Source organism: Ptychodera flava, chromosome 11, assembly GCF_041260155.1.
Source record: "Ptychodera flava strain L36383 chromosome 11, AS_Pfla_20210202, whole genome shotgun sequence".
Lineage (NCBI taxonomy): Eukaryota > Metazoa > Hemichordata > Enteropneusta > Ptychoderidae > Ptychodera > Ptychodera flava.
This window is the reverse complement of record NC_091938.1, coordinates 19,047,307-19,191,485: the sequence shown is the minus strand read 5'-3', so window position 1 is coordinate 19,191,485 and position 144,179 is coordinate 19,047,307. Positions and strand designations below refer to the sequence as shown.

At 37.6% G+C, this 144,179-nt stretch overlaps 4 protein-coding genes and 2 long non-coding RNA genes across 6 annotated transcripts; 2 read left to right on the top strand and 4 right to left on the bottom strand.

The window, feature by feature from the left end:
• Positions 1–7,381: 7,381 nt before the first annotated feature.
• On the top strand, positions 7,382–14,995 carry LOC139144393 (uncharacterized). The gene is made up of 9 exons (XM_070715095.1): positions 7,382–8,372; positions 8,916–9,308; positions 9,648–9,715; positions 10,381–10,665; positions 11,210–11,392; positions 11,924–12,225; positions 12,450–12,912; positions 13,271–13,307; positions 14,700–14,995. Exons 1-9 carry the CDS (start codon positions 7,382–7,384, stop codon positions 14,993–14,995), a joined length of 3,018 nt encoding a protein of 1,005 aa, XP_070571196.1.
• Positions 14,996–18,530: 3,535 nt separating this feature from the next.
• On the top strand, positions 18,531–22,159 carry LOC139143718 (uncharacterized). The gene is made up of 3 exons (XR_011554667.1): positions 18,531–18,738; positions 20,435–21,195; positions 21,276–22,159. It is a non-coding gene; the product is annotated as an uncharacterized lncRNA (long non-coding RNA).
• Positions 22,160–22,605: 446 nt separating this feature from the next.
• LOC139143717 (uncharacterized) lies at positions 22,606–56,080 on the bottom strand. The gene is made up of 27 exons (XM_070714252.1): positions 55,936–56,080; positions 46,652–46,852; positions 45,703–45,927; positions 45,020–45,220; positions 44,074–44,280; positions 37,310–37,870; positions 37,031–37,198; positions 36,721–36,822; positions 36,114–36,208; positions 35,751–35,936; positions 34,992–35,060; positions 34,647–34,767; positions 34,358–34,531; positions 33,631–33,706; positions 33,151–33,295; positions 32,918–32,967; positions 31,694–31,820; positions 30,991–31,088; positions 30,670–30,775; positions 30,219–30,347; positions 29,478–29,567; positions 29,221–29,287; positions 26,993–27,078; positions 26,263–26,392; positions 25,760–25,801; positions 24,608–24,784; positions 22,606–24,025 (listed from the first exon to the last, which is right to left on the bottom strand). The coding sequence occupies exons 1-21, from the start codon at positions 56,021–56,023 to the stop codon at positions 29,493–29,495; spliced, it is 3,204 nt and encodes a 1,067-aa protein (XP_070570353.1). The 5' UTR covers positions 56,024–56,080; the 3' UTR covers positions 22,606–24,025; positions 24,608–24,784; positions 25,760–25,801; positions 26,263–26,392; positions 26,993–27,078; positions 29,221–29,287; positions 29,478–29,492.
• A 7,630-nt stretch (positions 56,081–63,710) lies between these two features.
• On the bottom strand, positions 63,711–65,635 carry LOC139143716 (uncharacterized). The gene is made up of 3 exons (XR_011554666.1): positions 65,525–65,635; positions 65,087–65,214; positions 63,711–63,800 (listed from the first exon to the last, which is right to left on the bottom strand). It is a non-coding gene; the product is annotated as an uncharacterized lncRNA (long non-coding RNA).
• Positions 65,636–72,747: 7,112 nt separating this feature from the next.
• LOC139144392 (uncharacterized) lies at positions 72,748–85,911 on the bottom strand. The gene is made up of 9 exons (XM_070715094.1): positions 85,824–85,911; positions 78,722–78,916; positions 77,743–77,961; positions 76,153–76,335; positions 75,830–75,840; positions 74,856–75,041; positions 74,078–74,146; positions 73,137–73,257; positions 72,748–73,007 (listed from the first exon to the last, which is right to left on the bottom strand). The coding sequence occupies exons 1-9, from the start codon at positions 85,909–85,911 to the stop codon at positions 72,748–72,750; spliced, it is 1,332 nt and encodes a 443-aa protein (XP_070571195.1).
• A 4,075-nt stretch (positions 85,912–89,986) lies between these two features.
• On the bottom strand, positions 89,987–135,051 carry LOC139143715 (adhesion G protein-coupled receptor E5-like). Its single transcript, XM_070714250.1, has 25 exons — positions 134,893–135,051; positions 114,342–114,542; positions 113,255–113,470; positions 107,428–107,796; positions 107,136–107,318; positions 106,206–106,307; positions 104,079–104,173; positions 103,332–103,517; positions 102,848–102,916; positions 101,895–102,015; positions 101,587–101,766; positions 100,872–100,947; positions 99,396–99,540; positions 99,163–99,212; positions 97,016–97,142; positions 96,312–96,409; positions 96,004–96,109; positions 95,563–95,690; positions 94,866–94,955; positions 94,594–94,660; positions 94,049–94,134; positions 93,344–93,473; positions 92,727–92,768; positions 91,941–92,117; positions 89,987–91,341 (listed from the first exon to the last, which is right to left on the bottom strand). Exons 1-25 carry the CDS (start codon positions 134,978–134,980, stop codon positions 91,246–91,248), a joined length of 3,228 nt encoding a protein of 1,075 aa, XP_070570351.1. The 5' UTR covers positions 134,981–135,051; the 3' UTR covers positions 89,987–91,245.
• Between the last annotated feature and the right edge of the window lie 9,128 nt (positions 135,052–144,179).

The following is a 144,179-nucleotide window of genomic DNA, read 5'->3' as shown; positions in this document are numbered from 1 at the left end:
GGTCTATTTAAAATCACCGATGTTTATCGGCGACTTCGGGACAAACGTCCGATATATATGTCGGAGATTTGCATTGCCACCTCACAGATCTTGCCGAGCCCGACTTCATCATTGCGGCTCCAACTTCGATACTATACTTGTCAAATCGGGGGTAAATAATCGATGTATATCTGGGAGATCAAAACCTTACAGATTTGGCCCCGCGGTCTAGCCAAGCCCGACTTCGACAGTCCGACTTTAATTATACGATACCAGACTTGTCTAAAAGGTGGGTAAATATCCAATATATATGGAGGTTTCACCACCTTACAAATCTGACCTTAGTTTTAGTCAAGGGTCTATGATCTGACCAAACAATTCTAATTTCGATATTGTGATGCTCAGTAGCTGCAAATATCCGATATCATATAATGTTGAAGTGTCATCGAAATCCAGTTTACCTCGACACATGCAACTCGATCGATACGCTAAACTATTATTCTTTTATGATCACGACGAGATCTCCACCCTAACACATGTAACGTCTTTCGCTTTGATGCAGTATCGTATCTTTGAATAATTTTGTCAGGTATTTAGCTTAGCAAAACATTCTGGTAAACTTCTGTACAATAGGAAAAGCTACTGGCCCGTCTTTAGGAACAGCAGGACATATTTCAAGAGTTACTGGTACGTCCGGCATGGAAACTGCTGGTCTCCGACCATCGGGTTAGCGTGAATTCCGCACGCTGTTGTCATGTGATAACCAGACGTTGTGTGCGTGTGGAGCAGTTGTTTGTAACGTCGAATGACACTTTTACACGTGGTCATAATTACCAATAGTATTTTTTTTTTTATAGATTTTCTAATGATTTCCGCGAATTTCGACAAGCAACCTCGTAGAGTATCACTGTAAATTGGCAATTATCTTGAGGCCAAAAAAAAGAAAGAAAATAAATTGTGCTGTTCTGTTCAGATAACATGGTTTTCAAAAATAAGGTAGGTACGTCGGCAGGATTTTTTTTCCTTTTTACAAAATATTTTTATTTTAAATATGCATTTTTCAGGGGTTCAGGGCGTTCAAACACTGGCCATAACATTTCCAGATCAAAATGTACCATATAGGTATATAAAGGAAAAAACATAAGACACCCTCTTTCAAGCAAAAATCAAATGCCAAGTATCGAACGTGTGATTTTACGGATTTTTCTTTGTTTTCTTTTTAGTTCCTTGTTTACGTAGCTCCAAAAAAAATTAGGGTCGGCAGATAAAAAATAGAGTAGGTCGGGTTATCGGAACAGCACAATATTTTTTGTTTGACCTAAGAATACTTCGTATTTGCAACAGTACAAGAAGTTCTTGCTATGAGTTCCTGATACGAACGAAATGTAGTATTCCACATTATATCTGACGCCGTCACAAAGATTTCTGTAAACCATGTAAATAATTTTATCTAATAAGAGAATCGGCAAGTTTAATTCGAGGGTACAACGAACTAAAGTTGTCCTGGCGTAGAGAAAATAATGTTTCTTAGAGCTTGCACGAATTTCGCTTGTTTCACATTGTACTACACGTGATCAAAACGAAAACAAAATACTATAGCAGTAGCCTGTACAATATATGCTTCCACTCCCACTTGCACTAGGTGCAAACCCCCTGTTAGGTATGGCAACAAGTCAGGAATGTTAAAGAAATTTCATTCAAAGTAAGATAAGAAGTGAAAACATTAATAAGGAAAACTGTAAATCTTACTTACCAGTATGAATACGCTGCCATAGCGAAGCTTGTGGGGCGGACAAGTGAAAGTTAACCGATATTTTGAAATTACGTTCGTAAAACCGTCATCCAATCACAAGCTTCCCCTTGTGGGTCATGACCATTGACCCCAGTCAATGTGGGTCATGTATGATAATAGCGTTTCCTAGCTGACACTGCTCCGAAAACACAGCTTTTTCATGGACTTAACAGAGATATTTTGGATATTAGTGTGATTATTCATGAAGTTGATGAACCGGAGCATCGATCGACCCCAATAAGCAAGTTGTATTTGAGATAAAAGAGGGCGAAACCGTCTGTTGAAATTTACTCGGTCTCCGTGCATGGCTGCCGCTGTTGCTCACCTTTTGATTTTTATTGTATCAGTGGCGGCTAGCGGTTCGCCTGCATTGACTCTAGAGCCTGTGGTGACCACTATGTTCAACATCATGTATTTCACGTTGAGCGGCTTGCACCAGCTGGACAATACGCTCACTACACATTCCAATGCCACTTAACTGTGACAAAAGTCTAACAAGATTCTCACACCTTCGTGACACATCTCCCCGTCTGTCGGGCTGGTCAAGGTCAAGTAGCAGCCTAGACAAACTACCACTGACGTGGTCACTAACGAACCCGGTGTCGTCCAAAATTAACTGCGAGTTCACCATATGTTTGGGACTCCCTAACAAAGTGATAAGTAGTTTCATGTAAAATGACACCGACGATTTTTTAAAGTCGTATTTGACTATATGTATGCTAATTTTGGCTTGTGTTCGCTGGCTAGTGGTCTACGGGGACCTATGACTTTGATAGTTGAAAATGGGGAATACGAATCAAAAATAATGAGTTCCATAGTTGAAAATGTGGAGTTCGAAAGTTGAATGTGTGGAGTTCGAAAGTTGAAAATGTGGAGTTGTATAGTTGAAAATGGGGAGTTTGAATGTTGAATGTCGAGTTGTATAGTTGAAAATGGGGAGTTTGAATGTTGAATGTCGCTTTGTATAGTTGAAAATGGGAGTTTGAATGTTGAATGTCGCTTTGTATAGTTGAAAATGGGGAGTTTGAATGTTGAATGTCGAGTTGTATAGTTGAAAATTGGGAGTTAGAATATTGGCCTTGATTACGCGCCATAAACGATGTTTACCAATCTATGCTATTTCAAGAGGAGTGTTATTTGACATCTTAAATTTAATCCAGGCATCATTTTATCATCCATCCTCAAGTTACACATCCCAATCTGTAAATCTGAAACACACTTTATTCCGGGGGACACCTTTGTCATGTTGTGCTCAGTTGAGCTCGAAAGTAAACAGTGTCAGCGACAAATGAATAAAGAGAATTGACAGAGGTATTTTGATTCGCAAAGGCGAAAGATATCGCTAACTGATGTGAAGATATTTCAGGCACTTTTGGTACTGTTGAGTCGACAGGAAGTCATTGCGACCTACAACGTGTGGCTGTCTCGTACCTATATTTCAGGAAGGAAACTTCTCTCAAAGTGTAATTTTAGCTCACGTTTTCACACATGTGAGGTAATGTCGCAGTGATGTCTGTCTGTCTGTTGGAAAAGTCGTTTAGCATTTTCATTTCATCAGCTAAGCACTAATTTTCATATTGAACGAACTTTCCCAATTAGGAATATATATCTTGACTGGCATGATCAGAGTTGACGAAAATTGCTGTGTACATTTGAGATACACTGATATAACAATCATGAAAGTTGTTTTAGCAGTTTGGGATAAACTTATTACTATTTTGCATATTTAGCGAACTTTCCTAATTAGGGATGTATATCTGGATTGACTCGACCACAAGCTATTACCAAAAGTCAGTTTTGATTTTGTAAAACATCTTATTACTAATTTGCATATTTAACGAACATGTATATTTAGGGATATATCTTGATCGACTTCATCAAAGTCGATGAAACCTATGTACATTGAAGAAATATGATAAAATATTAATTAAAGTTGCTTACTATTTTAGATGATTCAGCAAGTTACTAAATTGCATATTTAACTAACTTTTCCAATTAGGAATATAAGACTGGAAGGACTCTAAAAAGTTTATGAAACTTGCTATGTATATTGATGAATCATTATGTTGTATAAGTGAAAGATATTTTCAAGTCTGCTTATTTATAATTTGTATATCTAATGAGTTGTAACAGTTTGGCATCTATAGCTTGAAGAACTTGACCTAGATATGGAGTATTTTTATTTCAGCTAATTACATATACTTAAAGACCTTTGGAATTAATCTGTGGTGAATATTGTTCATGATGTTGATCATAACATTTTCAATGACGTTGCAAACATGTGGCAAAAGTTTAAATTCACAGACAGCTGCAAACATGTTCAGTTTATATCTGGTTAAACCATTTGCTGGTCCAAGTATTGTAAATTTTCTTAGCGTCTCAGCATCATTTTTGCTTTCAAACTCGGCAAAGAAATCTTACCCACTAATTTCTCCAACGTCGTTATGATTTCGGTAGGCGCTCACCAGTTTTTAAAACTATGGCAATGCTACAAGGACATTTAAACGGATGACTATGAGTAAAAAAAGGTCGCTTCAAAGTCTTGTTTCTTGATGTTTCGGAGAATAAACACTGACCGGTACTGCGCCAGCAGAACAGAGTTTGTTCAAGAAAGGCTTTTACACTGAATATTTCCGTTGATGAAATCTACGCCAAATCTGTTGTTGCTAGGAAACCAAGCCAACCGACAGGTCACGACGTAGGGCTTGGACAATAGAACAAGGTAAACACGTGTCTACCTGGTTGACAGTTACTTTTCAGTACGCTCACTCTGGTCAACATTACGCATCGCGTTCGTGATCTCAGGAAACAATGACACTGCTATAAATAGAATTCTATTCCTTTATCTTCTTTGACCAAGATGGTAATGAGGGAAATTAGTAACCAGGAAATGGAAAATATGACCTTATGGAAGACAATATTCTCCTCCTCAGGGAAAAACATTTGCAAATTTCAGGTTTTCGCATTGTTTCCACCACACTCGATAGGAGAGTGAAATAAAGCTACTCCTATGATATTAAAGTCACTCTGTGGTTGAGCGATTTTTGTCACAAAAAAGAAAAGAAAAATAATTCAGGGCGTAATTCGTGACTTTAGATGTCATTGTAAAGTGGAAGAGTCTACTTGCAACTGTAGTGCCCAGCAACGGCGGTGAGAGTTGTTTTTTGTTCGAAATTGCAAAACAAACAAACCACTTAGAAGAACGTTAGCAGCCCCTATTTCTTTACGGAAGGTTGGATAAACTTTTCACCTATGTGTTTTCTATGTCGGCGGAACTAGGACAGAACTCTGACAATTATCCAAGACGGTATTGTATTTGTTCGAACTAAGGTCGGGTATTCGAAAAGTGTTTTTTACTTTTTCACTTGATATTAGTATGGTAGAATGCGCAACGGGGCCTTTTTTCCGGACACCATTTTTTTCATAGTTTGCTGGTCTCCTCCTTGATTGAATTCACTTTGAAGATTCTGAAGCAGATGAAGTTTCTGTGAAAATAAAAAAAATAATTTTCCCCATTGAGATAACACAGGATTTAGCCGTCAGTGTCTTGCTGAGGACTTGGACTCTGGGATTCGATGTTTGCTTGAAGTTTCACTCTTTGAGCGCCAAAGTCAATTTTTGTTGCCTTTATAAAATATAACCAGACAATTTTTGTCAGGTCCAAACATTTTGTTCTGATTTTCCCCCAAATTTCCCAAAGCGTCTTCCCGAGAACGTAAAATGACCGATAAAAACTTAATTGGGTATAAACACGAAACATTTCATTAGGCTTAACTGTTCGGAGCTCAGTGAAGATTTGTAGTTTTAGTTCGATGAGGAAATAAACGACTGGATGGGAAGAAGTAGGTTGACAATGACACTAAAATCTAGAAAGAAAGTAAATTTGAGGGAAACAAAGATGTTTTTTGGGTCACGACCATCCCTTATGAACCAGGACACAGCCCTAGAATACACACACTCACCCACGACAACCATCACATGACTTCATTTGGACCGCCTTCCTCTAGGTCGAGTGTCAGAAGTGCGTCTCAATGTTTTCAGAACCCTGGGGATCTTGCAAAATATTTCAGCCAACAGTCGTCACAGTCACCCGTCGCTTAGAAGCTCAAATTACCGACATACTCTGATCCCGGCAATTCTCTTTGGGTAAGTGTGCCTTACTTTTTGAAGGGAACTTCAGACAGTGTCCATTCATGCAATTTAAATTTCACGTCGTTGTCTTAGCGATATAGCAACATTGCCTTCCAGTCAATAGTAATATTTCAGTCCTGACTGTTTTTATGGCTCATCGTGTCTTTCAAATGCTGTCGTCGATTTACGGCGTCGCTCAACCTCTTTATCGTGACGATCGCTCTTATATGTGAGATAGGACGATTTAAGCTCCCATAGCTTGTTGTCTTTAAGTTTTATACAAGTCGAAGTTACTGATCAGAAAGTTTAGAACGTGGAAACAAACAAAATCGCATCAAATCAGTCATCCGCGCCATTTTACCGAAATAGTATAAACGTAGAGCTCTATCAAGGGTATCAGACCTAAACATGCATAAGTGAACTTTCAAAGTTAATCATATTGACCCAAAACCTAAAAAAAACGAGGTCTGCAACCAAAATTTCAGAAAAATGATCTGTGGTAGCAATGGTCTGTTACGTGGATACTAAATAGTGTGAAAACCATCGAGGCTCGAGTGCTATTTAGGGTGATGATTTAAGCTGATATAGAATTTAAAAGTAGACCAGTCGACATGCAATGGTACCCATAACGGCGGTGGCAGTTCTTTTTGTTCAACACTTCTTCGGTCAAAATCTATTCACATGTTGCCGTGCAAGCTTGTGATGTATTTGGCTACAAAACAACTTCTTCAATAAACAATACAATGTCCATTATATCACAGTTTTTACCAACAAATAGAAAAAGTACGTGCCTTTGTTTGTCCTCTGTCACGCTTGTTGCCCCAAACAATGTAAACTCAACACACCCGCAACTAAATCAATTTCGTGGTGAAGGGGTAAACTCTGCTGCCCCTTTCCGTTTGGGGGGCAGTATTCTTGTGTAATACCGTGACACCCTTAAACTGAAGGAACCGATGACGTCTTCATGAATCCAGTATACTGTTGAACCATTTGCCTGCTTCTTAAAATGCCTTCATCTTCACCGTGCACACGTGGTGTGGCTTTGCTTGTACTGCTCTATTGTGCAGTGATCTTTAGGGAGAAAAGGTAGACAAAAATTCAACAGGAATCTATTGTTACTACCAAAAATAACACAATCATACGATAAAATCAAGCGTCATTTATGTTTCCAACCTTTTTCGCTTATGTAGAATTACATTACAATGAATCAGAACATTCATAACTGTTTCTTTGTGACAATGGTAAATGTTTCAGATACTGGCTTTGTGTCGCTTTCAACGAATAGAAGGTTGCCGGGATTTTTTGGGTAGATCATCGACTTACCTATTTCTGTGTAGCGTAATCACATTTTGTTCGATTTCCGCTGTATATTCTATGGAGTTATGTGAAAAATGCGCCGGCGCAGGTACGGGGCGCATTGTACCCGGATACAGAAGGTCTCACATACCTGTTCTATGGCTTCTCCGCAGGTGTCGCATCATGACTCAATCTCTCACAGAAGAATACTCTCTTGATTCTGAGAAACTTGATCTCAGCGGTCAGGGTCTCGCCGAGTTACCGGCAGAACTAGGCCAGTTCAAGCAACTAAAGAGTCTCGATCTGCGTAACAACCAACTCTCAAGTCTTCCAAGGTCATTATCCCAAGATCACCCTGATCTTGAAACATTGGACATATCCGGCAATGAGTTCACGGACATACCTCCTGAACTTGATCTGAAGTCGTTGAGGCGCTTCGCCATTTCTGGCAACAGCATCTCCAGCATTCGGGAGGACGACATCGAAGACCTGAACAACCTGGAGGAACTCGACGCATCAAACAACAATCTTTCCGATGTTCCTGCGTCGCTTGGCAACCTGCATCGCTTGAAGAAGTTGAACATCGGAAGCAACAACCTGACGACGGTGCCATCAGAAATTGGACAGCTGGACAAACTAGAGACGCTAGATTTGTCGAACAACGAGATGGAAGTGTTGCCGCCCGAAGTTTGTCAATTACGTTCGTTAGAATCCCTCTACATCAACGAGAACAAGCTAAAGAGAGTGCCTCCAGAGATAGACCAATTGAACGCACTGCAAATGTTGGACTTATCCAATAATGACCTAGATGAAATTCCAGCAGAAGCATGCAACTTACGTGCTTTGCTATATCTTTATCTCAACGAAAACAACCTTACGAGTCTCCCCCACGAGATCGGCAGGCTGTCCAATCTGAAATTCTTGTCCATGTACGATAACGCCCTGGAAGCAATCCCGCCCTCACTAGGCGACTTGGGACAGCTTATCAACCTCAACGTTGACGGCAACGAGCTGAGAAGCATGTCCTCGGAAACGGCGAATTTGAGTTCCCTTAAGGTTATCTATCTGTCTAATTGCAAATTCCAACATATGCCGGAGCCCGTACCCTCCCTGAGGAACCTAACTGAACTACACATGCAAGGCAATGAGATGACTTCTGTGCCTCCGAGCATAGGTAAGACACAAGTACTCGGGTATACTTGATTGTATCAGTGTTACTGTTATTCTCACCGCAAGCAGTACAGTTCACTCCCCGGGCGACTGGGCTATCATCATACATCATTCTGCCTCTTCACCATAGAAAGGATAAAATTAAAGATTTATTTACACGGTTTAGATGGACGGTAAACTATCATCAGGCAGGCCCTCAATCGCTATAGAAACGATACAATTAACGATAATTTATATTGTTTCGATAGGGGGTTGTTCTTTTTACTAGCATGGGCCAGCCGTGAACTCTACAGAGAATTTTTTCTGAAAAACTAAGAAGGTGAAAGTTTTTTCACCAAGAGCTTTAAAATAAACCCCGCAAGTGGTAGATAAGAATAGAATTGATATAGCCCGAACATCTGTCCCCCAGGCGGGATTTAATATAATGAAATGAATGAACAGAGCATAAACAATATTAGTTCACCAGGTATGTATCTTTCCACATCATTGGCGTATATTCGAGAATTTTATCTAGTTTGACCTATGATCATGACTTATTTTATTCCAGGCGATTTGAAGCAATTGGTGAAGTGTGATTTCAATAACAATGCGCTTGAAACCCTACCCGAAGAGATCGGACAGCTTCAAAAGTTACGCGAGCTATCACTCGGCTACAACAGCTTTGAAGTCTTTCCAAAATCGCTCACCCGCCTTCACGGTCTTCAAGAACTGTCGCTTGAACACAACAAATTAGAGGCGATCCCCGAAGAAATCTCTGATTTATCACATCTGAAGGTGGTACGACTGAACGACAACAAGCTTACTAATGACGCGATGAAGCCTCTTGCCAAGTTCAAAGATCTGAATGTCCTTGATGTTAGTAGGAATGAAGTCACTGTTGTGCCCCCGAGTATCAAGTCTGTTACCATTGGTGTTCAGGAGGACCAATTGTCATCCTCAGGTAACAATCCGACAAAATATAGACATAATAATTGCCTCGTCTATTTTTGTACCGGTTTTGCTGGCATTCCCTTTCCCAGTGTCTGTCTGTGTAGCGCCCCCACCATATTTATCTCAGTCTACTTCTTGTTTTGGCTTTCTCGCGTTCTTCTCTGGCGTGTATGTGTGTATGCGTACATTTATTTGTCAATCTGTCACACTTGCTGCAGTAGTATATCTGTCTATATGCCTGTTTGTAGTCGTTTCTTCAAATAAGTATACTGTCTGAAAAACTACATATATTTTACATTTACATTTCGCATCAGCCAGCTAAACTAACTTTACTGTACTCTTAAAACAGATAGCGATGAAGATGAACCGGAGGACGTAGAAGAAGCTAGGGTCATAAACGTGATTTCGGACAAAAAGGTAACACAAGTATTCCACAGATCTGCATTCATGTGTATGGTATGCTCTGTTTATATGCATCGACTTACTAGATTGAAGAGTTAACCTTTGTTCCTCTCCACCCGCCCTATCCGGAATCCCTCTCGCCCTCTCCCCTTATGTATGTATGTATGTATGTATGTATGTATGTATGTATGTATGTATGTATGTATCTATGTAGTATCTATGTATGTATGTATGTATGTATGTATGTATGTATGTATGTATGTATGTATGTATGTATGTATGTATGTATGTATGTATGTATGTATGTATGTATGTATGTATATGTGTGTGTGTGTGTGTGTGTATGTATGTATGGTAGTGTGTATGTATGTATGTATGTATGTATGTATGTATGTATGTATGTATGTATGTATGTATGTATGTGGGTGAGTGGGTGGGTGGGTGGGTGGTGGGGAGGGAGGGAGGGAGGGAGGGAGGGAGGGTTTATCGCTTGTCTATCTATCTGTCTGTCTATCTATCTATCTGTCTGTCTGTCTGTCGGTCAATCTGTTTACAACTTTAATGTACTTACTTCCATTATTACTATTGCACTGCAATACTACTTCAGTTGAAATCCCTTTGTAATGCAGAAAACATTTTTAATTGACATCGATAATATTCCTTTTCGTCTCGTTTTGCAGAAATATAGAAAGATATTGCCGTCAAATTTCTTTCTAGACGTTCCTCCCTATGCGACACGAACACATATCCGACTGAAAGCAGACATCGTGAGAGACACGACCTTGCATCCCATTGTGAAAGGCTTTGAGGAATTGGTGTCTGACGTCATCGATCTCTCTCCTCATACTGCAAGATTTGACAAACCTTTGACCCTCGGATTTATCATTCGATCAGCTCAGAACGATGTGCAGTTTGCCGTTTTGAAGAACGAGGGCGGTGAATGGAAGGACGTTAAGACACAGGAGGTAGTTTTTGCTTTTACACTATTTCCCTACAAAACCTTGTACAGTCACTGTGATAATTATAGGAGTATTAGCTTCAGTTTAGCACAAAGTTCAACGTTGTTGTGGGCTACAGTTTATTTCTTCCATAAATTAACGCAATTTTTAGTCGTGATGGCAATTTACAATGTACATCTCTTCTTAATTTTTTTTTAATGCTATCTGGGCATTTTGTTTAATATTCAATTTGACCTTTATGAATTATTAAGTGTATGTCACTAAATTCAAACAAAAAAGTGTTTCATAACTGCAAAATGTTTCGCAGCTTTTTAAGTCCATGGAGATTTTCGTCGGTGTTCGGCTTGAGCTCCGTTACAAGATGTGAAACAGTTTTTAATTCCAGTTATTGAACTCGCTGATATTCACCATTGTCGGTAAGTCCACACAGTGCCTTTATATCGCCAGTCATATCGCATCAGTCTTTAGTGCAAAGTACTCCTGAAAAAGTATGATTCTAGATGATGCTCATTTTTAGCCAAAACTTACAATTATCTGTTTCCTCCTTTAGGATAAAAAGTGCTTGACGGTGAAAATACAAACTTTATCAGTGTTTGCTGTAGTGTCTCGACCCAGGGCTCACACTGTGAATGTCGACAAACAGGGCATGAAGTTCAGGGAAGGCCGCAACTTGCTGCCTTGCTTTGAAATACCTCCAGGATCTCTGACACACGACGTCAAGTTGTCCATGCGGGTAAGAACTTAGCCACAAAGTATTCTGCGGATGAGTTGTAATAATAAGTTGACACCGTCATTCAAACATAGGGTGTTATCAAAAGTGCCCGCAACTTGTGTCTGCAGGTATAATTAAGATGCAAAACATTTGCGAAACTATGAGACTATGAGAGTGACGATTCTGCAAGGCTTGTTTCGGGACAACATTACAGCTGAACATTATGAACACAACAACACTGTTTACAAAATGACATGACATCAAAGTTCGAGTGGTCCGCACTACGGTGACCGATAAGGATGTATGAAATTTTAACGTCATATGACAGAGTTCGTTGGATATCTATAGTGTTGTTATTGCTCTTCCTTTTCTCCGATTATGCAATGGACATATAAATAGTCACTTAAATTATCGTTTTCGGCTGATTTGTATGGTTTTTCACGATTATCTACGACGGAAGCTCACGATTTGATAGATAATCCATAAATGTTTCTTCCAACTTGATGAAAACACGAAAGCAATAATTAATCCCTGTTATGGCTCTTTTGACAGATATTTGAAAAGCATTTTGAGCCTACCGATTCCTCGTTGGGGATACAGGCCTTCGAATTCATTCTGCTCAACAAACCGGACCGTGACGTGAGTTTGGAGAAACCGGCGGTGATGAGATTACCCCATCCACCGGGGTACAAGATGGCCTTGACAAAGGCTGGGGGAAAAGCCGTCGATCTTAAACCAAATCTAGTCGTCTATACGAGCAACGATTTCGCAAACACCTGGATTGACGTCACTGACGAAGTTCCTCATGAATACGATGACACAGAAATCCGATGTACAGCGAATAAGTTGCGAAGGTGAGCTGGGTATACATTAATATGTTTGTTGTTCTTAAAAAAGCCAACTAAATGTGTAATAAATCCCTTTCTTTCATATCCAGCCACAATGTTTTACATTGGCTGGTTACAAAACTCTTGAGGACCCAACAATCAGTCTGATATGAGATGCAAAACAACAAAACGTATGGCCGAAAGAACTTACTCGAGTTATGATCATCACCTTGTCATGAATTTCTTGACAGCTATGGCGTGACAGTGTCATACACGACAGGTCTATGGACAGACCAGTCAAAGAATTCAATATCGAAGAAATACCGGCCCCTGAGACGAGGAGAACGGCTAGCCAAAGTAATCTTGGTGCAGCATGTCGAGGACCCGAAGGCCCTGGTGATAGACATCGTCGACAGGAGGAGCACGGCTAACTTTCTTCAGTTCTGGAAGGACAACGGGTACGAACCACGATACGATGCTGCCGCCACATACAGCAAGGACGTTGTGATCAGAAATGGCGACAAAGTCTCCCTACGTTCCGGGAAGGGGTGTAAACTGGTCGCTTCGAAGTCAGTAACTTTCTACTCCAACAAAAGCAATTATTTGGTGACTTACGCCGAGACCAATGAGAATCCAGCAGACGGTAAGAAGGATGGCGTCGTAAAGATTCGGCTCGGCAATGAACGCATTAAACTTCCGTTTAAGATTTCTGAGGTAATTTTTTTCCTTTGTTGAAAACACTGTTTTCATGTCAGCCCTCTTCAGAAGTATAATTTCGAACCAGGACACTATATAACGGATGAGAAGGAAACTTTCTCGCTCTTTTTATGTGGCAATGGTATTGTATGTACAAATTTCATTTCGGTATTCTTGTTACCACTTCTGACATGAAGATTGTAATGCCAAACTTACAACGGAGAAAACCCTCTTGTTATAGTCTTCTTTTCATAGCATGATGAAATCGACAATTATATAAATCCAAATTAACGCGTCGAATGCGCCATCATTGAGACAGGTATCCACGATTCGGTTTTGAACAGAATTTTGTGGTAATTCTTTTTTTCTCTTTCAGAAATTACCCGAGGAGTCACAGAATGAGGGTGACACTGGTATGTTTCCCTTTCAAGTGTAACATATTCTAGCTCAGAATACTCTACATTAAAACTTTGTTAGAGGTGAAGCCCTCTGTAACACATGAATACATGTCTTTCAAGTATGATTTTATATGCAGTTCTTTTAGAAGCGAAGTTAAACTAGAGTGTTGTACGCAGGATGATGTAACCACAGGGAAATGCAGGAAGTTCAGCTATCGATCCATTTGTGTGATATCTCCAATAAAGATTTTATTTTCTATCAAGGGTCTCCTCTTCTCAACCTGTGATGAGTACTTGATCACACACTGCTGTTTGTCCATAAACGCCGCCTCATGGCGCTATACTGCATTGACGTCATCAGGGGAAGAAATCAGTCAGTCAGCATCTCGCGAGTTATAATAATGACCTATGTCGTTCTTTCAGGTCATCAGGTTATCGCGATATGTTGACCGACTGATTCAATACCCTATTACTCAACACGATAGCTCATTTAATTTAGGCAGCATTTATGGGCTAACAGCAGCAGTGTGGTCATGTGATCAGGGGTCCGATCAAAGTATTGAGTACAGAGAGAGGAGACCATTGACAAACAAATACAGTACTTTTTTGAAATATCAAATATGTCATCAAAAAGGTAATATCTTGATATTCTTACAGGTCCCTGTTGTTGATGGGAAATTTTCTCTGGGTACTAGAAACCTGACAAATCAAATATTTAAATGATTCGACGCGGACATACGTAACCGATTTTGATCATCGCAGGCAATTCACTTCTTCTGTTATTTTCGTTTTATTGCTGCAAAATCTGCAACACAAAACGCTTAAACATTCAATTGACTTGTATGCTGCCTTTGCAGTGTTTGTGATGTGCGTTGAATAAGTTGTTTGAGGCAAGGAACTGAAAATTTTGGTTTAGTTACTATAAGACAACTCCCATCCGATACTGTTGCTGCAATATACTGTTTGTGCAATAGTTTGAGATGGTATCGGTTAATGGTTTCATTCGGAAAAGGTAAATTTGTTCTGTTTTTCAGTGTGCCCTCGACCACGACAATGCTCAGTACCTAAATTGCATCTACTCGTGGCAGCCACATCGTGCGCAGCTTTTGAAACTATGCGCTAAATTTATGAACATCATGATGGGAAATTGTAGTCTGTGAAAATTGTGGCGGCTAGATTTTGGGTGCAACTTCAGTACTACCTCCATTGCCCATATGGTCGAGTGAAGGTCAAGAGTAAGGTGAATGGACGGAATTTCAGAGCTATATTCCGATATTAGTATCAGCGTTCGCAGCGTTTACGATATGTAGGTACTATCAGAAGTCTACGGGTTGTTTGGTTACGTAGGTAAGTTCATCAGAGCCGTCGTCGTTCTTGAACTTGTTTCACTTATTACACGTTTTTCAGGGTCGGAGCCCGTTATGCATCAAGCCTACAAGGCGCTGTCACAGAAGATACAATCAAGTCGGTGGAAACCTCTGGCAAGGAGTCTCGGCGTCGAAGAGTTTGAAATTCATCGACTGACCTACGCACACAGTGATGTACAGGACCGGGTATATCACATGCTCCTTCTCTGGCAACGAAAGTTCGGCGATGACACAAAGGCGGCCAAGGATGTGCTTGCATCGGCTCTCAAAGAAGAAAATATGGACGCACTGGTCGATCTAGTCGGTAAAAAGTCACGCACCTGTACCCTTGTCTAATACTTGCAAAGGGAAGCTCAATAAAACGCACATTTTTTATAAAAAAACTGATTCCAACAAAGAGGCAAATTAAACACATCTACATAACTGTGAATGTGTCAAAATTACAATGCAACTTGTCTGAAAAAAAATATTAGTCATTTAACTAAAACGATTCTTGACTAACTAAATGCATTGAAACGCACATTGATACATAGATCAGGGTGAAGGGCGCCCGCTACGGTTACACACATAATGTGTGATTGAACCACGCGGGATTTTCTTCTCTTTGTTAAGTAATCAGAACTCAAAATAGGAAAGACGATTTTACATGTTTCAAAACAATTCGGCTAAAGGAATATGTAAACAGAGAAACTGATCAACAATGTATAACGGAACATGCTGATAAATACTTTCTAAACAAACTATCAAAGGGTGTCAAGAGGGAAAGGTATTGAAGTTGGAATTTGTGCTGTATGCAAGTTCAACATATGGATTTACATTTACCCTTAGCGGCGCGGAAGCGTGAGCAGAAGAAAATTTGAAAAGTTTTGAATAGGGGAACTTTGTTTTCACAATTCAAAGATCAACCAGTTTATTGCTTTACCGAAATAGGAAGTTTGCGTTACGGGAATTCTACGTTGAACTAAAATTCAAAAATAACTCGTTATTTTGTTTTGTTTATGTTTTACTTGTAGCTTATATCTGATGGGAAACGATAGAACGACAAAAGTTTAATTATTTAGTAATATTACCGATTAGTTGACGACTTTTTAAAAGTTTTGATGAACTATTTGTCATTCAGCAATCTTTCAAGTTGAAATAATGAGAGTGATGATGGTAGATTTGGAAACCGCATGCGCAGAATTAACTGGAAAATAGCTGTTACTTTTTTTACTATAATATTACCATCAGTTTGGTTCTACAAAACAGACATATTTTTCTTCTCTTCTCTAAAGTGTGCCAAAATACGAAGTATTATACTAGAAGTCTTGCCAACACAGTGCGTTGTATGCTGGAATGCCATGTGTAAGCCTGGACAATACAACACATTTTTTACATATCTAACGTTATTACTGACAAATGAATTATAATCCGAAGTAAAGTAAAGTTATGGTTGTTAACGATAAGTTGAACATTACTTATATTCACAGGCTCTATTGAAAACTGATCACCAGTCATTCCAACTACGGAAGTGGAACGAAAACCCTCAAAACCAATAAATAATGGAAAATACGCAAAATGTTTAAGCCAGCGGAGCGTTAATCTTAACATGCGATTTTTATTACTTCTGTGTTTCACTTACAACCTTTGGAAACTACAGCGACGATAAACAAATGTCATTAAGTTCGACTTAAAACTGTTTACTAGGGAAACAGAAGTACATCGTCGTTTTCTTCACATATTCAGCGGTTAAAGGTATGCTTTATGCACCTCCCTTTCTATGTGTTTTCAAAGTTCCGATTGCAGTAAATCGACAAGATAACAGCAAAACGACAAATTTATGTATACGTAAGGGTGCGATAAATTACTTTGGGCAAACAAAACTCCAAAAAAAATGCAAGCCACATTTTGGAATAGACGAGAAGTTGTACAGACTTAGCGATGGATTAAATCTAGTTATTATTCAAAACGAAACATACCTATATATTTTTATAAATCGTCATTAATGTACATAGCATTTGTACTCTATCAATGTACAATCGTGTTATATTTTGAAAGATGTGTGAAATATAGTGAATTAACATACCTACATATATGTTTAGTCGATAGTTCAAATCTTACAATTGTTGTACCAAGCCCTCTCTCAGTCTTTAATTATATTAACGAGATGACGTATAGTTAAACAACGCATCTAAACCTTGCCAAATAGTATACAATGGGAATTGAACTCTACTGCACTTATAGGGCCGTGGCCGGGCCAAGTTGTCAAGAGGGACAGAATCTAGCTTAGCTGGGATTTGGGTAATTTCCATGTTGACAGTGTGAAGAATTCGGCCGGGGGGGGGGGCTTTCCCCCCTGCCCCCGTAGGTTACGGCCCTGACTTATGCTAATAAACGTGACATTTCAGGCCGCAGACGGAGTAATGTGATCGTGATGACCCTGCCTTGACCTGATATTTTACTCACTTCCGCGTTTTGCAACCAATTCAAATGGACTCAGATTCACGCATGTTTGAAGTGTGGTTAACGGTGTGTGTTTGTCATGGCGGCATGGTTACGTTTCTGTCGTGACGTCAATACATCATGCAACGTCACCGAACTATAGCTGTCGCACTTGGAAATTACAAATAAACGAGCACTAACAAGGCTTTCCCATCTGGCATTCCTTGCTCGAATGGTTTTGAACTGACACGACAGAATCGGTAAACACGATCGGTGTGGTTACAATCACTTTAATACAGTTCAGACATGATCCCGCAAATCCACATTTACAAAATTTGCATTTGGTAAGAAGGTATGCTGGTATTGAAGGGACAGAATGTACTTTAGAGCGAGAGCGGGGTCCGTCAACAAGTGTGATGTTGGTATATGTGTCGAGTACGAATGCTTAAGGTAGAATGTGCCTCGGGGAAAACTACTCGAACTCTCATATTTTTACAATTCGTTACCGATCAACCATCTGTGGATCTCATTTTTAAGCTGTTGGAATAAGAATATTTTCATCGTAGTAGTTTTTCAAAATTAGAAAATTTTATTCGTGATTTGGGAAGAAAATGTTTGAACGTTCATCGAGGAAAATTTGAGCGAAATTTTAAGTCTTTCACTTTCGGGACGCATATTACCTTAAAGCTCCATAAGCTGTATCTTTTGGCTATTTTTTTCAGAACTTTTGTTTTGTGGTTTTCCTGCACTTTTTGCATTGAATCCCTAAAATGTAATTTAATGCCAAGTATTTAGCATATCAACACAACCTATATGAGTACAATCTACATTGTTATTGTTGAAAATTGTATTCAAGTCCGGACTGGAATTCATTTGTAGACAATAAACAATGATCACTACACACATACAAGCTGTGTTGACAAAAGGAATACTCGAAATTTCAGCATGACAAACGGATTAGGGTTAGACACGGTAGTTGATATGAAGCAGAATACTGAAAAACTTGCCAGAAGTTAAAGCTTATGTCCCTTTAACAATTCTACAAGTACGCCCTGTTTCTTATCGGTAAAAACCTAACCATCACTTAAAATATGCTATCAGTGTCCGACTGAAGCATACACAGATTATACTACTCGACTAACGCGGAACCATTGGGAACTGTTTAAGAGTCCACTTTGAAAGCTTTGACCCCCACGCTGACCAATTTGTTATGCTTCCTACTTTAACAAATCGAAGCTCAGGTCACTGTATACATGTCACAAAACATGTATTGTACGGTACACGGAACTCATTTCTGTACAAACACCACTGTCTAGTCTGTGCTTTCTTTGCTCGAGTGGGCGGCATATCCTGCACACAGTGAAGTCAAGCCACGTCTAACTTTTACAGTTGTGCACCCACGTGACATTACGAACAATCTGACTACATAATGATATCCGCCATGCATATTAAACAAGGAAACAAAACCAAAAAAATATTCGGGCACTCTCGATAATCCCTATCTTGGCCGAACTTAATACAGCTGACGAAGACCTTGCTTGTGGGCTGTGAGTGGTGTTCGAAAATTTGGCTGTAGCAACGGTATTTGTAACCGTACTCTCTGTAGCTCTGATAGTCTTGGAACGCCAGCAGATCTGCAGATATCCTGGACTTGGGTGGTAAGTGTAACGAGAGCTGTGTCGGCTTGAAGTTGTCATATTGCTTGACATAGAAAATATGAAAACTGCGTTTCTTTTGCGTGCCTTATAAACTGTAGGCCGGAGAACTCTTTCTTTCTACATGTACACGCACTACGATTTCAAAGGTGACCGACAATTGACGCCGATTTTGTAGGAACTACGGAAGAGTTAAAATTTGTGTTCCCTGCCTAAATCGGGCAATAGGCGGGGCCCCACTTTGTCCTGACTCGGAAAGAGTTCAGTAGTCGTGCGGATCACGTTTGACAGTATGAACACAAAAAACAGCAACACCAGTAATTGTCTCTGTAAAGACGTCCGCTTGTGCAAAGATTGTACGCGCTGTATGAACAAACGCTGACACCCATTAACGACCGCAGACAACGAATTGTTGTGGCTTATACCGTATAATTTTACCGAACAATTAGGTAGTACACAATGCCACGTGATACTACAGCCAGTCCTTGTGCCAGCGTTTGTCTTTCCTCCCACACTTATGCCGTGTCACCGTAATTCAATTATCTGAGGAACAGACGTACCTATACACGTATCCCGCAGGTCACTTTGTCGGTATGGATACCAGTCGCGCTGGATTGTTTTGACATGAGCGAGTTTCGAATTATCACTAATCTTATACATCAGCCGTTAAGATTCTCTAAACCTAACTCTACGAGAATATTCTTACCGAAGTCCCTTTATCTTTACTACCCACACAAAAATTTGTTCCTGTTTAAAAATTGGTCACACAATTACACAAGACATTGCCCACGTTCTCTTAACACATTTGAAAACAGCAACAATTTCCCCGTCTTGATTCAAAGAACGGGTATTAAAGCATGCAGGGTGTGTGCCAGACGTCTTCGGTTAGGCCATTTAAAGAAAATTCTTTGTTTATCGTCCTTTGATTTTTTAAAAACCTACCACCCAGCCAGGAAAAAAACAAACACAGACAAAAAACACAAGTTATAAACATAGGCACAATTTATATTCCGTTTCTTTAGGAAATATAATGTATTTATTTGTAACAGTGTTAACATTGTGTTTGTTTTCTTAATTTTCTCTGAAAACCTATCAGCACGTGGACGGCAAACAAAGAATTTTATTTAAAGCGCCTTATACAATAAACACACCGACATCACGGTACCCCTCTCACAATATGACAATTTGAGTTCAACGTAGGTGCTCTTATTATTGGTAAATTTTCAAATTAAGGACATTTAATTATATGCGCAAATGTGCAATATGCAAACCGATGATTGCAAAAAGAGCTGGATGACTTCTTATTTTTCTTTACTTTTCACAATTCGGAGTATAAATTTCTTAAGGTAAGCCTGCAAAGCATTTACCTAATCTTGTCATTCAAAGTCATGGGAAAATAAAAGTTAAATTAATGACGTGTATGTAAAACGCGCGGTAATATTTCAAAAATGAAGTTTACACAATTGAGAAACTTTGCATATTAAAAAGCTAATCTTTAGCTTGAGAAATTTCAAAATATCTGCCTGGTGTATTGTCAATAGAACTCGAGACAAACACGTCAAGTTACAAAAAGGTGAACTGAACCTTTCGTCTGCTGAGGGCGCTTTCCATGTTCCCAAAGAGATCGGGGCGCTTGAGGAGATTTGTATCTTTATCGCCCTCTACCAACATAATTCATTGCGTTTTGCTTTGTTCGTAGGACTGAATCCGAACCGAGAGGACCATGGGAAACAGCCATACAACAAACATCGCTAACGGGACGGGAGAACCTATACAAATAATTATCAGTTGCAGCGACGATAGTCACGAACCCCAGAGTCACGTGATTGCGAGTGGTAACTACGTCACAGTCCAAACGCCTCCGGGTAAGAACACAATTTGTGTGAAAACGAAGGACTGTTCGGGTGAATGGCATTCCGAGCCCATTGCCAGCCACACGGAAGAATCAGATAACAGTTACATAATTGAAAAAGTGGACGGCGAAATCAGCTTCTGCAAAACTTTGCACGGTAAAATCTGGATGAAAGAGAGACCTTCAGTGTTGATGGAAGACTGAGTTTTGGGTCCCATAATGTAGAACCCATATTTTAATGACCGGATTATAACCGCCCCGGTCTACGTCTTCAGTGCAGATACAATTCCTCATTTGTGCGAGATAGCAATTGGTAGATCATATGGTGCAAAGTAGGAAACTAATAGATAGGCAGGGGGACGGCTAGTCAAACACTGTAAAAAGACAAAACGATTGTTAGAAGCAAACGTGCTACCTTACGAGGTGTCAGATCATATGACCGGTTTATACACCATTTTCGTGAACATCTGTTCAATCTTATCAAACCGGTCGTGACATTCTGTACGAACTGCAAAGGCGATAGAATTAGATAGTTAAATAATACTTCTTTAGTGTGCGGCACTGGGTTTATTCAGTGAACAGAATTTTATCCTTAGCCTACAGCACAGGTGCCTGGAGTTCCAGTGTAGTATACATCTTCTCTTTATGTATACACTGGCAACTCCAGGCACCTGTGGCCGCCTACCAGGCAATTTTTTCAACATTCCTCTCAAGTCTTTATTTATTCAACACGTTCTTAAAAACGTGGTCGTGCTTCGCTGCATCAAACTGGTTTTGTGTAATATGTAATTTAATGTACCGTGTTTACAAGAATGCCTTTTGACAACGTCTTTATTTTATGTATCAGTAGCGTGTCCGCCTTAGAGGCTGATGCTCAGACATAGTTATTACTGGAAATTGATTGTACATTTTTGCTTAATTTTGCTTAATGTAAAATACATTTAATCTCCCTACAACTGTTAAAACTATACTTACTGCTAACTGATATAAAATCATCATTCGCAGTACCCACGCTAAGCTAATTGTAAAGAAAACGTGTGGATTCTGTGTAACCCTACCCGTCCTGGTTCAAAGTGTCCGAGCTCCCAGCCTTGCAATAAAAAAGGCACATTACTTCACAATCTTTCCTTTGGCATGCAAGAAAATTAATACACTTGCGGGAAAGTTTACTATGGCTAGTTGGACTACAACACTGTCTGTGGACTTTTTCAAAATATAAGATTGCAGCAACGGATTCCATTACAATATGTGCATGCATTCAAAACGTTAGAGTCATGGGGCCATCTCTTTTTCTGAATGCCATGATCATAACCATTCCAAACGCCTTGTAACACCAATAATTAGTGTTTCAAGATAACCTTATTGCTCTTGTCATTTTCTATTTGCTCCTTGGATCTGGTAAATCATTTATTTTAATACGTTGAATGATACTGATCATTGGACCTGTTTTGATGTCTCTTAACCGAGTTAAAACAGCACTTCCATAGAGATAGGAGATGCATGTCGACTTATAGACAATGTATGCAATTGGATGATTAAATGAGCTCTTCTCGTTGATTGGTTGAAATCATATTCATCCTTTGCTGTTCTTCTGTATAGAGTGAGCGTGTGGCGATGGTTTGCGTAACCATGAATTCCGGTTACTAATGAAACCGGTACTGATTAGAATTACAGGTTCTTTCAGCATGGGCAAATATCAGGGCCCATGATTGCATTTTCATGAGAGAACATTGCACTTCCCATACAGGCTTTGAATTCTCCACGTTTAAGAATGAAACCACTCATATGTGTGAGAAATGAAGGCAGTTCCAGGTACCTTATACTATAGAAACTTACAAATTGATATCAACCAATTAATAGTATCATACAACCGGGGAAGTGAACATAACCAGTTTGTGTTATGGGTGAAACCAACACAAACATGTAATAAACGAAAACAATCACTGACCGTCCTAAACCGAAGGCATTTAAGCGTAAGCATATGTGGACATCAATAACATGCCATTACATTTACTTGGATTGTGCAAAACTTTATTCAACAGAAAAAATAAGTGTCTTAAATGATGACAAATACAATACACTGTGTCATGAAAATACTGCAGAATACAGTACACTTCAACAAAGCATTCAAAAACAGGTGTCAATGTTTTGTATCTTTGAGCAAAATTAATCTAATGGTGCCGAAAAGACAAAAATAAAGACATATTGGCCAAGCATAATATTAATCATGGAAAATAAACCAACCAACGCAAAGATGTAAACGTGAGAATTATGCGTTTTCGGCATTTTATAAATTTATGAATCGCTTAATAATGAGTGTAAAATATTATCTATAGATCAATTCTAACACTTCTGAATACACTAAACTAAAAACTTAAAACAAGTGCATTGACAAGTTAAGGTATATTTGTGGACGCTTACTTTTGTTTTAAGTTTAAATTCATAAATCGAAGTATGCGGACGCTTCGACCTTCAGAAGTTTAGTATGTTGAGCCTTGTGTAGAAATTTCAACTCTGCAATGCGAAAGGATCACTGTTGGGAAACGTCTTATGGTTACGTTAAGGTACAATGCTCCTATGGGACAGGTATCTGGACTGTCAATTGTTTTCCATACTTTTGTGGTATGGTTCATTTTAAAGCTGTTCGAGTGAGAAAGTTTTTATTTTCCCGATAGAGTTACCACAGAGATCGCTACCATTTTGAGTCTAAATTATCGGTAAATGATCGGCAATTTGTTTCTCTGGTACCAAACTTTGTGCGGTGACCCCCGATTTTTATTCTTGATTTGGTAAGATAATATTTTAAAGTTTCACTTAGGAAACCTTGAGCAAAATTTAAACTGTTTACTTTTTCATTATAAATTGGCTTATTTAACCAGACAAAGATACAAATACAGGAGAGAGCAACAAAGGGATTGTAACGGTGAAAATACAACTTTATCTGGTGTGGACGATGAAAATAGGCCACTCTGACTAGTCGAGTCCATGGCCCACTATCAGCTAATAACAATAAACAAAGGGCTTGAGTAAGGACAAAAAATACATGTCAGAGATAAAGAGATAATTAAAAATACAATAAAATAAATAAAAAACAATCAAGAAAAAAGATACAAATTACTCTGTGTTCATTAAATGGCATCGTAATTCCATTTTAAACCTAAATTTGTCTAGATGTTAGTTGCTTGTATGAAGACGATAGAGAATTCCAATGTTTGATTGCTGCATACTTAATGTTCTTTTTGTTAGCAACGTAACTGGGAGTTTTGAGATATATTATTTAGAAAGTATATGTTCCATGAAACATGTATCAAACATTTTACCGGGATGGCTAGCAACGCGTTATTAGATCTCTTCCAATACTATGGTTTCGGATGGCACGTTGACCTCGTCATTTTTATCGTTATTCCTGTATTGTAAACGACTTCTTCTGGACCGGACCTGATGATTGTACGAGGACAAAAATAGGCAAGGTAGGAGGAGTTTTCTGGTATTTTATGACACTATCGAGAGTAAATCTTCCAAAATCATATGTATTCTATTGAAAAGTAGAACTATAGCAAACGGTTTAACATATTTGACAAATCACAGAGAGTGCAATCGTGGCAGTGCAGATGAAGTAGCCATTTTGGACTACTAGATTTCATCCGATCACAAATGATTTTAAACTTTTGAAATAGAAAATATCGGGTTACCAGAAATAGTTTTACGACCTGCATCACCCCAAAACCAAACGAAACAAAATGTCAAACCAAAACTTTTGTCAGTGTATGTCATGGGTAATTTGGTATTATTCATCGAGGAACATTCTCTCCAATAAACACTTTCACAACGTTCAGTGTCATAAAAGTCCCATTAATGAGCAATAGGAGTTTCGATTTAGCGTCAGGAACTGAAAGGGAGTAAAACTGTTCCAAATATACGAAAATTGATGTTAAATGCTGTTTAGAAGTATGCTCTTTCTTGCAATCTTAATTTTCTCATTGTGATACTAAATTTGCAGTTTCAAAAGGTGCATATTACCTCAGTATTTTCACTCAGCCGCCTTTCAGGATTCTTTAGCTCCCGATTTTTCTTCTTCTTTTCCATCACTTCTTTCTGAATTTGCAGTCTCTGACAGTCTTCTTCCTCAAAGTCTTGCACCGCCTGTTTGTGTTCTTCGTCCTTCTCGAAATATCGAGCTCTTAGGACAATCAGCAGCTAGACATGGTGAATAGAGGCATACAGGGAATAGTTATTTAGCGCCTTTTTTCTGGATTTTGATGAAAACTGGGCCAGTCTACTAATTTACCTGTTATAGAAGACGGACATAATAGTAACGTAAATTTGCTATACTTAGTTCAAGACCCTAGCACTGAGGATGAAATGGTACGCGCGAATAGTAACACGTTTGCGAAGACTATATGCACGATATCCCGCAAATCACACCCAGAAATGAACAAGGGATACTCATTTCGATTTCAGAGCACGTTGAAACTAAAGTGTACAGAAAAAATTGGGTGACCCTTAGGTACAAAATCAACGATAAAAATATTAATTTGCACGGCTATGATGTGATGCACTGGAGGCCATATTGTTTAGAGTGTGTTGTCTTACATACTCTGAGGTCAAAATCAGAGGTCAAAGCCACATCCTAAGGGCAAAAATTAGGACATGAAATTTCAAATTCACAATATTCAGTGAAATGATCTCATTTCTGTATAGCAAAACCTAGACTTGGTTCAAGTCGGTGAATTTCTAAAAAAATCTTTTGTAATAGTTTCTCTTGTGTCTCCCCTATTTCATACAAACCTATTTGGAATTTGGCAGCCAAGATCAGGTTTCCTTGAGATTAATTGAACGCGTTACTTTTGAGTCTGCCCAGTAGTGAGTTACTTTCTGCCGGATTCCGGGAGAAACTCCCCTGTACAGCGTTCGTCCCTCCCATTGCGTTCACACCACTCACGCGTTTCATATGAAAACAAAACACAAATTATCGCGTTCACCCCACTCAAATATTCACAAATCACAGACTTGAACCAAGTCTAAGCAAAACCATGTGACATATTATTATTAATATTTGCCTTGTAGATACGACTCTTTGAGATCTCAGAGGGGAAGCTTCAAACATATAGGTGGTACTTTCGAAACTTTTGCGTCCATAATCATCTATCATACACATTATTGTTTACAAACCTCCCTATTAGTAGCGAAGAACCCAAGATAGATGACAGAACCCTGCAAAATGGAAATCGAAGGGACACAATGAACGCATTGTCGTAAAAATCTATCTGACGATACTTTTTCATCCGCCTCGAAACAGATATTAGTTTCAAACAAAGGGTTTAAAACATTCTGTGTGTTTGCTTCTTGTATTTTGTATTTTTGAATTCATAGGGCAGCGTTTTCAATGAAGATAAAATGTTAGAAATGTAACAGCATTTTTCATTTTCATCATGTCCTACATTTTTCGACCGGTTTCTCCCATATACATACGATTGCGGGATTTTATGTTTTCACTGCCGGTCTGTTTGATTAACATTTGAAAATCTGCGACAAAATGACGATTGATGCAATTCTAACGTACAGCGTTAGTATTATTGCATCATTGAAACAACGAAAACGGTATTTGTACGTAGATATGGACATTAAATAGGATGCGACTATTGAGTAGAAGTATTTTAAAACGGAAATCTTACCTCCATGAAAACACAACATGCAAATACATACATAGAATTTACAGGGTTTTCGATCACATGAACAGCATAATTGACAATCCGGGTCACAATGAATATTGAATGGAGTACGATGGCTGATTCCATCTTCGCACTGTAATATAAAGGAAATAGTTTTCATGTCCAATGAAAGGATTAAGACTGTCAGTTATGTCTTTGACGTTAAAACATCAGACAATCTGAATAGTAACGGCAATTTTAGAATGAAGCAAAAAAAAAACGGAAGAAAAGCGCTAAGACTTTGTAATCATTTAAAGTTAAGGAAACAGCATGGCAAAAACAATCAAAGACCTAACTTAAGATTTACACATCGATATCCAAGTTGTTAAGTTGTTTCTCATCTTTTCCCAAGATACCCAAAGTTCTATCTCATAAGGAGGAACGAAGTGCGAGATTGAGTTGCGATGTCATCAATCAAATTCCGAGAACTATTTAGAGAAGCAAGGTTTATAGATGTCTAAAATTAAAAAATCTATATTCTCATTTAAATGTTGCGCGAAATATTATATTTTTCAACTTTTAAAAAAGAAATAAAACTAATTTTGCGATATTTCAAATTTCCCTTGCAGTTTTATAAAATATATACTGGAAAAGCATTGCATGATTTTGAGATAAGGGAAATCTGTCGCAAGCCTCAGTTTGCGCATAATAATTACCAAATCTCGTGCACAGACGAGGTAATGATATCGCTTACCTCAGTATCTCCTCCTCGGGTCCCCGGATAAGTTTGACCAGCTCAGCCAGCATGCGATAATCGTGGCAGTACACCAGTACGGTTACCTTGGATTGAAAAAAAATGCATAAGACTGGAACATCAGAATGTCAATTTCCCCTCCATCAGATTAAAACAGTCAATGGTAATCCATATTATTTTCGAGACCTACATATGAATACTTGAGTAGGAACATAAGGCGGAGAATGATGTGCAACTAACTGCAAATCACAAACATTAAATATTAATATTTTAAAATACTGATTGGTAAGTGCAATTCTTAAGTTTGGGTTATAGTAAAAATTTATATTCTTTAACCTGAGTGGACAGTATTGCTGGTGGATATTTACTTGTCCCCGAGTCTGTCTGATAGCTCAGTAAAAAAGCTTCGTGCTTTTCCGATTACTATATGTGTGTGTACTGTGTCTGTGTGTGTACTGTGTCTGTGTGTCGTCTGCTCCACGCACACCGTGTTGTTCGGTCGCGCACAGAATTGCAACATCTAAGTCGGTTACTGTGACCAACTCTTTTGGGTTGGAAGCAGTGGCCGACTGGTTTGTGCGAGGCCAATCAGCTAGGCGATGTTGCCGTGAGTGTGTGGGGGTTCGAATCCCGTTTGAGTTATAGAAAATATTTATATTCTTTAACCTGAGTGGACAATATTGCTGGTGGATATTTACTTGTCCCGAGTCTGTCTGATAGCTCAGTAAAAAAACTTCGTGCTTTTCCGATTACTATATGTGTGTGTACTGTGTCTGTGTGTGTACTGTGTCTGTGTGTCGTCTGCTCCACGCACACCGTGTTGTTCGGTCGCGCACAGAATTGCAACATCTAAGTCGGTTACTGTGACCAACTCTTTTGGGTTGGAAGCAGTGGCCGACTGGTTTTGTGTGAGGCCTATCAGCTAGGCGATGTTGCCGTGAGTGTGTGGGGGTTCGAATCCCGTTTGGGTTATGGTAAAAAATTTATATTCTTTAACCTGAGTGGACAGTATTGCTGGTGGATATTTACTTGTCCCCGAGTCTGTCTGATAGCTCAGTAAAAAGCTTCGTGCTTTTCCGATTACTATATGTGTGTACTGTGTCTGTGTGTGTACTGTGTCTGTGTGTCGTCTGCTCCACGCACACCGTGTTGTTCGGTCGCGCACAGAATTGCAACATCTAAGTCGGTTACTGTGACCAACTCTTTTGGGTTGGAAGCAGTGGCCGACTGGTTTTGTGTGAGGCCTATCAGCTAGGCGATGTTGCCGTGAGTGTGTGGGGTTCGAATCCCGTTTGGGTTATAGTAAAAAATTTATATTCTTTAACCTGAGTGGACAGTATTGCTGGTGGATATTTACTTGTCCCCGAGTCTGTCTGATAGCTCAGTAAAAAAGCTTCGTGCTTTTCCGATTACTATATGTGTGTGTACTGTGTCTGTGTGTGTACTGTGTCTGTGTGTCGTCTGCTCCACGCACACCGTGTTGTTCGGTCGCGCACAGAATTGCACATCTAAGTTGGTTACTATGACCAACTCTTTTGGGTTGGAAGCAGTGGCCGACTGGTTTTGTGAGAGGCCTATCAGCTAGGCGATGTTGCCGTGAGTGTGTGGGGGTTCGAATCCCGTTTGGGTTATAGTAAAAAATTTATATTCTTTAACCTGAGTGGACAGTATTGCTGGTGGATATTTACTTGTCCCCGAGTCTGTCTGATAGCTCAGTAAAAAAAAAGAGCTTCGTGCTTTTCCGATTACTATATGTGTGTGTACTGTGTCTGTGTGTGTACTGTGTCTGTGTGTCGTCTGCTCCACGCACACCTTGTTGTTCGGTCGCGCACAGAATTGCAACATCTAAGTCGGTTACTGTGACCAACTCTTTTGGGTTGGAAGCAGTGGCCGACTGGTTTTGTGAGAGGCCTATCAGCTAGGCGATGTTGCCGTGAGTGTGTGGGGTTTCGAATCCCGTTGGGTTATAGTAAAAAATTTATATTAAGGTGCTACTTCTTTGGGTTCTTATATCCCCATATCTTGAGGTCCCCATTGATATCAACTTTCAAATTATAAATGCTCAATAAAGGAATATCAGATCAGTGGCGTCGTTTCACTACGAAAAACACATTAATTTTGTAAACATTAAATAATCACAGAATAAATTGCAACCTAAATTGTAGACTACTTTTACTGAGTAGGATTTGATTCTTGTTGCCTACAGCGACAACAACATACATACATACCGATGAGATAAGGAGTGCTATCACATCTATCGAAGACAAAATAGCTGAAGCGTCTACATCCGGGCGGCTGTAGGTAAAACGCAACATTGGGTACATCATGTTTAAATGATGATATAAAAGAATCACAATCGTATGATTAAGATATTAGATGTAGACAAAACAAGGCCAACTGGACTCACATGTATGCTTTGTCCATAGCGGAACATTTTGTTCTTCATGATAAATATACGATGTATGCAAATTCAGTTTGCCATTACCTGTTTGGCTCCTTGTCAGTAGGTAACATCCAAATCAGACAGGCAAGGACTATACAAGGTATCACCCAGCCACAAAAGACGTACAAAATTCTGTAAGACAAGGGCATGCTGCTACAGTTCTTGTACACCAAGGAGTTTATACCATCATTTTTTTAGGGTCATACAAATCGATGGCGTGTATCCATCGTTTTTGAAAGAACCTTCCTAACTTAAATTTGCAATATCATTACTTCTAGACTTTGTTTAAGTCTGTAGGCATATAAATATAAAAACAGAGTACAATGAATATTCGAATATTGGAATTGAAAGATCAGCAGACTGTCGAGTTAGTAGTAGGTTGTTGCGTAGATCGTGGGTTAACGCGATGGTCAATGACTGCTGCTGCTGAAAGCCAAGCAAGCGGGGGCTAGACTACTTAATACAAGTAGCAAAGTTTCACCTTTATCCAAACATATCTTAGCCCGCTGAGATAGTTTGGTTGGAAAACGAGTGCATGCTAAAATAACCAATTTTCATGCTTCAGAACCCCCCAGAAAACAACAAAAACAAACAAAAACAAAACAAAAAACCCAATAATTTTCGTTTCAAAGAACTCTACCTTATTCGTCAAATATTAATACTTACAATTATTGAAATATTCACTGGTCACATTCAATGTAACGACAACCACTATTTAAGAGGGACTTTGTTGAACGTGTATCAGATAAAAGTTGGAAGCCTTTGAAGGAAATTTCTACTCACCTTGCAGGGTGTACTTCGATACAAGTAGTACTTCAGACGAATAAAAAATTGAACACTCAGGTTCATCATCCAGGAAGAGTTGCTGAGCAGCGCAGTATGGGAGAATGCCATTACCAGCCGATTGGATTTCTACAAAGACGGGAAATGTAAGTACTTTTAAATACCTGTGGTTCATGCAAACACGAAAATACAAAAGAGATGGTAGATATGTTTTTCTTATAATAATATATATAATGAAATATATGATGACATACCATCCCTCATTAGAACTTGGAAACACACACTTTCGTTTACATACCTGAGGCAAACAATGAAGTGCCTTTGATTGGTTATCAAAGCCCATAGGTCGCAACGATGAAAGACACAATCCCGTAATAAACAGTGTACCCTTCATGTAAATGCATTATTTCGTGTATATAATCATCAATATAGAGTTACACATTTAATATACCTCATACTCTTGGTTCTCAAGTAGAGCTTCCATAGCAACAAGGATAGGGAAGAAAGAAAACGAAAGAATAGCCTGCGCAAGTACCACGTAGAAGTCCGATGTCAATCTAGAATTGGGGTGAAGAAAAGTAAAAATTACATTTCCGTTAGTAACAAACACACAAAGTAATAACGTTTCATAGGACTGGAAAGCTCTCTAGGACTGGAAAGGTCTCTATTTTGCCTCAGTCAATAACAAGAAAGACATGAAACTCGCAAATGTAAGTGTCGAAATCTTCTTATCTATTGCTTATACATAAAAATGATAATGATACGTACTCACCTAGCCATGAAAACAGCAAACAAACTTATAACGATGAAAAATAAAGACAGCGAACAACACAGAGTCAGTATAGGAACAGCTGCGGCTTCGAGAAATGGCTACAAATGATTGGTTGATAATAAACCATAAAAGGGTTAGTCAATTGTCGATTCTTTGCCCAGGAGGGCACCATGTTATAAATCTAGAAATGTGCGCCGCTAAAACTATCTCCTACTGCTAATGTTCTAAAGGCAAACGTGGCCGATAATATATCTTTCACCATGCATATATGTGTATGCAAATTTGCAGTGACTGGAGACTCTCAGTTATACCATCTACAAGAGCGTAGAAGAGATATTTTTGTATGGTCTTTAGCTTTATTTTCATCTCAGCGAAACCTTCATTGTGATTTATGGAAATAGTTCATTAATAATTTACTCCAACTTCTTTCTTGGTTTGTGCTTACATAATCAATTTGTTGGCAAAAGCAGACATTATCTACAATACAGAGAACGGAGTATTCAGCACTTGCGAAAACTTATCTTCTTTGTCGATGGAATATCAACAAGGCAACAAAACAATAGTTGCTAAAAGATGTAAACTTAAGTTACAAAATTCGATTAGAGTGGACAACTGGACGGCGAGAAATAACTGTTTACTATTGTCATTTCTGTGTCTCTCGACTGACCATGAACTTGATGAGCAGAACTTAAAGTATGCATACCTTCGGACTCTTCCCCATGGTCGTTATTACAGCTAAGCTACCAAGATGGCCACATGCACATTCAACGTAGTCCAACGTGTCCAGCTTGCCACTGTTGGTTACTTTACATCCGATGGTACTCCACATGCTAAAGAAAACAGATATGAAAGAAATGTAATCAGTGTCTAGCATGTCGCCTGCTGTCCAGATCTATTCTAATGGAGATGCTGATTTTCATCCTCGATTTGCTAGAAGTATGGCTGAAAGTTTCATTCAGGAAAGATTGAGCAAAACTTTAAGTCTTTCACTTGCTAAGCGCACGCTATACCTTAACATGTCGCCTGTCATTGTCATTTGCTGAATTCGAGAGATACCCATTTACACTTTTTACAGCTTTTACAATCCATGAAAGTTTGCGCTTTGTCATTTGGGTTAAATTTAGAATGTATCCCATGCAATCAATGATAACCAGGGTTTGGGAATCTCGATCTTTGTTTCTACCGTTCATGGTCTTAATTCTTAAGATAAAGTGTCGGTTATTTTTAAAATGTTGCAAGAATGTTGTCTGTCTTTTTTCTCCTGTCAAAATGTTCTGCAAAATGGTTGGCTTAACGAATGTGCACATCTTGGAAGGCGGTAGGGAGACGGTTGTAAAGATAAAGTGTAACTTGCTAAGTTAAAGTGGATTGTGTATTTTTTCTACATAAACAACGTGTTTAGGTAAACCTTGTGTGGAACAGCTTACGTCCACATGCATATCTGTTATACTACTCGTTAGATGTTACATGGAATATAGGTAAAACACATGGTCTCACTTGCGCTACATTCGGGAAATATTATAATAATAAAATTGTAGTCCACAAAAAAATGTAAAAAAGAATCTGACTACAAGCTGCAGAAACATGCAGAGACACATAACCGCAAAACTTGTCCGATTTTTAGTCGACAGTAACCACAGTTATCGCTATCAGTGTTAGTCCAGATTAGTTATCAAAAACTGTTTGTGTAGAAACAGCAGAACGCACAAACATAAATGGAATTCGGATATCAACGCTTCCCGGTGACTCATGCATTAATGCCTTTTTTATCACCATTTTGCAACAAAATTTAAAAACACGAAAAGGTGTCAGGCATGACCATTTACATAGTTATTCATAATAATGAGACGTGAATGGCATTCATCACTTTATCAGGCTAATGAGAGGAATCGTGAAAATAAAATCAATAGATAAATGAACACATTACCCGTGTTCAGGTTCCAGTTTCACGAAGGAACAGACAGGGGAGTACCCTTCCTATAAAAAACATGGAAAGAGAGAAACACAGGATAAGCGAAGTCTTATCTCATTCGGTCAATTAAAAAGACTTTACAGATTAATTTCCCAATAACAAATATTAAAATGCATAGGTATAGCTTTACACTTTTTCTTGTGACTATATAACGTTTGTTGGTTTGGATGAGGAAGGAAAAAACTCACCTCCTTTAAACAGAATCTCATCTGAATATCTAAGTTCGTAATGTCCTCTGGTTTAGGAAAAACAGACACCGAGATGACCGGTGTGTTCACTTTCTTGATTCTGTTGACTGTCGTAATGGATGTCACCCATTCCTGCCCTTGTGACCTAGGGGTCAAGGAGATAAAGCCGTGTCACTCTCATGTTGACGTCACTAAATGATTGCATAAAAGTGGTGATATTAACTTGACGTAGATCTCCTTTCACTTGGTTTTCAGGACATAAAGCACACATGTGAACCCATATCACTTAAAGGTACAGTGCGCCGGGACAGATATCAGGACTCTCAAAGTTTTACTCTTTTCTAACCAAACATTTATGGGGGCTCATTTTAAAGCTCTTGGTGTAAAAAAATCTGGGTGGAGGGGTATCTGCAAAGACACTTGCTACTGGGATAACAGGTCCACTCATATTAAGAAACCTAACTCCCACTTAAAGCTTACCTTGTGGACTGAGCATCTGCTGGTATAATGTCTCCAGGGTTGTTGTAGATGTACGATACTACTGCCAGTGGCTTATCTGTATGTTTACAATAAGGTGAACTGCAGTCATCATGCACTGTACTATGAAATCAGCTAATTTCTCAAATACATCAACTTCGTACACATTTCTAAGTCATAAAGATATCATTCTCTTCTTATCTATCACTTGTTGGTGCTCATTTTAATTTTGGAGTGAAAAAGAGTTTTACAGTCTTAGTATTTCGCAAATTTTATTTTACGCAATAGAGCGAACTGGAATGACGGCCATACAGATATCGGTAAATATTAGGTAATTTGTTTCTCTAGTACCGAAATTTGAACGGTGATCCTGATTTGTATTCTTGATTTGATAAGAGAGAGGTTGAAAGTTTTTTGAGGACAGTCTTTCACTTTCGAGGCACACACTACCTAAAAGACATTGGATTAAGAACAAGAGTCTTCACAAATGTCGGATACATTCAAAACATGTCTGCGAAATATGATGATCAACATAAAAATTAATAATCTTTGTGATATTACTAGTTCGCTCTTGGGAAGAATACAGAATTAAACGATATTATGAGTAAAAATACATTAAATATTTTGTTTCTGTTCTACGCCCTCATCACTTCGCCGTCTGTGCCTTAAGTATCATATTTCTCCTGTGATGCCTTTAACAGAACTCTGTCCAAAATGTGTCATAACTTACCTTCTAGACTTGCTTCACGTAGCTTGTCAAGCGTATTCTTACTGAAGTACACGTAGTTATTTCGAGTAGCGGTACTATTCCTTTGGACGAGCCGTCGTTGCCTCGTTGCCTCGTTGCGTTTAGACGGCCCAACGACCATGATTTCGTCTTCTTTGAAAAAGATTCCTTTGATATCTGTCACAGTAACGATAATGAAAATGCACTAGTCATTTTAGCTGGGGCATAAGATTCTAAAAGAACTTGGTAAGATTGAGCGTCAAATAGGTAACATATTAACGTATTCATTTACCTAATACACTGCATGAAGAAGCAACTTCCTGCCCAGACCTTATCATAAAATCGTAGATCGCCGTACCAATCGAATCCACGGCATTAAATAACGTAACTACTCCCTTGTCAAGTGCGAGTCTCTTCAAAAAAGACAAAAAATAAAAAAAAATATTTTACTTTGAATACATTCGCATATCGCAGGACCAACTTTTTCCAATCTATCATCCAAAAATGTCAGACATTAAGACATAAAAGGGATGAAGAAAGGACGCTTGAAGATAGAAGCTGATAAATGTTAATATTCTATTTTGTTTCTGAAACACTGCCAAGTCTCTTCACATTGATGTTGGAAAGACATGCTTACCTCATGAATTTCTTTCCATACTGGTTCACGATCTTTAGTCAGAAGTCGGCACACTTCACCACTGAAAAGCTGTAAAGAAAATTTGGTTGAGATAGAATATGCCTATCTTACAGATATTTGGACTCTTTGATTTTGTTATTATTGGTATGGGTTCTTAGGAAGCTCACGGGCAAACGAAGTTTCCAACTTCTTCTTGTGAAAATCGAGTTTTCTAAAAGATTGCAAATATCAAATGTTGGTAAAATTGATAATGTGCTTCTCTTTTACCAACATTTTACACCTGATTTTCATTTTGAACTTTGACAAAGATTAGACAGGTGAAATAATTGGATCTAATTTGGATTATAGGGTATTTTAATTGTTCAAATTTATCAAAAGTGTTAGATGCCCTGTAGCTGAAATTTGCAATATTACAAATTACCGATAAATACAATTGAATTGCAAACACAAAAATATAGATTAAGTCAAGTACTATATCCTATTCTCCAAAATTAGTTCCTATCGTGTTAGGTTTAATTATTTGTTGAGGAAACTATTATCAGAGTTTTTTTGTCTTTTGTTTCGAGGTGAGTATTGCCATAAGTATGCAAAATAACTATTACCATAATTGCTCTCGTCGATTCAACGTTTTCCCTTCATATGCTTTTATATACTCTTTCTCGAACGTCCCTTGCCAAGGTTACATGCGATTGGGGTTGCCACCGAATATATTTGGAAAACTACGATAACAGAGAAATGTTGCTAGTCTTTTAAAGTTACCTTAATATACATTTCCGTATCATTTAGGTTCGATTCCTTGAAGGAGGCAACAATCTGTGCCAACTTTGCCAAGATTTCAGAGATGAGCACCACATCACCTGCGGAGATGATCCTATGTGAATTCCAGTATTGTGCAACTGTCTCAATAATTGCCACTGCGTCACTGATATCCCTTATCTTGGTGACCTAGAGAATAATGGTCAAATTTATAATGTGATATTGTTTGTATATTTAGATCTGCTTGATTAGTAGTTCACTCTATTTTGTGTTAGTTTTACTATTTTACAGAAATCAAAATAATTGAAAGATAAATGAATTAATACTTTCGCATCTTTGAGTGAATTAAAATGTTGCTCGCCAAACCTTTTTCGCTAAATCAAGAAGCTCCCTTGTCTTACATTCAGTTGTGTCCGGATCGTTCCACTCGCCCTTAACATTACAGAATCGCCTCATTACTCCTAAAGAAACAAAGAGATGAGGACACAGATAAGCAAAACCAGTAACGTTCGTTAAATCTGGAAATAATGAAATCTTGGTGAAACAAATGTTTGGTAAACTAATCATCAATATTCTAGCTGGCTTTGTTTTATGATTATGTACGTCGCAATGTGGTATAGGGTATACCTAGTGTATTCAATAAACTAAATAGCTTAGTGCATGATAGTTAAGAGTACCCTACAAAAAACAAACCAGTAGTTTGTCATCAGAAACATGGTTGCAATGAAGTCATCAACGTCCCTTTCGAATGTACACTACAGAAGTACGATGTATCTAGTGTCTTTCGCAGATGCTGCATCATATCGTTAACCTCCGGTGACATGATTACTCGACCCATGGTTGAAAAATATGACTGGCCTCTATCCAGAATTCAAACCAAGATGGTCCAAAATGAATGGAAAATAAAAGTCTGAATCTTTGAGTTCGGTATGCGTCAGGTCAGGTCACAGGCATACCGGCACAAATAACATACCTGCTCTATCACTGGAACAGGGAATCCATGAAGAAAAGTGGTTTGATGGTGTTCTTTCCCAAAGCCCATCCTCACTTTCCAAACAGTAATTACTCCCGACATCTATAGTGACAAGAAAAACCGGCCATTTACCACATACCACGGGATTGCAATTCCAGTGTGTTTAGTTTGCAAATAAGTCATTATGAGTTACGAACATTAAGTCAACGGCTCCCAGTATACTTTACAGAGAAGTCAGAATACACACATACACTAGGAGACAGACACATTGGGTAAGTCGAATGTACAAACTTACCATTGTCATTTTCACCTATTTTATTTTCAGTTCCGTCTCTTTCCGACAAAGTCCGCTCTGGTACACAAAGTCCTCCTTCTTCCCTGTATCCATCACCACACAGGCACAAGTAGCTGCCAATGGTGTTGTGGCATTTAAAGTTAAAGTTGCAACTGTGTTGGTCGTTTTCACACTCGTCGATGTCTGCAAGTAAAGAAACGTCACAAATGCTGAGTAGTTGCAAAATAAGGACAGATATAATTGTAAAAATTAACATTTAAAGCAGATGAAAGTAGAGAATTGTGTCTGTCTTACCAGCACACCTTCGATGAGGGATCATACGGTTTCCATGGTCACATATGCTGATGGATGAATCGACAATTTGCGTCCCCTTCGGACAGACAAATAACACCCTGCTGCCATAGTTCAAACGTAACAACGTGCCTCGTCTTGATCGCGTGGCGTTGAGAATGCATGAGTCGTCGGCCCTAGGAAGGCTATTGACGCTGGTGGTATGACTATTGTCTGTTGTTGATTGAGCCAGCGAAGTTGACGAACTATCAGTGGTGGCATGACTATTGTCTGTTGTTGACTGAGCCACCGAAGTTGACGAACTATCAGTGGTGGTATGACTATTGTCTGTTGTTGATTGAGCTAGTGAAGTCGACAAGCTAACAGTGGTGGTGTGACTATTGTCTGTTGTTGATTTAGCTAGCAAAGTTGTTGATTGAGCCAGCGAAGTTGAAAAACTAACAGTGGTGGTATGGCTATTGTCTGTTGTAAATTGAGCCTGCGAAGTTGTATAACTAGCGGTGGGTGATGTGATCGAAGATTCGTCCTCCTTTGGGTGAAATGGGGTTGAAGTTCCCGACGGACCTTGGATGAAAGAGAACGCGTATAAGTCGAACATAGAATGGCCATGTGGCGGATATTTTTGTACAACACAACGAAGTAATGTATTTTATCGGTTAAGAACTTAAAAAGAAAATTATGATCATGAAATAGGAAATGGGTTTGTATGAAATTGTATATTAAAAATTCGCAGTATTTCAATGAAAACAATCTCGAATCGTATTAGCAAGAGAATCAATTAATCTGATACCTGAGACCGGATGCAACAACTAATGACGTTTGATATTTGGTTGGGCAATTTGAAAATAGTGTTATATCCCATGGGGCCATGGACAATTGTTTTGCGGCAGAATATTTTTACTAACGTTCCAACATAATGCCATTTTGCTCAATAAAATCGATTAAGTCTTACATTCGCGAGGACTATGACCGAAAATTTTAAAGATGTTTATCATTTATGTTTTCGTTTTTTATTTCAAAAGCCCCTTAGCTTTCCAGAAGATGAGTGTTACAACCGATAACGTTGTAACTAACCAATATCGTATCAAACCCGATAACGTAGTAAAAATTTACCGATAACGTAGTAAATCAACCGATAACGTAGTAACAAACCGATAACGTAGTAAATTTTTCTAACCGATAACGTAGTAAAAATTTACCGATAACGTAGTAATTTTTCCTAACAGATAACGTATCAACAAATTTACCGATAACGTATCAATGAACCAATAACGGATTAAATCAACTGATAACGTAGAAAAGTTAACCAATACCGCATCAAAACAACCAATAACGTATCAATTAACTGATAATATCTGATTAAGCGATTCATGGGGAGCGATAGATCGATCGATTTATAGATAGATAGATATTAGATAGATAGATAGATAGATAGATAGATAGATAGATAGATAGATAGATAGATAGATAGATAGATAGATAGATAGATAGATAGATAGATAGGTCGATCAATGTATCGATGGATAAATCGATCCCTCAATAGATAGATCAATGTTTGATAGATGGTCGGTCAATCGATCGATCAATCGATCGATAGATAAATTGATGGGCAGACCGATCGATAGAACAAAGGATCTCTCAATTTGATAGAACGATCTATCAATTAATCAATAGATCGATCGATCAATTAGATAATTTGGTCAATAGATAGATGGATAGATAGATCTATAGATCGATTTGTTATCACATTGTCTTGTACTCAATTTTCTTTTCTTCTATTTATTTTTTCCGTTTAGCGTAAATTGTTACAAATAAAAGTTTGTTTCTCATCCTAGACATATTGCAAAAATGATGCGGTGACGTGTAGTTTTCTCTCAATTTTTTTATTCTTCAACAAACAAGAATGCGCAAAATCATGAAAACAACATAAGAATGCACGCAGAGATAAATGCACGGCAGTGTTGCTTTAGTCTTTTTGTATAGCAACAGTTCTGTGGTTTGACTTTTAGTGCAGCAATGCACAGTTTTGACAGAGTAATATAACAGTGACATATGTGTACAGTTCTGAATGGAATGTTGTTGTCAGTTATTTTGTTTACAGATCTGTTTTATACAGCACTGTGTTATGCAATATCGTCGCGTATTTTTGTGTTTTGTTTGTTTGTTTGTTTGTTTTTCTTTTTCATTGTATTTCCTCATGAGCAGAAAAAAAGGTTGACGCGGATGTTCCCAATCCACGCGCGCGAGGATGAGAAACAAACTTTTATTTTTCTTGGCCTAAGCGTTTTTTTTTTCTATCAGCACTATACTATGTACGACTACTCAATAATTTTGCGATGTCTTCGTAATCCTACTTCAAATAAGATGTGACTTGCCGTGAATCACGACAGACGGGATAAAAAGCAAAATAAAGGAATATGTTGTCTACAAAATCGGTAGACTTGGCTTGCTTACAGGAGTAACTTGCAAAATTAATGAATTTTGATTATAAGGAATTCAATTGAGCAATGAGTCCAGATTTACCTGTAATTCAGTCCGAGAATGAGAGTTACATGAGTGTGTACAGGTGCTTTACTGTCTGTTCTGTGCTGTTTTGTGTCTATGTTTACAACCAGTGTATAAAGAATTTTGACCTAGTGTAACCGTATTACGGATGGGTATGATTGCGATTATTTTGTAAAGGCTTATTGTCATTTTGATATAATGACGTTGTAAGTAACGAAATGTTTTAATCGGTCATGTTAAAAACTTTTTTCCAAGTCCCCCCAACTTAGAAAATGTGTCGATAAAGACACTCACATGTGTGTTGTATCTTGATTCATCGTGCAGGAATACTTATTGATTAGTCCGCATTTCCAAAATTGATGAAATTCAACTCGTGATGTTTGAGTATACTCCAAGTGTATGTAACTCTGAAGATGTAATTGGTTGATTTTGAAAAAAAAACGAAAGATACAACACTTATTTGTATTCGGTTAATTTCCATTTATTATTATTTTATTTGTAGATTGATAATTTATTTGTTGACTTGATGGATTATCAGTTGCTTGGAATCTTTACTCTTTGACTTGGCTAGTAGGTTATTCGTTGATATAATACATAGTTGGTTGATTTAATACGTCATCGCTTGATTTGATACGTTATTGTTCACTTGGCTACATTATGAGTTGATTTCATACACTATCTCTCAATTTATCTATCCGTCGATCGATTGATCTATCCATCGATTTTATATCGATCTATATATCTCTATATACATATATACATTAATACATATATAGATTTATCAATCGTTCTATTAGCAGAGTAATCAATCAATTCATTAAATCATTCAATCAATAGAAATATCGATCGATTGAGAGATCAGTAGATTGATCAATCAATCGGTTGATCTATGGATTGATCAATGGATTGATCGTTCGATCGAGGATAGATCAATCCCTATTAATCTATTCCCATGAATCACTTGATCCAATACATTATCAGTTGATTTGATACGTTATCGGTAAATTTGTTGATACGTTATCGGTTAGGAAAAATTACTACGTTATCGGAAATTTTTACTACGTTATCGGTTAGAAAAATTTACTACGTTATCGGTTTGTTACTACGTTATCGGTTGATTTGATACGTTATCGGTGCATTTTACTACGTCATCGGGTTTGATACGTTATCGGTCAGTTATTACGTTATCGGCTGTAACAGAGTAAACGAACAGCCGTTCATTACCCTGCCTTTAATTTGTTCCATCAGTACTTATACTATCTCTTTGAATTTTACAAAACTAGAGTTAAACTGTGTGGCTACTATAGCAGGACTAGAAACATTTCGCAAAACAATTCAAGTAGTTTAACAATATTTAGATCAACTTAATCGTTCGTACTACAATGAAAACAATTGAAACACGATTGATTTGCAGCAGAAATTTGTAACAATTTACGCCAAATGGAAGAAATAAATAGAAGAAAAGAAAATTGAATAACATACAATGTGATAACAAATCCATCTATAGATCTATCTATCCATCTATCTATTGACCAATTTATCGAATCGATCAATCCGTCTATGGATTAATTGATCTATCTTTTTATGGAATTGATAGACCCTTCATTCTATCGATCGATCTGTCCATCAATTATTCTATCGATCGATTGATCAACAATCTATACAATATCGATAGACCAATCGATTGATCGATTTGTCTATCAATACATTGATCTATCTATCTATCTATCTATCTATCTATCTATCTATCTATCTATCTATCTATCTATCTATCTATCCATGTATCTATCTACTATCTATCTATCTATCTATCTATCTATCTATCTATCTATCTATCTATCGATCGATCGATCGATCGATCGATCGATCGATCGATCGATCTAAAGCTCCCCATGAATCGCTTAATCAGATATTATCAGTTTATTGATACGTTACTGGTTGATTCGTTGTGGCATTGGTTGAATTTTCTACGTTATTACTTGATTAAATCCGTTATTGGTTCATTGATACGTTATCGGAAAATTTGTTGATACGTTATCGGTTAGGAAAAATTACTACGGTATCGGTTCATTACAGGTGAGAAATATTTGAAACGACTTTAAGTCAAACGGGCAAAGAAAGTGATCTTTGTCTGTCATATGAAGTAACAAAGACTAATTTCGTAACAAGTCGGTGCGGAAGCCAGCCAATTCATTAAATATCTTGCCAAGAGACGTTTGTTAAATGACTGCATACTTTATACTTCGTAGAACTAAAGGCCACACTCCCAACATGTTTAGAATCTTGTCGCGATGATGTCAACAACAATTATTATTTGATCCTTAAATCACGTGATTCGCCATGTAAACTTAAGGAAAGAAAAATAATAAACATGGCCTGCAGAACGATTCTACCATATAATTCTACCATATGACGTCACTTATTCTGCCACCGATTGGCTAATCAACGACCAAAACGAAGGTCACAGCAAGACGTCACTGGTGATGTATAGTTGAACCAATCAGCGGTAGAATAAATGACGTCATATGGTAGAATCGTTCTGCAGGCCGTGTTTAGCTGCGCCTGGCCTCAAAACACGGCCTATTTCTTCAAGACGGTGCGAGTAACACGTTCATCGGCGTGATTTTTGAGGAGATGGTTAAATTTGTGATCCAACTAGGTATATGGGAGTGTAGTTCTGAATGTTTTGTGTGAGCGCACGGCCAGTTGACAAATCGGGTGGTGCATTTTGGGGTGATTCTGTTGCACACCTCTCAAATATTTAGGTTGCAGTGGCAGGCATATCGACTACGGGATCGATAGATTGAGCTGAAAATCGATCTACTTAGCAGACTATCCAGCTAAGGAGAGCCTGTGTCTGAAGCTACAAATCTGACTACAGTTTGTTCAAATCGTTGGGAAGTTTGTATTTTTTGCTTTTTTTTGATAAAAATTTTCTGAAACTGCATTCACGATTGCTTTGAAATTTGATATGCATTTCACTCAATGTGACTTTAATTGGCATTGTTTTAATTTTTGTAATTTTTTGAAAAAAATCTGTAAAAATCTTCGTCAAAACTACAGGTCAGATAGCTATGATACTTGGTATATAAGTCTCTAGGGATGACATTTCAGTCTAAAATGTGCAGAAATATGCAAATTTTTATTTTAAGGAAATTTTTGTCAATTTTTGATCTAAAAATTTATTTCACCACAAGCACTTGTCTTACAGTTTTGATATTTGGTTTACATATTTATAGGGATGAGCAAAATGTGAGATATTCAAGTTATGATGAAATCTACAGGTTTGTAATTTTGGGCCAATTTTTTCACTTTTTGTCAAAAAAGTGTTTCTCAAAAAGTGCTCTTCTCATAGTTTTGATGTTTGGTAACAGGTTTCTAAAGATGAGGTCAATGCGATACATTGAATTTTGACGAAATCTGCAATTTAAGTCTTTTTAATAAACATAATTAAAAACAGATACCTCTTCTCAGATCTTGCTTTATTAGATATTTGTGTGTGTTAGATTGGGTTATAGTATTCAAAGCAGTTAGTACGGCATTGATGTTAATTGTGTTGATTAATGAGTGAATCTTCAAGTACAACAAATTATGCATTTGATCATCACTGACTTTTATAACATTGCTACAGTTGAAAATAAAATTTTAATGATTTAGATTCATTTTCAACTATAACAATTTTTCCACATATACATTGGCTATGCTTAAGACCAGAATGCTGGGTATTAAAGTAATACTGATAGTATACAAAGAAAACAAAATATGTTGGTAAGAAAGTACGAACCACGGAAAGCTGATGAATTTGAAAACAAGCCACCTGATATCCTGAACCAGAAGAATCAAAGGTGTTACTTATGCAGTGCATAAAGATGCATAAATACAGCATCAGATGTTTTCCTCAAATGCATAAATGTGAATCTTTATGCATCTGTAATATGATGCATAAAGGTGACTAAATTAAGTCGGCCATTAAACCCTTTTATGCAACAGCATTAAGGTCATAAAGTTTTAGCTTTATGCTGCATAAAGATGATTAAAGATCAATTTTATGCAACTTTATGTCACATTTAAGCTGCGCATAAATCTCGATTTTCATCTTGTGTTCAAGCACGACTTTCGGAACTCGGAATTCATTGTAGCTTATGATCTATCACTTTGCGGATGCCCTCCAAAGTTATCGTTCTTTTTATTTTACCAATTTCCTAACAGGATGGGTTAGATAAAAAGAGCGCATGCGGATATCACTTGATGAAGCTACTTACTCGAAGATTCACCAAAAACTTGAAATTCACACAGTTCGAAACCTCTTTCGGATGATAACTTTACCACCGTAATAGGTTGTCCTTCGTGGTCGCCACACTGGAAGGTGAGATTCCATGTATTGCTTGGGGCTGATGTCGTGCTCAGCTCGGAACAGACCTCAGTCTGTTCTTCCTTGTTGAGCGTAACATTCATGCCATCATAATTAACTATAGAATAATTCAAGTGTTAGTTAAGGCACTATGTTCTAGTTAACGCGAATAAAGTGTGAAATTCGGAAAGTTAAAATCATCTCGCTTCTCATATAGCCTGGTAGAAAGGTGACCATTAGAGTCTTTAGAATCTCGTCGTAAAGGAACTTTGCGTGCATTGATATATACAACAGACTGAGCTTTGAAGCATGCTGTACCCGAATAACAAGTTTGGTTCTTCCGAATTCTAAAATCCCAGGAAAATTAAAGTCTTCCTTTTTTAATTTCACTTCGTCTGAAAATCGAGTTTCAAACGGTAATAATACAAAATAAATTAGCCATCTAAAGTGACAAGAATTCAAGTGTTCTTCCTTAGATTTGCTACACATTATGGCCAGTAGGTTTTAGGGCTAATGATTTACAAAGTTACAGGTCCTACAGGGTTAAACAGAGATTTTGTGTTAGCTTCTCATACTGCATACACTGCAAATCAATTTTAGTCGATATTTTACAACACTCGCTGAGTGCACTAATCTGACACCTGTTTCAGTTGCGTCAGCGTTGAGAGCATGTGAGGCCTGCTATTGAGAAATGTGTTGTTTGCTGCCCGCCATTTCGGATAAGCTGAAGTAACTGATAGAATCTTCAATTTAGTAAGTAAAATTTCAAGTAAATTTCAGCAGAAAGCATTCAATCCGTGAAAACGGCGAAATGCGGTGATTCCCAGAAGTATGTAGATTTGGAACAGAATACTCACCCAAGTAACCAATCTTAGGATAGATCAATGAAATGCTTCTCACTTTGTAGTCATCGAGTAAATCGATGGTGATGTTTGGATTTATTTCTACTTGAGTCTTGATACACGTTTGTACATCGCCGTCTACTAAGGCTCCATGGAGCGGGGGTTGTTGTTTGACAGGCGTACCCGTGACGTTTTTCCTAATTGCAATATTACCACCTGAGGAGAAATATAAGGCAAAAGTGTGTTATGATCCAAACACACGAAGATTACAATTAACATTAACATTCCAACTACGTATGGTAAATACTTATTCCTTCGTGGAGTATCCGTAAAAAGACACGAACGTATGTATTTCAACAACGAGTTTAAAGTTTTTTAAAACGAAATGTTATTTATATAAAAATATGCGACAAAGATTTTCATAACAGTTATATTTGTGTCCTTTTCATGGCTGTGCATGGTAGTTCAAATGAACAATCCTCCATATTGCTGTTACTTCCTACCGTTCCAAAAAGATTTCACCAGACTGATAGAAAATTTTGCACATACTTAACAATTCTCATCGTTTCCGGCATTCACCGTAATCAATCATTTGGCGGATGCCCTCCAAAGTTATCGTTCTTTTTATATTTCCAATCTTCTAACAGGATGGGTTAGATAAAAAGAGCGCATGGATATCACGTGATGAAGTTACCTACTCGAACCTACGCCAAAGACTTGAAATTCACACAATTCGAAACCTCTTCTGTAATTCTCATCTCCGGATGATAGCTTTACCACCGTAATACGTTGTCCTTCGTGGTCGCCACACTGGAAGGTATGATTCCATGTATTGTTCTGGGCTGATTTCTTGGGCAACTTCTCCTCACAATGCTCAGTCTGTTCTTCCTTGTTGAGTGTAACATTTATGTTACCGTAAGCAACTATAGAATAAGTTAAGGCTGGTTAAGGCACTATGTTCAAGTAACCGCGAATAAAATGTGAAATTCGTAAAGTTAAAATCATCTCGCTTCTCATATAGCCTGGTAGAAAGGTGACCATTAGAGTCTTTAGAATCTCGTCGTAAAGGAACTTTGCGTGCATTGATATATACAACAGACTGAGCTTTGAAGTATGCTGTACCCGAATAACAAAGTTTGGTTCTTCCGAATTCTAAAATCCCAGGACAATTAAAGTCTTCCTTTTTTAATTTCACTTCGACTGCAAATCGAGTTTCAAACGGTAATATTGCAAAGTAAATTAGCCATCTTAGAGCTGACAAGAAATTGCTACACCTTATGGCCGGTAGACTTTTTAGGGCACATGATTTAAAGAGTTACAGGCCCTACTGAGCCAGCAGAGATTTTGTGATAGCTTCTCATACTGCATACACTGCAAATCAATTTTAGTCCATATTTTACAACACTCGCTGAATGTGCTAATCTGACACCTGTTTCATTTGCGTCAGTTTGTAGAACCTGTAAGGCCTGCTATTAAGAAATGCATTTTATTCTGCCTGCCAATTTCGGATACTCTGAACATAACTTATAGAATCATCCCTATATCAAGTAAAATTTCAAGTAAATTTCAGCAGAAAGCATTCAATCCGTGTAAACGGCGAAATGCGATGATTCCCAGAAGTATGTAGATTTGGAACAGAATACTCACCCAAGTAACCAATCTTAGGATAGATCAATGAAATGCTTCTCACTTTGTAGTCATCGAGTAAATCGATGGTGATGTTTGGATTTATTTCTACTTGAGTCTTGATACACGTTTGTACATCCCCGTCTACTAAGGCTCCGTGGAGCGGGGGTTGTTGTTTGACAGGCGTACCCGTGACGTTTTTCCTAATTGCAATATTACCACCTGAGGAGAAATATAAGGCAAAAGTGTGTTATGATTCCAAACACACGAAGATCACAATTAAAATGCGCAAACTTTCCAACTACAAATGGTAAATACTTATTCCTTCGTCGAGAATCCGTAAAAAGACACGTAAAAAGATATGTTTGTAAAAATATGCGACAAAGATTTTCATAACAGTCATTTTTTATATTTGTGTTATTTTCGTGGCTGTGGATGGTAGTTCAAATGAATAATCCTCTACGTTGCTGTTACTTCCTACCGTTCCAAAAAAATTTCACCAGACTAATAGAATATTTTGCATATACTTAACAATCCTCATCCTTTCCGCCATTCAACGTTCCCTGCGATATATTAACTTTAGTCTTGGCATCCAAAGCATCGACGAAATTACATTTCACATCTTGTTGAGGTCTTGACTTATATGCGTTACCTATTTTACGTCAACCTCACGGAAATAGTAGCAAATGCAGGCAAGATGTTTAACAGTCTTTTAATTATAAGTCAGAAAGTCCACGTTAAAGTTGATTCGTGGTCCCTTTGAAATGGCACTATTTTTATCAGCAGTATGTCGGAATTTACAACAGTGGGTACATCGATTCTCTCTCTGTCATAACTTACCCAATGCCATTTCTAAGGCCAAGAACACATCCTGTCGTTTTTGTTTTAATGTGCCATACTTTTGATCTTTTATCTCTTAAATTATCAACCAGCTAAAATTTCGTGAAAATTTGGAATAGCCATCTGCGTCCCGTGTATTGAGAGGAAAATGCTGCGGACAAAATCACTTCTAATTACTTTCTTCTGTATCGACAGGGAGTTGTTTATAGAGCCTTCAGTAATAAGGGGCGGGGGCAGGGCGTGTGAGGAGAGGGGTGTTCTGTCATGTAAAATGTGATCCTACCCTATTTTCCTACATAAAATGTGGCTCTCTCATTTTCCAATTTGTAAAACATAACCCCTGGCCCCCATTCGAAAGTTGGACGCTTGAAATATGGATATAAATTCACCAGAACTGCTACGACCCCGAAGACTTCCATCAAGTTTACTCTATACTCACAGCCTCTTTTATGCCTCTATCATCTGCTCATTCTTTCTAATTAGTTTGACGTTAATTTTGAATTTTCAACACACTAGGTTTAGTGTTACTGAAAGATACTACTTATTTAAAATAACTCCAGATCGAGCATATGTTATACCTGTTAAAATTTGTGTAAATTGTGTGCCCTTTGCACTTCAGTGTGTTGCGAACCGACATTTCCGTGTGAAATTCCAATCTGGTGCACATATAATTTAAGTACTTTCATATCAATAATAGTTATATATAAAATTCACAGGTGAAGTTAATTGAATATTTGCAAATGTCATTAGTTTTCCATAGAGACATCCATTTATAGTAAACATATTTTTCGGTGAAAATGTATTATCTTATTTTGTTGTACATATATACACATTCAGTCTGTCTAATGTAGTCCGTAACATTAATTTATACTGTCAAAAATATATAACTCCACGGATTTAGCTGGTTTTGTATAAGGAAAACTTGAAATTATGTATGATTTTTTGATGAAAATCTTTTGCACATATGCACTTTCTATCACCTCTCCCTAGTAAACCTCAATACATTGAAAGCTGAAATACTTATGCACGTTTGTCCACGTTTGCTTAGGTGTTATACATGTTCATGGAATGTTTATTACCTCTAATTTAGGGTATATTTATATATAATCTCCCAGTATTTCGAACGAGTGTGACGTCATCGAAGACGAGGGTTTCCCCAAACATAGCTGCAGTATCCCTCCGAGCCGGTAGGCGAGGAGGGATACAGCTATGTTGGGGGAAACACAAGTCTTTGATGACGTCCACATGAGTGAGAATACTGGAGGATTATATTTATCATATGCATAGACCCACTTTTTTAATCGATACAATTCACTTTCCCGTGCGATGTAATTTGGACCTTTATTATGTCAGCGTGGCGGATGAAGTGGTACGGCTCCAGCTGATTCCGTTCACATTCGGACGCGCTTTCCTCTCGATGCCTCAGAAAAGTCTTTTGCCGTCGGATTTTCCGCGCAAAGCTTGAATGGATATAGCCATTATCATCGACGACAAGGGAAAGGACGATGATATAGTATCTTCAGATGCATTATTTTATTTGAAGGTAAAGTGACAATGTAAAAAATGCATCGAAATTTACCCTTGTCTTGCTGTGCATAGCGGTGCTTATACGTTGTTTATACTGTACGAACGAACACATTTTTACTGCTATCTCAAAAATCGTGTCAGTTCCTGACTTCGGTCATAATACATGAATATAGCCACCATTGTACTGTATCACATCGTTCTTGTCGGTCATTTATGTAACCATACTGCACCTAGGAAAATTATCATGCTCCAAACTGGCGAGGACTGGAGGAGTACGATGCCGTATGAAGATCGTACGTTCGCATTTATTTTCAGCGCCTTGGACGCTGTTTGAAATTGAGAGAAAAGTGTATCATCGTTCGTCATAATTATGAATGAAACTACGATCACAAACAATCACAGTAAACAAAGTGCAACAAGAAAACTTAACATTTGCCAAGTAACGTTCGTTCGATCTCGATATTACTCGTGTCTTATGGAAACACTTCATTGTGGCCGCGGCTCCTATCGAGCTGTCGACGATGTGGCACAAGCTTCTGAAAACCATGTTTACCGTACGTTACTACGGTAAGCTTAAACATTCTCGCTTCAGTACAGCCTACCGCAGAAGTTCAACAGCAATACAACACTCTGCCGATGCTATGAAATTAACGCGTCACCTGACAAGATGAGTGTTGATATTTATACATCATATTCTTAATATATATGTTGGATTCTTGTTCGGTGATAATTTTTCGATTTTGAGCGATGACTCGGCTGTTTACGGCAAGTGACGACATAACACAGTACAATGGTAGTAGCAAACGTAGGGAGCAGACGATAGTGAACACTCTCGTTTTCCCCAGTTGAATAAAAACCAGACAAACTTTAACGATCATCGCTACCAAAAGCTTTGACGTTTTCGCTATTTATTACCTTTAACTTATTCTTCAGTAAACTCCTTTGTGCCCAATCAATTTTCATCTGCAGGAGAATGCTTACAAACAGTGTCAGTAGAAAAAAAGTGCCGACCCCGTATACCCTTACTTCTGACGTCAGAAGTAGGGGTATACGGAAATACGGTAAACCGTATACCTATAGTGTGACATATAAATATATATATATATATATATATATATATATATATATATATATAATATATATATATATATATATATATATATATATATATATATATATATATATATATATATAGTGTATGTCTCAAAGTATACCGATTTCGGGAAACCACAGTGCTCCAAACTAAATGCAGAGCGCTTCAAATAGCAACACAAATCAGCCAAAGTACAAAGTAACACAGCAACAGTTTGTCCTCATTAATTTGCGTGCATCCTGCAATATTAGGGCAAGTAGTCAGCATAACTAAAGGGATCCTTATATTAGCTGTTCACTCGTGTGTGCGGCTCCGCGAAAAACACGAGTATACGATGACGTCTAACAGAGAAAAAATACCATGGGATTATATATTTATCACATGAATAGTCTTTGATGTGGATGGATCAAAATTATTGTAACAAATTGCATGATTTTTATCGCGATTTTGTGTTTTATTTACGTGGAGTACTTTCATTTAATGAGTAAAGCGGTCCATCACCCAGGAGATGTCCAAATGTTAACAGGTATACTTTCATTCATTAATCCCATTAAGCTAAACAAATTGATACATGGAATGGTATCTCCACCAATCAGACATACGGATTCGGTCACGTGCGCGTGTCAATCATTGTCTCGCGCTGGACCGATGCTAAAGCAATCTGCCATCGGCAGACATAGCTTTCACCGCGCTAGCGACGGATAACGATAATATTTTGAGTTATTTAGAATATTTACAATTATATTTATAAAGTGAATGCAACGGCACGATCGAAACAGTAGTTATCATTCTTAGAGATTCTGTGGCTTTTAAAATATCACAAGTTTACGGCCTTGGCGAGCCCGAAAGTTTCAGATCGATGACACACACGGTGTACGCTTGTAGTGGGCACTGCCGTCACCGGTCTCCGCCGGTGGCCATCTCAGTCGTCAATGTTTTCGTCATACGGACTTTGATATTTGCTGTGACACATATATCGCCCGTAGGTACTTCCCAATTTTGTTACTTGACGGGAACTCTGTTCTGTTGTGAGTGTTGTCCGAGTCAACTTTCGAAATGCATCGGATTCTACAGCGCTGCACTGCGGAGTTAAGGCTACAGGTCGACAGCTTATGTCTTCACTACAACTTACGACAACCGGGATCGCCAGGTACGACGTAGCTTGGCGATCGCCAGGTACGACGACGTCCACATTGAGCTTCCACACACATCAGACAGAAACATATAAATAAATCACCACACTTTGCAATGCCAAGTCCGTGTGTTTCTCCTTTGTAACTGATGAATTGCGATGTAGCTTGTGGTTTTATAAATAGTAAAGCAAGTATACTATGTATAGTAGTAGGGTGTAGCAATGGCTGAAGGCGAGTTAATGATAACTTTTTTCAGGTGATTTCAGTTTTGAATTGGAACGTAGTGCGGAGAAAAGGTAACAATGGTTATTCGGATTAGCGGAAATTACAAACCCTTATAACAAGTAATAAGGCACAACCGGTTTTGGCCTTCACAGACAAGCAATCTCAAAAATAATTACAAAGCTCGCAATTCAAAAAAATGAAGTTCAGCTTTGACTTCACTTTCTAAGATAATAAAAAAGTTAATTGAAGTCGTTCAACAATCTTTCGTCTTCTGATATGTTTCTTCCAGTTTCAACTTGTACAAAAAGGATCTTTAGTGTCGCGCACATAATTATCTTTTTTGACCTTATTATATTTAAAGTCAGACAATCCTTTAACTTGTGCTCAAATATACAGATAATACCTTAGTTAAAGATTGCAATTAAAGTCAATTCAAGTAAACTCAAAAACGAGTCTATCACAGTTACGCTCAGACACAGAAACTCAATTTGCAATTTGTTTTGTCTATCAATGCAGTGACATATGAAATATAATATTCGAGCAACTGCTGAAACGCAATTAAGATAATGAGGCGCCCAATATCAATTGCAAATTACGATATGATACATTGCTGTTTGCTTTACAAACATAGCATTTTATAAAGTCATGTCTGTGCCCCTAAAACCGCAATGACAAATGCATTCATGACAACTAAACATAAGAGTTATGACCGTTGCGGAAACGGAATATTTTTTCATTACTGGTACATTATATAAGGTCTTCATTCAGTGGTTCTAGATCATCGGCCAAGATACTTGATATAGCACGCAGAAATGTACACAAATTGACAGGAAAATCATTTATCTTCTTTCTCCCTTTCATAACATGAAGGTGAAAGCTGCTAGGCTTGGCATTATGTTTGCATCATCAGATGTCATAAGTCAAAATAAATTATCTTTCTGTTGGTGGACTGAAATAATAACGAGGAATATACTTCATCCTCAAGTTATTGAAAAAGTACAAAGTAAAACAACATTATATTTATTTTCGACTTCATTTCCATCACATAACAAACATACTATTTAATCATGTATCAATTTTCTGTCAGTCTCAAAACGTAAATAGTGAGAAGAACATCTCAATGGATCTAACATAGACATGTGTACATCAATTTTCACGACAAAAAGATACTTTTCTGGTGTAAGTGAACACTTAAGTTCTCAATAACAAGAAAGTTTATCAAGGCTACAAATTTCACTGTACCAATTGTCATGCAAATAACTCTTTAAATTCTCTACAAAAGTACATATGAAGCTGTTCTCATCGGGAACTTCTTGTTGCTCCAATACTTCTTGCAAATTACAGAGGTACAGTTAATTTTTGATGCGGTGTATCCACGTGGGTTTCGACCTGATAACAGATTTATCAATGTGAGAAAGCATTTCATAACATTTCCTTAGATAATGATTTTCTGGCATTTTAAAAAGTTTACACCAATATTTAACACATTTTTGGCTGTATACAAGTAAACTGGAAATCTGCCACACTCGCCCAACTCTGCAACATTTGGGGTATTACTTGAAACACCCAGAAAACTCCTACATGCGAAATACTGTATTTTTTCAAGATAATCATATTTTGCATATCCTCATACTTCTGAGCCATAGGTCAGTGTAGGCAACACCATTGAATCAAAAATATTGAAAGAAAAGGTCATATGTTAACGACCTGTCCTGTTCCTCGCTCTAATAATACAAATGAGTACTTTTCTTGCTTGTCGTGCAAGAGTGTTTGTAGAAACTGTAGACTGCAATTTACAGGAAAACAGAGCACCCAAATACTTATAATACGATACAACGTCAACATTTTCTCCGTTAAAAACTATTTCTCTGTCTTTGCAAGGTATCCGCCAGCTTTAAATACAACTACTTTGGTCTTTTCTAAGTTTACTGTCATTTTTATTAGCTCACGTGTTCACACACATAAACATATGATGATACTGTGAGTGCCCAGTCAATTATTTGCTCATTTGTATATTTAATGATTTTTGTTATTTTTTAGTGACATAACTCTGAAATTCCTGCACCAAACTTGATGATACGTGCAACAAATATTGATCTGATATATATCTAAACATTCTTACAGGCATTTGGCAGTGCAAGTTAATAAATAGCTCATTTGCGTATTTTATAAAGTTTTGAAACTAGTCATATAACTCCAAAATAACTGCACCAAATGTGATGAAATCTGATGCAGATACTGATCTAACAGATATCTAATTGTGGTGTAAAGCTTTTACTTGTGTGGAGTGAATAAAGGGTTCATTTGCATATTTATGAACTTTGTAATTAGTGATATTACTCCAAAATTACAGCATTAAATTTGATGAAACTTGCTACAGATGTTGATCTGGCAGATATCTAATTGTACTGAGAAAGATTGAGCAGTGTCAAGTTAATAAATAGCTCATTTCATATTATATGAAGTTTTATAATTAGCCATATAACGCCGAAATAACTGCATCAAATGTGATGAAAACTGCTGCATATACTGATCCGACAGATATCTGTCTGTGTTGTAAGGCTTTTAGTAGTGTGAAGTTAAGGGTTCATTTGCATATTTAATATACTTTGTATTACTCTGAAACTACGGCACCAAATTTGGTGAAACCTGCTACAGATATTGATCTGATAAATATTTAATTGTGCTATGAAACATTGAACAGTGTCAAGTTAATTAAGGGCTCATTTGCATATTTAATGACTTTGTAATTAGTGATATTACTCTAAAATTACAATAATAAATTTAATGAAATGTGCTTCAAATGTTGATCTGATGGATATCTAATTGTCCCATGAAGCGTTGAGTAGTGTCAAGTTAATTAGCAGCTCATTTGCATATTAAATAAAGTTTTGTAATTGTGATTAAACTCTGAGAGTACTGTGCGAAGTTGATAAAACCTGCTACATATAGAGATATAACAGATATCTGTTTGTTTTGTGAAGCGTACTACTTATTGATGAACCCGTTGTAAAACACGTAGCACATTCAGTTCACATCTGGTCCATTTTATATGATAGGAATGCAAACAATTCAAAAGGCGCTGCAGACCAATTACAGTGTCATAAAAAGTACAATGTCATCTGCGAATAATAAGCATAATATTTCAGTTAAAGCAGGAGAAAGCTTTCTCCTTTTTGCATTACTTGTACTCAATAAAACAAACATTTCAAAGGGAAAGAAGGAATATCGTAAACTAAGAAATATGTGGTCGACGAGACAATCTGACTCATTTCTTTGTCATTGAAAATATTTCAAATATGATTAATAAAGTGAAGTTCAATAAGAATATAAAGCCATGGAAACAAAACAATATTGACTTCTTGACAGGAGGAAGACCTGTGTGGAATACATACTAATTATGTATTTACAATGAAGGTGACATTCTCTAGTTTGTCGAGCGTTCAGCTAGCTAGCTAGTGGAGCATTTAGACCACATTTATCAGCCATATTAAATGGTAAAGCACAAATTATTGACTTTGAAAGAAATACGTAGTGCACTGGTGTTGCGCTGTGTGCAAAATAAATTAATCCTAAAAGGTCTAAGTGTTTACTTGTATTAAGTAAATGCCTAGCAACACACTTATGTAAAAGTGCCATTTTACCTGTTTTGGAGAAGCCTTGTCAACAAAATTATTTACTGTGACAAAAAAGCTTTATCAAGGTAATTGCCTCGAAAATGAAAGACTTAAAATTTCGCTAATACTTCCCTGAATGAAATGTTCAGATATAATTCTCTTACCAAATCAAGAATAAAAATCACTGGTCACCGTGCAAAGTGAAAGTGTGAAGAAATAGGGTAAACTGACGTAAAAAAGTTTAAGTCAGAGTGGAAGGTGGCAATTGTCTATGTGTCAAGAGTAATTGCACTTCAGTGTACTGGCTACAAAACAGATTTTTGAAAAAAGCCTTAGTTTTTCACAGTGCTGAATTAAAGTTTATCAACCGATTAGTCTCACAATGCCGTCCAATTAATCAGCGATAACGCAACTCTAAAGAGCTACATTTAAAAAAAATGAGAAACTGTTTTGGAGACAACCTATTCGACAAACATCTGTAAAAATCTAATGGACTTCGGTTCACGCGTTCTCGAGTTTAAACTCTTTTGAACGTGCTGCAAAGTGACAAAATACCGAGCTGAGAAAAGGGCGACTTAGTAAATTGGTTCGGTTTTTCCTCTATGAATGGCCATAAATAATTTTCTCGACAGATAAAACACCAAAACAAGATAGTGCTATCTACTTTTCATTCCAAACAGTATTTTCACTCATTGAAATCGGTGTCAGCGGTTAAAATAAGGCTAACCAGATATGAACTGAATATGCCCACTTGTTTTACAACAGGTTCATTAACGTCGACCTAAGTAATACGAATTATGTAAATCTGGCGAACAGATACAACAGTTCATGATTTTTCACTCAAATCTTCAACATAAGAACATGACCTACCTTGATAGTTGGCGTGTACTGGGCATAGAGACATAAACATCAACATGTACGTCTGATACCGTACCATGGAGTTGCGACGAGTTTCCATTGCTTTTTTGGACAGGATTATGCCTGACGCCTGGCTGTTTTGACCGACAAAACGCGAATGACTGACTCAAGTATTAAATTAATTACGCTCGTAATGATCGTGACGTGTACGAATGGTTGACTCAAGTGTCAGCGTGGGCCAAAAGTTACACGGTAGAAATATCACTTGGCATAATTTATGATGGATATGACATGTACAATTAATCAACGTAAAATTACATATTTCTGCTATTGCAGACCAATAGTCAAATTTGTCAAGAGTAATCAGTCTAAATGGAAAAGTATGTATTCAAAAACTAATTAGCTTTCATTTCATAGTCTTATTGACTCAGGCGGAGAATAAAATAATGGCGATTCATTGCACCTCCTGTACAACTTTTGAATTCTACACGTTTAAGAATGAAACCACTCATACGTGTGAGAAATTAACATTTTTCGATGCGAAGGCAGTTCAAGGTAAACCTTATATTAGGAACTTTCAAATTCATATCAACCAATTAATAGTATCATACAACCAGGGATGTGAACATAGAATTGCCAGTTTGTGTTATTGATGAAACCAACACAAACATGAAATAAAAGAAAACTCAATGACTGTCTTAAAACAAAGGCATTTAGGTGTAAATATATATGGTGGCTTCACTGGGGTTCGAACTCACAACGTACGTTACCTAGTCACCTAGCAGAGAAGCCACAGACAGAACCGCTCGACAAAATCCCTAATCTCAAAAAGATTGGTTCAATAACTCAGCTACAATTATATAATACTTGGATTGATTTTAGTCCTATAGTAGACATCAATTACATGCAAGTACATTTACTCTGATGGTGCAAAACTTTATTCATCACAAACAATATGTTTTAAAGGATGACCGAAACAAGATACAATGTGGTGCAAACACTGCAGAATACAGTACAATCCAGCCACATTCAAAAACAGGTGCCATGTTGGTATCTTTGAACAGGAATAATCTAATGGTGTCGAAAAGACAAAAAATAAGGACATATTGGCCAATCAAACGTGATATTAATTACGGAAAGTAAACCACCTAAGGAAAAAATGTGAAGTGAGAGCTGTGTGTTTTCGGCGTTACATAAATTTGTAAATTGCTAAATTGAGAGTAAAATATTTTCAATTCTATAGATCAATTCTAACACTTCTGAATACAATACATGAAAAAGTCAAAAGAAGTTCATTGACAAGTTAAGATATTATATTTCTGGACATTACTTTTGTTTTCAAGTTTAAAGGGTGAGTCCTGCCACATTTTGAGACTTTTTCGTTTGACTTTGGGCATATACTATATATAGTTCTGGTTGTCAATGAAATTGGTATTAATAAAACAAACATTTACACACAAACTGAAGCTTATTTGAGCGGTTTTTAGACGGTTGTATTATGTTATTTCGACGAAAACACGGGAAAAGTTGCACTTTTCGATTTCCATCATGGCGACATTTCCGGAAATTGCCGAGCTCGCCCCGTTTTGGCGTAAGTAGCTGTGACGTCACTAATAGAATGGGTGATGGTGACTTCGTGCATTGACTATAATTTCATGAGTGAAAGCAGTGCAACTGAGAATATCATCGTCACAGAAGATATGACAAAGCTGTTCAGAATTTACAGGCCTGCAAATTTTAACAGTCGGACCTTAACTTAAACGAGAACAAGAGCGGAACTCTTGTTGACCGTCGCGTCAGTGACAAGCCCACCGTGACCACAGTCAAACACACCAGTGCACTACCGTACACACATACGCAAGCTAACAAATATAAATATAAGTCTGGAGTTGCCATCCCACCTTATTATTACTTCTCAACACAAATTGCCTCGTTCAAAATCTGTATATAAAATTTGAATTACACCATGACGCTTGTAGATAAATGTAGTAGAGATCAAGTTGAAAATTGTCCACCGTTCATAACACACATCTTTCCTATCATTCAACAGCTGGAAGTGGAACAGGCTGAGGGTCATGTTAGCATAAACACCAAAGGTAGTATTCTCGCCGCAAAATCTTCAGTTTGGCGTTATAAAACCTCACATGAACATTGGCACTTTTAAAAATATGTGACGGTAAAGACATGTCTAGCCAAATTCTCGGGATGAGATACATTAAAATTGACATGATGTAAATATCGGGCACACTGGCACCCGAGGCCGGGCGGCTCAGCCGGCCATTTCTCTGACGGAGCATCCGTTTTTAGGGTCTATGGACGGAGTGATCAGCTACGCTTCCGCAGTTTTTTTTCTTGATTAAGTGTCAGCGATATAAAGCACAGTGTTCATTGTTTCATGACTGCGAAATTCTCAAAGAAGCTAAAATATTTTAGGGGAGACTTAGTCGAGCAGAAGGGAACAGATGATACAACGCGACTGCTTCGTCAACAGTATAAACTTCTTTGCTACACGTTGTGTCACTGTTACTGGCAGCGCCGTGCTGTATTATACACAACCTATCGTTCAGTCTCGCAAAGAGTCAGTCAATCACTACGCAAACGTTTTAGGAATATAAAATTAGATATCTCCTAACGTTACTAATTATAGAGTCACACATGCATGGGATCTAGTACTTGTATTCATTTATTTATTTACAGTCACTTTCGTAAAGCATCTGAATCGGCGATCAGTCTTGGGGATGTAAACACGGCCATACTTCTCCGCGGCCCCCGCATCCTTGACATGTTTTGGGCAACCTGTCGCAGTCTTGCTGCTGTTCTCGCACTTGTCCACAGTTGATGATGATACACGCGAAGCTTTCTGGTGACAATGGTCGTACTGGTACGGCATTGCGATTACATAATCGATGTAGTAACTCCAGGAATTAAAGTCTATCTTACCGTACATCTGGCTTCCGAACCGTGTTTATTCTAAGTCACGGCACTCGAAAATGTGCACCGCAGAAAACGCTTGTCTGAATGCCTCTTTTCCGACCCTTTCTTGTAATTTTGTCAAATGCGGCTAATACATCATCCTAAAATGCAATAAACTGACAATGGCTGCAGTTACTTCAGCCACCAAAGGCGTAACTTCTCACCATGTTGAAGCCACAGCGGTAAGCATTCGCTATGGCCGAGGTGAACACTCGTACATTCTATTAGTTACGTCATTTCCGGTGGCAATGCCCGCGAATTCCGAAACGACCCGAATGGCAGCTAACTCAAAGTCGCACAACATATTGCATTTTAATAATATTTAACCGCGTCGTTTCATTGGGGTGATGCATTTATTTGATAAAGTAGGGGTGGCAAAATCATATAGCATGGCTCATTTTAAGCAAAATTAACTTTGAATTTATGCGGGACATACACTTTAAATTCATTCGTTGTATGTGCGGACTCTTCGACCTTCAGAAGTTTAGTATGTTTAACTTACAGAAGAATTTTAACTCATAGGGATTACTGTTGGGAAACGTCTAATGGTTACGTTTAGGTACAATTCGCCTAGGGGTAAGGTATCTGGACCGTCAATTGTTTTCAATATTTTTGTGGTTTACTGTTTGTGATGGTTCATTTTAAAGCTCTTCGGGTGAGAATGTCTCTATTTTTCCCATAGAGTTACCAATGAGATGGTGGCCATTTTGAAATTAAAATCTCGGTAAGTTGTTCGTAATATGTTTCTCTAGTACGAATCTTTGCAAGGTGACCCTCATTTTTAATTTACGATTGGTTTAAGATAATATTTGGAAGTTTTTCTTACGAAACTTTGAGCAAAAGTTAAAGAGTTCACTTTTATGATAAATAACATTGTTTATATAACTAGATAAAATACAAATATAAGAGAAAAGTAACAAGGGGTATATAACAGTAAAAATATAACTTTATCTGCTTTGGACCATAGAAATAGTCAACCAGGACTAGTCAAGTTCATGGCCCATTATCAAGATAAAGACATAATGAAACAAGCAATACAATAAAATAAATATAAAAAAACAACGAAAAAAAGATGCAGATTACTTTGTGTTAATTAAATGGCTTCGTAATTATACTTTTAAACCTTTGTCTGGATGTTTTTGAATACGATTGATAATTCTAATTCTTGATTGCTGCGTGCTTAATGTTATGTTGAGTAAGCCTACTTTCGAGATGGGCACATTACCTTAAAGCACAATTATTATTCCATATAGTGTCAAATGCCTACAGAGACGTCCGACTTTGGTAAGGCCCAAATATCGTAAGTACTGGAAATGACATTCAACAGCTTCATACCATACTTTCAATTTTAGTGAAATATATCATTTATTATACATGTACTGAACATTTTACCGGGACGGCTAGCGACGCATTATGAGATCTCTTCTAGTACTATGGTTTCGGATCGCATGTTTACCTCGTCATTTTCATCGTTATTCCTGTATTGTAAACGACTTCTTCTGGACCGTATCTGATGATTGTACGAGGACAAAAATAGGCAAGGTAGGAGGAGTTTTCTGGTATTTTATGACACTAACGAGAGGAAATCTTCCAAAATCATATGTATTTTATGAAATAGTAGATAGAACTATAACAAACGGTTTAACATACTTGACAAATCACAGACAGTGCAATCGTGGCAGTGCAAATGAAGTAGCTATTTTGGACTACAAGATTTCATCGGATCTCAATTGATTTTAAACTTAACTTTTGAAATAGAAAATGTCGGATTATTGGAATAGTTTTACGGCCTGCACCACCCCAGAACCAAGTCAAGCAAAATGTCAAACCCAATCGTTTGTCAATATTTGTCATTGGCAATTTTGTATTATTCATCGAGGAACATTCTTTACAGTAAATACTTTCACAACCTCCACTGCCATAAAAATTCCGATCATGAGCAACAGGAGGTTTGTTTTGGCGTCAGAAAACTGAGAGAAAAATATTATTCCAAATTTACAAAAATTGATGTTAAACACGTAATGCTATTTACTGAGAAGTATGCTATTTTTCCAAGCTTAATTTTCTTAATCTGAAACTAAATTTGGAGCTTCAAAAGGCGCATATTACCTCAGCATTTTCTCTCAACGCCTCTCAGGACTCTGCGATTGACGATTATTTTTCTTCTTTCCATCACTTCTTTTTGAATTTGCAGTCTCTGACAGTCTTCATCCTCAAAGTCTTGCACCGCCTGTTTGTGTTCTTCGTCCTTCTCGAAATATCGAGCTCTTAGGACAATCAGCAGCTAGACGTGATGAACAGAAAAACAAAGGGAATAGTTACTTAGCGCCTTTTCCTGGATTTTGACGAAAGCTTTGCCAGTCTGCAAATTTACCGATTATAGGACACGGATTTTATACTACGTTTGGAAAGCGCGAACAGTAGCACGTTTTTGAAGACTACATGCACACTACCCCGCAAAGAGTGTGACCCTCAGGGAATGAGCATTGGACACTGGCTCTGTAAATTTCAGAGCACGTTGAAAATAAGTGTACCGATCGTAGAAAAATTTGTTTTTTGGGTACTGAACCAACGCCAAAAATATTAATTTGCACGGCTATGACGTGATACACTGGAAGCCATATTGTTTGGAGTTTGTTGCCTTGCATACGCTGAGGTCAAAATTATTGGTCATAGCCTCATTCTACGGGGAAAATTAGAACATGAAATTCCAAATTTACAATATTTAGTGACAAGATCTCTTTTCTGTTTAGCAGAAGCATGTGACACACTTTTATTGATATTTGCATTGTAGCCACGACTCTGAAAGATTTCAGAGGGGGAACCTCAAACACTATTTTGTGTCTAAAGTTATCTGTAATACCCATTACTGTTTACCAACCTCCTTATTAGTAGCAAAGAACCCAAGATAGATGACAGAACCCTGCAAAATGGAAATCAAAGAGAAATAATGAACGCATTGTCCGTAAAAATCTGTACGACGATGGTTTCAATCGGGTTCGAACTACGAACTCCGCCTTGATGTCCAATAAACAGGTATGATATTCAAACAACGGGCTCGAAAAATTATGCGTGTTTGCTTCATGTATATATTTGTAGTTTGAATTCATAGGGCAACATTGGCAATGAAGATAAAATGTTAGAAATGTAACAGCATTTTTCATTTTGATCATATCTTACATTTTTTCACCGGTTTCCCATATACATACGATTAAGGGAGTTAATGTTTTGACTGTTGGTCTGGTTGATTAACATTTGAAAATTTGCGACAAAATGACGATTGATGCAATTCTGACGTAAAGAGTTTGTATTATTGGCGTCATTGAAACAACGAAATTGGTTTCTGTATGGACATTCAATAGGATGCGACTATTGAGTGGAAATACATTTAAATGGAAATCTTACCTCCGTAAAAACGCAACATGCAAATAGATACATAGAATTTACAGGGTTTTCGATCACACGAACAGCAAAATTGATGATCCGGGTCACAATGAATATTGAATGGAGTACGATGGCTGATTCCATTTTCGCACTGTAATATAATGGAAATAGTTTTCATGTCCGGTGACAGGATATATGATTAAAGACAATGTTATTATTTAAAGTTAAGAAAACAGAATAAAAAAAAAACAATCAAAGCCCCACCTTAAGCTTTACACATCGATATCGAAGTTGTTAAGTTTTTTTCATCTTTTCCCAAGATACCCCAAGTATTAAGAGGAATGAAGTGATAGATTGGGATGGCATCATTAAAGTCCGGGAACTATTTAGGAAAACAAGATATCGATATCAAAAATTCAAAATCAACCTATTCTCAGTTAAATTTGTGAAAATATTATATTTCCAATTTTTAACAGAGAAAGAAATTTCAATTTCACTTTGTGTTTTATAATCTGTAGACAGGAACAAAATTGTATGATTTTGAGATAACGGAAATCTGCCCTAAGCCTCAGTTTGTGCATAATAATTTCCAAATCTCACGTACAGACGAGACAATGATATCGCTTACCTCAGTATCTCCTCCTCGGGTCCCCGGATAAGTTTGACCAGCTCAGCCAGCATACGATAATCGCGGCAGTACACCAGTACGTTACCTTGAATTGAAAAAAATGCATAAGACTAGAACACCAGAATGTCAATTTCCCCTCCATCAGATTAAAACAGTCAATGGTAATCCATATTATTTTCGAGACCTACATATGAATACTTGAGTAGAAACACAAGGCATTTATCTATAAGGCGCAGAATAATGTGTAACTAATTGAAAATCACAAATATTAAATATCAATAAGTGCAATTCTTAAATTCCTACTTCTTGGGATTCTCATATCCCAATATATTGAGGTCCCCATTAATACGAACTTTCAAATTATAAATGCTCAAGAAAGGAACATAATATCAGTGGCGTCGTTTCACTACGAGAAATACATTTGTAATCATTAAATAATCACAGAATAAATTGGAACCTAAATTGTAGACTACTTTTACTGAGTAGGTTTTGATTCTTGTTGCTTACATCGACAACAACATACATACATACCGATGAGATAAGGAGTGCCATCACATCTATCGAAGACACAATGGCTGAAGCGTCTACATCCGGACGGCTGTAGGTAAAACGCAAAATTGGGCACATCATGTTCAAATGATGAAATAAAGGAATCAAAATCGTATGATTAAGATATTAGACGTAGACAAAACAAGACTAACTATGGGCAGATTTATGGACTCACTTGTATGCTTTGTCAATAGCGGAACATTTTGTTCTTCATGATAAATATACGATTTATGCAAATTTAGTTTGCCATTACCTGTTGGGCTCCTTGTCGGTAGGTAACATCCAAATCAGACACGCAAGGACTACACAAGGTATCACCCAGCCACAAAAGACGTACAAAACTCTGTAAGACAAGGGCATGCTGCAACAGTTCTTGTACACCAAGGAGTTATGCCATCGTTTTTAGGGTCATACAAATCGATGGCGTATATCCATGGTTTTGAAAGAACCTTCCTAACTTAAATTTGCAATACCATTACTACTAGACTTGGGCATATAAATATCAAAACATAGTACATTGAAGAAGTAAAGTTCAGCAGATTGTCGAGTTAGTAGTAAGCTGTTGCGTAGATCGTGGGGTTAACGCAATGGTCAGTGACTGCTGCCGTGAAAAGACAAGCAAGCGGGAGCCAGACTATCTTAGCCCACTGGGATAGCTGGCAAACGAGTGCACCCTAATATAGCCAATGTTTATGCTTCAGAACCCTCAAAACAAACAAACAAACAAACAATCTCAGTAATTTTCGTTCCAAAGAACTTCATCGTCAAATAATATTATATAGGGCTCAGCCCTTGGTGTCGCGCCAGGGGTAAGATTGGCAACGTTATTTGTATTGATTCATGATAAAATAGAATTAATTGTTAGTTCATACCGGTATACGTTTGTATGACAACTATGACCAGTTTCCCTCTGTTGAAAGCAGTTCACGTACGTACACGAAGTCAAACCCTGCAGCAGTGCAGGTATAGATTTTTTGTAATGTGTAAAAATGTGGGACAAAATTGCCAATTTTTACCATGATAACAGCCTATTGTGTTAAACAAGGGACGCATTATGCCATCATTATCATTGCAATGGTAACCGCACTGCCCACCTTCCACTTGCAAGCTGAAAACTATAGCGTTCCCCAAATACCGGCAACTTTCGAATCTAGATATTGACACGGGGGCGCTTTTCTAAAATTCAATCCCAGCATTCTTTGCGTATGCCCCCCCCCGTTCATATGCATGACAGTTTTCTCCCTTTTTCCAGTTTTTATGCGTGATATTAACGATATTTTGTATCAGCGACAAGGTGGATAATAACACTTACTGGCTAATAAAAGAGATATATTTTATAAATGGCATGTTATAAAATAATAATTTGCACGTTTCGTATTTGTTTATTTACGAGTACTCAAAAAAACATGGCGGCGCCCATGAAAGTAGGGTACACTTCCGGTTACTCGCATAGTATATTATGAATATGCGCATGCGTAGTCAGTAAGCCGCTGGCGCGACTATTAACACTTTCATTATTGAAATATTCACTGTTCACATTCAATGTAACAAGAACCACTATTTAAAAGGGACTTTGTTGAACGTGTATCAGATAAAAGTTGGAAGCCATGAGAGGATATTTCTAATCACCTTGCAGGGGTACTTCGATACAAGTAGTACTTCAGACGAATGAAAAATTGAACACTCAGGTTCATCATCCAGAAAGAGTTGCTGAGCAGCGCCACATGGGAGAATGCCATAACCAGCCGATTGGATTTCTACAAAGACGGGAAATGTAAATACTTTTAAATACCTGTGGTTCATGCAAACACGAAAATATAAGAGAGATGGTAGATATGTTTTTCTTATAATAATGCATTCATATTGAAATACCTTCCCTCATTAGAACTTGGAAACACACACTTTCATTTACATACCTGAGGCAAACAAGGAAGTGCCTTTGATTGGTTATCAAAGCCCATAGGTCGCAACGATCAAAGACACAATCCCGTAACACAGTGTACCGTTCATGTAAATGCATTATTTCGTGTATATAATCATCGATATAGAGTTACATATTTAATATACCTCATACTCTTGGTTGTCAAGTAGAGCGTCCATAGCAACAAGGATAGGGAAGAAAGAAAACGAAAGAATAGCCTGCGCAAGTACCACGTAGAAGTCCGATGTCAGTCTAGCATTGGGGTAAAGAAAAGTAGAAATTACATTTCCGTTAGTAAAAAACACACAAAAGTGATAACGTTTCATTAGACTGAAAGCTGCTCTCTATATTGCCTCGTTCAAGATCAAGGCAGGACATGAAACTCATTAACGTTAGTTTCGAAATCTCTTATCTGTTGCTTATACGTAAAACTGATAGCGACACGTACTCACCTAGCCATGAATACAGCAAACAAACTTATAACGATGAAAATAAAGACAGCGAACAACACAGTGTCAATATAGGAACAGCTGCGGCTTCGAGAAATGGCTGCAAATGATTGGTTGATAATAAACCGTAAAAGGGTTAGTCAATTTTCGATTCTTCGCCAGGAGGGCGACATGTTATAAATCTAGAAATGGGCAACGCTAAAACTATCTCCTACACCTAATGATCGATAATATATCTTTCACAATGCTATAGATGTATGAAAATTTGCAGTGACCGGATACTCTCAGTTATACCAACTACCAGAGCGTAGAAGAGAGGTTTTTGTTTTCTTGAGCTTTATTTTCATCTAAGCGATTACCTTCATTGTGGTTTATGAAAATAGTTAATTAATCATTTACTCTTTTTTCTTGGTTGTGCTTATATAATCAATTCGTTGGTAAAACAGACATTATCTACAATACAGAGATCGAAGAATTCAGCACTTGCAAAAACCTATCTGTTTTGTCGGGGAATATGAACAAGGCAACGATACAATAATTGCTAAAAGATGTAAACTTAAGTTACAAAATTCGATTAGAGTGGACAACTGAACGGCGAGAAATAACTGTTTACTATTGTCATTTCTGTGTCTCTCGATTGACCATGAACTTGATGAGCAGAACTTAAAGTATGCATACCTTCGGACTCTTCCCCATGATCGTTATTACAGCTAAGCTACCAAGATGGCCACATGCACATTCAACGTAGTCCAACGTGTCCAGCTTGCCACTGTTGGTTACTTTACATCCGATGGTACTCCACATGCTAAAGAAAACAGATATGAAAGAAATGTAATCAGTGTCTAGCATGTCGCCTGCTGTCCAGATCTATTCTAATGGAGATGCTTGAGTGATGGCACAGTCCATCTGCTTTGTGAACAAAACTTACATTTTAGGAAATCGAAAATTTATTTTTTTGCAAAGGGTTCACACACGGATGGTGGCCATTTTGAATTTCAAATATCAATAACTGTAAAATAATTACAGTAGTTTCTCTAGTATCAAACTTTGTTTGTTGACGCCTGATTTTTATCCTCGATTTGCTAGAAGTATGGCTGAAAATTTCATTCAGGAAAGATTGAGCAAAACTTTAAGTCTTTAATTTGGTAAGCGCATACTACCTTAACATGCCGTCTGTCATTGTCATTAGCTGAATTCGAGAGATACCCATTTTCACTTTTTACAGCTTTTACAATCCCATGAAAGTTTGCGCTGTGTCGTTTTGGGTTAAATGTTGATAGAAGTGTATTCCATGCAATAATGCAATGATAACCAGGGTTTGGGAATCTCGATCTTTGTTTCTACCGTTTATGGTCTTAATTCTTAAGATAAAGTGTCGGTTGTTTTTAGAATGTTGCAAGAATGTTGTCTGTCTTTTTTCTCCTGTCAAAATGTTCTGCAAAATGGTTGGCTTAACGAATGTGCACATCTTGGAAGGCGGTAGGGAGACGGTTGTAAAGATAAAGTGTAACTTGCTAAGTTAAAGTTGATTGTGTATTTTTTTTCTACATGAAACAACGTGTTTAGGTAGACCCTGTGTGGAACAGCTTACGTGCACGTGCATAAAAACATTTTGTTATACTACTCGTTAGACGTCACACAGAATATAGGTAAAACACATGGTTCCACCTGCGCTACATTCAGTAATTATTATTTTAATTAAATTGTAGCAAAAAACAAACAATTGTAAAAAAATCTGACCACAAGCTGCAGAAACAAACAGAGACACAAAACTACAAATTTAACTTGTCCGATTTTTAGTTGATAGTAACCACTGTGGCGTGATCAAAATCAGTGTAAGTCCGGATAAGTTATCAAAAACTGTTTGTGTAGAAACAGCAGAACGCACACTCATGAATGGAATTCGGATGTCAACGCTTCCCGATGACTCATGCATTAAGGCCTTTTTATCTCCATTTTGCAACAAAATTTGAAAACTAGAAAAGATGTCAGGCATGACCATCTACATAGTTATTCATAATAATGAGACGCGAATGGCATTTATCACTTTATATAATAATGCGTTTATTGCGTTTAAAGGCCTCCGGCCAATATGCAATACTTTATCAGGCTAATGAGAGGCATCATGAAAATATAATACACTGAATAAATGAACACATTACCCATGTTTAGCTTCTAGTTTCATGAAGGAACAAACAGGGGAATACCCTTCCTATAAAAGATGGAAAAAGAGAAACACAGGATAAGCGAAGTCTCATCTCATTCGATCAATTAAAAAGACTTTACAGATTAATGTCCCAATAACAAATATTAGAATGCATAGGTATAGCTTTACACTTTGTCGTGTGACTACATAGCCTGTGTTGGTTTGGATGAGGAAGGAAAAACTCACCTCCTTTTCAAAGAATCTCATCTGAATATCTAAGTTCATACTGTCCTCTGGTTTAGGAAAAACTGACACCGAGATGACAGCTGTGTTCACTTTCTTGATTCTGTTGACTGCCGTAATGGATGTCACCCATTCCTGCCCTTGTGACCTAGGGGTCAAGGAGATCAAGCCGTGTCACTCTGATATTGACGTCACTAAATGATTGCAAAATAGTGGTGATATTAACTTGACGTATATCTTCTTTCACTTGGTTTTCAGAACACAAAGCAAACATGCGAACCCATATCACTTAAATGTACTATGCACACAGGACAGATATCAGGACTCTAAAGTTTAACAATTCTTTCTAATATACCATTTATGGGGATCACTTTAAAGCTGTTGGTGTAGGGAAAATACGGCTAGTTTTCAATCGGGTTCGAACCCACAACATACGGCATCAGTCGCCTAGCGGAGAGGCCACAGAGAGAACCGCTCGGCTAAATCTCCACTCCCAAAAAAGAGTGGTTTAATAGCCGGCTAAGTTGTTACATTTTTCTGACTGAGACCGCTCCACACGTTGTAGAGTTCTTGAAGCACTCACGCACGCATGCTCACTATCACACATCGCACATACAAACTTTATCGAAGCGAAGAAACGAATTAATCGCCTTGAACTGGGCGAACAATAACCCCGGGGACAACTTCCACCTTTTTAGTATTTTTATTTTTCAATAGAATTAGCACAGTGGTGTAGGCCATATTGAATTTTAATGCCAATAACTGTTGGGTTATTTGTTTCTCTTGTACCAAATTAAACACGGTGATCCCTTATCTTTATTCTTGATTTGGTAAGGAAATGGTTGAAAGTTTCGTTTACGAAAGTTGCAAAAGTTAACGTCTTTAACTTTCTACAGGTGCATACTACCTTTAATTAACTTTCACAGCATGAAGATAAGAAATAAGATAATTTTAGTGCTATCGCTGAAATATCGCCAATACATGTGGAGTGTTCTGAACGTCTAATTACTAACTCTTTGCTTTCTGAATATTCCGCAGCATTATGTCCACAGAAGTAGCCAATCACACTAAAGTTACTTTTTGCCTGGCCTCGCAGGTTGACAACCGCGTTCGCCTGATTTGGAAGGGCAAATATGAGGCTTAGCTTTTTATCATGTGTCGTCGAGCATACGGACTTTACACGGCTCGCAGTTGAGTTACAGACCAGTGAAAGCCAGCCTATTCATTTCATGAAAATTCAAAATTTAGACGTTCACTCGCATTCCAAACTGACACAAGTAGGAAATACTGCGAAAAATAGCTAGAAACTGACACTCTCGCGCTTTTTTGCGAGAATGCTGCGAGATTTTTTTTCCCACTCACTCAATAGGCTAGAATTTTTTCTCGCCATGACTTTGCAAGAAACAAAATTCTAGCAATCAATTAGCGTGAATTTGTTTTTCTCGCTGGCAATCTGCAAGAAAAAAAATTCACGCAAAGCAAAATTTCGCCACTTGATTGCGAGAATTTTGCTTCTCGCAGATTCATGGAGAGAAAAGGTGAAAAAATGTGAAAAGAAAAGGTGAAACCTCGCAGTATTCTCGCTAAAAGCGAGAAAGTGTCCATTTCCCGCTATTTACTCGAAAAATTTTCTGCTAGTGTGATGGGGTATACAATATCACCGAGAGGGACTTGTTATTCCTCGGGTGAAGGGGATCTCTGCAAAGGATAACATGTCCATTCATATTAAGAAATCTAACTCCCACTTAGAGCTTACTAACCTTGTGGACTGAGCATCAGCTGGTATAATGTCTCCCGGATTGTTGTAGATGTACGATACTACTGCCAGTGGCTTATCTATATGTTGACAATAAGGTGTACTGCAGTCATTATGCACTGTACCATGAAATCAGCTAATTTCTCAAATACATAAACTTCGTACACGTTCCTAAGTCATAAAGATATCATTCTCTTCTGATCTATCACTTGTTGGGGCTCATTTTAAATTTTTGTAGTGAAAAAAAGTTTTACTGTCTTAGTTTTTCGCAAATGTTATTTTACGCAATAGAGTGAACAGGGATGACGGCCATTTAGGTATCAGTAAAAGCTAGGTAATTTGTTTCTCTGGTACCGAAATTTGAACGGTGATCCTGATCTTTATTGTTTATTTGGTTAGTGAAAGGTTGAAAGTTTTATTAAGAATAGTCTTCGCTTTCGAGTGTTGGGAATCCTGTATGGTGTAGCTCCGCCCACCAACCATTTACTAATTATGTAGATTATGCATTGGGCGTGTCATTAGTTAGTCGTGTCATTCATTGATTCTAATGATTATTCATACTACACTGTATATATGGACCTGTGATAGTAATAAAGGTCAAGATTTGAACTTGGTCATACTAAGACACAATACAAAGCTGTCTCCGGCCTATTCTGTCTCTCTCTAACCGAACCTACCCCCAAGTGTGTACCCCACATTTGTTGGTGCCGAGACCAGGATACGAAGATGTCCGACATAGAGAGAGACAAACGTTGCAGAAGGGGCCACCGCTCGCAGATGACCAAACTTACCAAAAAGGCTGAAGAAACCGTCACCTCCAATACTCCACTACAACCCAGCAAGATCGATGTGCTGAAAGCTACCATTGCGAGTATGACGACGAAAATACAAGATATCAGAGCCTTGAATGAACGAATCCTCAACAATGGCAAGAGACCACCTTATCCGTGGGACAGATTAGTCTTCCACTAGAACAACATCACCCACCCTTATCTGATTCTGAATGGCTCCCTTCCCTGAAATTCGATCTCTTTCACGCAATGTGTTGAGGTAATCTTGAGACCATCTTTTCCAGAAATGAGTGTTTTTGACTAAAACTGCCCTCAAAAAAGTTCTCGGTCGATCGTTCGTATCAGTCGATGAGTTACAGACAGTTCTTGCTGAAATTGAAGCTACGTTGAACGATCGTCCACTGACTTATCTTTCCACCGATTCCAACGATCTTTCACCTTGACCCCTTCACACTTGTTGCATGGTCGTCTTATCACAACTTTGCCATATTACTCAATCGATGAAGAGGAGCTAAATGACCCAACATTTGGTTGCCAAGAACGTCTCCAGAGGAGATCAGAGTATTTAGGCAAAATTCACACTCATTTCTGGAAAAGATGGTCTCAAGATTACCTCAACACATTGCGTGAAAGAGATCGAATTTCAGGGAAGGGAGCCATTCAGAATCAGATAAGGGTGGGTGATGTTGTTCTAGTGGAAGACAAATCCGTCCCACGGATAAGGTGGTCTCTTGCCATTGTTGAAAAACTTAACACAGGAAATGATGGTTTAGTGCGTTCCGCTTGCATCAGAACGCGTACCGGCAAAACTAGTAGACCTATCACTAAATTGTATCCATTAGAAGTTAATTCAGAAGTTGAAAATAATGAAACGTACGCCGACGCTGACGAAGGTGCACACACTACAAATAGTAGTGTGATTCAGTTCACGACCAGTTCGTGAAGCGGCTATGAAAGCCCGTCAACGACTAAAGGAAATGTCATCAATTCTGTATTAGTAAGTTTTTGTTTCAGACACGCATTCACTATCTTCAGTGACTGCTTTGTAGTTTTAGAGTTTTCTTAGTTTGTGAGATTTGTAACTTTGAACTTATTTCAGTTGTGATTTCATTTGACGTTCGCTATGAATATCCGTTAGATTGTAACTTACAGTTATTTTTGAATTAGAGATTAATGTAACGTTTACACAAAGTATTTCCGTCATCTTATTTGTAGTTTCTTCTGTTAAAGCTTATAACGAACTAGTACTGTAAGAAGGATTTAATTAAGTATAGTTTATATAAGGATTTGCATTAGAGTTCTCTTTGAAGTTTGTATCACGCGCCACAAACAGAAGCAGATTGTGATTTAATCCGTACCAGGCGTACTTTCTTATCAAGCATGATTAGACACCAACCGCCATTGATCTTTCAGATTATTCTTTCCAATCTTACGCTTATCATAGACACTTTACTCTTGAGATTTATTTCGTGTTGTTTTTTGCATTTTTGAATTCAGTTGTGTAAGATTTTTGAAACTCTTTATCTTGCTGGCGGGAGGATGTTGGGAATCACGTGTATGGTGTAGCTCCGCCCACCACCTCTTACTAATTATGTAGATTATGCATTGGGCGTGTCATTAGTTAGTCGTGTCATTCATTGATTCTAATGATTATTCATACTACACTGTATATATGAACCTGTGATAGTAATAAAGGTCAAGATTTGAACTTGGTCATACTAAGACACAATACAAAGCTGTCTCCGGCCTATTCTGTCTCTCTCTAACCGAACCTACCCCCAATGTGTACCCCACATCGAGACACAATACCTTAAAAGGCATTGTAGTAAGAACGACAGTCTTCACAAATGTCGGATACATTCAAAAACATTAATAAAAGTCAATTATCTTTGACATAATACTAGTACGCTTTTGCGAAGGAATACAGAATTAAACGATATTATGAGTAAAAATACATTAAATATTTTGGTTTTGTTCTACGCCCTCATCGCTTCGCCGTCTGTGCCTTAAGTGTCATTTTCCTCCTGTGGTGCCTTAACAGAACTCTGTCCACAATGTTTCCTAACTTACCTTCTAAACTTGCTTCACGTAGCTTGTCAAGCGTATTCTTACTGAAGTACACGTAGCTATTCCGAGTAGCGGTACTATTCCTTTGGACGAGCCGTCGTTGCCTCGTTGAACCGTCGCGTTTAGACGGCCCAACGACCAGGTTGTCGTCTTCTTTGAAAAAGATTCCGTTGATATCTGTCGCAGTAACGATAATGAAAATGCAATAGTCATTTTTTGGCTGGGGTATAGTATAGTAAAAGAACTTGTCATGATTTGGTATAATTTTGAGCGTGAAATAGGTAACTTATAAACGTATTCATTTACCTAATACACTGCATGAATAAGCAACTTCCTTCCCAGACCTTATCATAAAATCGTAGATCGTCGTACCAATCGAATCCAGGGCATTAAACAACGTAACTACTCCCTTGTCTAGGGCGAGTTTCTACGAAAGAGACAAAAAATAAAACATTATTTTACTTTGCATATCCAAGGACCAACTTCTTCCAATCTATCATCCAAAAATGTCAGACATTAAGGTTTCAAGACAAGAAATTGACCTTTGTAATCTAACAATTCTCTGGTGGTTAACAAGGTCAGAACCCCCGTAAATAATACATTTTCTAAAAGCCTAGATATACAGAAACATTTTGGTAACCACAGTGTCACCATTATTTACATAACTATCACGTGACAGGTAATTTGCATAACCTTTCAAAAATCGGTTTTCCCTATGTTTTGTCTCAATATATCTGACTCAAACTTTCTGGAATGCAAGCTGTCACAACGCTCTTCCAAACGTGTCTCAGATTTTTTATATCTTGCTAAGTTTTTTTTGGAGCACAATTTTTAAAAAATTAACTAGGGTTAAATTCACTGCTCGGGAAGTTTTTCTGGCATAAAATTGTTTTAGAAGATTTAAAAAAATTCTGTAACATACTTTGGAAGATCCTAAGGAAAGCTTGCACCCTCACAAATTTCAGCCTTATATCTTAAAGAATTGAAACAAATTACCTGTCACGTGATAGTTATGTAAAAATGGTAATACAATGGTAACAAAAATGCTCCCCTATATCCAAGGCTTTCCGAAAACACACTAGAGAATTGTTAGCTTCACAAGGTCAATTTTCTTGTCTTGGATCAAGGAATGAAGAAAGGAGGCTTGAACAAAGAAGCTGACAAATGTAAACATTCCATTTTGTTTCTGAAACATTTACTAGTCTCTTCACATTGATGTTGGAAAAGGTAGAGAGAGAAATGCTTACCTCGTGAATTTCTTTCCATACTGGTTCACGATCTTTAGTCAGAAGTCGGCACACTTCATCACTGAAAAGCTGTAAAGAAACTTTGGTTGAGATAGAATATGCCTCTCGTACAAATATTTTGATTCTTTGATCATTTTTATTCTTGGTCTACTGCTTGTATGGGCTCTAGGAAGCTCACGGACAAATGAGGTTTCCAACTTCTCCGTGTGGAAATCGATTTTAATAAATATTGCAAATATCAAGTGTTGGTGAAATAGGTAATGTGCTTCTCTGGTACCAACATTTTACACCTGATTTTCATTTTAACTTTGACAGAGACTAGACAGGTAAAACGATTGGAACTAATTTGGGAGTATAGGATCTTTTAATTGTTCAAATTTATCAAAAGTGTCAGGTGCCCTGTAGCTGAAAGTTGCAATATTACAAATTACCGATAAATACAATTGAATTGCAAAAACAGAAATGTAGATGAGCTTAAATTTACTGATTAAATCAAGTACTATATCCTATTCTCCCAAATTAGTTCCTATCATGTTAGGTTTAATTTCCTTTAAGAAACTTTTAGCAGAGTTTTGTCTTTTTGTTTCGAGGTGAGTACTGCCATAAGTATGTAAAATAACTATTACCATAATTGCTCTCGTCGATTCAACGTTTTCTCTTCATATACTTTTATATACTCTTATTCGAGCGTCCCTTGCCAAGGTTTTATGCGATTTGCCTTGCCATCCCATATTTTTGAAAAAACTACGATAAATGAGAAATGTTGCTATCAAGTTACCTTAATATATATTTCCGTATCGTTTAGGTTTGATTCGTTGAAGGAAGCAACAATCTCGGCCAACTTCGCCAAGATTTCAGAGATGAGCACCACATCACCGGCAGAGACGGCGCTATTTGATTGCCAGTAGTGTGCAACTGACTCAATAATTGCCACTGCGTCACTAATATCCCTTATCTTGTTGACCTAAAGAATAATGGTCGAATTTATAATGTGATATTGTTTGTGTATTCGGATCTGCTTGATTGGTAGTTCACTTTAATTTATGCTAGTTTTTCTATAACTTTACAGAAATGAAGATAATTCAAAGATAAATGAATTAATAGTTTCGCATCTTTGAGTGTATTAAAATGTTGCTCGCTCAACCTTTTCCGCTAAATCCAGAAGCTCCCTTGTTTTACATTCAGTTGTGTCCTGATCGTTCCATTCGCCCTTAACATTACAAAATCGCCTCATTACTCCTAAAGAAACAAGTAGATGAAGACACAGATAAGTAAAACCAGTAACGTTCGTTAAAGCTGGAAATAATGAAATCTTGGTGAAACAAATATGTTTGGTACACTAATCACCAATATTCTAGCTGGCTTTGTCTTATGATTATATATGTCACAGTGTATTATCGGATATACCTAGTGTATTCAATAGACTAAATTGTTTAGTGCATGATAGTTAAGAGTACCCTACAAAAACCAAACCAGTAGTTTGTCATCAGAAACATGGTTGCAATGAAGTCATCAACGCCCATTTTGAATATACATTACAGGAGAACGATGTATCTAATGTCTTTTGCAGATGCTGCGTCATCTTGTTAACTCTGGTGTCATAATTACTTGACTCAGGGTTGAAAATTATGACTGGCCTCTATGCTGAAATTAAACCAAGAGGGGCCGTAATGGATGGAAAAATAAAGTCTGAATCTTGGAGATCAGTATACGTCAGGTCAGGTCACAGGCATACCGGCAAAAATAACATACCTTGTCTGTCACTTGAACAGGGAATCCACGAAGAAAAGTGGTTTGATGGTGTTCTTTCCCAAAGCCCATCCTCACTTTCCAAACAGTAATTACTGCCGACATCTATGGTGACAAGGAAACGCGGTCATTTAACAATTATCTTGAGTATCACGCTAGCCATTACATACCACGGGATTTCAATTCCAATGTGTTTAGTTTTCAAATAAGTCATTGTGAGTTACGAACATTAAGTCAACGGCTCCCAGTATACTTTACAGAGAAGTCGCAATACACACATACACTAGGAGACAGACACATGGGGTAAGTCGAATGTACAAACTTACCGTTGCCATTTTCACCTATTTTATTTTCAGTTCCGTCTCTTTCCGACAAAGTCCGCTCTGGTACACAAAGTCCCCCTTCTTCCCTGTATCCGTCACTACACAGGCACAAGTAGCTGCCAATGGTGTTGTGGCATTTAAAGTTAAAGTTGCAACAGTGTTCGTCGGTTTCACATTCGTCGATATCTGCAAGAAAAGAAACGTTATAGATGCTGAGTAGTTGCAAAATAAGGACAGAAATAATTGTAAAAAGTAACATACAAAGCAGATGAAAGCTTACCAGCACACCTTCGATGAGGGATCATACGGTTTCCATGGTCACATATGCTGATGGATGAATCGACAATTTCCGTCCCCTTCGGACAGACAAATGACACTCTGCTGCCATAGTTCAAACGTAACAACGTGCCTCGTCTTGAGCGTGTGGCGTTGAGAATGCATGAGTCGTCGGCCCTAGGAAGGCTATCGACGCTAGTGCTGTGCCCATTGCCTGTTGTTGATTGAGCCAGCGAAGTTGACAAACTGACAGTGGTGGTATGACTTTTGTCTGTTGTTGATTGAGTCACCGAAGTTGACAAACTAACAGTAGGAGATGTGATCGAAGATTCATTGTCGTCGGGGTGCAACGTAGTTGAAGTTCCAAGCAGACCTTGGATTAAAGAGAACCCTTATAAGTCGAACCTACAATGGTGATATGTTGCGGATCTTTAGTGTACAACATAAAAAATGTATTTTATCAGGTAAGAACTAAAAAAGAGAATTATGATTAGCAAGTAGGAAATCGGTTTGTTTGAAATTTTGAATTAAAATTTTATAACATTACCATTAAAACAATCGCGAATCACATTTTTGGTAAGAGAATCAATAGATCTAATACATGAGATTAGATGCAACAACTGATGACGTCTGGTATCTGGTTGGAAAATTTGATAATAATGTGATATCAGATGGGGCCATAGAAGATTATTTAGCAGCAGAACATTTTTTACCGGCGTCCCTATACATAACGACTCTTTCCTCATTAAAAATAAAGACATTTCGTTCTCGACGCCTATAATCGGACAGATTTGAAAAAATGTTCATCCACAATTTTTTTCAAAAAGTCTTTTGGATTTCCACAAGATGACAAAATGATTGACTTCTTAGTGTCAATAGGCTTACTTTGCATTTCACTCATATTTGAAACGACCTAAGTCGAACGCGCACAGAGTGTGGTTTCTGTCTGTCATATAAAGTAACAACCAAGACTCATTTTGTAACAAGTCGTTGCGGAAGCAAGACCATTCATGAAATATCTTGCCCAGACTTTTGTTAAATGAGTCTGCATGCTTCATACTTTGTAGAACGAAAGGGCTACTCTTCCAACATGTATAGAATCTTGTCGTAACGATGTCAACTATCAAAATTTGATCCTTAAATCACGGGTACGACACGTGAACTTAATGTAAGAAAAAAAGAATGGTTTCGAGCATGAATGTCGGAATTCGAAGTTCATTACAGTATCTGATCTATCATATAGGGGATGCCCTCATCTTCTGACAGGATGGATTGAATACAAAGAGCGCATGGATATCGTGTGATGAAGTTACTTACTCGAAGATTCGCCAAAGACTTGAAATTCACACAATCCGAAACCTCTTTCTTTTTCTCCGGATGATAGCTTCACCACCGTAATACGTTGTCCTTCGTGGTCGCCACACTGGAAAGTGAGATTCAATGAATTGCTTGGGGCTGATGTCTTGTTCAACTTGGAACAATAATCCTCAGTCTCTTCTTCCTTCTCTAATTTAACATTCGTGTCGTCATAATTAGCTGTAGAATAAGCCAAGGCTTAGTCAAGGCACCATGTTTAAGGAAACCACGAAAAAAGTGTGAAATTGCAACTAAATTTCTTGTAAAAAATTATTTTTTAATGTTTACTTTGGCGGAAAATGCCACATTAAGTATTGCTTTGCAAAGAGTAATACAGTTCGATGATTTGCATGATGGGAGCTATTTATTTACGAAGTAAATAGTTTCGAATTTTCATTTTATTCAACTTAACAACTTGTCACAAATGCGTAAATAAATATCTAATTCAGACTTTACTTTGTAGCTTGCAGTGCAAAGAGTTTTATAGTCTTCTGAATTCTAAAATTCTAATGATGCAATTTTGATAAGAATTCATGTATTCGATAATATCTACTTTGTACTAATAGAAAACTCGACATTAGATTGGCCATACTTTATGGCAAGTAGGTCTCTTACGGTACCAATGATTTTTAAATTACTTGCCCGCTGGGCCAACAGAGATTTTGAGTTAGTTGCGCGTATGGCATATACTGCGAATCAATTTTGGTTGATATTTAAAATACTTGTTGTATATCTGTTTAATATTGTGTATGCGGGGCGTGTAAGGCCTGCATTAAAGAAATGCATTTTATGCCGACTGCCAATTTCGGACAAGCTGGAAGTAACTGATAAATATTACTATATCAAGTAAACTTTCAAGTAAATTAAAAAAATTCCAGGTGTGCAAACGCTTAACTACGATGATTCAAGAAGTAGGTGATTCGGAACACAAAATACTCACTCAAATCACCGCCCTTGGGGTAGATCAATGAAATGCTGCTCACTTTGTACTCATAGAGTAAATCGATTGTGATGTATGGATTTTCGGTCTTGGTAGATTTGATACACGTTTCTACATTGCCATCTACCAAATCGGACAGGGAACCTTCTTTGACAGGCGTACCCGTAACGCATTTGTCTTTTGCAATATTAGGACCTGAAGGAAAATAAACGAAATGTGTACTATGATTTAAAATAAACGGATAACATAATTAAAATGCGCAAGCATGTTAAAATACATAAATTGCTTCAGAAAATTTCCGTTAAAACTCAAAAGTTCTGCAAGCATAACGAATTCAATTGTCGAGAAACAAAATTATATGTTTGTGTAAAAAAAGATGCGACACAGAATTTCATTACTTAAAGCACAGTCCTTTTAATACTTGTGCTCTTTCTGAGACTGTGGGTGGTAGTTCGGGAAGAAATTCCTCCTCGTTGCTGTTCCCTCGTACTGCTTCATATAAATTTCCTCAGACTGAGAGAATATTTTGTACTTACCTAACAATTCTCATCGTTTCAGCCGTTAGACGAACCCCTGCGATAGATTAACTTTAGTTTTCATATCCGAAGTATCGACGAAATCGGACTTTACATTTGGTTGAAACCTTGACTGATAAGCTTTATTTGTTTTCACCCAAACACCACCGAAATAGTAGCTAATGCAAGTAACATGTTAAACAATCTTTTTATTGGACTTCAGAAGGTCCGTTATCACGTTGATTCACGGTTCCTTTTAAATGTCATTATTTCTATCAGCAGTGTGTGGGAATATCTGACAGTAAGTACATAATATGTTCTATCTGTCATGGCTTTCCCAATGCCATTACTGAGACCACGAAGGCACAAAATGCCATTTATGCTTAAATATATCATACTTTCGATCATTTATCAAAGTATCACCAGCAGGTAAAATTTGGTTAAGTTTTTGGATGGACATTTGCATCAAAGTCCATGGTGTCCCCCGTATTGTAGCAGATCAGACAGATTACTTTACTTTCTCATTCATCGGCAGGAAGTTGTTTATAGAGTCTTCAGTAAGTACGGGGTGGATGTTGGACTTCAGGTTAGTTCTGTCATGTCAGATGTGACCCCCATAACTCTATCTAGATTGTGACCCTCTCATTTCCATTTTTGTAAAACATGACTCCCGTTCCAAAGTTAGACGCTTCAAATGCAGCTATGACGTCTTTATAAAATGACTCTCCCCAAATTCCCCCGGCCCATCCCTTCCTCTTATTAGTGAAGTTTCTCTTAAAAGTGGTTGTGTAAGATGATGATGATAAATACAGGTCCATTTTCAGGATGAGGTGAATTTCATGCTCGAATAAAATCCAGAATTTGTTGCATAATCGCCAATCAACAACACGAGATGTTACATTATACTTGATTGCTTTAAATTGCCTAAGGATGACCTGATTGGAGAACCACCCTCAGTGTTAGGTGGCATCGGAATGCATGAGATCTTGCGTCGTGAGAAATATGCTAATAAGTACAGGATATATTAGTGCAAATGTCTGCCGACGAGTTAATTGTAAAGTTTTTAGCTGATTTCAGTTTCAGATTGGAAAACGTAACAAAAATTGTTCAGTTCAGTGCCCTGGCTCCAAATCATTGTCTAGTCATAATCTTTGATAACTAGACCGATAAGGATTTTCACCGTATTTTGACATTGAATCAGCGGAAATTTCAAACACTTATTGTCGTATATTAAGGGAAGGTTCAGTTATTCTTGGCAGGGAGGGCCTGCAAAATCCAGGGAGGTCACCTTACATGTGAAAACTTCAAGGGGAGATCATGTATTTTTCAAACAGCACGGGGTGTGTCACATGAATTTCATAAGTATCCATCCAGCCTAAAAGCAGTTTGAGTGTTCAATAATATTCTGGGAAATAACAATAATTCTTTGCATGATTTCGTTGTCTCTAGTCGTTTAACTATAAAATGTCTGAATAAAAATATCATTATCTGTCACATGAACATATACATTTGGCAATTCTGAGGCTTGTCTTCTTGTAAATCGAGCTTGCTGAGGGCAATGACAATTCCTATTACTTACATATTAGAGATATAGCAAGTTTTTATCAGGAAAATATTTCATAGCATTATGTAGGTCATTTCCCCCCCATACTCATGACGTGAGTTTAATTAGTCTAGAACATTTTCAAGGTCACTGTCCTTCATGACCTCATTACCTTGCATTCAATTAGTCATGTTTGGAATGTTCTGGAAATTTAATTAGATGTGTAAGAGAGATAATTTTAGAGAAGTAATTAGTATATCAATAATAATTCCACATTTTTCTTATATTCTCTTATATAACCACGTGCACTTGCGTATAAATATGGGACCGGCGCAGCTTGCAGTCGTACATTTGGGATCGTGTCTCCTGCGTGTTACTTCAAGACTTTGGAAACTCCAGCAGTATTAATTTCAAGACTTTTCAAGACCTTCACTGCCACGCTGGATTTATACTGTGGACTTTGTGAAACCTCAAGCCTGCAAGCTTGCCAAAGGACTATATAGGTCTGCTTCACTGTCTGACTTTGGAGCTTTGCCATCCCAGCTGAGTTAAGTAGCCTGTACACTTTTACAGTTTGTATTCTATCCCTGACTTAGCGATTAGTTTTATTTTTCGTAATAAATTTCATTTTATACGGAAACTGCTGAGTGCACCCTTTTGTTCGTTTTCTCTCACGTAACAATAGCTGTAGACTACCATGAGAAGTGAAATAATACTTTTAGGCGAAATTCCAATATTATAATTGTTGTCCACATCTGAACTTTCAAACACACTATTTGAATCAAGTTCATTTTTATCAATTGCCAAACACTTATAAAAGCACAGAAGAAGATCCTCTGTGGAGGATCGAAATGATGGAAGTTTTCATAAATAAAGCTCTGAATGAAAGCCGAAACTTGTTTTTATTATCGAAATCCACAGATTTAGTTGGTTAAGGATTGTAAAAGAATATTTTCATAGTTTTCTCATAGACTCCATGTATAGTGGGTGAACATTTTCAGTGAAATTCCAAAATCGAATTTCTTGAACACATATGCCCTTGTAAAGATCCTATTCTAATCAAGTACAATTATATCAATTATCCAACGTCTACATATGCACAAGAATAGCACTTTTTTATCTGGAAAAAATATTTAGAGTTTTGTCATAGACTCCCATATAAGTGGATGAACATTCCCGGGAAAATTCCAAAGTCAAATTTTTTGTACACATACCGGTTGTGACTACCCTATTCCAATGAAGGACATTTATGTCAATTATCGAACGTCTATAAATGTATAGATATTACTAGTTTTGTATTGAAAAAGTATTAGTCATAGTTTTCTCATGGACTTACCATGTATAGTGAATCAACATTGTCAATGAAATCCAAATACATCTATCAATCTTTTGTAAACACATATGCACTTATTACCTGCCACTTTGAGCAAACTACATTTACATGAATTATCAAACATATTTCAATGAACAGATATAGTTTGTATTTGATGGGGAAAATGTTAATAGTTCGCCCAATAGATGTATCGTGATTTGATATTTTAGGACGGAGCACTATATCGGCCACATTTTGCCTTCTAATAGTTGCGCAAAAATGCTGACCTGCACAAAAGGCATACGTGAAATATTATCACCCTTCAAAGATGCTTGTGCAAAAAATTCCGACTCACCTGTAATTTCTGTCCAATCTCTTTAAAGGGAATTAAAATATTATAGCAAGTCAGAAGGGGAGATTTGAACGCATTGTGATTTTGTCTGGCGTCATTTGAAAAAATCTGAGAACCTTTTTGGATTCTATCGCCCTCCTCCAGAGGAGTTGTAAATGCAGCTTTACTCAAACAATGTTAGGGGGGCGATGGTCATGAATTTTCTGTCATCTTAAAAGAAGGGTCAGCAACTTTTGTGTGCTATGAGTAGGGGTTCACTTATTTCGACTGATGCACACAGGAAGAATTTGCTGGTCCATCCCCGCCCATAATAACTGAACGCTCTCTAAATGAATCAAATACAGCACAACAAGTTTGGATCTTCACAGACAAGCGATTTTGAAAATCAGGAACAATAAAAATAAGAAATCCGGCTTCCACTGCACTTTCTAAAAATAATGAAAACAATAAAAAATTGTCCGACAATCTATCGTCTTCTGCTATGATTCTTCGAGTTTCAACTTGAACAAAAAGGATTGTGAGTGTAGTGCGAAATAATTACATTTTTTGACCATGCTATTAAATTCATACAACACTTTTAACAGATATTGAAATGTAAATATATTACTTTGATAAAAGATTGCAATTAGAGTCAATTCAATTAAATCCAAAGACGAGTCTGTCACACATACGCCCCATTCACAGAAACTTCGTTTTGTTTGATTGATGAAATAAATATATGAAACAAACATTCGAAAAACTGCTATAAAGCAATCAAGACAATGAAGCAACCAATACCAATTGCAAATAACAATGTGATAAACAGTTGTTTGCTTTACAAACATAGCATTTATACAGTCAGGTTTGTGGTTCTAAATTGCAATGTCGTAGTCATCCATGGTAACCAACATAAGAATTATGACGCAGCGGAAATAGAGTATTGTTTCCATTACTTACACTCAATAAAACAAACAATCAATCGGAAAGAAAGATATCGTACATTTTGCACGGAGGAATATATGGTCGACGAGGCTATATGACTCATTTCATTGTTATTGTAAATATTTCAAATGTTATTAATAAAGTGAAGGTCAATTAGAAAACATATGTCATGGTAACAAAACAGAACAGCTCAACTGCTGGACAGGAGGACGACTAGTATGGTTACTATACTTATTATGTTACAATGATTGTGACGTTCTACTTGTTGTCGCTTTCTCTTTGTGTCAGCTAGCTAGCGAAAACATTTAAGCTATATTCGTCAGCCATATTAAATTATGTCGCACTAGGAATTGACTATGAAATGAAAGACACAGTGCATTGATGTTGCGTTAGGTGTAAATGAAATTAATCCCACAAGGTTTGATTGTCTACTTGTAATAAGGAAATGCCTAACAGCACACTTATGTCAAAGTGTTATCATGCTACCTATTATTCGAGAAGCCCTGTCTGCAAAATTATGCAAAGTGGCAAAAAGTTTTATTAAGGTAATTCTCGCCTCGAAAATGAAAGGCAGACGATTTTTGTTAACACTTTCCTGTATGAAATTTTCAACTACTGTCTTACCAAATCAAGAATAAAAATCGCCGGTCACCGTGCACAGTTTGAAATTAGAGAAAAAAGTTTCCTGATATGTACCAAACTTTGAAATTAAAAAATTGCCGCCATCTCTGTGTTAACTGTATAGGGAAAAATACTTTTTTAGATTTTCGAAATACTGAAATGTCTCTTAGTCCAAGAGCTTGAAAATGAGCTTCAAAATATAATAGATCAGAGAAGAATTGCAAAAATTTGAGTGACCGAAAATCTGTCCCCGAGGCGTATTCTACCTTAAACGCGTTACGGCCTATCATATGATATTAACTCACTTCATAAAAAACGTATCAAGTGTGGTTCATGTTGTGAAGGAGAGAAGAAAAAACTGTCATTTTAGAACACTATCATTATAACAAATCAGAGAAACATTAATTCAGACTCCTGGACAGGAGAGCTATCGAGTATCCGATTAACTGTAAGTTTGTGTAATGAAATGGCAATTTGTCAGCCATAATGAACGGTATCGAAATAGAAATGAACAATGAACTGAAAGATATTGTGCACTGTCGTTGCTTAAAGCCCCGATCACTCACAAACTGCCCTTTTGATTGCAGTGCTATGCCAAAAAGCCCAGAACACATGTACATTAATGTATCTCCTTTAGTGACTATAGCAGTAAAAGGTTGACTCAAATCTACGATACGAAAATGAACATAAAAGCTTGAAAATAATATCCAGCGGATCATATTTTCAAATAAAATATTCATGAATTTCTTATGAATACGACTTTAAAAGAATCTTGCCGACGTGAGTCAAACAGACGGCTCTCAAAGTGTATTGTTCTCCAAGGACCTCCATGTTTGGGTCTCCATGGAGGAGACAAAGTTTCAATTATCATTTTCGTACTAATGTAAGCACTTGACAAGATTAATTTGGGAGAACACGAAAGTAAAGGAAATTTTTCAATGAATAATTAAGTAAAATGTTCGTTGGACTTTCTGTTCAGTTCCATCGATTTGAGAATTTAACAAATCTTTCGCTAAAGTACAAAGTTGTTAGGGTAAGATGACGACAATCCTGAAGATAACGACGCCTCAAAACTGATCAGTTTTAATCCTTTGCTCAACACATGGAAGCTTCCCTTTCATAATTAGGGAAAACATCAGAGGTAAATTGGCAAATGTTTCGAATTGAATAATCAACTGCTAACATTTGTCGATATTTAAAATTCGAATGATAATAGTGTGTGAACTCTATCGGAGAAATCGGAATTTGTGGTTTTCACAAAAACAGAATAATTGATTCCATAGGCTTCAAACCGTGTCCATAAAAACAGAAGACCAAAATATATTCACATTTTTTAAACATTTTAGTGTCAGATAAGAATATCTCAGAGGTTTTTAACTACAAGCGTAATTTTTCATCAAGTGTAAAGAAAGCCAAACCAGTCAGACGAATAATTATATATCATATTCTAAAAATTTTGATAAAGTGGAAATTACGTTGTTTTCAATCGGATTCGAACACAAACATAGGCAGCCAGTCACCTAGTGGAGCTGCAACACAAAATCACTAGGCCAAATCCCCACTCTGAAAATGAATCATAACCCAGCTAAGTAAGGTGTTACAATTTTTCTGACTGTGAACCTTTCACACACTGTAGAGTTCATGAAGCACTCAAGCTCGTATACTAACTATCATACATCACACACAATACATCGCTTAAACTAGGCGAAAGACAGCCTTGGCGACAATTCTGTCCACTAGCAGAGCTGTCAACCAAGCGTAGAAAATACGGTGTTTTCAATCGGGTTTGAACTCATAATGTATACAGGAAATATTACGAATATTACAACTTGACCTACCTTGATAGTCAGCGTGTACTCTGCATAGAGACATAGACAGGAACAAATACATCTGATATCGTACCATGGAGTTGCGACGAGTTGCCATTGCTTCTTGGGACCGGATTATGTCTGACGCTCGGCGGCTAACACTGTTCCGACCGACAGAACGCGAATGACTGAAGTATGAAGTTAATAACGTTCGTAATGATCGTGACGTGTACAAAGCGATTGAATGGTTGACTCAAGTGTCAGCATGGCCAAAAGTTACCTCGCAGAGATATCACTGGGTATGAATGATCATGGAAATGTCGTATACAATTTACCAGCGCATAATTACATATATCTGCAATCGCAGACACAAAGCCAGCCTTGTCAAGAGGAATCTGTCCAAATGAAAACGTATTAAAATAAATTAGCTTTTATTTCATGGCCGTAACGACTTAGCGAACAATACGATAATAGTGTTTGCGTATTTGTATAATTATGAGTGTGTTTTCATTATAAGAATGAGCTCAGTAAAAGACGCATCGCTGACATTGAATGTTTTTATTACACATCATAACAATATGTCAATGTTGCTTATTAATATCATTATAAACAATACGACAAAACCTCGCAACCTTGATGGGCGAGCTGAAGGTTGCATGATACTTTGTGAGGGGCCCATACGTTGTGCTGTACGACCAAGGTCCGCAAAACCCGCTTCAGAGTTGTAACCTTTTTTATCAAATACATTTATGAAATAACAAATATATCGTTAAAATAATATTCTGCAAAGATAAAGTTATCATACAAAAATCATACAAAACCTTGTGCCATTTTCGTTCGTTTGCTGTTTACTTGCATCAAAATATCGTCTAACTGTGCCGGTGACAGCTCTGCATGACGTTTCGCAGCGATAGTAGCAAATACAAGCGAACGACAATTTGTTATGCGCAGAACGGATGCGCAGTAAGTAGAATGACGTCATCCATGTAATATCAAATGCAGAGGGCATCATCAAGTTCGCAGAGGGCATCATCACGTTCTTTTACATGTCACGTGAGTCGTGTTTAACCAATGGTAGTGCACGCTGAATGAGTGAGGTGTGATAATATGTTATGTTAAATGTTACACATAATATTCCCGAAAAATTAATATGCAATACTTTAAAAAGATGAAATTTTCTACATATTTACTTTACAACAGAGTTTGCAAAATGGTAATCAATCCACGAACTTGCGATAATTGAATGTTTCGAAGGTGGATGAAAAGACCATGGCTTACTAAGAGTCTATGTGTTAAGAAGTCAAGTTAAGTCTTCAGCTCAGAAAATCCCAGTCTACAAGTCAAGGCAAGTGAGTGAGATTGGAGTAGGCGATAAGGAATATCTTGCCAGAGATATTAAGGATAGAGTACCTCGGGAAAATGGGTGTTGCTGAACTCCTTTGAAGGTGAGCAATACGGTTCAATCATTCAAATTATTTGTTAGAACAATGGTAGGCCGACTTGATCATTTAACAGCACCAGGGAACAAAGTCAGGGGGATGCCGCCGGTGATTCTATCACAGGTCGAGGCCTGACTCCTCTGTTGTTTTGATCTGAAAGCAGGACTCGATAAATTTTTTGTCAGTTTGGTTGTTCGCAGGAACACTGGATCGCTAGATGTTGAATAGGCACTGGCTGTTAAGTTCAACGGCCAGTCTCCGCTGCCTTTAATTTCGATATTATTTTTACCGGAGAGTTAACATGTTCATACTGCCGTGTTGACTGTCGAACCCTACGCAACTGTTCACAGAGAACTTGAAACGAACATGATTGATAACACAATACAAAAATTGGTGACTAGTGTATGTTTTAAGGCGGTTGTCGCGAGTACGTAGGCTTTTGTCAATTGCCAAGTGCGATCGAGTACCATCAGCAATGGATTAAAACAAATATCTGGTGTCGAATGGTTCTCCTCGAAGAGTCTTGTTAGTTTTTCGTTGCAGATCATGCTTATATCATTTAGTGTCACTCTAAAGATGTGCGCTACCGTGTCACTTGATAATGTAAATTGTTAAGTTTGCACAAAGTGTGATGACAATTGCTAAAAATGTTAATTACGATAGGATATATCAGCTGTGAAAGATATGTAGGGATGACATTTAAGTTAGATAGATAGTGATGACACATTAATTTGTATATTTAATGAACTTTCCTAGTAAGGGCTGTATATCTAATTTACTCGATCAAAGAAACTCGCTATATACATTGTAGATTCTATGATATAACATTTTAAAATTAATATTTTTACTACTCATATATATATATATATGTATATGTATATATATATATATATATATATATATATATATATATATATAATTTTGTGCAGCTCGTTTAGATCAGCTCATTACTAATTTGCATCTTTAACGAATTGTATTAATTGTGTGATATTTATCTGAATTGATGCGATTAATGTTGACGACACTTGCTATGTACATTGGAGAAACTATAATATCAGATTATTGAAAGAGATTAGTCATTTACTCCTGATATTACTTATTTGCATATTCAACGAACTTTCCTTATTAGGGATATGCATGTTAAATAATCGCAATCATACCAATCTATAATCCAATGACATTAGTCAGAATTCGTAAGACAATAGTTGTAGACATAGACACAAAACTGCACAGAACAGACAGTAAATAGACGGTACACAAACAAAGTCATATTCATGAAAGAAAGATATATGGACCTCTGGCCAGAAGACAAAGAAGTGATGTCAGGTGTTTCGAAAATAGTAAGCGCATCCTGCCCACATGTGGCACCCGCCATATATTAATCTGTAAGTCAGATAGGTAGTGATCACTCACTGTACCAATTTGACAAAACTCACTATGTTCATGGGACATACTATAATATAACATTTTTGAAAGTCATTTAGCATTTTTACTTCACCTAATTACTAATTTGCATATGAAACAGATTTACCTAATTAGGGATATATTGAGATTGACTTGGATAAAGTTGACGAAACCTGCTATGTACATTAAAGATACTACGATATAACACTCATGAAGGTCGTTCAGCATATTGATATCAGCTTCTTACTTATAGGCATAGTCAACGAGCTTCCTAGTTAGGGATACATATCTGAATTGACTCGATCAAAGTTGAGGAAACTCGTTACATGTAAAAATGGTAAAATCTTGATGAAGGAGGGCTTTAGTGTTAATGGAAGACCAAGACTGGGAATTAATTGTAAATTTTTGCTACATTTTATAAAATACATTCACTCTCTCTATGACTGTTACAAATATACTAAAGTTGTCTGCGAATTGACACAAATCGCCATTCGTAGATAATTATTTTACCTACGCTAAGCTAATTGTAAAGAAAAATTGCGTTGATTCTGTGTAACCCGACCCATCCAGCTTCAAAGTGTCCGAGCCTTCTGCCTTTTAATCTAAAGACATATTACTTCACTTACACTCGTTTCTTTTAGCAGGGAAGAACATTTATACACTTGTTATAAAGTTTATTACAGCTAGTATGACATCATGACTAACAAACAATGTTAATAATTGGATGATTAAATGTGTGCTCTTTTTGCTGATAAGATGAAATCATACCATCCATTGCTATTCTTCTGCATAGAGCGAGCGTGATTGCTAATGTTGCGATGGTTTGCATAACCATGAATTCTGATTAGAATTACAGATATTTTCAGTGTGGTCAAAATATCAGCGGCTATATTTGCATTTTCATAAGAGAACATTGCATTTCCTGTAGAGGTTTTAATTCTACACATTTAAGAATGAAAACCACTCATACGTGCGAGAAATGAACATTTTGCAATGCCAAGGACTAATGAAGGCAGTTCCAGGTAAAGCTTATACTAGACACTTACAAATTCATGGCAACCAATTAATAGTATCATACAACCAGGGAAGTGAACATAGAACTCCCAGTTTGTGTTATGGATGAAAACGACACAAACATGTAATAAATAAACCAGGAAAAATCACTGACTTTCTTAACCGAACGCATATAAGCTAAAGTATATTATAAATCGTAAATAGTTTAACTGATTTTTGTCCTATTTATGTAGATATCAATAATCAATAACATGCCAGTACATTTAGTTGAATGGTGCAAAACATTTATTCAATAGAAAAAATAAAGTGTGTTAAAAGATGACAAATACGATACACTATGTCATGCAAACACTGCAGAATACAGTACAATCAAACAAAGCATTCCAAAACTGGTGTTAGTGTTTGTATCGATTAATCTAATGGTGTCGAAAAGACAAAAATATAAGGACATATTGGCCAAGTGCAATATTAATCACGGAAAGTAAACCACCTAATGTAAAGATGTAAATGTGTGTAAAAGTGTGTTTCCGGCGTTCTATAAATTTATGAATTGCTTAATTGATTGTAAAATATTATCAATATAATAGATCAATTCTAACACTTCTGAATACACTAAATTAAAGAGATAAAACAAGTCCATTGACAAGCTAAGTTATATTTGTGGACGCTTACTTTTGTTTTAATTATAAATTCATATATTGAAGTATGCGGACGTTTCGCGATCGACCTTCAGAAGTTTAGTATGTTGAGCCTTGTGTAGAAATTTCAACTCTACAATGCGAAAGGATCACTGTTGGGAAACGTCTAATAGTTACGTTAAGGTATAATGCGCCTTAGGCACAGGTATCCGGACTGTCAATTGTTTTCCATACCATTGTGGTATACGGTTTGTGATGGTCTATTTTAAAGCTGTTCGAGTGAGAAATTTTTATTTTCCCGATAGAGTGTCGGCCATTTTGAGTCTAAATTATCGGTAAATGATTGGCAAATTGTTTGTCTAGTATCTAACTTCGTGAAGTGACCCCTGATTTTTATTCTTGATTTGGTAAGATAATAGTTTAAAGGTTTACTGAGGAAACTTTCAGCAAAATTTTTAGTTTAAACTTTTTATGATTTTTTATTTAACCAGATAAGGATACAAATACAAGAGGAAAGTAACAAGGGGTTTATAACAGTGAACATCTAACTGTATCTGGTATGGACTATATAAATAGTCCACTGGGACTAGTTGAGTCCATGGCCCAATATAAACTAATAACAGTAAACGATGATGTCATAAACGGCTTACGTAAGGACAAAAACACATGTCAGAGATACAGCGATAATGAAAAATACAATAAAAAAGAATAAACAAATCAAGAAAATGATACAAACTACTCTGTGTTCATTAAATGGCCTCGTAATTCCATTTTAAACCTTTGTCTAGAAGTTATGTGCTTATACGAAGACGGTAGAGAATTCCAATGCTTGATTGCTGCATACTTAATGTTCTTTTTGTTAGCATCATATCTGCGGGTTTGCGATATATTATTTAGATTTCAAAGTATATGTTCCATGATACATGTACTTAACATTTTACCGGGATATTACCGTTATTAGATCTCTTCAAGTACTATGGTTTCGGATCGCATGTTCACCTCGTCATTTTCATCGTTATTCCTGTATTGTAAACGACTTCTTCTGGACCGGACCTAATGATTGTACGAGGACAAAATTGGCAAGGTATGAGGAATTATCTGGTATTTATGATACTGCCGAGAGTAAATCTTTCAAAATCATATGTATTTTATTGAAAAGTAGATTGAACTACAGCAAACGGTTTAACATACTTGACAAATCAAAGACAGTGCAATCGTGGCAGTGCTGATGAAGTAGCTATTTTGGACTACAAGATTTCATCGGATCTCAATTGATTTTAAACTTAACTTTTGAAATAAAAAATGTCGGATTACTGGAAATAGTTTTACGGCCTGTACCACCCCAAAAACCAAGCCAAACAAAATATCAAACCCAATCGTTTGTCAATATTTGTCATTGGCAATTTTGTATTATTCATCGAGGAACATTCTTTACAGATTATACTTTCACGACGTCTACTGTCATTAAAGTTCCATTAATGAGCAATAGAAATTTTGTTTTGGCGTCAGGAACTGAGAGAAAAATATTATTCCAAATTTACAAAAACTGATGTTAAACATGTAATGCAATTTACTGAGAAGTATGCTATTTTTTCCAATCTTAATTTTCTTAATCTGAAACTAAATTTCGAGCTTCAAAAGGTGCATATTACCTCAGCATTTTCTCTCAACCGCCTCTTAGGATTCTGAGATTCACGATTTTTCTTCTTCTTTTCCATAATTTCTTTCTGAATTTGCAGTCTCTGACAGTCTTCATCCTCAAAGTCTTGCACCGCCTGTTTGTGTTCTTCGTCCTTCTCGAAATATCGAGCTCTTAGGACAATCAGCAGCTAGAAAAGATGAACAGAAGCACATAAGGAATAGTTACTTAGCGCCTTTTTCTTGGTTTTCCCGAAAGCTATGCCACTCTGCAGATTTACCGATTACAGGAGACGGATTTTATACTATGTTTGGTTTGGAAAGCGCGAACGGTAGCACGTTTTTGGAGACTACATGCACAATACCCCGCAAAGAGTGTGACCCTCAGGGAATAAGCATTGGACACTGACTCTGTAAATTTCAGAGTACGTTGAAAATAAGTGTACAGATCGTAGAAAAAATAGGTTTTTTGGGTACTAAACCAACGATAAAAATATTAATTTGCACGGCTATAATATGATACACTGGAAGCCATATTGTTTAGAGTGTGTTGCCTTGCATACGCTGAGGTCAAAACCAGGGGTCATAGCCTCATTCCGAGGGGTGGGGGGGAATAAGAACATGAAATTCCAAATTTACAATATTAAGTGAAATAATCTCTTTTCTGTTTAGAAAAAGCATGTGACACATTTTTATCGATATTTGCATTGTAGCTACGACTCTGAAAGGTTTCAGAGGGGAAGCCTCAAACAAAATTTTGTTTCTATAATTATCTGTAATACTCATAATTGTTTTCCAACCTCCTTATTAGTAGCAAAGAACCCAAGATAGATGACAGAACCCTGCAAAATGGAAATCAAAGAGAAATAATTAACGCATTTTCAGTAAAAATTTATCTGACGATACTATATACGGTGGTTTCAATCGGGTTCGAACTCAGAACTCCGCCTTGATGTCCAGTAAACAGGTATGATATTCAAACAACGGGCTCGAAAAATAATGCATGTTTACTACTTATATATATATATATATATATATATATATATATATATATATATATATATATATATATATATATATATATATATATATATTTGTATTTTTGAATTCATAGGGCAGCGTTGTCAATGAACAGAAAATGTTAAAAATGTAAAAGAATTTTTCAATTTGGTCATATCCTACATTTTTCGACCGGTTTCTCCCATATACATACGATTAAGGAAGTCAATGTTTTGACTGTTGGTCTGGTTGATTAACATTTGAAAATCTGCGACAAAATGACGATTGATGAAATTCTGACATAAAGATTTTGTATTATTGGCGTCATTGAAACAACGAAAACGGTATGTGTACCTAGATATGGAAATTAAATAGGATGCGACTATTGAGTGGAAGTATTTGAAATTGGAAATCTTACCTCCATGAAAACGCAACATGCAAATACATATATAGAATTAACAGGGTTTTCGATCATATGAACGGCACACTTGACAATCCGGGTCACAATGAATATTGAATGGAGTACGATGGCTGATTTCATCTTCGCACTGTAATATAAAGGAAATAGTTTTCATGTCCGGTGACAGGATATATGATTAACTGTAAGTTATATCTTTGACCTTCAAGCATCAGACAATCTGAATGGTAACGGCTAATTTAGTGATGAAGTAAAACAACACAAGGGGAGCGTAAAGACAATGTTATTATTTAAAGTTAAGAAAACAGAATAAAAAAAAAAACAATCAAAGCCCCACCTTGAGGTTTACACATCGATATCGAAGTTGTTAAGCTTTTTTCATCTTTTCCCAAGATACCCCAAGTATTAAGAGGAATGAAGTGATAGATTGGGATGGCATCATTTAAAGTCCGGGAACTATTTAGGAAAACAAGATATCGATGTCAAAAATTCAAAATCAACCTATTCTCGGTTAAATTTTGTGAAAAATATTATATTTCCAATTTTTAAACCGAGAAAGAAATTTCAATTTTACTTTGTGTTTTATAAACTGTGGACAGGGACAGATTTGTATGATTTTGAGATAACGGAAATCTGCCCACAAGCCTCATTTGTGCATAATAATTTCCAAATCTCACGTACAAACGAGACAATGATATCGCTTACCTCAGTATCTCCTCCTCGGGTCCCCGGATAAGTTTGACCAGCTCAGCCAGCATGCGATAATCGCGGCAGTACACAAGGACGGTTACCTTGAATTGAAAAAAAAATGCATAAGACCGGAACACCAGAATGTCAATCTCGATCAGATCAAAACAGTCAATGGTAATCCATATTATTTTTGAGACCTACAAATGAATACTTGAGTAGAAACACAAGGCATTTATCTTTAAGGCGGAGAATAATGTGTAACTAATTGAAAATCACAAACATTAAATATAATTGAGATAATGATTTGGTAAGTGCAATTCTTAAATTCCTACTTCTTTGGGGTTCTCATATCCCAATATCTTGAGGTCCCCATTTACATGAACTTTCAAATTATAAATGCTCCAAAAAGGAACATAATATCAGTTGCGTCGTTTCACTACGGGGAATACATTTGTAAATTAAATAATCACAGAGTAAATTGCAACCTAAATTGTATACTACTTTTTACTGAGTAGTTTTTGATTCTTGTTGCTTACAGCGATAACAACATACATACATACCGCTGAGATAAGGAGTGCTATCACATCAATCGAAGACAAAATGGCTGAAGCGTCTACATCCGGACGGCTGTAGGTAAAACGCAACATTGGGCACATCATGTTCAAATGATAAAATAAAAGAATAAAAATCATATGATAAAGATATTAGACGTAGAAAAAAACAAGAACAACTATGGGCGGGTTTCTGGAATCACTTGTATGCCTTGTCCATAGCGAAACATTTTGTTCTTCATGATAAATATACGATTTATGCAAATTCAGTTTGCAATTACCTGTTTGGCTCCTTGTTGGCAGGTAACATCCAAATCAGACACGCAAGGACTACACAAGGTATCACCCAGCCACAAAACACGTACAAAACTCTGTAAGACAAGGGCATGCTGCTTCAGACCTTGTACACCAAGGAGTTATGTCATCATTTTTAGGGTCATACAATTCGATGGCGTATATCCATCGTTTTGAAAGAACCTTCCTTACTTAAATTTGCAATACCATTACTACTAGACTTGGTCTAAGTCTGTGGGCATATAAATATCAAAACAGAGTACATTGAAGAAATAAAGTTCAGCAGACTGTCCAGTTAGTAGTAGGCTGTTGCTTGGATCGTGGGGTTAACGCGATGGTCAGTGACTGCTGCCGTGAAAAGCAAAGCAAGCGGGGGACATACTATATAATACAACTCATCTTTATCCAAACATATGTTAGCCCATTGAGATAGTTGGGTTGTTAAACGAGTGCACCCTAAAATAACCAATTTTTATGCTTCAGAATCCCCAAAACAAACAAACAAACAAACATAATAATTTTCGTCTCAAAGTAACTCTACCTTCGGCGTCAAATATTAATATTTTCAATTATTGAAATATTCACCGATCACATTCACTGTAAGAGAAACTACTATTTAAAAGGGACTTTGTTGGACGTGTATCAGATAAAAGTTGGAAGCCATAAGAGGAGATTTCTAATCACCTTGCAGGGGTACTTCGATACAAGTAGTACTTCAGACGAATGAAAAATTGAACACTCAGGTTCATCATCCAGAAAGAGTTGCTGAGCATCACCGTATGGGAGAATGCCATAACCAGCCGATTGGAGTTCTACAAAAATGGGGAAGTGTAAATACTTTTAAATACCTGCGGTTCATACAAACACGAAAATATAGGAGAGATGGTAGATATTTTTTCTTATAATAATGCATTCATATTGAAATACATCCCCTCATGAGAACTTGGAAACACACACTTTCATTTACATACCTGAGGCAAACAAGGAAGTGCTGTTGATTACTGATCAAAGCCCATAGGTCGCAATGATCAAAGACACAATCCCTTGATACAAAGTGTACCATTCATGTAAATGCATTATATCGTATATATAATTATCCATCTAGAGTTACATATTAAGGTATACCTCATAGTCTTGGTTGTCAAGGAGAGCGTCCATAGCAACAAGGATAGGGAAGAAAGAAAACGAAAGAATAGTCTGCGCAAGTACCACGTAGAAGTCCGATGTCAGTCTAGCATTGGGGTGAAATAAATTTAAAATTACATTTCCATTAGTAACAAACACACAAAAGTAATAACGTTTCACAGGACTTGAAAGCTGCTCTCTATTTTGCCTCAATCAAGATCAACACAGGACATGAAACTCATTAAAGTAAGTGTCGGAATCTTCTTATCTGTTGCTTATACCTAAAAATGATAATGACATGTACTTACCTAGCCATGAAAACAGCAAACAAACTTATAACGATGAAAAATAAAGACAGCGAACAACACAGTTTCAATATAGGAACAGCTGCGGCTTCGAGAAATGGCTGCAAATGATTGGTTGATAATAAACCGTACAAAGGGTTAGTCAATTGTCGATTCTTCGCCCAGGAGGGCGCCATACTACAAATCTAGAAATGTGTGCCGCTGAAACTATCTCGTACAGCTAATGTTCTAAAGTCAAACATGGCCGATAATGTCTCTTTCATCATGCATATAGGTGTATGCAAATTTGCAGTGACCGGATACTCTCAGTTATACCAACTACCAGAGCGTAGAAGAGATATTTTGTATTGCCTTTAGTTTTATTTTCATCTCAGCGATTACCTTCATTGTAATTTGTAAAAATAGTTCATTAATCATTTACTCCAACTTTTTTCTGGGTTTGTGCTTATATAATCAATTTGTTGGTAAAAACAGACATCATCTACAATACAGAGATCGAAGAATTCAGCACTTGCAAAAACCTATCTTCTTTGTCGAGGGAATATGAACAAGGCAACGATACAATAATTGCTAAAAGATGTAAATTTAAGTTAAAAAATTCGATTAGAGTGGACAACTGGACGGCGAGAAATAACTATTTATTATTGTCATTTCTGTGTCTCTCGATTGACCATGAACTTGATGAGCAGAACTTAAAACATGTATACCTTCGGACTCTTCCCCATGGTCGCTATTACAGCAAAGCTACCAAGATGGCCACATGCACATTCAACGTAGTCAAAAGTGTCCAGCTTGCCACTGTTGGTTACTTTACATCCACTGGTACTCCACATGCTAAACATAACAGATATGAAAGAAATGTAATATGTGTCTAGCATGTCACCCGCTGTCCAAATCTATTCTAACGGAGATGTTTTAATAATAGCACAGTCCGTCTGTTTTGTGAACAAAACTTTGTGATGTCTACGACAACATAGCAAGCCACATTTTTTTTCAATCAATCATCCAATGGGTGAAGGCCAAATTGCAGGACAATTTACCTGTAAGCCATGGTCCAAATGAGCAATGGGGAGTAAAGTGCCTCGCTCAAGGGCACAACACCGTGCTGGAGTCTCAAACTCACCATTCTCCGACAGTGAGTCAGTTACTCTGGATCTACCGAGTCTCGAATTTACCATCCTCCGTTAGTCAGTCCGGTACCCTAACCACTGGTCCACTGTGCCTCCTTGAAACGAAGTCTGCCAGTTTCAGAAAGTGGTCAGCTATTTCAGTAGACTTCATCCACAACGATGAACAATAATGCATTCTACTGTGTTCAACATTTCGGACAAAGCACAACAGTCAAGGTAGAATGCGCCTCGGGTCAGATATTCGGACTCGAAAACTTTACAATATTTCCTGATCTATAACTTGTGGGCTCATTTTAAAGTTTTGGAGACAGAAAAATGTTCACTTTCTTATATTTTCGTAAATCGAGGATTTAATTTTTTCCTGCAAGGATTTTATACAGGGATGGTGGCCATTTTTAATTTCAAATATCGGTAAATATCAGGTATATAGTTTCTCTAGTATCAAACTTTGTATGTTGACGCCTGATTTTCATTCTTGATCTGGTAGAAGTATGGCTGAAAGTTTCGTTCAGGAACGATTGAGCAAAACGTTAAGGCTTTCACTTGCGAGGCGCATACTACCTTAACATGCCGTCTGTCATTTGCTGAAGTAGTGAGATACCCATTTTGTCCTTTTATAGCTTTTACAATCCCATGAAAGTTTGCGCTGTATCGTTTTGGCTTAAATGTTGAAGTGTATTCCATGCAATAATTTGAGGCACCGTGGCCCAAAGGTTAGGGTGACATTCTCACTGTCAGAGGGTGGTGAGTTCGAGACCCGGTAGGTCCAGAGAAACGGACTCACTGTCGGAGGACGGTGAGTTCGAGACTCCAGCACGGTGTTGTGCCCTTGAGCAAGGCACTTTACTCCTCAGTGCTCCATTGGAGGTTAGTGGGTTATGCATACCTCATCCTGTAATTGGGCTAACGCCTGTTGGATGATGGACTGATAAAAAAATAATGCAATGATAACCAGGGTTTGGGAATCTCGATCTTTGTTACTACCGTTCATGCTTTTAATTCTTAAGATAAAGTGTCGGTTGTTTTTAGAATGTTGGAAGGATGTTCTTTGTCTTTTTTCTTCTGTCAAAAATGTTCTGCAAAATGGTTAGCTTAACGAATGCTCAAGTCGGTGGGGAGATGGTTGTAAAGATAAACTGTAACTTGCTAAGTTAAAGTAGACTGTGTATGTTTTCTACTGTAAACAGCGTGTTTAGGCAAACCTTGTGCGGAACAGCTGACGTGCGCATGCATATAAACAATCTATGTTATACTACTCGTCAGACGTTACATGCTACAAAGGTAAAACACATGGTCCCTCTTTCGCTACATTCAGGAAATATTATTTTAATTAAATTGCAGTCCAAACAAAAACAAAAAAAATGTAAAAAAGAATCTGACCACAAGCTACAGAAACAAACAGAGACACAAAAGTATGAAACGTCCGATGTTTAGTTGATCACTATCAGTGTAAGTCCGGATAAGTTATCAAAAACTGTTTGTGTAAAAACAGCAGAATGCAAAACATGAATGAAATTCGGATGTCAACGCTTCCCAGTGACTCATGCAACAGGGGCTTCTTTATCGCCAAGTTTGCAATAAAATTTTCAAAACGTGAAAAGGTGTAAGGCATGACCATTGCATAGTTATTTATAATAATTGAGGCGCAAATGTCAATTATCACTTTATCAGGCTGATGAGACGCATCGTGAAAATAAACGACACTGTATAAATGAACAAATTACCCGTGTTTAGCTTCTGATTTCATGACGGAACAAACAGGGGAGTACCCTTCCTAAAAAAACATGGGAAAAAGAGAAACACAGGATAAGCGAAGTCTTATCTCATTCGATCAATAAAAAAGACTTTACAGACTAATGTCCCAATACGAAATATTAGAATGTTTAGGTATAGCTTTACACTTTGTCGTTTGTCTATATAACTTTTGTTGGTTTTGATGAGGAAGGAAAAAACTTACCTCCTTTTCAAAGAATCTCGTCTGAATATCTAGGTTCATACTGTCCTCTGGTTTAGGAAAAACTGACACCGAGATGACCGGTGTGTTCACTTTCTTGATTCTGTTGACTGCCGTAATGGATGTCACCCATTCCTGCCCTTGTGACCTAGGGGTCAAGGAGATCAAGCCGTGTCACTCTGATGTTGACGTCACTAAATGATTGCAAAATAGTGGTGATATTAACCTAACGTATATCTTCTTTCACTTGGTTTTCAGAACACAAAGCAAACATGCGAACCCATATCACCAAAAGGTACTATGCATCACAGGGGCAGATATCAGGACTCTCAAAGTTTTACAATTCTTTTCTAAACTACAATTTATGAGGGATCATTTTAAAGCTCTTGGTGTAAGAAAAACTTCACCTTTTTAGTTTTTTATTTTTCAATAGAATTAGCACAGGAGTGGTGGCCAAATTGAATTTTAATGCCAGCAACTTTTGGGTTATTTCTTTCTCTTGTACCCAATTAAATACAGTGATCCCTTATCTTTATTCTTGATTTGGTAAGAGAATGGTTGAAAGTTTCGTTTAGAAAAGTAGCAAAAGTTAACGTTTTTAACTTTCTATAGGCGCATACTACCTTAAATTAACTTTCACAGCATGAAGATAAGAAATGAGATAATTTCTAAGCTATCGCTGAAACATCGCCAGTACATGTGGCCGTGTTGTGAACGTTAAATAACTAACTCTTTGCCTTCTGAATATTCCGCAGAATTATGTCCACAGAAGCCAATCACACTTTAAAGCGACTTTTTCCCTGCCTTGCAGGTTTACAACCGCGTTCGCCTGATTTGTAAGGTCCAATATGAGGCTTAGCTTTTTATCATGTGTCGTCGAAGCACACGGATTTTACACGGCTCGCAGTTGAGTTCCAGACCAGTGAAAATTCAAAATTTAGACGTTCACTCGCATTCTAAACTGACACATGAGGAAAATACTGCGAAAAAATAGCGAGAAACTGACACTCTCTCGCTTTTCTTGCGAGATTGCTACGAGATTTCATTTTTTCCACTCACTCAATAGGCTTAAATTGTTTTTCTCGCCATGACTTTGCGAGAAACAAAATTCTAGCAATCAATTAGCGTGAATTTGTTTCTCTCGCTGCCAATCTGTTAGAAAAAAATTCACGCAAAGCAAATTCTCGCCGCTTGATTGCGAGAATTTTGTTTCTCGCAGATTCATGGAGAGAAAATAAATTCCCGCCCACTGAGTGCGAGAAAAGGTGAAAACTCGCAGCATTTCTCGCAAAAAGCGAGAAAGTGTCCATTTCTCGCTATTTACTCGAAAAATTTTCTGCTAGTGTGATGGGTGTATACATACTACCGAGAGAGACTTGTTATGCCTCGGGTGGAGGGGATCTCTGCAAAGACACTTACTACTAGGATAACATGTCCATTCATATTAAGAAACCTAACTCCCACTTAGAGCTTACTAACCTTGTGGACTGAGCATCAGCTGGTATAATGTCTCCCGGATTGTTGTAGATGTACGATACTACTGCCAGTGGCTTATCTGTATGTTGACAATAAGGCGAACTGCAGTCATTATGCACTGTACTATGAAATCAGCTAATTTTTCAAATACATCAACTTCGTACACGTTCCTAAGTCATAAAGATATCATTCTCTTATGATCTATCACTTGTTGGGGCTCATTTTAAACTTTTTGGAGTGAGAAAGAGGTTTACCGTCTTAGTTTTTCGCAAATTTTATTTTACGCAATAGAGTGAACAGGAATGACGGCAATTCAAATATCGGTAAATGTTAGGTAATTTGTTTCTTTTGTACCGAAATTTGAACGGTGATCCTGATCTTTATTCTTGATTTGGTTAGTGAAAGGTTGAAAGTTTTATTAAGGATAGGCTTTCGTTTTCGAGGCACACAACCTTAAAAGGCATTGTAGTAAGAACGAGTCTTCACAAATGTCGGATACATTCAAAAATATTAATAAAAATTAGCTATCTTTGTGATAATAGTAGTACGCTCTTGGGAAGGAATACAGAATTAAACGATATTATGAGTAAAAAAAAAAACATTTTAAATATTTTGTTTCTGTTCTACGCCCTCATCGCTTCGCTGTCTATGCCTTAAGTGTCATTTTCCTCCTGTGGTGCCTTGAACAGAACTCTGTCCACAATGTTTTCTAACTTACCTTCTAAACTTGCTTCACGTAGCTTGTCAAGCGTATTCTTACTGAAGTACACGTAGCTATTTCCAATAGCGGTACTATTCCTTTGGACGACTCTTCGTTGCCTCGTTGATGTTGAACAGTCGCGTTTAGACGACCCAAAGACCAGGTTGTCGTCTTCTTTGAAAAAGATTCCGTTGATATCTGTCGCAGTAACGATATGAAAATGCAATAATCTTTTTTTGGCCGGGGGATGGGATTATAAAAGAACTTGATAAGATTTGGTATAATTTTGAGCGTGAAATAGGTAACTTATAAACGTAATCATTTACCTAATACACTGCATGAATAAGCAACTTCCTTCCCAGACCTTATCATAAAATCGTAGATCGTCGTACCAATCGAATCCAGGGCATTAAATAACGTAACTACTCCCTTGTCTAGAGCGAGTTTCTTCAAAAGAGACAAAAAATAAAAACATTATTTTACTTTGCATATCCCAGGACCAACTTCTTCCAATCTATCATCCAAAAATGTCAGACATTAAGGTTGCAAGACAAAAGTTTGACCTTTGTAATCTAACAATTCTCTGGTGGTTTAAAAGCTCAGAACCCCCGTAAATAATACATTTTCTGAAAGCCTAGATATACGGAAACATTTTGGTAACCACAGTGTCACCATTATTTACATAACTATCACGTGACAGGTAATTTGCATAACCTTTCAAAAATCGGTTTTCCCTGTCTTATGTCTCAATACTTCAAAATATCTGACTCAAACTTTCTGGAATGCAAGCTGTCACAACGCTCTTCCAAAGTGTGTCTCAGACTTTTTATATCTTGCTATTTTTTTTTTTGGGGGGGGGGCACAATTTTTAAGAAATTAACTAGGGCTAAATTCACCGCTCTGGAAGTTTTCTGGCATAAAAATTGTTTTAGAAGATTTAAAATATTCTGAGACACACTTTGGAAAATCGTAAGGAAAGCTTACACTCACACAAATTACCTGTTATGCAAATTACCTGTCACGTGATAGTTATTTAAACAATGGTAACACAATGGTAACCAAAATGTTACCCTATATTTAGGCTTTCCAGAACTATACTAGAGAATAATTAGCTTCACAAGGTTAATTTATTGACTTTGAACCTTAAGACATAAAAGAAATGAAGAGAGGAGGCTTGAACAAAGAAGCTGACAAATGTTAATATTCCATTTTGTTTCTGACACATTTACTAGTCTCTTCACATATGTGTTGGAAAAGGTAGAGAGAGAGAAATGCTTACCTCGTGAATTTCTTTCCATACTGGTTCACGATCTTTAGTCAGAAGTCGGCACACTTCACCACTGAAAAGCTGTAAAGAAACTTTGGTTGAGATAGAATATGCTTCTTGTACAGATATTTGGACTCTTTGATTATGGTTATTCTTGGTCTGCCGCTTGTATGGGCTCTTAGGAAGCTCATGGGCGAATGAAGTTTCCAACTTCTTCTTGTGAAAGTCGATTATTCTGATCGATTTTTCTAAAATATTGCAAATATCAAGTGTTGATAAAATAGGTTATTAACTTCTCTGGTACCAACATTTTACACCTGATTTTCGTTTTCAACTTTGACATGGACTAGACAGGTAACAAGACTTGAACTAATTTGGGAGTATATGCTTTTATACACTTTTTCGAGCGTCCCTTGCCAAGGTTTTATGCGATTTGCCTTACCATCCCATATTTTTGGAAAAACTACGATAAATGAGCATATTGCTATCAAGTTACCTTAATATATATTTCCGTATCGTTTAGGTTCGATTCGTTGAAGGAGGCAACAATCTCGGCCAACTTCGCCAAGATTTCAGAGATGAGCACCACATCACCGGCAGAGATGGCGCTATTTGATTTCCAGTAGTGTGCAACTGACTCAATAATTGCCACTGCGTCACTAATATCCCTTATCTTGGTGACCTAAAGAATAATGGTCGAATTTATAATGTGATATTGTTCGTGTATTCGGATCTGCTTGAATGGTAGTTCACTTTAATTTATGCTAGTTTTTCTATAACTTTACAGAAATGAAGATAATTCAAAGAATATAAATTTTTTACTATAAACCAAACGGGATTCGAACCCCCACACACTCACGGCAACATCGCCTAGCTGATAGGCCTCACACAAAACCAGTCGGCCACTGCTTCCAACCCTAAAAAGAGTTGGTCACAGTAACCGACTTAGATGTTGCAATTCTGTGCGCGACCGAACAACACGGTGTGCGTGGAGCAGACGACACACAGACACAGTACACACACAGACACAGTACACACACATATAGTAATCGGAAAAGCACGAAGCTTTTTACTGAGCTATCAGACAGACTCGGGGACAAGTAAATATCCACCAGCAATACTGTCCACTCAGGTTAAAGAATATAATTTTTTTACTATAACCCAAACGGGATTCGAACCCCCACAAAAAATGAATTAATTCTAGTTTCGCATCTTTGAGTGAACTAAAATTTGCTCGCCCAACCTTTTCCGCTAAATCCAGAAGCTCTCTTGTTTTACATTCAGTTGTGTCCGGATCATTCCATTCACCCTTAACATTACAGAATCGCCTCATTACTCCTAAAGAAACAAAGAGATGAAGACACAGATAAGTAAAACCAGTAACGTTCGTTAAATCTGGAAATAACGAAATCTTGGTGAAACAAATATGTTTGGTACACTAATCACCAATATTCTAGCTGGCTTTGTCTTATGATTATATATGTCACAGTGTATTATCGGATATACCTAGTGTATTCAATAGACTAAATTGTTTAGTGCATGATAGTTAAGAGTACCCTACAAAAACCAAACCAGTAGTTTGTCATCAGAAACATGGTTGCAATGAAGTCATCAACGCCCATTTTGAATATACATTACAGGAGAACGATGTATCTAAGGCCAAAAAAAAAGAAATGTTTCTGGTCAGGCCTTTCTTAAAAAAATGGTGCGGCGACGCGGATTTTTTTTTTTCTTTTTTCTCCTCCTCAAGGGAGGGAGGAGAGTCAGTTAAAGCGCCAAAGCGTAGCGGCTAATTTGCATAATCATTTGCATATCATTAATTTATATTTGCATATGGATGTAAGCTTGCACATGCATCCACACATACATGTACACTCACAACAAAATGCAATGGTAACACACAAGTGTGCAGTTTGAACATCATGGAACTCTTTTTACACTTAAATAATCATCACAGTATTGTAATTACAATTGCAATTAAAACAGAAGATTCAGATTGAAACTTTGAGAGCAAGAAATGGTTCGTCTGATTGGAGTTTCATTAATACATATATTGCTAATAAATTGTCAAAACTTGCCAACAAAGAGGAAAATTCACAAGTTTAAGCTTTACACAATTCAAATGTAATTGAGTTTTATATCATTTTTGAACGACAAACACCGCGAATAATTTTTCATCACGGGGATAGATTTCAACCAGCGCCCCCCCTAACTTCTACTGCCACTGGACATCGTCGTTCGATTCTTGATTTTAAAAATACCAACAAGATGATCACAAGACATGAACTAAGTACGACTAGAATCCCTCGAAAATCAGGTGTAAAATCTTTCAGAGGACGTGTCGGAGTGGCACCACACGCGACGCTCGCCAGTATCAATGTCAACACGTTATAAACCCGCCGACCAACATGGCCGCCGCCATATTGAAATTTATGCAATGTGAACTCGATCGCGATCGTGATCGTACTAGGACAAAACTCATCGTTGTACAATCATAATCAACCTCACCAGTTAACTCTTGTTTCTTTTGCGATCCATTTCGTTGATCAAAGCATGGGAATGTGATCAAAGGCCCTGCTAGTGCTACACCGCCTACCTCTGTGAACACTTGTCCGCGATGTATACTGAGTTGGTCTTTGTTGGTCGTAATAGTCGTTCTGGAATGAAAATTTGTGAACAACCCAGCCGATTCTTCTATTGTTTTAACGTTCCTCTCAACACTTACGGACAACTTATCTGATGCATACCATACTTCACACCTTCCACCAGGTTGAAAGTTGCAGTGAGCGCTAATGTGTAGACAATGCATGCATCAGCTGGTAGCTACGCAAAGCGTGTGAACTAAAGGATGGCGGGATTATTTGAAAGCGTAACGGGGAGAATCAAAGCGTACGGGGAGAGGCGAAAGCGTAGCGGGACCGCTATGATCTGGGGAGAACACTGAGTTTTACAGTTTTATCAATATAGTAACATTTAAATTGTTCATGCAGTCACTGATCATGTGCCCCAAAGAATTTTCTCTTTCTCTTCAGCCGTTTTGGTTTGGTGTTATAGTAATCAGTATGTAGTTTGCCACAGCCGCCGGCCACAAACCAGGAAAAAAAGGGTGACGCGCTGTTGTTCAAGTGACGCGCGCGCTGACCAGAAACATTTCTTTTTTTTTTTTTTTGGCCTAATGTCTTTTGCAGATGCTGCGTCATCTTGTTAACTCTGGTGTCATAATTACTTGACTCAGGGTTGAAAATTATGACTGGCCTCTATGCTGAAATTAAACCAAGAGGGGCCGTAATGGATGGAAAAATAAAGTCTGAATCTTGGAGATCAGTATACGTCAGGTCAGGTCACAGGCATACCGGCAAAAATAACATACCTTGTCTGTCACTTGAACAGGGAATCCACGAAGAAAAGTGGTTTGATGGTGTTCTTTCCCAAAGCCCATCCTCACTTTCCAAACAGTAATTACTGCCGACATCTATGGTGACAAGGAAACGCGGTCATTTAACAATTATCTTGAGTATCACGCTAGCCATTACATACCACGGGATTTCAATTCCAATGTGTTTAGTTTTCAAATACGTCATTGTGAGTTACGAACGGCTCCCAGTATACTTTACAGAGAAGTCGCAGGTGCCGCCAACTAAGCTGTTCGTGCAAAAAGGTGTTCGTGCGAAGTTTTTCAGCGGGCGGGCAAATTTCAAACTAATCAGCGGGCGGGGAGAAAAAATCTATATTACTGTGGGCGGGGACGAAATTTCACTATTTTCAGTGGGCGGGGAGAAAATTTTTGACAGTGGGCACCGGAAGATACGTAGAGGCAGGGGAAAGCGGCGTGGTTGATAGAACTTGAGGGGAGATTTAGCGCCTTACTTAGAGGGGAGCAATGTTCCAAGCTATACTGCCAGCTGCTCCCACGGTTTGCGTTGATCTGGGTTGCCTAGTAGCATCTAGTTGGCAATGGGAAATATCAGTAGTGGGGAGAGGGCAGAGGGGAGCGTGAAAAGTTGTGGGGAGTGGGGAGAGGGCAGAACTATAGATACTGGAGGCAGCGGGCATCAAAATTCAGTGGGAGGGCATATTTTCCGTGTATGCCAGTGGGAGGGCAGTTACGAACAGCTCTACTTTCCCCTCCAAATTTTGGGTCAAGGTCAAAAATACGAAAATCGGTATATCAGCCTTCAAAACATGTTTTGTGATGATTTTGCGAAATTCATGAAATTTACCAGTTGGCGGCACCTGAAGTCGCAATACACACATACACTAGGAGACAGACACATGGGGTAAGTCGAATGTACAAACTTACCGTTGCCATTTTCACCTATTTTATTTTCAGTTCCGTCTCTTTCCGACAAAGTCCGCTCTGGTACACAAAGTCCTCCTTCTTCCCTGTATCCATCACTACACAGGCACAAGTAGCTGCCAATGGTGTTGTGGCATTTAAAGTTAAAGTTGCAACAGTGTTCGTCGGTTTCACATTCGTCGATATCTGCAAGAAAAGAAACGTTATAGATGCTGAGTAGTAGCAAAATAAGGACAGAAATAATTAAAGATTAGCATTTAAAGCAGATTAAAGTAGATAATTGTGTCTGTCTTACCAGCACACCTTCGATGAGGGATCATACGGTTGCCATGGTCACATATGCTTATGGATGCATCGACAATTTCCGTCCCCTTCGGACAGACAAATGACACTCTGCTGCCATAGTTCAAACGTAACAACGTGCCTCGTCTTGATCGTGTTGCGTTGAGAATGCATGAGTCGTCGGCCCTAGGAAGGCCATTGACGCTGGTGGTATGACTATTGTATGTTGTTGATTGAGCCGGCAAAGTTGACGAACTATCAGTGGTGGTATGACTGTTGTCTGTTGTTGATTGAGCCACCGAAGTTGAATAACTGACAGTAGGTGATGTGATCGAAGATTCATTGTCCTCGGGGTGCAACGTGGTTGAAGTTCCGAGCGGACCTTGGATAAAAGAGAACAAGTGTAAGTCGAACAAACAATGGGCATGTGATAGATATTTTTCGTGGACAACATGACGGAGGAATGTATTTCCTCGGAATCGTGAATCATAGGTTGCATATCTGCGGCTATCAGTAGCGGATGCAACAACTAATGACGTCTGCAATTTGATTGGACAATTTGCCAACAATTTGATATCAGATGGGGCCATAGAAGATTATTCTGCAGTAAGATGTTTTTCCCAATGTCCCTATAACTATTTTCTCATTAAGAGTAAAGGCCTTTCGTTCTTGACGACTATCTATCACAGGACAGTTTTGAAAAAATTCTCATCCACCATTTTTCCCCAAAAGGTCTTTTAGCTTTCCAAAAGATGACAATATATGACGAGTGCTTGAGTTTCAAATTTAGGCTTATTTTGCATTTTATCTTGAACATTTAAAACGACTTAAATCACAGGGGAAAGAAATCAGTCCCCTGGGGTGGGGAGGGAGGCTTTTTGTGAAACGGTTTACCTTATTTGATTTTATTAATTTTGGCTGTGATATTTCAAAGAAAGAGTTCGACTCCACACCGTCTGACTGCTTTATATATTAGCGACAAGTCCTTATCTCCTCTCCAACTTATGTATGTACCACTGTAATTGCTCCGAAAACATTGCCACCTTGTTAATCCGCTGTCCGTATCAGAGGATAAATTGATTAAGTCAACACCACAGCCGTCACACACTTAGTAAAATACGGAAAGGGTTGAAGGTCACAGACACAGCGTTACAAAAAAACGCAAATCTGAGCAGATATAGAAGTCAATCGAAATTTAACGACTATCAAAAGCATCGCTATACCGATGAACTGTTACATGCCAAAGTACGCCGTCTAAAATGGTCATCTTGAACCAGAAAACCAACCTACATTTTTGAGTCGGTCATGGTCCGATGTCGTCCGTAAGAGCGGAAGTCGGAAGTAGAACCTTTTGACCTCAAACCTGTTTATTTACAGTCCAGAAGTAAACATATTTCCCATGATGCGTTTAACGTTATATAATGTCAAGTTCGTACATCATGCTCAAAATGAGCAAACTTTTTATATGAGTGCGCTACGACTGGTTTCAATCAATCATACAAAATCAACACAAGGGTTCAATTCGTATGCTTTTTGTCACTTAAAGTTGCGAGCGATGAGTTCGAGAATATAACCAAAACTTCTTTAAATCCTACACCGAAAGAGCTAAAGGGCGAGATATCACGTTTCCTGCCTCTGCATCTACACAAACCGCCTTGGTCAATCGAGGTGGTAGCTTCCTCAGTCACAGACAAGGAGAATTTTTTCTCCTTGTAGCGAGGCTTGGACAGCATCAACCGAACGAACACCGCTGAAGGCAGGTCAATATAAATTGATGTCATCGTGAATGCCAGTATTATACACTACCATATCATGCGATGCCACCATCGTCACCGTACATCTAGCGGCTATCGTAAAAGTAGCACACCATCATCGACTGTGACCGACTCGTTTGCTCGGCCTCCCCGCTAATACATTGGCGACTATCCATACCATACCAATCAAGTTCTCACCTACCGATACTCCAAAAGAACTTCCACCATGTGCACATTGTATCAACGAAACATCTTGAATGGCAAGGAACACGACTTAGACGTCCCAGTATTACCCCCGTGTATTACCAGGCTTACGAATTTGCTGACATTTTCTTGCCCGTTCTCGTTTTAAAATGTTAGTGTGTTTTCCCTTCCGCGTCCATGTCTAGCGTAAGTCATAGTATTTTCCCCAAAGACGAACAACCCTCGCTTCAGTTTCCGAGAACCAGATGGATAAAATCATCAACTTTTTATTCAGGTTTTGGTTTGTTAGGTAATGGTAGTACAATCACGCCTATTCAATAAAAACGATTTCATGGTATTTGATACATCATGCATTGTCTGTGTATTCTGTCTGTAAAAACGTCAGCGGCTGCGTTTAGGTTGTTGCGCGGCACAACAGAGGGTCCACGCTGACTCTTTTGTATATTTTCGCTGTATTGTTATGCACTTTCCTCCATTATCATTCTTCAAACACGCAACTCAACGACGGCAGCACATAATATGAATAAGCTAAAAGCATGGACTTAGCTTTTTAAAGTCCTAGGGTAGGAAAATGTAGTCAGGAACTTAATCTATGTCATCAAAAATTTTGTAACGTTGCTGTCCTCTTTCAGGCCGTCCAGATTTATTTTAATTTTTTCTGAGCTGTCTCTCCACATGGCTGTTGTTAGTGACTTTTTAACTTTTCTATATTTTCTCTCCTGATCGGTCGGACGGTAGCCTAATTGATTTCATCCAATTTTTTTTCCCAATATTTTCTCTCCACAACCGATCGCGCCAGGTCGTGGCTGTAAAGTGTTGAATTTTCACGACATTTTTCTCAACGACCGTGGCTTTCAGGTATTCGACTTCATTTTCTGTCCACGACCGGTTAGGTCGTGACCGTAAAATGTTGAATTTTTCCCGACATTTTCAATCTTTGAGTCTGACTTTTTCCCTGGTAGTTTTTATCAACGATCGGTCGTGAGGTCGTGACTGTAAAGTGTTGAATTTAGACCAACATTTGTCTACACGGCCGGTTGCGAGGTTGTGGCTTTCAGGTTTTCGACATTTTTCAGTAATTTCTCTCAATTTCCGGTAACTAGGGAGCTCCTTTACCGTTTATTTATGAATGATAAGTTGTGTACCTTCCTGTTTAATCACGAATTCATGAATATTTTAAGCATCCACTAGTTTTACGGACGACATCGTGACACTGTGTCTGTGATCTTCAATCCTTTCCTTATTTTACTGCCTGTGGGACGGCTGTGGGACGGCTGTGTTGATTCGATCTATTAATCAGCTGATACGGACAGCGGATTAGCAAGTTGGTACTGTTTCGGGAGCAATTACAGTGGTGTATACACAAGTTGGAGAGGAGATAAGGACTTGTCAGTAATATATAAAGCAGTCAGACGGCGTGGAGTCGAAATCTTTATTTGAAATACAACAGTCAAAATTAAGTTACCAGATATGAATTGAAGGTGCTCACGTGTTTTACAACAGGTTCATTAATAGTATTTCGCTTCACAAAATGTTGGATATCCAGTAAACAGACTCAACAGTACTCAACAAAACAACTTGACCTACTAATGTGACCCCTGAATGGAAGAAATGACTTTGAGTTTGACAAAATTACAAAATTAATTATCAAGCATTGAAATTGACTGCTGATGACTCGACATGTATTGACATTTATCAGACACCACTGGACGCATGAAATAATACAGTATGACATGAATTACTGCATACTTTTTTACTGTTATGAAGTTGTGTAAAACAATTGTACCTTTGATCTGTCTCATATTAAAGCGACTGACAAACAACGAGCAAGTAGATGTTACGCAACATTTGCACACCTCAGAATAATCACTAACCAAAACACAAGAACAAAGATAGACATTCTGACAGCAGTTCAATTGAGCACAGACTTCCGATAAGACTAGACGTGTATACGGTCTACTGCAAGAGTAAGCATCTCTGACGTGGATTTATTGTATTATGTTTTTCAATATTCCTGTCAATAAACCAAATTCATACCAGTATAATCGACACTCATGTGAGGCGGTAATAAGAACAATAAGATATCTGTTATAACATTATATGTAGCAGGTTTCATCAACTTTCGCACAGTACTCTCAGAGTTAAATCACTAATTACAAAACTTTATTGAATATCTAAATGAGCTAGTTATTAACATGCCACGCCCAATGCTTCTCAATACAATTAAATATTTATCAGATCAATATATGTAGCAAGTTTCATCAAATGTAATGGTGTAATTTTGGAGTAATATCACTAATTACAAAGTTCATTATATATACAAATGAACCCTTAATTAACTCCACATAACTAATGCTTTACACCACAATTAGATATCTGTCAGATCAGTATCTGCAGTAAATTTCATCACATTTGGTGCAATTATTTCGGAGTTGTATGACTAATTACAAAACTTCATAAAATATGCGAATGAGCTACTTGTTAACTTGACACTGCCAAATCCTTGTCAGTAAAATTAGATATTTATCAGATCAATATCTGTACCAGAGTTCACTGACTTGGATGCCGTAATTTCAGAGTTATATACCTAATTACAAAGTTCATTGAATATGCAAATGAACCCTTAATTAACTTGACACTACTAAGTGCTTTACATCATAGTTAGATATCACTCAGATCAGTATCTGCAGCAGAATTCATTACATTTGATTTAGTTATTTTGGAATGACCTATGTTATATGACTAATTATAAAATTTCATAAAATACGCGAATGAGCTATTTATTAACTTTACATTGCCCAATGCTTCTTAGTATAATTATATATATACCAGATCAATATTTGTTGCATATATCATCAAGTTTGGTGCAGGAATTTCAGAGTTATGTCACTAATAACAAAAAATTATTAAATACGCAAATGAGCATATAATTGACATGACACTCACAGTATCTTTATAATGTTCTGAGATTGTCATCTGTGAAAAGTTTCATGGAATTTTGTGCAGTATGTCTTGATATATATCTACACTGTCATTACCGTCTCCCTTGGGAAATCATTGTACGGAAAAAATGATATTGCATAACTTCATTAATATGCAAGCCACACTTACCAAAATCTAGTCAGTTCGTGCAAGTACCATGTGGTACCTGTGTATCAAATCTGACTTGACTGTGTTCAGGCGTTTTTGAGTTATCGTGTAAACAGACAGACAGACAGACAGACAGACACACACACACACACACTAAAACACACACACATGGACAGACAGACAGACATCGCTATTAGCCCACGTGTGAACACGTGAGCTAAAAATTACTTGAGAAAGCAGTCAGACTGTTTAGAGTTGAACTATGTATTTGAAATATCACAGCCAAAATTAATAAAATCAAATAAGGTAAACCGTCGCATGACGTCGCATGAAAACCCCTCCTTTCCCACCCCAGGGGACTGATTTCTTTCCCCTTTGCTTAAATCAACGCGCACAGAGCATGATCTCTGTCTGTCATATGAGGTAACAACCAAGAGTAATTCGTATCAAGTCGATTTGGAAGCTAGACGGTTCAAGGAATATCTTGGCAAGAGACTTTTGTTAAATTAGTCAGCATGCTTTATACTTCGTAAAACTAAAGGGCACCCTTTCAACATGTTCAGATGAATCTTGTCGTGATAATGCCAACAAATTTTATTCAACCCTTAAATCACGGGTTAGTGAACATATGGTTCCGAGCAAGACTTTCAGAATTCGAAGTTCATCGAACTTTCTGATCGATCATTTAGCGGATGCCCTCCAAAGTTATCGTTCTTTCTTATTTAATCCATCTTCTGTCAGGATGGGCTAAATAAAAAGAGTGTATGGATTTCGTGTGATGAAGCTACTTACTCGAAGATTCGCCAAAGACTTGGAATTCACACAATCCGAAACCTCTGTTGTGTCCTCCGGATGATAACTTTACCACCGTAATACGTTGTCCTTCGTGGTCGCCACACTGGAAGGTGAGATTCCAGGTATTACTAGGGGCTGATGTCCTGTTCAACTCGAAACAGTTCTCAGTCTGTTCGTCCTTGTTTAGCGTAACATTCATGTTGTTATAATTAGCTGTAGAATAAGTCAAGGTTTAGTCAAGACACTGTGTTTAAAGAAACCCAGAAGAAAATATGAAATTACTACTAAAAATCACTTGAAAGAATTTTGGTTCATTGTTTCATTTGGCGGTAAAAGGCACTTTAGGCCTTGCTGTGCAAAGCGTAATACAATTCGATCAGTTGCATGATGGTTGCTTTCTGTCTAAGCAGTAGAGTGTTTTCACCTTTCATCTCTTTAGAATAAGAAACTTGTCATAATGGAACTTTCCGGACACTGATATCAAAAACAGACTGCGCTTTTGTAGCCTGCTGTGCCCGCTCAACGAGTTATGTACTTCCGATTTCTAAAATTCCATGACAATTAAAGTCTTCCTTTTCAAATTTCACTCCAACTTAAAATTTCCGGATTCAAACAGTAATGATGCAAAGTTAATTAGCTACTGTACAGCTGACAAGAATTGAGGTGTTAAATAAGATCTTCTTTCTGCTAGTAGAAAATTCTGCTTTAGATTTGCTGCACCTTATGGCCAGTAGGTTTCTATAGCGACCCTCGATTTTTAAAGTTTCTTGCCCGCTGGGCCAGCAGACATTATGCGTAAGTTTCGCGTATTGCATTCACTGCAAATCAATTTGAATTGATATTTTACAATACTTGCTAAATGTACTTATCTGATACCTGTTTTGCATGTGTAAGTGTGTAGGACAAGTAAGGCCGGCTTCAAAGAAATACGTTTTTGCTAGCTGCCAATCTCGGACAAGCTGGAAGTTACTGACAATTATTACCATATCAAATAAACTGTCAAGTAAATTTTAAAACGTTCAAGCCATGTAAACGGCGAACTATGATAATTCAAGTATATTGATTCTGAACACACAATACTTACTCATGCGACCACTTTCTGGGTAGATCAATGAAATGCTACCCACTTTGTAGTCATTGTGCAAATTGATGGCGATTAATGGATTTGTTACCCTGTTAGATGTGATACATGTCTGCACATCGCCATCTACCAAAGCTGCATGGCTCAGGGAATCTTCTTCGACAGGCGTACCCTCGATGTCTTTCCCTATTGCAATATTAAGACCTAGAGAGAAATAAACGTAACGTGTGCAATGAGCAAAAGGCACGAGTATCACATTTAAAATGCGCAAGCATTCCAACTAATAGTTATGTTAATATGAATTCGTGAAGTATCCGAAAAAAAAAAAAACTTCTGCAAGAATAACGAGTTGGAAAAAAATTGTGAAGTTTTGGGATGGCCATCAACACACAAGTTCAATTGCATCGCCTACATTAAGAGGATATTGTTGCTGATCGTATCGCTTCATTTTCTCCTCTATCGGCAGGAGGTTGTTTAGGGAGCTTTCAGTATTAAGGAAGGAGGGAGCTGGGGAAGTTAGAGATATTCTGTCATCATGTGTTAAACGTGACCCATCCCTATAGTCCGTGGGTAGGAGGGGCCCACCGTGCACCCCCACATCCCTACTACATGGGTATTTTTTTGTTCTTTAGGACCTGCTGAACAAGAAAAAAGATGTTAAGATTAGATATTTTGGGATGCACTACCTATCTGGGCTGGGTTTTGATGTGCATGTACCGCAAAAAATGGCAAAAAATTGGTAGGGGTAGGGGGTACTATATCCTCCCTTACATTAAGTAAACTAGCATGAAATGGCACAAACCATACATTTTTGGAAAGCTCAGATTCTGTTCTTTATGTGAAATACCAATTTTAGCAAAATTAATTTGTGTTCATAGAATAGGACGACTTTAAAATGAATTTTTTGACAATTTAAATTTTTTTACCAAAAATACCATGTAACAATTGTGATTTACTTTTTATTAAGCAAATTTTTTGACAGCTTTTTATGTTTGAATTATTTATTCTCACATATTAAACAAGAAAACAAGTGTTAACATTAGATATTTAACTATACACTACTTCTCTGGAGTCAATTTTGAATTGCGTGTATCTGTATGAGGTGTGCAAAAGCTGGGGGTAGGGGTACAACATTCTTTCCTTGATGAAGTAATCTGGCTTGAAATGCCATATACCTTATAGTTTTAGAAAGCTTAGATACTAGTCTTTCTAAAATGCATAAGGTTTTAGTAAAAAAATATGACGTCATAGAATTGGATAACTTTAAATCGATTTTTCTGGTAATTCAGTATTTTTAACCGGAAGAAAATACGATTACTATTGTTTCCTTCATATGAAACAAATCAAACAGATTTATGGATGTTATTTACTAATGGCAATGTGCTGAAGAAGAAAATAAATGTTAAAATTGGGTATTTACCATGCATTATTGTCTCTAGTCACTAAAATAGCAAGTTTTGCCAAATTGGTATATCGTGAATGGGCATTTTATTGTTATGTAATGAACTAATGCACAGCCTTAAAAAGAAGACTTTAAAACGTGCACACATAGTCATATTGCCATTTTCTCCTTCAAGGAAAATAGATTATTGATGACTGTCTATTTTTATAATTTAATTTTTAAATATTTTTCGACTTGTAGTGTAATAAAGGGAAAGTGGCTTCACACATCAGCCATCTCGTCTTGTATGTGCTTTGGTGTGTTTAGTGTCTGAGTTGTGTTTTGGCTGTTAGTGTGGAAATTAACAAGCGAGTCGTTAATTTTCAAATAAGCCATGGCGAGACGTGGGCGTAGTCAGATGTGTCCTTGACAGCGGTGACTCTTTTTTTATCCCCACGTTTCGAAACCAGAGCGGTCTCTTCCTCAGTCGCCTAAGATATGTGCATATCTTTTTTGTTTTATGTCATGTCGATATTGTTGATCTCCTGTGCTTCTGGCAGTGAAGCCAGAATGCTTATGTTTGGATCGTAATGTGCTTCGTTCGTTCATTGACTTGTTTCTAATGCAATGGACTTTAGCCTTAATCAGTGTGTCGCTGATGTTCGTATTTCTTTTGTAAGCGATGATCGGTTGTTTAGGAAATAAATTCCTTAATGTTTCGTCCTTTTCTATGTGATCCCAGTTTTCACACAGAGCTAGTTTGATAGCTTTTGTCTTTATGTATGGGCTATATCTTGTTGTGAACACAAGTGTGTTTTTCGTTCTGTTTTCTGTTCGCTGGTGTTGTAATTGCGTAATTCTGGTGGCGAACTTTGTTTGTGATGTAATTCTAGAGATTTCATCCTGTTTGTAGCCACGTTCAACTAATCTTGCATTGAATGACTTGACTTTAGCACCAAAGTTATTCTCATTGTTGCAAGTTCTGATGTACCTTAGTGTTTCGCCTTTGATCAGGCCTTTAAAGGTAGATTTTGGATTGCATGATGTTCTATGTAGGAATTGAAACGTATCTGTGGTTTTCGTGTGCGTTCTTATGTCCAGTATTTTCTTACTGTTATGTCGTTGACCTTTGTATACCACAAGATCGAGGTATGTATCTCATGTGTCGAGCTTTCAAACGAAAATTTGAAAGTAGGGTGCATTTTGTTGATGCCTGATGTGAATTCGTTCAGTTCGTGTTCTGTTCCTATAAAGATCATGAAAAATAATCGCAATCATACCAATCCATAATCCAATGACAGCAGGTCGGAATTCGCAAGACAACAGTTGCAAACACAGACACAAAACAGCACAGAACAGACAATAAACAGACGGTACACAAACAAAGTCATATTCATGAAAGAAAGATATATGGACCTCTGGCCAGAAGAGCAAGAAGTGATGTCAGGTGTTTCGAAAATAGTAAGCGCATCCTGCCCCACATGTGGCACCCGCCATATATCAATCTATAAGTCAGATAGGTAGTGGTCACTAACTAAGGCCCAATGTCACCGATGCCATCAGTGATCATTTGTCGAAGAGAGATATTGTATTTATCTACCAGCTTGCGATACCTGCCAAAAAAGCGTTTGAATGCAGAGACAAGTCCCGCCCTGGTGCAACCTTGACCCAACAGTCTGAAAGAGAGACGGCCACGTCTCTCCACAAAATCACCACATGAACTGCACGCTCCCGCATATCGTATAAGCTGGGAAATGCATACCCCACAAGCAGGCGAGAGTGGAACATTACTGATGAGGTGTGGAAAAGTGATGACACTAAAGTTAAAATCATCTCTCTTGTCATATAGCCTAGTAGAAAGGTGACCATTAGAGTCAAATTCAAGTAAAATATCCAGATATGAAGCAGAAAAGGCCGTTTCTGTAGTTTCTTTAATCTCCAATTCTGGAGGATAAATCATAGCGAGATACTCACCGAATTCAGAGCCACCCATAGAAACAACATCGCCCATGTATCCACATGTTAGACCGAAAGTTCGAGCTACAGAGACCTTTTTCTGTTTAATTAAGTTCTGGATAAATTCTGCCTCATATGAGAACAGAAATAAGTCTGCAAGCAAGGGAGCACAGTTAGTGCCCATAGGAATTCCTATACACTGTTGGAAAATGTGCCCTCCAAATTCTACAAATATGTTGTCGATGAGGAAATCAAGCATACTGATGTCTTTCTCGGTATAAAACACTTTAGCGCCAGTTGCACTTTTAACAAAACATGTAGAATTATACCCTAATACCACATATTTGCAACGGCGTGAACCGCCCTTGTAGAAAAATGCTTGGCCGATGATGTCCCTCAAGCGTTCTTTCATTTATTATGTGGTATTGTGATATACAATGTGGAAAAATCGAAAGTTTTAATAGATGTTACCTTTGAAACAGATCCCGATTTCAAATCCTCCAAGAGTTCCTTCGAATTTTTCAATATCCACATTTGATTTATACCACTCCGAGAAAAGACAACATCACAGTATGATTGAAGTCCCCGTTTAACAGTACAAAGAACAGAAGTCAGTATCTTCGATAACTCTGTAGTTGAACATTTTAAAGATCCTGCGATAAAACATCGTCTCTGAATCTAAGCCAGAGTAATATTTTCGATCTGTATTCACGTATTATTTTCATTTCCGTTCGATCAAATGTGATATCAGCCACATTCGGTGAAGACGGAGAACCCATTGATACACCCAGGATCTGTTTATAGAATTCGTTATCGAATTCGAATGTGTTGTTTTTGAGAATAAGTGTTAGCATGGCTAACATGTATTCTGTTGGTGGCATTTTCATTGTTGTTCCTGGTTGCTGTTTTGGGATCGTTCTGCGTCTAATGCTTCGCCTATAAGTTGAGTGGCTTCGTCGTGTTGTGTGTGGTGTACATAGACACCACATCTAATGACTAATATTGCATTATCGGCAATTTTGATAGTTTCAATTTTCCGGATAAATTCAGTGGTGTCTTTGATGTATGTTGATTGTTTTACCACGACTTGTTTAAGGAAATGATCGACGAATTCTGACATGTGGAATGTTGGGCTTGAGCACCTGCTTATGATAGGGCAACCTGCGAATTTCGTCTTTGGTGGCGACGGTTTGTGTATCTTAGGTAATAGATACCATCGTGGTGTCCGTATTTTGAAGTTAGACGGATCAAGATATTTGAATGTATGATAATCTATATGTTTTTTATCATACATTTCTGCTGTCAGACTGTGTACTTGTTCGATAGTTCGTGGTGTGTCGTCCGCTAGCAGTTTTGTATAGTATTGTGTTGTCGCTGAGTTGCCGTTCACACTCATTGATGTAATCTATTGTGTCAATAATTGCTGTCCCTCGTCCTTTGTCAAGGGCTTAATTGTAACATTCCTGTTCCGTGATAGCGTTCTAATCGCTATTTTTTCTGCTCTTGTCATGTTTTGCCCAGTGTTGTGGAAGGGGATATTTACTAGAGCTAATTTTGTAGCTTCTAGGTAATTCTCTAGATTTGTGTTTTCACTTGTGTGTGGAGTCCTCGTGGACTTCATTTTAAATTCGTGATTTTCAGTTTTTTTGTATCGCATTATGTATTGGAGCCTGATTCTCCTAATGAATTTGTTTGCGTCTTGTGCAGGATGAATTCTATGAGGACGTTTTGCTGTTGGGATGAATTTCAACTCTTTGCCAAGTGCATTGATTTCTGCGGTTGTTAACTTGTGTAATGATAGATTCTTGATGAATCTAAGATTCGTGTTGTTATTTATCTTTCTCTGTTCGGCTTTTGTACGGCGTTTAATTGTGTTTGAGATCTTATTGTGTCTCCTGTTGTACCGTGTTTTTCTGGCTTTTTCTTTTTTGTGGTATTTTCTGTTTTCTGTGTTTGACACTGTTTTGTGAATGTTTGTGTTTTGCCATGATGATTATGTTACGGTAGTGTTGCGCTCGTAGTTAGGGGAATTACGAGTTGAGAGGTACCAGTCTGGATCGTAATGCTTTCAGTAACAGAAGCTGACACACGAAGATGTATATTTAACACAACCTTGTACTTTATTGCAAGATGGCGACCGTAACGTTCACTGTCAACGGTCTGATCCCAAGTCTTAGTCTAAACTCTCTACAAAGTTAAATACATCTTCAAACTTACATAATTACAAAAGTTATCACGTGGTAATTTTCCCGCCAGTCTTTGATTGTTTCTTAAGATTAAATAAGATCACACCATGGAATATCCCATTCTCGATTGTTCTCAATGAAATCTTAACCAATAATTAATTAAACTATCACACTATCTCTTATCTGCTTCTCGTACGATCTGAGTCAATGAACTTCACACGCCTTGGCCACATGAGGGACGCTTCAAGATAAAATCTCTACAGGGAGGGGCGTTACACTCTCCCACCTTTTTTATAACCAGCGTCCTCGCTGGTCAAAACGAGTGACGAAGCATGGCGATAGCGGACAATTGCAATCTACTTAAAATAAAAAAAATACATTAATCGTAAGGCAGTGTGGTTAAAATACGCATAAATCACATATTTTACAAGTTAGCATAAACTCATTCATTATTCGTGCACCTACAAAATTACAGACTAACATAAACGCATCTAAAATACTTACAGAAATACTAATAAAATCACTAAAATACATTCAACTACAAACTCAAATTCAACTATTCTACATAAAATACAGAAAATCGACGAAAATCATTCGAAAATCGTAACATGTATCAATGATAATTTTCTTTAATTTGTGTGAAAGGGTGGGTTAGCTGGAAGGGGTGGACATTGAGAAGGATGACGTAATTTTGCTTGGTGTATTCTGATATCACGGTCAAAGGTTCAGGGTAACCATAGTAACGACCGTTAGGCATCACTAGACTGTAGCAAATAGCAACTCCTGTGCCAATATTCGGGGCTCTTTCTATCTCCAAAAATCTTCATAAAACATAAAACAACAACAGCAAAACATCGACACAAAACATCATCAACAACTTCAAAACTCCAAAAACAAACGCGATAAACCTCACTATCGCTCTATCTCCAAAAACTCAATTCCTCAGGCCATCGGTCAAAACTAAGGACCATTGTATCACTTACGGATCACTAGCACTGGCATTCCTAGCCAACTGAGGGGAGATACACAACAAAACATCCAAAACTCCTTACACTTACTTCTTCAACAACAACATAACTTCAACTTCATCAAAACAAAACAAAACAACACTTCAAAAAGAAAGACGCCTCGTTTGCATACAAGTCCAGAGAATTATCCTAATAAAAGAGTGGTTTCCAAAATACCAGAAAATTCACCAAAAACAAAAAAGTCATGTATGCTTATTTGCGTTGCTGTCGGACCTTATGAGTGGGTTTACCTATAGTGGGGACTGGATTTGACTTCAAACTTTCCAAAGCTGCGTCATTCAGATTCTCCTCCGGTTCCCATGTGTTATGTTTCGCATCGTATCCATGCCATTTTATCAATATTCGCGCTTTCCATTTCGATATCTACATTTTTCAATTTTCTCTATACCAAAGTACTTATTCTTATTATTATCATCACACTCATCATCAGTTTGTGATACAGAAAGCTGACTTAATCGTTCTTCAGCGCGCTCACGAATTTCGCGGCGACGTTGTTTGTTTCGTTGATTATTATCAGATGACTCGAGGGGCGTTTCACTGGCACTAAAGTAAATGTCGGTATCTGACTCTAAGTGGTAATCTACAGTTGCTGGGTGTGGCATGTTGTGTACGTCGTCGTTTGTCTCACTATCATCAGCGCTGTACTGACTTGATTGCAAATCTAACAGTCGGCGTGGTCTCAAATGGGCGTGTGTCAATCTATTAACGTGAACACCTTTTTGTACGGCTTTACATTTCCTATTGGTCGTAAACGGTAGTTTACTGGGGATACTTGTGCGCTGATTGTGTATGGGCCTCGATAGGGATGGGCGAACTTGGACTTTTTCCGACTGCCACTGCTGGAGAGTGTAAATAGACTGTATTGCCTACTTTAAACTTGACAATCTTGCCCAATTTTCTGTCCTGTCTTTCCTTCATAACATTTTGCGCTCTGTGTATGTTTTCTTTGGCTAACCAAACCGCTAAGTTTCGTTTCTGCGCTATGTCTTTCAAATGGAAATCTATATTTCTTGATCTTGACTGTTGTGGCAAAATTTCTACATCCACCGGAAGTTTCGCTTCATATCCGAACATTGCCATGAAAGGACTGACACCAGTCGTCTCATTCGGACTTGATCGATATTCAAACATCACGGAAGCTAAATATTGATCCCAATCATCTTCTCTTTCAGACACATACATAGACAACATACTCAGAAGACTCTGATTCATACGTTCCGTAGCCCCATTGGAGCTCGGGTGATAAGGACTGGTAAAACGTTTTGTAATTTCAAAATAACGACAAACTTCTTTGACAATTTGTGACGTAAATGCTGGTCCTTGATCTGAGATTAAAATACTCGGGTAACCGAACATGCAAAGGATTTGCTCAAACATAATCTTAGCAACTGTCTCAGCCTTCATATCAGGGGTTGCAAATGCCCAACTAAATTTCGTCAAATATTCCGTAAACAACAAAACGTACTTATTGCCTTGTTTTGTTTCTTTCAAGGGACCTAGAAAATCAACTCCAATTCGTTGCATAACTGAGGACACGGGGATGGGGACCAAAGGCGCTTTACCTCGAGGACCGCGCTTGTGCGAGTGACATTTCACACATGAATTTACGTAATCAGTAACATCCTTGATCATTGTTTTCCAGAAATAACGCAATCTTATAGTCTCCAAAGTACGGCGTACGCCTTGATGACCAGCTGTAATATCATCATGCATTCTCTGAAGGATATAAAGTTGCAATGATTGGGGAACCACAACCTGTCTAACGCATTTCTCTTTATTTGCAGCCTTACCTGTCGCATTCCAGTAATGATATAACACACCGTCTATGATTGCATAGTTATCACTATCACATGTCACGTATCGCGCCAATTTATCGTCATTCGGTAATTTGCCTTTCTCGATAAAATCAAACCAATATTTTAACTGACTATCTTTTCTCTGCAAATTCTTAATCCGTGTCAACGCCTCATCTTCCTCTACTATTTGATCAGTACTACTCGAGTCACGGCGATTAATCTCTAGATTTCCATCGTCAACATCATCACTAGATTGTAATTCCGTGCCTGTTTTAGATTCAGTCTCTGTATACAATTGTCGTACATCCGTTACAACATCATCATCGGAGGGGATACCTATTTTATTTACTGGGACCACCGATTCGCTACTTTGAATTTCCGTAGACGTACCTGTGTCATTACCTTCATGTGATTTTGTCGCATCGAAATCAATGTACTTCTGATTTTTCATCATCAATGAAATCTCTACCACTGAAATCGGAACTATTGTCACAAACTTCCGAGTATTTCCTACGAGACAATCCGTCCGCATGCGCAATAGACTTCCCTGGTTTATGAACAATTTCAAAATCATAACCCTGCACTTTAAGTATCCAACGAGCGATTCTACCTGAAGGTTTCTTAATTCTGAACAAATACGGGAGATTTGCGTGATCATTAATAATTTGAAATTTCGTTGAACGCACGTAAGGGTCGCATTGGGCCAAACCATGTATAACCGCGATAGCCTCTCTTTCTGTAGTTGTGTATCGCTGTTGCGCTGCACTGAGGGAACGCCCACCATAAACGATAGGTCTCTCTACTCCGTCTTGCTCTTGTGTCATACAAAACCAACACTATAGGCTGATGCATCTGTGTATAATTTGAAAGGTTCGCCGAAACGTGGAAATCCTAGAACTGGGGCAGTAATAAGGGCTTGTTTAAGACTATCAAACACTTCCTGACACTTATCATTCCAATAAAATTTAACCTCCCTCTTCAACAATTTGTAAAGGAGACCAGCAATCTTTGCAAAATCTTTGATAAAAGGACGATAAAAAGCCAACACAACCTAAAAATGCACGTACTTTGGAAACATTCTTGGGGACGGGGAAATCTCGAACAGCACTCATCTTTTTCGAATCAACAGAAATTCCATCTTTGTTGAGGATATGACCAAGAAATTTCACCTGTTTCTTACTAAAAGAACACTTTTGAGGATAAAGTTTCAATCCAGCCTCACGGAGGCGAGACAAAACCGCGTCAAGATGTTGTAAGTGTTCTTCAAACGTCCTTGAGAAGACAATCAAATCATCAATATACACCAACACATAATGCCATAACATATTCCTGAAACTGCATAGTACGTTGAAAAGAATTAGCTGAATTTCTCATACCTTGGAGAAGTCGATTAAATTCATACAAACCATCATGACAGACAAAGGCCGTTTTGTGGGTGTCTCATTCGTCATTGGCAATTTGCCAAAAACCGACATCATGTCTAAAGTCGAAAAGTACTGGGGATTTTGATCACCGATCATTTCAAGAGACTCTGTAAGGTTTGGGATAGGAAATACATTTGGTTTAGTAAGAGAATTTACTCGTCTATAATCTAAACAGAATCTATATTCGTTCGATGATGATGATTTCTTGACGAGCACGACCGGGGAAGAGAACTGAGAAGTGCTTGGGGAAATTTACCTTGGGCCAGCAAATATCAACTTCCTTCTCAATGACCTTGCGCTTTAATTTCTGGTCAACTCTATAGGGCGGCATTTTAACAGGTTGAGCCCCCGGGACTAATTCGATTCTATGCTTTATGACATCACAATAACCCAACTTCTTATCATCACCAACAAATGCTTGTCGATTTTTCCATAATATTTCTTGCAAACTCTTTCTTTGTTGATCACTCAAAAATGAATCACTAAAATCAAACTGACTCAGAAATCGTTGGCGGGCGGTTTCATTTACTTGCTCATTCACATTTGCACCAACATCAACATCCAAATTATGAATAGTGGCATCCCCAGGAAGAAAACGGAACACCCCCAGTTTTGTTCCCTTTCTTATGTACACATCCCTTTCGGTCGTATTAACTAATCTTACCGGAACTTCGTTCGTCTTTGTCATCGATAAAACACGTGCTGCCACGACTCCCAAATGGCTCAAAGTTTTGGTGTTTTCTGTATGTCCCAGAATTCCATCGGGCATATGACCATTAAATTTACCGGAAATTTCTAATTCTGATCGAGGTGGAACAGTGAAGCCCTCGGTAGCCTTGACAACCAAAGCCGAACGAAGCTTTAATCTCTTACTGGCAATATCAATTACAGCTCTATACTTTGTAAGAAAATCAACACCAATAATTAACTTTTGTTTCAAATTTTCAACTAAATGAATTGACATCATAACTTTCTTACCAGCAATATTAACACGTGCATTTACAACTCCCTTAATTGGAATTTGACGATCATCAGCTAATTTGATTGCGTTGTAATTTGACTTGTGAATTCTTTGATTACGCAATTTGGGAATTTCAGATAACAAACTCACCGGAGCAACCGTAATGGCAGCACCTGTATCAACAATTGCTGGAACACTCTGATTCATTATATTAACATTGATAACACTAATACCTTGTACACAACTATCATCAATATTCAAATTACACACGCTCTTAACATTATCAAATATCCCCTTATCTGGCCGTTCACAGGTACCATCCCCTTGATTCTTTCTCCAAACACCTGCCGGCTTTATTCGTTTTTTTCTTGGTATCCACGCCCCCCTGCCGGACAGTTACGAGCAATATGGCCAGCTTGACCGCAATTATAACAAACTTAAGCACCTTGCCCAACATTATTATTACTATAATTACCGCTCGGACATGCAGATTTAATGTGCCCAACCCCTCCGCAATTATAACAAACCACATTTTGATTGATTTGCCGATTTTGAAAAGTTTGTTGTCTCCCATTGTTCCTGAATTGCTGACTATTGTTCCGTTGGTACGAGTAAGAGTTCTGTCTCTGGTCATAATTATCACTAAAATTAGGACGTCTACTTGTACCGGCGCTGGTGAAATCCCGCTTGTCTCTGCAACCTGCGGTATGGCGGCCTTCTTTTCTTCTGACAGAGTTTTATTCTGTTCGACCAGCATCATGACGACCTTCGTCAGTTCCGATGTCGAAGAACCATCGTCCTCAGGCAGATCAACCACTAACTCGCCGGTCTTCGCGGATGTGAAAGCCGCCCTGAAGTCCTCGGGGTCCCGTCCAGCGACAAACTTCTTCAGCTTTGGCCATAGTCCCTGGAGGAAAGCGCTCAAAAGTTCGGCATCAGCTCGACCATACCGATCACACTTGTCTTTCAGGCGACCTGCATAACTCTCCACAGATTCGTTCGGCCCCTGGCGAATGCTGCAAATTCTTCATCATTACGCCACCTCGGTGCCTGTTGGGTAAAACGCTCACGAAAAGCGTTTCTAAGGGCCTCCCAATTTCCCAAGATTTCCTCTGTCTGTGAGTTAAACCAACGCTCAGCCTCATCAGTCAGTAGCAAACCAAAGACATCACGGATATTGTTTGGCTGTAATTGTCTCAAGTGCACGTACAGTTCAAACTTCCTCATCCATTTCTGAGGGCAGTCGCTCTCTCGCCCAGTGTACCTAGGAGGCATGATATTTGCACTAATAGTCAAATTGTCAACGTGCCTACCTAGAGCATCCATTTCGGCTTGTCGGGCTTCTTGCCCTCGGTCTCGCAAACCCTGCACCTGTTGAAGTATCTCTCTGATGCGCTGCTGGAGGTTGTCATATCGCTCATCCTGCTGCTGGTTCAGTGGTACAGCTACTGGTATTTCTGCTTGTCTGCCATGTTTTGTTCTTGTCGCCTGATAATTCTACCAGATCTAAGAATCATATATTCGTCCTGCTTCAGTATACCCGGATTCTCCACCAAATTGTTGCGCTCGTAGTTAGGGGAATTACGAGTTGAGAGGTACCAGTCTGGATCGTAATGCTTTCAGTAACTGAAGCTGACACACAACGATGTAGATTGTAACACAACCTTGTACTTTATTGCAAGATGGCGACCGTAACGTTCACTGTCAACGGTCTGATCTCAAGTCTCAGTCTAAGCTCTCTACAAAGTTAAATACATCTTCAAACTTACATAATTACAAAAGTTATCACGTGGTAATTTTCCCGCCAGTCTTTGATTGATTCTTAAGATTAAATAAGATCACACCATGGAATATCCCATTCTCGATTGTTCTCAATGAAATCTTAACCAATAATTAATTAAACTATCACACTATCTCTTATCTGCTTCTCGTACGATCTGAGTCAATGAACTTCACACGCCTTGGCCACGTGAGGGACGCTTCAAGATAAAATCTCTACAGGGAGGGGCGTTACAGTATTCTCTTTTTGGAGAATGTGGTGGCCTTGAAAAAGGCCGTTTGGTATGGGTTTTAAAAGACGGGACCGATTATGTTCGTTTCCTGGAACGTTTGTGTTTCGGGTTTTGTTTTGCCTTCTTTTTTGCCAATTCAATATATTGGCTTAAAAGGCTCTTGGCTGTCTTTTGTGTTGCTGGATCTTGACTACTGTTGATTTCGGTTCGCAGTTCGGCGATGAAGGTCTCTATGGACTGGTTGTGCTGTGCCTGATGTTGTTGAATGTACTCTAAGTACAAGGTGACAAATAAATTACCACACTTGCGCTCGAGATGTTGCCACTTTTTAATGAAGTCAGCACTCGGTTTTGGTTCAGGCAAGTACGCTTTAAGGCGTACTTGTAGGCTCCTTGGTGTAGTTTTGTGTTAGAGAAGCGTTCGAAAACTTCTCTTTGCCTGGTTATTGCTCTCTGCGTTGAGTGGAGACTTCTTGATTTTCAATTACGTCTGGCTTTGCTGTGCTGGTCAATGGGCTGAGTGGACTCGACGGGGTGTCAGGTCGATGTTGTCCAGCTGTTTTGGTTGTGCCGATGGAATACTGTCGTCCATGAAGAAAGCCACTAAGTCAAAGTCGTTCATCATGAGATATTCTGATCGCTTGTGTTTGACAGCTATTTATCTGGTGTTGAGTCGATTGTGATCGATATCGCATCATTTTGATTGGTCGACTTGTCTGTTTTCATTGCCTTCTGATTGGTGGTGTAATAAAGGGAAAGTGGCTTCACACATCAGCCATCTCGTCTAGTATGTGCTTTGGTGTGTTTAATGTCTGAGTTGTGTTTTAGCTGTTAGTGTGGAAATTAACAAGCGAGTCGTTAATTTTAAAATAAGCCATGGCGAGACGTTGGCGTAGTCAGATGTGTCTTTGACAACCGTGACTCTTTTTTTATCCCCACGTTTCGAAACCAGAGCGGCCTCTTCCTCAGTCGCCTAAGATATGTGTATATCTTTTTTGTTTTATGTCATGTCGATATTGTTGATCTCCTGTTCTTCTAGCAGTAAAGCCAGAATGCTTATGTTTGGATCGTAATGTGTTCGTTCGATCATTGACTTTTTTCTAATGCAATAGACTTTAGCCTTAATCAGTGTGTCGCTGATGTTTGGGGTATGGGGTAAGGTTTGGTCCTATTTCATGAAAACTATAGAAGATATTGCATATTGCAACATATCATTTTAGAGAAGAGTAAATTAACTTTCTAATGGTACCCCATTTGCCTCGTTATGTTCAAAATAAGCTCAGCAGAAGACTTACAAGAAGACAGGTTTAACAAAAACGAATGCGAGTCAGTAATACTGGGATTTTTCGGTACCCTTCAAAATATGAATGTTACAGCTACAGGATCCCAATATTTTTTCTGTTAAAAGTTTATTCCAAGTTTCTAACATGTACCTGTAGCAAATAACACAAAGTTAATACACAGCATTGCCTTTTGTATTATGTATAGGTAAATAATTGGTGGAATTTAGATTAGTTTTGACAGTAATTTGATACATAAAACTTTGGGGTATGGGGTAAATTATGGCCCTATTTCATGAAAACTATAGAAGATATTGCATATTACTATATACCATTTTCAAGAAGAATAAATCACCTTTCTAATGATACCCCATAACCTAGGTCATGTTAAACAGTAGGCTCAGCAGATCACGTACAAGAAGACAGGTTTGACAAAAATCCATGAGGGTCACAAAATCCTGATTTTGTGGTACCCCTCAAAACATGACCCTAACAGCTATTGAGTCCCTATAATTTGTCTGTTAAAATCCCATTTCTTACTCTAGGGATCCCAAGGCTTCTGAAAATTACAGGTTTGTTATCCTGTGGGGGTGGGGGGAGGTACACGTAGACGCCCCCTCTAGCCTCGGCCTAATAGACTGTTAGTAATGCTTGCTGTATAAGGTAAGACAAGGAGGCATAGACAATTTTCCAAATATGTCTTATCAAAATTATTTTATAGAAAAATATTTAAAAATTTAATTATAAAAATAGACAGTCATCAATAATCTATTTTCCTTGAAGGAGAAAATGGCAATATGACTATGTGTGCACGTTTTAAAGTCTTCTTTTTAAGGCTGTGCATTAGTTCATTACATAACAATAAAATGCCCATTCACGATATACCAATTTGGCAAAACTTGCTATTTTAGTGACTAGAGACAATAATGCATGGTAAATACCCAATTTTGACATTTATTTTCAGAAAACCAGTATCTGAGCTTTCTAAAACTATAAGGTATATGGTATTTCATGGCAGATCATTTCATCAAGGAAAGATTGTTGTACCCCTACTCCTAGCTTTTGCACACCCCATACAGATACACGCAATTCAAAATTGACGCCAGGGAAGTAGTGTATAGTTAAATATCTAATGTTAACACCTTTTTTCTTGTTTAATATGTGGGAATTAATAATTCAAACATAAAAGCTGTCAAAATTTTGCTTCATAAAAAGTAAATCACAATTGTTAAATTTTGGGTAAAAAATTTCAAAATTGTCAAAAAAATTCATTTTAAAGTCGTCCTATTCCATGTACACAAATTTATTTTGCTAAAATTGGCATTTCTCATAGAGAGCAAATCTGAGCTTTCAAAAAATGTATCGTTTGTGCCATTTCATGCTAGTTTACTTAATGTAGGGGAGGATATAGTACCCCTACCCCTACCCATTTTTTCCATTTTTTGCGGTACATGCAAATCAAAAACCAGCCCAGATAGGTAGTGCATCCCAAAATATCCAATGCTTACATCTTTTTTCTTGTTCAGCAGGTCCTAAAGAACAAAAAATTACCCATGTAGTAGGGATGGGGGGATGCAAAAGTGGGTGGTAACTTGAAATGCGGGTATTACTTAACCAGCACTGCTTCGCCCCCGTAGCATTCCGTATTTACCCCACATTAACATCCCTCTCTTACACCTCTGTCATTTGCTTGTTGTTTTGAATTTGACGATTTTTTATGTTAATCATACTAGGTCTTAATCTAGAGGGACTGTGCTCTTATTAAAATCATACTATATGTAATTAACCTACATGGTGCACATGTTATACTTGTTAAATTCGTAAGTATTGTGTGCCCCTTGCACCCCAGTGTGTTGTGAACGGATATTTTCGCGTGATCACATCTGTTACACACATAAGCACTTCTAATCACTCTAACCTAGTCAGGTCGATTCATTTCAGTAATAAAGCAAAAGAAATTCACAGATATAGTTAATTTAGTATTGGGAAAATGTTAATAGTTCTCAACTGAGACATCAATGTATCACTATAAATGTATATATTCTGAGAGACAGGCAAACCGTATTGAGTTAATTCAGAAACGTTTTCTTAGATATTTACATCATAAACAGGGATGTGACAGTGACTTTTCATCTTAGTGTAATTATGACTATAACTTCCTTTGTAATCTTTTTAAAATTCAACCTTTGTTCTTACGTAGGAAAATATTTGATTGTATGTTTGTGCGTAAATGCCTTTTATCTTCTTATGACTCTACAGATTGTACAGGATTTATGGTCTATGCGTACCTAGATACTCCTGCTAGACATAGACCTCTATTACACATCCCTTATTGTAGAGTTTATGTTACAACAAATGGCCTGATTGGACGTACGTCACGATGATCTGATTGATAAGGTTTGCAATGTCCATGTTTTTTAAGAATCTTATTCAACTTTTAAAAGACATGTTAATTTGTTTTTGTCATTGTTTGACTTTTAGAGTAATTTTTTATTTGTTTAAATTTTAGTGTTTCTTATCCTTTTGTATTTTCTTGTCTGTAAGTGGCTGCCTGATGGCGTTGTTGATGAGCAAATAAAATGATATAAAGTATAGTGTACCGACATTATGTATTATTGTATGTATAATTGTGTGTATATGTACTGACATATTTGGGTGAAATTGCAATATCATATTTGGTATACATCTATGCACATCTAACCATTACCCTAATTTAGACAATTATACATTCATATACATTCAATACATCATCGCAGGAATGTAGCCAGTTTTGTATCAGGAAAACTTGACATTTTTAATATTCGGTGAAAAATTCTGGCCCACATGCACATCACCCCTCCCTAATCAACCCAAATTTATATCTGAAATTAGCTATCTTGAATGCTAAATGTAAGTATTATACTGATAAAAAGACAGATTTACACATACCATGCAGACGTGATCTCTATCGTTTATGGTGAACACCGTTTCAAAGGCTAAGTTTGCAAAATGTGATCCTCCCAAAAGGCAGGTTTATTAAAAAAAAGGACTCTCCCCAATTTTCCCGGTCAACCCTTCCTGTTATTTGTGAAGTTTCCCCTACATGTGGTTGAGTATCATTATTATGCTTAATACAGGCCCACATTGTTTGAGGAGAGGGTGAATTTCATGCTCAAGTAAAGTCCGGAATTGGTTGCGTAATCGCCAATCAACAACACGAGATGTTACACTGAGGTGATCAAGGATCGAGACTTATGTTGTACTTGATTATGTTTAATTGTCTAAGGATGGCCTGATTAGGGAACCCCTGTCAGGTGGCATTGTAGTGCAGGGGGTCTGGCGTAATGAGAGATCTGCTAATCAGTATAGGAAGTACATGTACAAATTAGTAGTCCTTACGATGATGGGGGTGATGTAATGTTCACACCGAGCAGGAGCTGTAGTCATGGCTGCCGGCGAGTTAATGATAATATTTCAGTTTATTTCAGATTTGGTTGGAACGTAAGGTGGGAAAACGTAACAAATAATCCAGTTCAGTATTCAGGCACCAAACCGCAGTTATGTTAACGGATTGATAAGGATCTTCACCAAACGTTAACCTCAAATCAGCGGACATTTTGACCGCTTATTAAGAATAATATCAACTGTTGTATATTAACAGCAAGCAATTTCAAAAATAAGCTCGCAATTAAAAATTGAAATTCAGCTTTCACTGCACTTTTTAAGCTAGAAAAAATAATAGAAGTCGTTTAATAATCTTTCGCCCTCGGACATGTTTCTTCGCGTTTCAACTTTCACAAAAAGATTTTTAGTGTCATGCACATAATTATATTTTTGACTGTATTATGTAAAACGTCAGATTAGTTTATGAACATACGTTCAAATGTAAAAATAATTTCTTAATGAACTATTGCAATCAGAGTCGATTCAATTAAATTCAAAAACGAGTCTGTCCCACAAATGCCCCTGCATAGAAACGTAAACGTTTTGTTTGATCGATGCAGTATATATATCAAACATAACATTCGAATAAACTGCTGAAAAGCAATCAAGATAATGAGGCACCCAATACCAATTACAAATTACAATTGTGATAAACAGGTGTTTGCTTAACAAACACAGCATTTATAAAGTCATGTTTGTGCGTCTAAAACCGCAATGACGTATGTATCCATGGCAACTAAACAAGAAATATGAACATTAAAATTGGAATTGGAAAATTTTTTCCGTTACGTTTAATCAAAGATAAAGACATTTTAAAATCGGGAAGAAGAAATGTCAACATATTACAGTAAAAAGAAGACATGGTCGACGAGACGATCTGACTCATTTCATTGCTAATGTAAATATTTCAAATATGGTTAATAAAGTAAAGGTCAATAAGAATACAAACACCATGGTAACAAAACAGTCCTGGACAGGAGGACGGCTAGTATGGAATCAACTCTAAGTATGTTACAAAGAACAAGGAACCCTACTGGTCGTCGAGTGTTCTTTGTGTCAGCTAGCTAGCGAAGACATTTAAGCTACATTTGTCAGCCACATTAAACGGTATAGCACTAGAAATTGGCTATGAAATGAAAGACATAGTGCACTGATGTTTCGCAAGGTTTAAAAGAAATTAATCAAGCAAGGTCAGAGTGTCTACTTGTATTAAGTAAATGCCTAACAACTTACTAATGTTAAATGCAATGTAACCTGTTTTTCGAGGAGCCTTGTTTTCAAAATAATGCACTGTGCCAAAAAGCTTTATTAAGATTATTCGCGAGTAGAAAATGAAAGACTTACCATTTTGCTGATACTTTCCTCAATAAAATTTTCAACTAATCTCTTATCAAATCAAAAATAAACATCACGAGTCACCATGCTATGTTTTAAATCTGAGAAAAAAGTCACCTGATATGTACCAATTTTTGAAATTCTTAATTTCCATCATCCCTGCGTTAACTCTATAGGGAAACATACAATTTTAGATATTTGCATACGTGTTACGGTTCACTACGTGATATTAACTCGCTTCATTGTTATTTAAAACATTTCAAGTGAGCTTGATATACTGAGGAAAATAAGAATACGAGCCGTCATATCGATATTAACATTTATTAGAACACTATCATCTTAACAAATCAGAGAGACATCCATCCCGACTGCTGGACAAGAGGACTATTGAGTATTTAATTAAATGTAGGTCTTGATAATAGAAATGGCAGTATGTCAGCCATATTAATAAGTTTCGAAAAAGAAATTGACTTCGGAAAGAAGAAACATTCAGTGCATGCTTAAAGCCCCGATCACTGACCAAACGGCCTTTGGGTTACAGTGCCAAGAAGATCATACATTAATGTATCTCACTTAATCACTGTAACTATAGAGTAGCAACAAGTTGATGCAGATCTGCGATACGAAAATGGACATGATCGCTCGACATCAACTTGATCACATCAAATAAAATATTCATGAATTTTTTATGAATACGAATTTGAAAGAATCTTGCCAACATATTTACTGACGTAAGCCAAACATACGGCTCTCAAAGTGTATTGTTCTCCGAGGACCTTCATGTTTGGATCCCCATGGAGGAGACAAACTTTGAATTATCATTTGCGTACTAATGTAAGCACTTGGCAAGATTAATTAGGGAAAACGCAAAGTACTGTTTATTTACGACAGCCGATGGATACAGTAAAATGATATTCAATGCAATAAATGCCTCCGTAAAATGGCAACATGTTCAACAATTTTTGTTGTTGGTTGATCAAACCACTTGGTCTGCAAACTGAGCATATATAAAATGTTCTTCGGTCACAGCCTGTGTGAGAATTAATTTCATGGTACATTTTTGTGTTCGGTTTAATCGGTTTGAGGATTTAACCACGCTTTCGCTTAAGTGCACCGTTTTTAGGGCAAGTTCTTTGACAACAATATGGCGACAAAGACGATTCTGAAGATAACGTACGCCTAAAAATGATAAGTTTTTTATCCTTTGCTCGAACTTTCCACATTAAAACTTCCTTTTCATAATCAAGAAAAAATATCAGAGTTAACTGAGCAAGTGATTTGATTAGATAAACGACTACTTAAGATTTGTCGATATTTAAAATTCGATTGTAGTGTGTGAACTCCATAGCCGAAATTTAAAATTGTTGTTTTCACAAATACAGAACGATTCCATAAGCTCCATGGGCTTCAAACTATGTCCATAAAAACTTAAGATCAGAAAAAACTCTTCATATTTTTAAACATTTTCGTGTCAGATAAGAATATCTCAGAGGTTTATACTATAAAGACAAGCGTCACTGTCATCAGAAGAAAAATAAAATCCAAACCAGCTATTACAAGAAATAATTTTAATAATGTTCTAAAATAGTTTTGGTCAATTGGTAAGAAGAGAAAACTATGGGACGCCTCGTACCTTTACTTTAAGTACCTTGTTTTTCTACGTTTTAAGTGTTGATGTAAACCTGAAGTATTACGAAAAATGTAAATCTGGTGGAAAGACAGAACAGCTTATGTTTTTTTATCTCGAATCTTCAATATTAGAACATTACCTACCTTGATAGTCAGCATTAACTCGGCACAGAGATATAAACATGAACATATACGTCTGATATCGTACCATGAAGTGGCGACGAGTTGCCATTGCTTCTTTTTAGACAGGATTATGTCTGACGCCTGGCAGCTTACACTCTTCTGAACGACCAAACGCGAATGGCTGACTCAAGTATGAAGTTAATGACGATCGTAATGATCGTGACGTGTACACAGCGATTGAATGATTGACTCAAGTGTCAGCGTGGGCCAAAAGTAACCTGGCAGAGATATCACTCGGTATGAATTTATGCGATCGCACACACAAAGCTAATTTTGTCAAGAGAAGTAATTCCAAATGAAAACATATTAAAAAATCAATAAGTTATTTAGTCATGGTCGTAAAAATTTAGTGGACAATACAATAATGGTATTTCCATATTTGAACGAATATGAGTGTGTTTTCATTATTAGAATGACCCTTAGTAAAACACGCATCGCTGATATTTGATATTTGTATTTCACATCACAAAAACAGATCAATATCGCGTATTAATATCATCATGAGGGAGGTTAAAGGTCAGGTAATCAAGCAACAGTCAGGCTGAAGATAAGCTTAAATACGTCCTATGAAATAACTGAGATAAATGAACGACTTTCTTACCACGCATTGCGAAGTTAAATAAGCATCTTAACTGTCACCGAAGCCAATATGGGCATTTCTCTTGATCAATACAGACTAAAAATCGGATTTTCTGTGGTGGTGGCCTGACACGAGGGAACAAAGACACAAAAGCCGGCATACATGCAAGTCCATTGTAATGCAACCCAGGAAAGCTGAGCTTCGCCATTCGGATATGCTTCTTTGCATTATTGGTAATCGGTAACGTTGAGGCTAACCCAGGACCTAAGGTGACCAGGTCAAACACGCAAGAGTGTGCTGCCACCAGGGAAGATGTGGAAAATATATTGGAGAACTAAACGCCCTTTCGAACGACTCAAAAGAAATTAAGGAGAAATTCGCAAGTTTTGAGACTAGGATGAACAACATAGAAGACACACATGCACAGTATGGAAGGAAGACGTAATGAAAGCAAGACTTTTATCAAATATTCTCCTCGATTTGAAAATTTGTGAGAACAGCCAACCGGAACTGCAAGCCGTTGTGATGATATTCCTCGAATCAGTGAGCAAACATGATGACGACCTTAAGCTTCAGACCGCTGTTTGCATATTCAATGAGTTATTTTACAAACTGTCAAAACCCTTGCAATGAGGAATGTCGTCGCACGAGAAGCAAGGTTTACGCTAAACTGAATAACTACAGGTCAACTCATGTCACCATGAAATTCCAAAACTAGGGTAACCTTGACAAAACAAATATTGTTGTATTCAGAAAGGGTGGACCACTACGCAAGTATGAACGATGGTTTTATGATAAGGGAAACAAATATCAGAAATACTTAGGTGTTGTGTTTTCATCCAGTGGTCTCTGGAGTAAAGCGCAGGAGGTCTTGGCTGACCAAGCTACAAAAGCATGTTTATGTTAAATTCAAAAATACATTTTCTAAAGGATGAAGCTATTCAGATATGCTTTAAATATTTGATCCAAAATCCTTCCTATTTTACACTATGGAAGCGAGATTTGGGGGCATACAGAAGGTTCAATATCGAAAATATTACATGCTAAACTTTTGTAAACAGCTAATTAGACAAAAGAAATGTGTAATAAATGCTGCAGTGAAATGGGGACTTGGAAGATCAACGCTGAGAGCAATGAGATTATTCCTAATGGTTAAGTACTGGTTTCGTATGTTACAAATGAGTCGTAATAGATAGGCATTTCATGCTTACCAAGAGCATTTTAAAGTGGCAGAACAAAACAAAAGATGCTGGGCAACAAGTTTAAAATGTGTTCTTTTTACATATGGGTTTGCAGAAAGTTGACTCAGCCAGGGGGTAGAAATGAAGTTGTATTTTTATTACGGTATAGACAACATTGAATAGATATGATGTCCAGAATTGGCACGATGGGATAAATAGTTACAAAAGGTTACCTACAAAATACATTACTTAAGGATTCGCTTTTTTAAGGAAATTATTTTCACATTTCCATGAAACCAGGCTTTAAAAGTGTATTTACATCCTTCCGTATATCGTCACATTCATTTAATATTGAAAGAGGGTCTTGTCAAAGAACATAGAGTGTGTATTTGCGAGAAAGTGTCAATTGAAAACGAATTTCATTTCCTGCTAGTTTGTCGTATGTACACAGAATTCAGGACAAAATACTTACCCAATTGCCATTACATTTTTACCAAATATCGATAGATTTATACAATTACTACAAAGTAAAAATTCTGATATTATCAGAAATGTATGCAGCTTTTGTTTTATGCGTTCAAGAGACGGAGTGAAAACTCTTAAGACACTTAAAATTTTTGCATGTTTGATTGTTTTTTTCTGAGAGTTTACCTTTGACTGAATTAGTAGTGTGGCATTTTGTGTGGCACAATGTGCAGGTAGCCTTTAGCGCAAATAAAGATAACAACTCAATTCAATTCAATGAATATCATCATAAACAATATGACATAACCTTGCCACCTGGATGGCCGATGTCAGCGTTGCATGACACCTTGTGAGAGCAAGGCTGAATTTTCTACGTTATCGGTTTGTTACTACGTTATCGGTTGATTTTATACGTTATCGGTAAACTTTACTACGTTATCGGTTTGATACGTTATCGGTTAGCTACTAACGTTATCGCTTGTAACAGGGTTTTTCTGATCGAAACAAATTTCGGCACATAAATAAAGTTTGCAAATGGCTAGAACTGATTAGGTTATTCAGGGTACGGCTTGCAGATTTAATGCTTATTTGCATAACTAATGATACACATTGACAACAAAAACGGCTGCACAAAATTTGATGAGAATTAACAGAAATGTTAATCACGCTAGGATATATCAGCGGTGAAAGATACGTAGGGATGACGTGTAAATTACTAATTAATTTGTATATCAATGAACTTCCTAATAAGGGATTTATATCTGAATTTACTTTATCAAAGTTGACGAAACTTGCTATATACATTTTAGAACATTTTATAACACTTTTAAAGTCATTTAGCATTTTACTACAGCTAATTGTTTATATGCATATTTAAGGACTTTCCTAATTACGGATATATATCTGTATTATCAAAGTTGACGAAATTTGCTATATAAATAAAATATACTGCGATATAATACAGGGGTTTCAATCTGATTTGAAATCACAACATACGCCACCCAGTCACCTAGCATAGAAACCAGAGACAAAACCGCTCGGCCAAATTCCCGCTCTCAAAAAGAGTGGTTCAATAACCGAGCTTATAATATTATTGACAGTCATTGGTATTTTTAGCTTCGATGTCAAAGACACGAAGCTTATCTTATAGGTGGATGTCGGCGTCGTTCATCGTTTGGCGTCTATCGTCTGTCGTCCGTCATCCGTCAACTTTTTCATTCCAACTTTTTTCTTCAAAACGGTCCGACTCCCATGATATTTGGAGTACAGGTCACCATGGAAAACCTTCATCAGATATGTTCAAATTGTGATAAAATATGATTTTTTTTATTTTTTAGCTAATTTTGCTATCTTGGGGCAAAAATCGTCTTCTCCTCAACAGCTGGTCCGACAGCTTTAATATTTGGTATACAGGGACCTAGGGATGACCTTTCTTAGATTTGTTCGAATAGTGATGAAATATGCACATTTGTATTTTAAGGCAATTTTTGTCATTTTTGTCAAAAATTTATTTAACCTCAACAAACAGCTAAATCTGACAGCTTTGATATTTTGTACACAGGTTCACAGGAATGTTCAAATGTGATATATTCAAATTATGATGAAATGTACAATTTCGTATTTTTGGGCAGTTTTGTGGATTTTTGATTCAAAATTTTGTTTTTCAAAAAGTACTGGTCAAATAGCTTTTGTATTTGGTATACAGGTTCCTACAGATGAACTTAAAGTGTGAGTCCTGCCACATTTTGAGACTTTTCGTTTGACTTCGGGCATATACTATAGTTCTGGTTGTCAATGAAATTGGTATTAATAAAACAAACATTTACACACAAACTGAAGCTTATTTGAGCGGTTTTTTAGACGGTTGTATTATGTTATTTCGACGAAAACACGGAAAAGTTGCACTTTTCGATTTCCATCATGGCGACATTTCCGGTAATTGCCGAGCTCGCCCCGTTTTGGCGTAGGTAGCTGTGACGTCACTAATAGAACGGGTGAGGTGACTTCGTGCATTGACTATGGAGATAGTGATAATTTCATGAGTGAAAGCAGTGCAACTGAGAATATCATCGTCACAGAAGATATGACAAAGCTGTTCAGAATTTACAGGCCTGCAAATTTAACAGTCGGAACCTTAACCTAAACGAGAACAAGAGCGGAACTCTTGTTGACCGTCGCGTCAGTGACAAGCCCACCGTGACCACAGTCAAACACACCAGTGCAATACCGTACACACAACCGCAAGCTAACAAAATATAAATATAAGTCTGGAGTTGCCATCCCACCTTATTATTACTTCTCAACACAAATTGCCTCGTTCAAAATCAGTATATAAAAATTTGAATTACACCATGACGCTTGTAGATAAATGTAGTAGAGATCAAGTTGAAAATTGTCCACCGTTCATAACACACATCTTTCCTATCAACAGCTGGAAGTGGAACAGGCTGAGGGTCATGTTAGCATAAACACCAAAGGTAGTATTCTCGCCGCAAAATCTTCAGTTTGGCGTTATAAAACCTCACATGAACATTGGCACTTTTAAAAATATGTGACCGTAAAGACATGTCTAGCCAAATTCTCGGAAGAGATAAATTAAAATTGACATGATGTAAATATCGGGCACACTGGCACCCGAGGCCGGGCGGCTCAGCCGGCCATTTCTGTGACGGAGTGATCAGCTACGCTTCCGCAGTTTTTTTTTCTTGATTAAGTGTCAGCGATATAAAGCACAGTGTTCATTGTTTCATGACTGCGGAATTCTCAAAGAAGCTAAAATATTTTAGGGGAAACTTAGTCGAGCAGAAGGGAACAGATGACGACAACGCGACTGCTTCGTCAACAGTATAACTTCTTTGCTACACGTTTTGTCACTGTTACTGGCAGCGCCGTGCTGTATTATACACAACCTATCGTTCAGTCTCGCAAAGAGTCAGTCATCACTACGTAAATTTTTAGGAATATAAAATTAGATATCTCCTAACGTTACTAATTATAGAGTCACACATGCATGGGATCTAGTACTTGTATTCATTTATTATTTACAATCACTTTCGTAAAGCATCTGAATCGGCGATCAGTCTTGGGGGATGTAAACACGGCCATACTTCTCCGCGGCCCCGCATCCTTGACATGTTTTGGGCAACCTGTCGCAGTCTTGCTGCTGTTCTCGCTCTTGTCCACAGTTGATGATGATACACGCGAAGCTTTCTGGTGACAATGGTCGTACTGGTACGGCATTGCGATTACATAATCGATGTAGTAACTCCAGGAATTAAAGTCTATCTTACCGTACATCTGGCTTCCGAACCGTGTTTATTCTAAGTCACGGCACTCGAAAATGTGCACCGCAGAAAACGCTTGTCTGAATGCCTCTTTTCCGACCCTTTCTTGTAATTTTGTCAAATGCGGCTAATACGTCATCCTAAATGCAATAAACTGACAATGGCTGCAGTTACTTCAGCCACCAAAGGCGTAACTTCTCACCATGTTGAAGCCACAGCGGTAAGCATTCGCTATGGCCGAGGTGACACACTCACTCGTAGATTCTATTAGTTACGTCATTTCCGGTGGCAATGCCCGCGAATTCCGAAACGACCCGAATGGCAGCTAACTTCAAAGTCGCACAACATATTGCATTTTAATAATATTAACCGCGTCGTTTCATTGGGGTGATGCATTTATTTGATAAAGTAGGGGTGGCAAAATCATATAGCATGGCTCATTTTAAGCAAAATTAACTTTGAATTTATGCGGGACATACACTTTAGTGATATATTAACATTATGATGAAATCTGCAATTGGTATTTTTCGGGCAATTTTTGTCATTTTTGGTCAAAAAGGTCGTTTCTCAAAAAGTGCTCATTTGTGAGCTTGATATTTGGTGTACAGGCTGCCATCGGTTATCTTAATATGATATATTGAAATTATGATGAATTCTGCCATTTTGTATAATTTGGGTCAATTTTTGCCCTTTTTGGTCGAAAATTTGTGCTCCAAAAACTACTCGTCTGATGCTTTGGTTGACATGTTCTTTGCGATGATCTTAATGTGATATTTTCAAATTATGAGGATATCTTCAATTGCGTATTTTGCTGCTATATGTTTGCCAATTTTGGTCAGGCCATCCTGGTATGAGATATCAAAGATATCCATCTTCTTCATCAATACATATGTCACAATTGTTTTTCTCTGTAAAACACAGCGAAGCTGTATCGGCCGTTAGGTCGCTTGTTGCTCCAGTTTTAATTAAGATGCATATTAAACGAACTTTCCTAATTAGGGATATAAAGCTGAATTAATCCTATAAAAGCTTACAAAACATGCTATGCGCATTGAAGATAAAAACGACTCTACAAAGTTTATTAAAATTACTTATAAGTAATATTGTACCCCCTCCGGGTTCATAATGGACAAAAGCAAACTTTGCGTGACATAATGTACGAGGACAAGGAGGAACCGAGTACATTATGGAGTGGAAAAGTTTGCTTGAGTCCATTATTGACCGCAAGGGGGTACATTATTAGTATTATTTTATAGTTTTGGCGGTGCCAGTGAATTTGTAGATGTAGAAAACATCCTGGGCCACAATGCTGGATAATCGCATACATTATCACTCATAATCTGAGGGTATAAAGTCACCAAATACACCCAAATTCCCATATATCCTGAGCAACAGTCATCATAGCAACGCAATGGCACCGTACCAATGAATACCTTGCTTTACTTGGCGAAAGACAACCTCGGGACAATTTCTCCACCAGCAAGCTATCAACCCAGGATAGAAAATAGGTAGATTTATCGGATTCGAATCACAAGGTACGTGACCCAGTCACCTGGTCAAAACCGCTCGGCCAAATCCCCATCCTTGTTAAAGAGTGGTTCAATGACCGAGCTAAGCTATTACAATATTTCTGATTGCGACCCCTCCACGCGCTGTTGAGTTCATGAAGCACTCGCGCTCACATACTCGCTATTACACATCAGATAAAAATTGAAATTGCACCGAACCAGGTTCATTAGGCAAGCAAGGGAATAATATCGCACAATTGTGTTGTATTTTTGTATAAATTAATAATTTTGCTGACATAAAACTATTTAAACTACTTCTACTGACAATAATGATCATGATAAAAAGATTTACAATGATTAACATGCTATTCCGATAATAGGAAAGAAAACTCTAGGCGCACATTAAAGTACATCATTAACTTAATTCCATTCACTTAATTGTATTATGTCGTCCAAGCGTGTACAGTTTGAAGTTATGTCCGTCCTGTTGCTCCGACGACAATAGCCTATCCGGCGGGAAAGCTATTACATAGTCCTCCCTTGGGATTTAGAGTTCCTTGAGCAGTTGTATTTGATGCAGGGAAAACTGATACATGCACAATGTTCTTAAGGAAGTCCTATGTAGAAAATAAGGCAAACTAGGGTGACATTTTACACACACAGTTAACAGGTCATTTATTAACGTGATTGCAATCCAGATTCTGAGTGTTACTTCTATCTGGTTATATGGTCAGGAAATAGATGAAGACGACTTCCATCGAGCAGCTTGAGCAAATGCATATATGGGTGCTGCTTAGTGTCGCAGCTGTTGTCTATGTAAACATCTTCTACTAACAGGTTTAGCACTTCTTCTGAACATCTGATTTCATTTTCTGCCAGAAGAATCTTGCCCTAAGGGGACCGAAGGTTCAGTCTTCGCGTATGGCGAAACAGTGTATCAGTGCAGATGTTGGCTTTGCTACTTACATATTGAAATGTGAAGTCATATGCAGCCAGGCCAGCTAGGCAGGAATATCCCGCAGCAGCTAACTTTGCTTAGGTAAGAAATAAGTCGAGAGGTTATTGTTGTAACAACTTACACTTAGTCCGATACAGAGGGTGACGGAACTACCTAGTGACATACTAATTCAATAAACTCTAACTTGTGTACTGGATATCTCTTTTCACTGTGGTCAGTCCCCTATTGGCATAGAAAATAGGTTTACGCATGCCATCATGCTCGTGAGATAGTACTCAACAAAGATCATTCAGACTGGCATAGTGTGCTATACAATAAATGATCGTGATTAGCCTGCAAATGCTAATACAGGAGCATTGATATGGTCTGTTGACATTCTTGCGTCGTTTTGGTCACCAAGGGTTCTACACTACTTGCTCTATGGTGGATTTCTCTAACTTCTGTTGTGCCACCGATGCCGATGCGGCAGATATCTCAAAACTATAACATGTAGCTGTGTAATTTGTATTCGCAACCGACCTTGGCCTCTCGTGCACTCCTTCGATAGCTGGCAACTTTGTCACTTTTTCTACCCTTTATGCATATTGTCATTGGCAATTTATCTTAGTCTGAACCTCAATTCTATTATAACAATTGTATATACAATGTCATACATAGACTTTATTGTCAAGTTGAAGATTGTATGTTTCAGCATGTTGTAGGGAGATAACAAAGAACTGTAGTTGAAACATTAAATAAAAATATGTTAAAAAATTACCAACATTTGCAGCTTCTGTCCACTGTTTGGTGTACATGTTGTTTTTCTTGATGATAATTCAAATATGGCAGTTTGACTATTTTACATTTTCCAAAATAAAGAAAGTGTTTTACAAATCAGAAATGCTATGAGATTATTCAAGAATTTATTTGATTAATAATTCAAATTCGTTCACTTTTATTGAATTAGCTACAAATTAGAGAACTTTAAAAATAATTATGAACCAAATATTTTCGCATAAAATCATATACATATACCGTGTGAAAACCAATACCCACCCCCCCCCCCAATTTGGAAATGCAAGCCAAAGATATTTTTAGGAGATATGATTAAATTTGCTATCACTATTTAAAGTTTGAGAAACACGTTCCTCTTGGTATGTTGTCTTGGTAACATACAGTTCTACGTCCTATTCCTAAAATAATGTCGAAATCCCCAAAAGTGAGGTTTAGACCACGCCTGTGAGTAACATCTAGTGTAGCCGGATCAAATTTTACACATGGAAATAAAACTTG

Coding starts and splice junctions, on each gene's coding strand:
- LOC139144393 (XM_070715095.1), top strand. CDS start 7,382: ATGACTCAATCTCTCACAGAAGAATACTCTCTTGATTCTGAGAAACTT. Junction 9,716..10,380: donor ACGTGATTTCGGACAAAAAG/GTAACACAAGTA, acceptor CTCGTTTTGCAG/AAATATAGAAAGATATTGCC. Junction 12,913..13,270: donor TTCCGTTTAAGATTTCTGAG/GTAATTTTTTTC, acceptor TTTCTCTTTCAG/AAATTACCCGAGGAGTCACA.
- LOC139144392 (XM_070715094.1), bottom strand. CDS start 85,911: ATGGCAACTCGTCGCAACTCCATGGTACGATATCAGATGTATTTGTTC. Junction 78,917..85,823: donor AGTACACGCTGACTATCAAG/GTAGGTCAAGTT, acceptor ATTTTCCTTCAG/GTCCTAATATTGCAAAAGAC. Junction 77,962..78,721: donor CCCCAAGGGCGGTGATTTGA/GTGAGTATTTTG, acceptor CTTATTCTACAG/CTAATTATGACGACACGAAT.
- LOC139143715 (XM_070714250.1), bottom strand. CDS start 134,980: ATGGCAACTCGTCGCCACTTCATGGTACGATATCAGACGTATATGTTC. Junction 103,518..104,078: donor TTCTGGATTTAGCGGAAAAG/GTTGGGCGAGCA, acceptor ATTATTCTTTAG/GTCACCAAGATAAGGGATAT. Junction 99,541..100,871: donor GCTGATGCTCAGTCCACAAG/GTTAGTAAGCTC, acceptor CTTGACCCCTAG/GTCACAAGGGCAGGAATGGG.
- LOC139143717 (XM_070714252.1), bottom strand. CDS start 56,023: ATGGAAACTCGTCGCAACTCCATGGTACGGTATCAGACGTACATGTTG. Junction 36,209..36,720: donor CTGTTCCAGTGATAGAGCAG/GTATGTTATTTG, acceptor TTGTTTCTTTAG/GAGTAATGAGGCGATTCTGT. Junction 34,532..34,646: donor TTCTTCATGCAGTGTATTAG/GTAAATGAATAC, acceptor TTACTGTGACAG/ATATCAAAGGAATCTTTTTC.